The following is a 102,808-nucleotide window of genomic DNA, read 5'->3' as shown; positions in this document are numbered from 1 at the left end:
TAGCAAAAGAGGTAATAGTGCTCCAACGATGGAGAAAAAGTGTTTTAAAGACTAAAAAGCTCTTGGATTCAAACATGTTAAGGACTATTTTATTAGAGAGCTATTTGCTTGAGTTAATTAGGTCTAACCTTTGAATCCAAACACGGCCATGGCCACGCCCATCAAGACATACAAATACAACATGTTAGTGAAGGTCTTAAATATCACATGCATCTCCCGGCCTAACACCTATAAAAACTGTTGTTTGGCCTTGAGCCCGACTCGACTTTATGTATCATGAGAAAGTGTTGGAGGTTGCATGTACATTAATAATTGTGTCACAAGCTCGATCGAGTAGCACAATTACACGGGCGTTGATGGATATAAACTCCAGAGACAAAAGGAGTATGTCGACCAGGATACAGGAAGGTGCCAATTAACTCTAGAAAACTATCCGACAAACTTACAATGGATAAGTAAGATGTACTGGTGGTTTTCTCTTTTGTGGACCCGCCTTTGCCTAACTGTGGCCCGGAACTGGTAAAAAAAATCTTAAACTTTTTTCCCCAATACTAGGTTTGATAGTAAAGCGAAAAAACACCGCAATACAATGTACTACAACTAATGAAAAGGGGTATGATTATGATCAATCGTACCCGATTAGATCAAGGTGGGATAATGGGGCGCACTTCTTAACTAGCTCGGAAATGTACGCTCGTAATGAAGGTACTAACAATGCAGGGTCACCTAGTTAATCCAAATCTAAAGGCATAAGTACTCCATATGCTTTTATTTAAATATCGCATTAGGTTTGTCCTAATTCAAATTTAGCAAAGATCGATCAAACCTATAGGAAAAATAATAATATTTATAATATCAAATTTGTTTTGTTGAATCCATGAAGTATGGTTGTGTTATCGCCATAAATTAATTTATGGGCCGAAAGCAAGTTGGGCTTAAAGCAGAAGGATAAAAAGGCTTGTAAAATCGGCTTCTGCGTGGGCATTTGGGCCACGTGGCCCATATATCCTTAGATTTAGTTCAAGATTAGAGATAGAGTCCGATCGGGACAAAATAGAATTAGATTGTTTCCCAAGTCTCCGGACTATAAATATGTACCCTATGTTATTCATGAAAAAGAGAACGTCATCACGTCTCGCAATCAACAACTCTCGGCGCATCGCCACCCCTAATTCTAGGGTTTCATCCAAGTAAGGGCCATGCTGCCCTGATCGCTTCTTGCGATCAAGGCAGCGTTGTTCTTGCTTTTACCTTGGTATTACTCGTACTGAAGCGTTTTTTATGGCGAGTAATAATAGTTATCCTGATGTTCGTAGCATGGCTTTTAGTAGATCTATTGTGCTTTGTTGCTTATCATCTATGAATATCATGTTGTTTTCGTGCAGTCATGTTTCAATCTTATGCTAGTTCTTATTGTGTAGAATTAGTTGCACGGAGACAACACCCTGCTTTTTTTCTGTCTAGTAGGTCCAATCTGTTACGGTTTGCTCTTGTACATAAGAGTTGGCGTGATATCTGCTAGGTTAGGTCTTGCAAACGGATTTCAATCTTATGCTAGTTCTTGTTGTGTAGAATTAGTTGCACGGAGACAACACCCTGCTTTTTTTCTGTCTAGTAGGTCCAATCTGTTACGGTTTGCTCTTGTACATAAGAGTTGGCGTGATATCTGCTAGGTTAGGTCTTGCAAACGGATTGGATGATCCGGTGATGTATTAGATGCTTTGCCTTAGTCTTCACAGGGAATTAATCCGGGAATCGGCTCTTGCTAGTTCTTAGGCCTCTGTTTTTTGTTATGGTTTAGTTATTTATTACGCTTATTAGGCCCAATCACGTGTAGGATGTTCCGATCTAGCAGTGAAGCTTTGACCGTTGTGGATTAGATTAGCTAGATTTAATCGAAGCAGCTTTACAGTTATTTGCTTTATTCGCTAATATCCGGGTAGATGCAGATCCAATCTGACACCGGGACTCGATCGGCTCTTTAAAGCCGATGCAAGAGTCGTCCCGGGGAGCCGACCACGGCTTGGATTTACGTTTCCACGTGTTTGTGTACGCAGGCAAATCGTTGCAAGCACGTTCGCACCTTTCTGATCGGGTATAGGTCAGGTGGCACGCCCGACTTTCTCCGGAATCTCCGGGCGCGTGACGGAATTGCGGGCCGTCGATGAGGGAGCAGTGCCTGCCAGCGCCCCGGCGACCTCCCGGCTCTTCGTGTTGTCTGTCGCTGCTCGCCGGTGGGTTTCAACCGACAACAGGTTGTTGCTACTTTTTTAAAGACTTGATCCAAATTAGAACAAACCTAATACGAAATGCAAATAAAAACTAAAGGAGTAATTAGTTTGATTATTTATAGGTACAAGTGTTGTAGCCACTTAAGTATTGAGTGCTAGATAATCCAGTATTATTAGTTTATTGTTTTTGCATCCACAGCTGAAGACTTTTCTCTATCCACTAACCTAACTGAAAAAACACATTTTGTCTATAAACAGGGTATTTCCGACAACCACACACCCCACACCACGAGGGGCCTGGCTAGTTTACAATGGACCGCAAGGAGGGTTCTTACGGTCGATCTTTCCGACCATTGTTTTTTCCCTTTTTAGTAAATTTTTTTGTTGTTTTGTGACAAAAAAAATTTAGAAAAAAATTCAAGAAAATTTTTCAAGAGACAGAATTTTTTTGAAGAAAAATTTGAAGGGGCAAAAGAATTTTTAAGAAAATTTGGAGAGATAGAATAATTTTTTTAAAATTTAAAGTTTAGAAAACAAAAAAACTAGGATAAATTTTTTTTGCATCCAAAACAGAAAAAGATCGGGTAACAAAATTTTCAGAGATTTTTTTAAATAAAAATATTTTGGAGAGAAAACAAAAAATATTTTAATAAACAAATATGTAGAAGAGAAAGTTTTAAGAAATTGAAAAAATTTTGGGGGAAAAACTTTTGCATCCGAAAATAAAAAATTGGGGATCAAAAAATAAAAAGAAAAACAACGGTGCTACCTCGGGGCAACCCGGGGGACTCGCCGGCGCCAGAGGCGAACGCCCGGGAGACAACCCCGCGCGCAGCCGGCGAGAGCCCGGGGTGCAGGCTACCCCGCCGCATGCGGTGCTTCGCTCCGAGGAAGCCCGTTGCTGCGCCGCTCGCCCCTAATGGGGGAAGCCGGCAGACCTCCCGTCGCCGGGCCACCGCACCGCGCCTTCCCCGCAGCCGGGCTGCCACCGCCGGTCCGCCGAGCTACCCCTGGGGCTCATCCCCGGGGGAGCCCGCTGCCGCCGCCGCTCGCAGAGGTCGGCCCCGGGGAGCCTGCCGTCGCAGCTGCGCTGCTGCGCCGCCGCTGTGCGCCCAGATCTCCAGAGGAATGGTAGGGAAAAAAGAAAAGAGAAAGGGGAAGGGGAAATGAAAAAGGGAAATTGAAAGTGAAAAGGGGAGGTAGGCTACGGGATGTGGACGGGCGTGGGCGTGGGTCGATCGTAAGTTTGGAAACTTAGAGTTATTCGTAGATCCAACATTGGGCACTGCGAGAGCTGTAACACCTTCATTCATAGAGGTACAACCGTAAAAGTGGAGTTATACGTGTAGATCTGAAAATAAACCATTTTAAGCTGTTTTTCGGTAAACGACTTGCATACGTGATGCCCATCTCCACGTGTTTTGCCAGCCTTGCCTGTTGCGCCACCCCTCCGCCAGCGAACTCGTGTTGGCCGTTTACCTCCTCCGCGACATTCCGCGCACCTCCCGTTTTTCCGCGTCGCGGGGGGTGGAACCGTCATTCCGCGCACCTCCCGTTTTTAGGAGGCGATTCCCCGCTCCGGTGCCCACCACAAAGCTGACCTGCGGAGGCGCGAGGACGACGAAAGGGACCGAGCGGGAGCCGCGCGCTGCACCGACCAAACCCTAGGCGTTCGGCGGGCGCCACCGCGGCGGCGAAGACGGGGGCCTCTCGTCGCCTTGGTGTCCCCGGAGTCGTCGACGGCGCAGCTCGATCCCGGCTCGCCAGGCATGTCGAAGAGGTAATACTTCGGTTGCCCCCACCACGCGGCTGCATTTTTAGCGATTTCGAGCTGGATGCGACGCTGTTAAGCTTAGAAGCGGATCGCGTTCGTGCTGGTGTGAAAAGTTTGGTCTGGATTTAGCTTGGATTTCAGTATCTGTATAGCATCGCAGCGCGGTCATCCTGCGAATGGAGCTGGGTATTAGCGCGGAGGGTCGTCTTAGATTTGGGCGAGTTGCTGCTTGTCCTTGTCTATTTATGGTAATTTGATAATTTGTCTATTTGGCTTTAGTAAGGCTGCAATTTCGGGTTCAGGAAGTTTGTTATCACTGTGGCGACTAAATTAAACTCCCCCATTCTAATTCGTTTGGTTGTGGTCGTGGGAAAACTGGTCTAGTAGGGCGTCTTTAAGAAGAACTAGTCAGGTTGGCGCGCTACGCGCGCCTATACCAAATATGTGGACCTAAAATATTAATAGAAAGATATTATCTGTTACTATGTTCGAAGCAACATCGTATCGATGTATTGAGTTAGATCTAAAAATTACAGTAAAGCGGCATAGTAGTTTTGTGTCTGAGAGCGCGCCAATCTCAAGCATTGTAGTATAGAGGTACTTGTAATTTTTCCTTAGGAATTTTTTTTTGTGTCAGTAGGTATAGTTTAATTACTTTAGTAGGAAAAAAAGTAAGATTAGAAATGAATGAACAGTTTAATTATAATTTGTGGGTTTACGGAGGGAAATCAAAACCCAAGAAGTAGTACAACTACTACATGTAAATGTAGTATACAAAGTTTAGTTATTATTTTTGTATGTAGGAAGTAGTTAAATATATTTTGTATTGTCAAATAATGGAAGGAAAATATTTTTTTAAGATAAAGAGACTAACTTAATAGAATCATGGGCCCCATGTGAGTCCCGCCTGAATAGTACATGGGTCCCACGTGGGTCCCGCCTGAATAATACGTGGGTCCCACCTGAATAGTACGTGGGCCCCATGTGAATAGTAGAGGTAAACTCTGAATAAAAAGGCATTTTGGTACACCGGCATCTATAAAAATTAAAATAGGATGTTTGGAAATGTTTGATAGTGCATCTCCATAGTGCATGGTTTGGATGATGGTGAGACGAGAAAAGAACACTTCAAAGTTCAGTAGAAAATTAGGAAAAGAGAACGGAATTAGACATGCGATGTTGTCAGTTCGCTGATACATGAGAAACACACTGCTGGGGATGTTTATTTGAAGCCCTGTAAAACTGCACTATCCAATCTTGCACTGTTGTATGATTTAATGTTGTTAGCTGTCTCTTATGAGGATTATATCTATTGACATAGCATACCGAAAAGGAATAGCTATCACCATGGGGAAGTTCAGTATCAACCACAGAAATCTGTCGAACTGATTTATGGTGGTTAGGGCGGACCTAGCCTAAAAAATGAGGGGCGGCCTGGTAGTATACGGGCCTTCAAAACTTCACTAAACAGGGCCTCTGTCCATTGAAAAACAGGAAACTAAGTGGCGGCCTGGGCCCTTGCTGGGATCAACGTAGGTCCGCCCGAGGTGTTGTCCATGTAGAACATATAAAAAATTTGCATTATGAAGATCTCTTATATTATCTTTTTTCTTTTATTGATCAGGGTCCCTTGCAAATTCTTCTTGCATGGAGGTTGCTACAAAGGAGATTACTGTGACTTCTCCCATGACTGCAATGATCGACCAGATAATGTAACCTACTTACTTCTAACTTTGTAATAGTTTCCTTACACTACCCGATTTACATTTGCATGATCCAGTATTTTTTTATTGTAATGCTCTCACCTACAGGTTTGCACATTTTACCAGAAAGGTGCATGCTCCTTTGGTAGCCGTTGCAGAAATGAACATGTTGAAGTTCATCGGAACCGCCTCCAACCAGAAACCACTGCAGCTCTTATATCCTCCAATTCTTCTCAGCTAGTCAATTCTTCTGGAGGTCCTCATTGCAGTGAATGCCAAAAGGATCAATGTGACCAAACACAACAGATATGCAAATCTACGACAGCACTTTCTGCACAACAACCTGCATGGGCAGATGATTATCATCAACATGACGCTCCAGAGGATGCCAACAGCTGGCCGTCTTACCAAACTGTGGAAAACCAAACATCGCAACATCCTGCTCATATGCCACTTTGCTCTTCTGCTGCCGCTGGCACTTGCCCTTATGGGAAAGACTGTTCTCAGATGCATGGAGATCTATGCACATTCTGTGAAAAACAATGCTTGCATCCTCATCGTCCCGACGAAAGTGGTTTGCATGTTGAGCTATGCAAGAAAAACAACAGACTTCTCGAGGCCTTGAGAAAAGGTGAAGACATTGAATGTGGTGTGTGCTTGGACCGTGTGCTCTCAAAACCTACGGCAGCGGAAAGGAGGTTTGGGCTGCTGTCTGACTGTGACCATTCCTTCTGTATCTCATGCATTAGAAATTGGCGTAGCACCTCTCCTACATCTGGCATGGATGTCAACTCTACACTCAGGGCTTGTCCAATATGCCGCAAACTGTCATACTATGTAGTTCCTAGCACTACGTGGTACTCCTCAAAGGAAGAAAAACAGGAAATCATTGAAGGCTACAAGGCTAAGCTCAGGTAAGATACTTGATTTGAAAATCTGTTTTATCCTCATGCACATTGTGTTTGTGATATTTTTCAAACTGCTCAGATTAATAAAAGTAACACATCTGTACTATTTAGTTTGCGTTAAGTAATACATATGCTATATTGTAAGATGGATTTGCTGATTTGCTTGGAGTAAACTTTCTTTGTATTATTTTGCCAAATCAGAAGGTGATTCACTAGATGCGTATATGTTGTTGCAGGTCTATTGATTGTAAGCACTTTGACTTCGGAAAGGGCACTTGCCCCTTTGGGAGCAGCTGTTTTTACAAGGTACAGTTGTACTTCCTTTTCTTGGTTGTCTAAATGTCTCGTATTGTGCATCTCTGCTGTAATGTTAAAATTACAACTAAATTGATCTAGCTGCCTACTTCCTGTGTCTTTGTTCGATTACATGCTTCGGTTACTTCCTGCGACTTATAATCGCTGTGTTCGCTTGGCTTGTCAGCCAACCAGCCAGCAGTACTGTTCTCTCATACTAAATTAGCACCAGCTACCAGCTAGTCAGTAGTACTGTTCTCCCATAACAGATTAACACCAGCCGTCAGCCACAGCCAAGCGAACATAGTGAATATGAGACATTTTCCAGTTAACGATGCCAGTTTTATTGCCAACACATCTTTGTAATTTGAAACTGGAATCTTCTATAGCAATTTGCAGTTTTAAGCTGCTTGCTATCCGTACTCGAATTCGATTGTAGGTTTAAGCTGAATTGAGCTCCTTCAAAAGTGCATGCCCTCAGCAAACTGCTACCATTTCATAGTACAATAGGATATCTGTTTGTTTATTGGAAAACATCTGCCGGATTATTATGATATCTGAAGATTTTGATTTAGTGGAAAATGGTATTGAAGGAACAACATATGTTTCTGCTAATTGATACAGTCCAAGTCCAGTGACTGTCATATCTCTTCAGAACTTGGAAGAGAAAATTTACAGGGTGTAAATAATGAACTGCTAAATGGTGTGCTGGTTTTCCTCCACAAGGGCTCACTTCTGGAATATATTACCCATAATCCATAGAGTCCCATATGGGTTTCCTTTTGTAGTAACCGTATATTGTGTCTCCTCCCTTGGCGTTACACACTACTGTTCTCACACCTGTACCTGCACCTTTTTCAGCATGCCTACAGAGATGGCCGTTTGGAAGAGGCTTTACTGAATCACAATGATGCTGACGGTGCAAGGGCAGCGATTGCCAGACTTATGAGGTGGGTATTCTATATCCTACCAAGCGTCTTATACAATGCTACATTGCTTTTACGCTAGTCGGTAACAGACTCCTGCTTGTTCCCCAGGTTGTCATACCTACTGACTCGGCTGGATGTCTAGGGAAACCCCGATCGTTATTACCTCACATACACGCCTCGCGTAGTATCTTTCACCAAACAGGCTGAGTTGATTGGAGTGAGTTATTTGACCAGGCAGGCATTCCTGGATTTGGCTTTGTACTGAATATTTCAAACATCCAGAAAAGAGGGCGGTCATTTCTGAATTTTATGTTGTTCTGAATGTTTATGGCTTCCAGAAGGGAGCAGTCCAAATCGAGGCAATTGGAAGCTTTGCTAGCACTTGTCCAGTTGGTTGTTGATAGGTGGTTGTGACCAAACTAGATTATACTCGTGCGCTGCTCGCTGCATCATCTTCAGTATATCGTTTTTCCAACCCAGTATTAATTGTTTGCTTGGTTCTGGAAATCTGAATTCTGAAACGACCTTTCGGTGGGGCTCTATAACCGGAGACAAAGTGTCGGTGTGCTGACCCGGGGTCCGGATCTCAACTATTAAATATTGCGTCTTTCCTCGTCCCAAATGTTGATGCAAGAGGCAACACAATAACGCACGGGTTTATTCTGGTTCCGGCCGCAGGGCCGTACGTCCAGCAAGAGGGTGTGCGAGGGCACTGTATTATCTTGCACCTGGAGTGCTTGTAGTAGGGGGTACAAGTGAGGCGAGAGAGGGAGAGAGGCTCCCAAGTCTCGGCTAGAGGAGGAGTTGAGCGTGGGGAGTAGCGATGTTGGGGCTAGGAGCGAGTGTGTGCTCTGTGAGTGGTGTAATGTCTAGAGAGCTGACCGACCCCCTTAAGGGAAGCTCGCCTCCTCCTTTTATAGACACAAGGAGGGACGGGTACATGTACAGGGGATCGCAGAAGTCGTCGTTTCTCCCCGAGCTGTGGGGATACAACAGTCGAGTACTGTGGGAAGTACACTGTGGGGTATGGTGTCGGGCGTGGCGGTCGTCCTGGGCATCGTCTTTGACCTCGCGGAGATCGCGCCGGCGTCCTGCCAACCCCAGCAGGCGGCGTGGTCGTTGTTGTAGGGTGTACAGTCCTCCAGATGTGGCGTGATGGCGTTCCGTGGGCCCTGCAGGTCAGGGTCTTGCGTGCTCCAGCGGTAACGGGGCACGTGGCGATCCCGGACCCCCCTGGACAAAGTGTTGGCGTGCGCACTAAGGAGGTCCGAGGGTCGCGTGGAGGTCCCGGACCCCTCGAGGGGGGAGGTCCGGGCCTCCGGCGGCTAGTGTTGGGGTCCCTCTCCGAGGGGCTCGTGGCGACACCGGACCCCTTCGCGAGCAGGGGGCGGGTCCAGGGCCCTACGTGTGATGAGGTGGAGTCCGGACGGCCGGAGTTGGCAGAATAGTAACGGAATTGTGCTGAGCGCGCTTCGTCCCGCGTCGCAGGTCCCACTGTGTCGCCACAGCGTCCGGGATGGCGGAGCAGGGACCGGAGTTAGCGGATGGGACCCCGGTCACAGCCACTGTGGGGAATGGCGGCCTGACGCCGTCTGTCCTGAGCGCTGTGGAGTGGTTGACACTTAATGTCTCTGTACGACGGGCGGGTGAGCGGCGGAGCCGCTTGTCTCTTATGCCGAGGGGTGGCCTCGAGCGAGGCGGAGATGAGTTGCCCGCTCGAGGGTAGATTCGCTACCCTCGAGCGAGGCGGAGATGCGGGGCGCAGTCGAGGGTCTCGATGGGAGCCCTCGAGCGAGGCGGAGATCGCTCCGCGGGTTCGAAGGGGGATGCGAATGGGCCGCATGTTGGGCTTCTTTGAGTCCTTTCCTTTCTTCCAGATTGGAAGGAGGCCGTGAGCCTTCATGGGCCCAGTTGCCTAACGTGTGTTTGCGTTTTTAGGGTGACCTTAGTACCCCGGTTAGGGAGTCCCTAATCGTGTTACCCGACACAAAGAGATGGTATCACGTTCTGCAAAGCAGCTCTGGCGCTGGGAACTAAAGTTAACCCATGGGTGTGCTCCCTTCGCCACGGTAAATGTTTCGCCGCCACGTCTCTTTGGTTGCCAACGCGACGGTTACATTAGAGCGTTGCCCCATTTCCTCCCATATTTTGAGTGGGCGGTGCATATACACCTCATCTCTGAAACTTCATTGACAAAATGTTCAGAGTAAATCTTTTGGTTGTGTACTGCAGAACGATATCTTGCTGCCTATTCTTCAGAACTGTATGCAAATTGCAAATCATAGAACACGGAGGACAGAGTGTTGTCTGCAAATGTTAGGAAGATTTGGAACGCAAATGAACCATGGTAACAAAGAGAACACATGGAGCCAAGAAAGTCGATTGACGAACGAACGAACGAGATCCATCGTCTTTATTGATAGACTAGTGGAGTGCCCGTGCGTTGCTACGGACAACAAAAAGATTCATAGCACAAGACACGTACTTAATTAGAAAAATCATAAAATAAGGACCAAACATGAGCTAAAAAAATATACGAAATCCATAATTGTTTTGCAACTATGCGTCATGGCTTATCATATCAAGCTTTACTATGATAGGGCCAGCTGAGAACTATATATCAATATTACCATATCAAATAGATGCATAAATACTTCTATATCGGTTGGAGTATGCCACAAATGATTCGTAGTATTCCATTTCCAAGTAGGAGTATGCTTTGGCAGGCCCCAGCAGCAGTCAGCAGTGGCGTTCCTGAGCTGCGGCTGCCTTGGCTGAGTAGAGCAAGAAAGCAAGCCCACAGATAGTACAACTGTAATAGTTTATTTTGGCATGATTGCAACATGGAAAATATAGGACAAGCATACCTTCACTTCGGTTCACTGAACATCAACAACTTTGATAAAAATTTTCACCATTAAAAGGATCAATCTTTCATTTCCAGGTAAATTTTTCCACTAAATATTCAACCAATTGGACACTATATTCTATTTTATATTTTTATCTGTGATGCGGCTAAGATAATCTTTAACATTCGCAGGTAGCAGTTTCTGCATTTAAATCCGATACCAACACATCGATGATGAAGTTCTCTCGCATAGTGCGGGCATCCTACAAACAATTCTGATATATAAGTATACATCCCATACGTGATCAATGAAAATAATTAATAAAGATCATGAATTTTTTTTGCACGGAGTAGTATAATTACCTTACAAATCTCTGTGTTTTGCGTATTTTTCCATGTAGACATGTCCTGCAAAACCAGGTAGCCCGTAGAATACCTGCGGTAGACTTTCTATCAGTCATATTGTATACTTTGAGGATCCATCTTTGATCACGCGTTGTAGACAAAAAAAAAATGTCGTCAGATTAGCAGCTGACCTGAAAGTCAGCGACAGGAAAAAATATTTTCATGATCATACAGATCAGGTACTGAGATAAAAGTGCTCAAACATAATTCACACACACACACACTAAATATATCATTGATCAAAGATAAATGAATAGTTAAATGCCCGTGCGTTGCTACAGGAGTTAAAAGAAATTCATACTCCTAATACTACTATTTATATAGAGTACAATGTCCAAAGCTTGCATAAGTCATTGGATAAATATATAATCCAATATCGTCATAATACTGTGGAGAGCAGTTAGGTTTTCACCCTGACAAACTTACACGATCAATATTTTCAACATGATGTGCCCTAACTTGCACAATTTTATCACATTCTGGTAATACTTAATGAAATCTCGTGTATCCATAGACCATAACAACCATCGTATCATCCACAGTATATATCCTGTTGATAGTGCACATAGCCAATAATACATGGGGCACAACAAACCTAGCAACATGAACTGGTCCACAGCATCATTCCAAGGAAATGATCTCACTCTATGGTATCTCTGGATTGCCACACCACAACAATTATGCACATTGTAATTGCAAGAATTTCAGTACCTAGTACGATTTTCAGAATTTCACCAATTATCTATACACGTGGCCTTTTCTTTGGAGCCCTGCACTCGGATGACAACAATGGGCAATGCTCAGGTCCTAGATTCTGGCCTGTCCGCTCCACCTCTTCACCAAGCGCACACCTTTAAACTACATAAAAAGCAGAACAAGGTACACATGAACTGGATTAGTGGAACTGGAACCAAACAATTGTTACCATTAATTTATTCAGGAAAAATCAACTTCAAAACAGAGTAGATAGAATGACACCGCATACATGTTATTGGACACTCACCTGCACAAGCAAACAACGTGTTGGAGCAGCATCAAATGGAAACTCACAGTTCGTGTATGTTTATTTGTAAACCAAACAGGCAAATTTATTGCACTAATGAATTACATATCACTTAATACTCAAAGCAGATGCTACTGCAATAGTAGGCTCGATGCGACTGCAACAGTATATTTTCAGGCACAAGAGGCACAAAAATAAAGAGATTTTTTTGCTCACACTTGCAGGGGGCAAGAAATAAATGCCAGAGCATCTATAACAGATAAATTCATGTATCCATAGATCTGGTTAAGTGAAGCGGATCAAATGGTCATGACAAACTAAAGTATGTAACATTTCAAATTAAAATATGTACTTCACAGTATTGGTGCTGGTCAAGAAACAATTGATATATCCTTTCCGCCTATTTCGTTAAGAACCAACTTCAGGTACCTTAATGTTCTGACGAATTTCAGAATAACAAGTTGCAATCGACATTTTCAGAAGCACCACAGGAGTGGCATTTTCAGTGGCAAGTCTTTTTGAAGATCAGTCATGTTACATTGACCAACTGCAAACAGACTGACTGTGCACATGCGATCCTCACCTTCACAGTGCAATGACCCAAGTAGTAGGAAACCAGGAGTAAGAAGCGGCAACCTTGGTGCAGGAGTCCTAAGCGCGGGTGGGTGATCTGGTCCTTGACAAGGTCGAACACCTTGATCTTGAAACTGCCGATGCTCAGTTCCTTCGATGTTGGGTACCACAGTGCTGCTGTAGGATCTGCTGCGCTCAATCCAACAAAACCAGATCAGGATTATCATGGGAAAACATATTAAGCTCAACAAAAGGCATTGGATGATTTTGTACCATTGCACTTAATGATTGAGAATTGAACTTCATTCAAATATGTGCAATCCTGAAGTACTACTACACAAATATTCTCAAATAGTAAACTGATAGTCAAGAACGATTATACAAACACTCAATTATGTTGTTCGATGCAGAATTAGTTTTTTTCTCTCTCATAAAATTGCTATTTGAAGAGGATCAATTTTGAGGAATCGAAAACTCACCTAGTCACTTCATATGTTCCTTATGCACTCCCAAGCAACATACTGTTTCCTGAAAACCAATATTCAGCATCAGAAACATCTTGTACTGTTGTTTCTGACGAACAGGAGATGAATGCAGGCAATTTCAAAGGCCTCATCTTGTATCAGTGGCATATTGGAGTGGTAGGCTCAAATGACCTCACAAAAATTTATTTGTACTGCTGTTACGCTGTCACAATGCCGGGATCGCTGACTTCCAATCTGATGCCTTGTAGTGTTGCAGAGGATGGGTTCAGGTTCTTCCGCCCAGCCACACTGCTTGAAACATTCAATCTGATTGGCAACACACGGAGAAGCATCAGTGACTGCACCTTGAATCCGCAATTCAGTTGATTACTACACACAATGGCGATTCACAGGAAAACCATGGAAAATCAACATAACATCATGCCTGTGTTGTGTGCCCTATCATGACCAAAGTAGTAGAGCTAAACACCTTAATATATAAAGTATATGGAAGATATAGAGAAAGGAATGCACGTCAGATGTCTTAAAATGACAGATTCTATTTCACAGAACAGTTAAATTGAACATCTCCGCCGGAATCTTGGAATACGGATCCAAAACTTCAAACAAACATGCAATGTACTAAATAAAGTTTACGAAATATTGAAAAGCTCCACCTAGCAGAATTTCACTCCTTTCTAAATTATAAGAAGAGATACAGCTAGTTACAAGAAGGTAGCTAGTTAATATTTTCAAGAGGAGGTACTCAATACTTTCCATAATAGGCTTGGTTATATTGAAAATTGACAGCCATATGTTCCAGCAAAAGAACCAATAACATAATATGCTCCTACTGTCTGCAGTATAGGAAAAGAACCCCAATCCTGAATTTCCCATAATCACTCCTAAAGAAGATAGAAAACCTAGAAGCTTATGTGGATGAATGTAGCAGACACCTTCGTCCATGACATGTTAATATGAATTATCAAGCACTGCATTAAAGGCTAACCCCTGAACTATGAAGCACTTTATTCAGAAAGGCAAATTAATGATTAGGGATTGTGCAAATTGGGAGCTGTTTTTTTACTAATCTGTTATCGTCTGTGATTAATCTAAGCTGGTTGGGGTATAGTGTATATAGGGACGAAATTTCCTTGTATTGGAATTGCACAACCTTATGTCTAAGTCAGGGAGAAATGCAATAATATATAACAAGAAATGCTCTTTATGTTATAGGTTCTTTTGCTGGAACATATGGCTGTCAACAGTGAAACCCTGGGGTCAGAGACGACAGGCGCAGATCCCTAATCAGGCAACCAACCAATCGCGCGACGAAACGGGAGCAAAGGAGAACGCGTAGCAGCATACCTCGTCGTACTCCTTGACGGCCTGGCCCTCCCTCCTGCACCCCCCCCCCCGAAGGAGTCGATCCTGGAAGGAGGACGCGGGGAGAGGTGGCAGCGCGGCGGCAGCGTCCCGGCCGCGAGGAGGGCGAGTGGAGAGGAGGCGCGGTGGCTTGAAGGACGACGCGCGGAGGGGTGGGGATTGGGACGCCAGAAAGGAGGGGGAAAGGGATTGGAGAGGGAGGGAAACTTAGGGGTGTACTCACCTATGGCGGAGAGGGCCGGATTTGGCCGGGATCCGGTCGGCGGTGGCCGGCTTCGGAGCAGCTTCGTGGTGGCGATTCAGCTTCGGAGCTGCTCCGCGATTGGTGGTGAATCGGCCTCCTGTGGGTGAGCAGCGGCGGCGGCGTGTCGCGCCCCGGAGGTGGTGAATCGGACTCCGGTGGGCGAGCAGCGGCGGCGGAGGCGTGTTGCGCGTGCGCGAGAGAGAGCGGGCGGAGGTGGCGTGAGGGCGGCGTCGAGGTGGAACTGCCTGGGGGAGGTGGGGGGTAAGAGGCGTGGCCGCTTGAGCGCGGAACCGGGGAGGAACCGTCGGGCACTGGGCGGGGAGGGGCGAAAAATCGCGCGCGGAGCGGAGCGACGGGGGCGGACGAACGAAAGGGAGCGGATTGACGGGGGCGGACGAACGAATCAACGAGCGAATATTCGGATGAGGAACCAAAAAAAGTCACCCTTAGCCTCTTCTCTTTTTATAGTAGAGATAGAGAAGAACACACGCCTCAGCGGGAGATCGATATACATCCAACAATGCGGTATGGTACAAAAGAATAAGCAATAACACAGATCAGATCACAAACGGCGACTCGGGTACAATCACACAGCCCATCACTGCTACTGCTACTACTAGCTACTACTAAGACAAACAAACAGGGTCCCCCCAATCAGCCGGGAATGGAACCACCGCCACCGCGGCCGCTGCGCCTACTGCATGAGCCCGCCCGCGACGAGGACGGAGAACACGGCGGAGCACGCCACGGCGAGGGCCGACGCCGCGGCATCCGCTGCCGCGCCCGTGACGGGGGCCGGGGCGGGCGGCACGCCCGCGTCCGTCTCCTGCGCCGACGCCGCGGCGAACAGCATGGTCGCCACGGCCACGAGCAGCACCGCCGCGCGGGACGCCATCGCGAGCGCTAGCCGAGCGAGGCGGGAGCGGAAACCGGATAGGCGGGCTCGTTGCAGCTGAGCGACGCTGAGGCAGAGAGAGGTCGGAGGTCAGGCGGTTGTGAGGACGGGGATGGCATGGGCGCCGCGCCGGGCGGTGCATATAACGGGGTGGCGCCGGGTCGCGGGTCGCGGTCGCGCGCCCCGGGCGCTCCCGTGGCGACGCGTGGGGGCTCCCGGCGCGCCGCGGAGGTGCCGAGCAGTGTCCGAGCGTGGCGCGGAGGATGGCACGTCGACAGGGACCGAGCGATCGGAGATCAAATCAGCGCACGGTTCTGTATCATTTCCTTGCAGGTGCACCAGAACAGAGGAGTTCTTGACTGATCCGGCAGAGTTCCCTGGGAAATGGGGTGTGTTTAGATCCACGAAATTTTGGGAGGAAATGTCAGATCGGACACTGTAGTACACTGTAGAATTTTTTGTTTATTTGTGGTAAATATTGTCCTATAATGATCTAACTAGGCTCAAAAGATTCGTCTTACAACGTACATCAAAACTATGTAATTAATTTTTTTATTTACCTACATTTAGTACTCCATGTATGGGTTATTTGATATATTTAATATTTCGATGTGATGGAGATGTGACGGAAAGTTTGGAAAATTTGGAAATTTTGTGGGAACTGAACACAGCCATGGATGACATCTTCTGTGCCTCTGTCGGCTCTCAGCTCAGGTGGTGTGCCGTGTGTGTGTGCGTGCTCCTGCTCTCGACCTCTGGACCACGGTGCATGTTTCGGCTGTTGAGGTCGTCAGGGCGTGCGTGTCCGTCCGGTGTTCCAGAGTATGAACAGGAGCCGAGCCGCACCGAGCGAGACGAGAGCGTGCCAGTTCGATCAGGCCGGCGTTGCCGCGCGGTACGGAGGCGACGGGACGAAAGGGAGGGCTCAGCTGGAGGCAGGGAAGCCGTCCGTCTCACCGGTCGACATTCCATGCCATGCCAGTGGGGAGCCAGGGCGGCGAGACCGGCGGCATTCTTTCCCACTCCTCTACGGCTCCCTCGGTGCTGGCGGTTGCCGGAATAATTTCTAGCGATTGTTTAGTTGCATCCAAAATTCTAAAATTTTATAAAATTTCTCATCACATCGAATTTTGAACACATACATAAAATATTAAATGTAGCTAAACAAAATACCTAATTACATAGTTTGTCTGTAATGCGAGACGAATTTTTGAGCCTAGTTAACCCATGATCGAATAATAATGGAAAAAGTCCATTTTACAATTTTCAACTATTGTGGTCGTCCGCTTTTCAACCTCGATTTACAAAACCAGGAATCTTACAACCTCCAAGTATAAAAACCGTTTGCATGTCGTCCTTCGCTGGTTTGCGGGGCTGTTTTCGCCGACGTGGTGCCAAGACGCCCGCCCTCATGGCTTGCCGACCGGGATCGCTGGCCTTATTAAAAACCAGGGCGCTGACGGGGCAAGTAACCCGCTGTTGCTCCCCCGCCGCCGCTTTTCTCCTCCGCTGCTCGCATCTCCCCAAGCGCCGCCGCTTTTTCCCTCCACCGCTCGCAGCTCCCCAAGCGCCGCCGCTTTTTTCCTCCACCGCTCGCAGCTCCCCAAGCGCCGCCGCTTTTCCCCTCCGCCGCTCGCAGCTCCTCAAGCGCCGCCGTCGCCATTGATGGCGAGTTCGTTTAGCTCGAGCTCGTCGCAAGCCTCTTGGTGGTGAGCGTGGCGCAGGAAGTCCCTGATACCGTACAGGGTGAGTAAAATTTGCTCATTTGTCATTGGATTTTGGAGCTGTGGTTTGATTTGGGGACTAATTCCACGACAAGATAGTTGCTCCGGTCGGCGGCGGAGCCGGCGTTCTTGTTGGAATTATGGGCTTGGTCCATTTATTCTAATCAATACAATAAAAGAATTTAAAGCCCACTATTAAATACTAGGGAATCAATTGCTTAATTCCATACCGGGATTTGAGGAGGATCTCAACCGACTTAAATGGTGGACTTCGTATACACCACTTGTGAAGCCGGTAAGAGGAGGTCGGTGAACCACACGCGGGCGCGCTCGCTCGCCTCGCCGAGCCGGCCGAGGCCGTGCGGTGCGGTGCGCGGCCGGACGTGACGTGCAGGTGCATGTGCAGTGCGACGTGCTGAGATGAGACGAATGTTTTGCTGTTAAGAACATTAAAATAGAGAATAAACGTTGACAGTAATGACTGGAGAATCACACCAGTAACTGTCGCTCATCAAAGCTCTTTACGACGTCCAGGTTCGTTGAACCTGATGCACCTCCACGCCTATATAAACCACTCCTTCATCCTCTCATCTACACACTTCGGCACTTGATCCAGGTACTCCTGCTTAGAAGACCTCTCCCTTCTCCCTGTGTTGCTTTCTGCCATTCCCATCGCTAGTGCTACGCGCACAGCTCTAGCGAGAGCAGGCCTCCGGAACCTCTGCTCGTTGAAGGTCCTGCACATGACGCGGACAATCAGGTTTTTGGAGAGCATCTTGACACGACTGCTCGCTCCCTGATCGACTACTTCGTCTACTTCCCGACGTGAACGAACGACTACTTCGTCTACTTCTCAGCGTGAACGAACGACTACTTCGTCTGCTTCCTGGTGACCGTTCGTGGGACTGCACTGCGAACCTCTTCCTGTATCGACATCGTTCGTCTACTTCAGGCAAGGCCAGTCGAATAGCATGTCTATTCCAGCTGGTAACGGCGCAACCGGTGCCTCCGGCACTGGTCCCGCCTTTCGGTACACTCTAAACCTATTCTGGTTTAACTTTTTGTTCATGCTTATTAGTAAGAATAACATGAACACATGCACATATCTTATTCACACATTATCACTCATTTATGCCATGAAATTGCTAGTAATATTTGGAATTAAAATATACCGAAAATTGCCTAGTTATCTAGCAATCCAAAAATCTGATATTGTTAATAGGCTTTCAGTATCTAGCTTTACTGCATCAATCAAACCACCACCTTTTGATGGTTCAAATTACAAACATTGGCAAGAGCGGCTTATACTATGGTTAACAATATCGAGAGTGATCCATATAAAAGAGGGTAAGTCTGAACAGTTCACTCCAGAGGAAGGGAGTGCATTCGATGAGGCTGATACCGTCTTTCAAGGCTTGGTCATTAGTGTTCTCGGTGAAAACCTGATGGATTCCTATGTCCGGCTGCCAACTGGCAAAGCGTTGTGGGATGCTCTTGAGGCTCAATATGGAGTGTCTGATGCCGGCAGTGAGTTATATACGATGGAGTAGTTCCTTGAATATAGGATGGTCGAAGATCGTTCTGTGGTGGAACAGGCTCATGAAATACATACTCTGGCAAAAGATCTCAAAAATTGTAGCAAAGAGTCCCCATGTGTGTTACACGATAAGTTTGTGGCCGGAGGTATTATCTCTAAGCTGGCACCTTCTTGGAGGGACTTTGCTACTTCTCTAAAACACAAGAGACATGAGTTCACCATAGATGGACTCATTGGGACTCTTGATGTTGAGGAGAAGACGAGAGCAAAGGACATACGTGGGAAAGGAGTTGTTGGTGCTTCTAGCGCCAATCTTGTTTAGAAGAACAACTCCCACAAGAACAAGAAAAAGCCACCGCAGAGCCAACCAAAGACTAAGCAGACAACCACCTTCAAGAAGAAGAAGAAGAAGGGAGCTTACTATGTGTGCGCTAGTACGAAACACTTTGCTGCAAAGTGTCCGAACCGCAAAGGCAACGACTCCGCCAACATGGTCATTAGCGAGCCTGGAGGAACATCGTGGTACTGTAACTTATTACCTACAGTTCTTTCAGTTTTTTGTTCACCCGAATGGTGGGTTGACACTGGTGTTAATATTCATGTTTGTGCTGATGCTTCTTTGTTTTCTTCTTACCAGGACGGCGGGACTTCCTCCTTGCTGATGGGGAATGGATCGCATGCGCGTGTTCTTGGTGTTGGTACGGTAAATCTGAAGTTTACTTTGGGGAAGACCGTGCAGCGGAAGAACGTGCAGCATGTCCCCACCATTAATAAGAATCTAGTCAGCGGCTCTCTACTGTGTAGAGATGGTTTTAAATTAGTCTTTGAGTCCAATAAATGTATCTTGTCTAAGTTTGGTATTTTTGTTGGAAAAGATTATGAAAGCAGAGGCTTGTTCCGTCTTTCTTTGTCAGATGTTTGTAATAAAGTTGTATACAATGTTATTAACGTTGATGAAACAAATGTTTGGCATTCGAGGCTTTGTCACGTTAATTTTGGTTGTATGATGCGCTTAGCTAATTTGAGTTTAATTCCAAAGTTTAGTTTTGTCAAAAATTCTAAGTGTCATGTATGTGTTGAATCAAAACAAACTCGCAAGCCTCATAAGGCCGCGGAAGCAAGGAGCTTGGCACCCTTAGAATTAATTCATTTCGATTTGTGCAAAATGAATGGAGTGTTGACAAAAGGTGGTAAAAGATATGGTGGTAAAAGATATTTCATGACTTTGATTGATGACAGCACTAGATTTTGTTACATCTATTTGTTGAAGTCAAAAGATGATGCTTTACACTACTTTAAAATCTATAAAGCTGAAGTAGAAAACCAACTTGAGAGAAAGATCAAAAGAGTTAGATCAGATCGTGGTGGCGAGTACTTCTCAAATTTATTTACTTTATTCTGCGAGCAACATTGTATTATTCATGAGAGGACGCCTCCCTATTCACCTCAGTCAAATGGGGTTGCCGAAAGAAAGAACCGCACTCTAATGGATTTGGTTAACGCCATATTAGATACAGTGGGATTTTCCAAGGAATGGTGGGGTGAGGCTATATTGACTGCATGTCATGTCCTAAATCGTGTTCCTACAAAGAATAAAGAGATAACACCATTCGAGGAATGGGAGAAGAAAATGCCAACACTTTCATACTTACGTACATGGGGTTGTTTGGCAAAAATAAGTATGCCAATAACCAAGAAACGTAAGCTTGGACCTAAAACTGTGGATTGTATCTTTCTAGGTTATGTTATTCACAGCGTTGGGTATAGATTTTTAATAGTGAAATCTGGAGTACCTGACATGCATGTTGGTACTATAATAGAGTCCAGAGATGCTATATTTTTTAAAAACATTTTTCCCATGAGAGATGAAACAAGTTCATCTAGGCAAGAGTTCATCGAGGATGATAGCTCTGCTGAGCCGATAGAACACAATGAATATACACTTGTGGAAAATGCTGAGGAGGATAACAATGATGCTCCGAGAAAGGGCAAGAGACAAAGGACTGTAAAGTCTTTTGGTGATGATTTTATTGTATACCTCATAGATGATACACCCAGAACCATTGAAGAGCCATATTCATCTCTTGATGCTGACTATTGGAAGGAAGGAGTGAGGAGTGAGATGGATTCTATTATGTCTAATGGAACCTGGGAGGTCGTTGAACGTCCTTATGGATGCAAACCGGTTGGATGCAAGTGGGTGTTCAAGAAAAAGCTTAGGCCAGATGATACTATTGAAAAGTACAAGGCTAGGCTTGTGGCCAAGGGTTATACCCAAAAAGAAGGAGAAGATTTCTTTGACACTTATTCACCAGTTGCCCGATTGACCACAATTCGAGTGTTTTTTTCCCTTGGCAGCCTCTTATGGTCTTCTCGTTCATCAGATGGACGTTAAGACGGCTTTCCTCAATGGAGAGTTAGAAGAGGAGATCTATATGAATCAGCCGGATGGGTTTGTATCAAAGGGTCAAGAAGGAATGGTTTGTAAGTTGTTGAAATCTTTATATGGTCTCAAGTAAGCGCCTAAGCAGTGGGTTGAAAAGTTCGACAGAACTTTGACGTTTGCTGGCTTTGTTGTGAACGAAGCTGACAAATGTGTGTACTATCGCTATGGTGGGGCTGAAGGAGTGATTTTGTGCTTGTATGTGGATGACATACTGATCTTTGGCACTAGCCTTAATGTGATTAAGAAAATCAAAGAGTTTTTATCTCAAAGTATTAAGAAAATCAAAGAGTTTTTATCTCAAAGTTTTGAGATGAAGGATCTGTGAGAAGCTGATGTTATCCTTAATATAAAACTGGTAAAAGAGAGCAATGGTGGGGTGATTCTTACACAGTCTCATGTGGAGAAGGTGTTAAGTCGCTTTGGTTATAGCGACTATAAATCTGTCTCAACACCATATTATGCCAGTTTAATTCTTAGGAAGAACAAAAGTATAATGCGAGATCAGCTGAGATATTCTTAGATCATTGGTTCATTGATGTATTTAGCTAGTGCTACAAGACCTGACATCTCATTTGCTGTAAGCAAACTGAGCCGGTTTGTTTCAAACCCGGGAGATGATCATTGGAGGACTCTTGAAAGAGTAATGCGCTATCTAAAGGGGACAATGAACTATTGAATTCACTACACCGGGTACCCAAGGGTACTAGAAGGGTATAGTGATTCAAACTGGATTTCTGATGCTGATGAGATAAAGGCCACAAGTGGATATGTGTTTACACTTGGTGGTGGAGCTGTTTCCTGGAAGTTTTGCAAGCAGACCATCTTAACGAGGTCACCTATGGAAGCAGAACTCACAGCATTAGATACCGCCACTGTTGAAGCTGAGTGGCTTCGTGAGCTCATTATGGACTTGCCGATAGTTGAAAAACCGATACCGGCAATTCTAATGAATTCATCTAGACATGTGAAAAGGCGGTTGAAATCTGTCAGAAAATTGAGAAACTCCGGAGTTATAGCCCTGGATTATGTTCAGACGGCTAAAAATCTGGCAGATCAGTTTACAAAGGGTCTTTCACTAAATGTGATAGACAATGCATCTATGGAATTGGGCTTGAGACGCACGTGAGTCATTCTATAGTGGAAACCTGTCTTATGTGATCGGAGATCCCGTGAATTAGGATGGTGAAACAAACTAAAGTCTGACTGAGAGAAGAGAACCTTTGTAAAAAGGGCTCATTCCGTGTATAAGGTGCATTTCTCTTCTAGTCTGTATGGCAGGTTGGTCTATACCTTAATGTGTTCCAGGTGGTTTCTTTAAAATAAATGAGTTGTTTTCTTGAAACAAAGATGTTGTCCTACAGAATATCTGAAAGAAACACACCTATATGAGTCTGACTACTGGTCATGGTCTATGAGAACTGGGTATTCTCTAGAAACTCATGAAGGGCCTAGAGTATAACTTATAAGCTCCAAACCGCGGGGATGCTTTTGCAGCCTAGTACCAGTGTAGGGCTCTGGTCAAACTTGTTTGCACAAGACTGGCAATTCAAGGCATAGTCTATTGTACAGTTGTGAATAAGTGTAGCTTTTGTCCTAGATGGAAGTTCAACTTAACAGTCTCTGTCAAATACTAGTATATCAATGAGGGAATGAGGACATTTCTAGTGTGGCTTGAATTTATTGGTGAGGATTGTTGGAATTATGGGCCGAGGCCGTGCGGTGCGGTGCGGTGCGCGACCGGACGTGACGTGCAGGTGCAGTGCGACGTGCTGAGATGAGAAGAACGTTTTGCTGTTAAGAACATTAAAACAGAGAATAAACATTGACAGTAATGACTGGAGAATCACACCAGTAACTGCCGCTCATCAAAGCTCTTTGCGACATTCATGTTCGTTGAACCTAATGCACCTCCACGCCTATATAAACCACTCCTTCATCCTCTCATCTACACAATTCGGCACTTGATCCAGGTACTCCTGCTTAGGAGACCTCTCCCTTATCCCTATGCTGCTTTCTGCCATTCCCATCGCTAGTGCTGCGCGCACAGCTCTAGCGAGAGCAGGCCTCCGGAACCTCTGCTCGCTGAAGGTCCTGCACGGGACGCGGGCAATCAGGTTTTTGGAGAGCATCTTGACACGACTGCTCGCTCCCTGATCGACTACTTCGTCTACTTTCCGGCGTGAACGAACGACTACTTCGTCTACTTCTCGGCGTGAACGAACGACTACTTCGTCTGCTTCCTGGTGACCGTTCGTGGGACTGCACTGCGAACCTCTTCTTGCATCGACATCGTTCGGCTACTTCAGGCAAGGCCAGTCAAATAGCATGTCTATTCCAGCTGATAACGGCGCAACCGGTGCCTCCGGCTCTGGTCCCGCCTTGGGGTACACTCTAAACCTATTCTGTTTTAACTTTTTATTCATGGTTATTAGTAAGAATAACATGAACACATGCACATATCTTATTCACACATTATCACTCATTTATGCCACGAAATTACTAGTAATATTTGGAATTAAAATATCCCAAAAATTGCCTAGTTATCTAACAGTTCTGCCCGACCACCTTCCCCGACCGCCAGCCGTCTATGCACTGGAAGGAGGCCGTGTACGACAAGGCCAAGAACCTCCGCGTCCGCTTGTACAAGCCGGCCGCTGCAGCCGCCGGCGGCGATGCCTCCGGGAACAAGCTGCCGGTGCTCGTCCACTTCCACGGCGGCGGCGATGCCTCGGGTCGTGCACATGGGCCAATGTGCACGTGCTCTGCCTCCGCCTCGCCGCGGATGCCGGCGCCGTCGTGCTCTCCGCTGGGTACCGCCTCACCCCGAAGCACCGCCTCCCCGCGGTGGTCGACGACGGCGCCGGCTTCCTGCGCTGGCTCCGCGAGCAGTCCGCGAATCCCGCCGCCGCCGCCGCCTGGCTCGGTGGGCGGCACCATAGCGCACCACCTCGCCGCGCGCGCCGGCTTGGCCGCCGCCGCGGTCACCAAGCGTGGCGAGTTCGGCCCGGACGATGTCGACCCGGTCGCGGTCCAGGGCTACGTCCTCCTGATGCCGTTCTTCGGCGGCGTCCGCCGGACGCGGTCGGAGGCCGAGTGCCCCGCGGAGGAGGTGCTCCTGAACCTGGACCTGTTCTGGCGGCTGTAGTTGCTGGCCGGCGCCACCAGGGACCACCCGGCGGCGAACCCGTTCGGGCCGGGCAGCCTCGACCTTGCTGTGGCGGACCTCCGGCCGGTCCTCGTGGTGGCCGGCGGCCTCGACATGATGCGCGACCACGCCGCCGCCGACGCAAGGACGAGCAGGGTTACTTGCCCAGTCAGCGCCTTGGTTTTTAACACGGCGAATGATCCCAATCAGCAAGCCACGAGGGCGGGTGACTTGGCGCCACGTCGGTGAAAATAGCCCCGCAAACCTGCGAAGGACGACATGCAAACAGATTTGATAGTTGGAGGTTGTAAGATTCCTGGTTTTGTAAATCAAGGTTGAAAAAGTGAACGACTGAAATAGTTGAAGGTTGTAAAATGGATTTTTTTTCAATAATAATTATCAAATACAAACGAAAGTATAACAATATCAAAATTCTGAAAGTTTTTGCGACCAAACAAGATGCTAGTCCTAGCGCGCGGGGATGTCCCCGTCGCCGCAGCTGAAACGACGATGGTGTTTTCTTAACGACCGAACCCGATCGGTTCAGACTTCAGATTTCAGATTTCAGATTCAGAGTACGGAGATCACAGGGGCGTTTCATCGTTCTGCTGAAGGAGGTCAGGTTGTGGGCATGCAAGCATCTCGGCTCCCTTGCTGATCCTTTATTGCGTGAATAATCATTTAATTTTGGCCTTCCAAGCACTCTAACTTGTAAGCTCTCACGGAAGTGATAAGAAACTTTAATCGCTAATTACGGTGTCAAATAAAACCAATTTATAAAATTAACTCCAGAACCCCTGCGCTAGGAACCAAAAAGAATCTAATGAGGTCTTTGACCGTATGATTAGAGGATGGTTACTGTAGCGTCACTGTAACCAATCATCGATAAATTACTGTCATTAGATTCGTCACGAAAAGTTAGACCCACTCCTGAAAAGGTTTTGCAAATAGAATTCATTTAGCACTCCATGCACGCGAGATTTTTTTTGGATACGTGCATTCTAGGAATCTTAGCATCTCCGAGAGTTCCCTATCCCTCTTTCCCATCATTGATTTTTTTGGGAAAAAAACATTCTCCAATAGTTCTCTATCTTAATTCCCCATCTTCTAATAATTGGCAAATTCATCTACCTTGTGTGTAAATATACGCACACCTCCGCACCTGATCGCGACTCCCAGCGGGGTTTTTTCATGTGCTTCTTCTTCCCCGTGCGGAAGTGTCGCTCGCGCTGGCCTCCTCCTGGCGCCGATCGCAGACCTGAGACTGACTTCAACAGAGAGCGCAAAAGCATTTTTGCCTCTTTGCGGAGCACTGTGCATCACGAAACCGGCGTCCAACAGAGAAGGCAACGGCGCGATGCATTTTTTCCTTCGAGGAGAGAGGAGATGTAAAAATACATCCCCTCTCTCCTCGAATGCATTTGACGAGCGGCGGCGCGGCGCGAGGGCGGCGCGGGGCGAGGCCGGCCGGCGGAGGAGCCCCTTCCTCCGCCCCAGACGGCGGCGGGCATGGGCAGCCGGCGGAGGAGCCCCTTCCTCCGCCCCGGACAGCGACGGGCGTGCTCGGCCGGCGGAGGAGTAGGCGGCGGCGGACCAGAGGAGGAGGTTGGGGGGCGCGGAGGAGCGCCGGCGGAGGTCGAATCGACAACGCCGGCAACTGATCGGGGTCAAGCTCTTGATTTGGCGCTGCTGCTGGCGGAGCTCGAATCGGCGCTGCTGGCGGCCGTGGAGCGCGCCGCGTCGGGGCAGCTGCGTGCGGCAGAGGCCGAGCTGGGGCGCGCGCTCCGCCGCAACGCGGAGCTGGAAGACAAGGCCCGGCAGGCGGGGGCCGAGTGCCAGGCGTGGATGAGCGTCGCCCAGAGCCACGAGGCCGTCGCCGTCGGGCTCCGTGGCACTCCTCCTCCGATCCCCCGCGCGGCCGCGTTTGTGGGCGAGGACGCACAGTCGTGCTGCTTCGAGGCGCCGGCCGCGGACCCGGTGTCGTGTGCAGTGTCGTCGGGCAGGTCGTGCGGCCGCGGCGAGGTGAGCGTGTGCTGCTCCCGAGCGACGGGTGGCGCCATTTTGCATCCGGTCTGTTGGAGATTAGATTTTTTTTGCCTACGCGATGTAAATACTGTACACAATGCAAAAACGTGAATGCTTCCCTCATTTTCATTGTTTTGTTGGAGTCAGTCTACTGCACCACCGGCCACCGCTGTTGAGTTCCGGGATGTTTTTGTTTTTTGAAAAACCGAGTTCCGGGATGTTGCCTGCTGCACGGATTGCCAACCTGCGGGCCCGCAGCCACTATCCATCTGCTGCATGGAGTCGATAGGGGGTGAGGGAGAGAGACAGGGGCGTTGTTTGTTTGGCGCTAGAATTGTAGCGTTAGGAATAGTAACAACTTTGACCGCTAATTACGGTGTCAAATAAAATAGTTTACAAAATCAACTTCAGAACCCCTGCGCTAGTGACCATAAAGAATCTAACGAGGCCTTTGACCGCGTGTTTAGATGGTTACTGCAGCACCACTGTAGCAAATAATCAATTAATTATCGTCATTAGATTCGTCGCGAAAAATTATAACCATCCTAAAAAAATTTACAAGTAGACTTTATTTAGTGCTTCATGCATATGAAATTTTTTTTCCTAAAAACATGCACGCTAGAATCTTAGCGCAACCAAAGGCCAGGGGAAGGTTGGGAGGTCGGCCTCGGAAGGCTCGCAGCAAGCATGCCGGTGGATGCCTGCCAAACGATTGATTTTGCCTGTCAGAGGAGATTTGACACTGCTTCAGGGCTCGATGGCTGCGCCAGGCCGGTTATGGCCATGAGCCCATGACCAGCTGCTGCGCCTGGCTGGTCGGGTCTTGTTTGATTTGTGTTATGATTGAGAATAGTAATATTTTGATTATTAATTATGGTGTCAAATAAAATTAATTTCAGAACTTCGTGCTAGGAAGTCTGAAAAATCTAATGAAATTTTTGACCGCACGATTAGATGATGGTTACTGTAGAATTACTGTAGTTAAATATCGAATAATTACTGTCATTAGATTCGTCGTGAAAAATTACACTCATTCCTGAAAGATTTTGTAAATAGACTTTATTTAGTACACAATACATACGAGATTTTTTTATAAAACGTGCGCGCTAGGAGTGAAGGAGAACCAAACGAGGCCACATGGCTTTGCCTACCCTTGTGTTGCCGCCTGCTGCCGCGCCTGGCAGGTCGTGGGCTCGTGGCCATGGCCAGCGCTGCTGTTGCCGCTTGGCCGGTCGTGCTGTCCCTATTGCCACCTGCAAGGAGGGGCGGCGGCTGGAGGAGGCGGCGAACGGCAGCAAGGGCGGGGCGGCAGGCTGCAGCCGGCGGCAAGGCGCCCGACGATAGCAATAGTTTTCCGCGGAATCATCTATGTGGGACTATATAACTTTTTATTTTTAGAGTAAAAATTAGAAATTATTGAAGATTGACTCTTTTTTACCACCCCATACATATTTGAGGAGTTGCCAAATAACAAGTTTTAGGAAAAAAACTCTTGGAGATGATCAGGATGGCGGCGCTAACCAAACAAGACCAAAAATTGAGTGGTGCACCCACTAGGTAATAAACAAAATTTTCTTATAATATATGTAAATTTAGTGGTAAAAGTTGGTTTTACCTTGGTGTCTGTGCACCGAGCTACGATACCGTGGCTTCGCCCCTGCCCCTTGGCGCCTCTGGCGCTTTGTAAGCTTTCTTCTCCTTATTAATGAATGCTGGACAAAATTGTCCATGTCTTTTTTTTTAAAAAAAACACAGGGGCGTTCTGAATTCCGTTGCGTCCCTGTCCGAGCAAGTTTCATCATGTATCGTTGTGGATCAAGCAAGAAGCAATCTCCGAATCGTGTCGTCACTCGTCATCTGCATGGAGATGATCAGATGAGGTTAAGAGTTTAGGGGCTACTCCTAGCTAGAGTGCCAGGCAATAATTCATTAGTTCAGATTGTTGGAGTAGCGATACCGTATCACAGGCTGCAGAGGGACCTTGCTAGTTGCTTTTTTTAAAAAAAAAAAGCAGGAGCACTACATTGCATTTAAGAAGAAAGCAAGCGGAGTCTTACATAGTTGTGATTAAAAAAAAGGCTAAATTATGAACTGGAGACATTTGGAACTAAGTTAAGCTCAGCTCGGCCACAACCTTGCTAGTTGCTGATAAGTTCTTTTTTGCTCGTACAAACGATTAGACAATTCACCTGCTAGAAACAGGATTCCAGGTTAACGATTGACCCGCCGTATCGTCGTTAGGTGGGTACCTAATGCTCAGAGAGCCACGTAACATTATTCTGCTTGTTCATTCCGTTTCACGGAACCACTGGACAGATGCTTCTGGGATCTGACGAGCTGATGAGCTAGCCAACCGTTGTTGCATAGTGAGGCTGGCAAATTTGGCTGGACAAGCAGCGGATGTGGATTTTTCAGAGTCCAAACAGTTAACATGTTTACAAGTGCTAACACCAACCAATTATCTTTTTTTTTTGAACGAACTACACTCGACGAGTGTGTTTCTATTGATATAACAGAAAATACAAGACTACGATTCTGGGAGGTCATAAATAGGAAACAAAAAGAAAAGAAAACAACAAACTCGCCCGGTTGGATTGGGACGTCAACACGGGTTACCGTTCAACTATACTCCCTGGCCGGTTAGATTGGGACATCAACACGGCCAAATTCTATTCACAACAATGACAGAGGGAAAAAGGCACAACCGCAGCTTCCACCTACCATTGCACTCTTGCGGCTATCGAAACAACTGAAGTGTTCCAGCGTTGATAGAGGAGCACAAGGGGCAGACACCACCACACAAGGAGGCCACTACCGTGCAGGACCCAACGCCGCAGTGCTGCTGCACCCAAACCGACCGCCCGACGGCATGAAAAACACCAAGTCCGGAGCAACCCAATGCGCGGAGGCCTCGCCACTTCCGCCATTGGACGCCACTCTCGCGTGTGCGGGGACCTCCAACCCGCCACTCAGCACGCCTCTCTCGTGTGCGGAGACCTCAAACTCACCACACGGCACCACGCTCCGTACTCGTTTCAGGAATTGCCGTCGAGGCAGCAAGAAGAGGTGCCCCCCGGAACTGAACCAAGCCACCAGACCACCACCGTGGTTCGAAATCATCACGTTACTTTCCCCCTCGCACGAAGACGCCGCCCTCGAGCCAGAAGACCAAAGATGTCGCCCGCGCCGTCTTCCGACGTTGTACCGCACCGGAAGGGTTCAGCCGTGCTGAACACCCCGCCGCGATCTGCTGCAGGCCAAGTCGTCACTGATTGTCGTTGCCGCTAGCGCCGTCCTTCAAACGCTGTCCCGCACCGCACTAGAGACTGTCACGCAGCTCCAGGCGCCACGAAACGCTGCAAGCAGGCGAACAACAACCGAGTGATGACCCCTGGCCACCAACAGAGGAGCAAGCGGCTTGGCGTGAGGTAGGCAATCCCCTTCTCCGCACGCCCTCCGACAGATTTGTCACCACCGGCCGAAGTAAATCGCGAGCAGCAGGCCGGCCAAGTCGCCGAAAGGTGTCTCTAGAGACGATGCCTCCAAGGAGGTCACGACGCCTACAGGCGCCGCCGTCGCTCGTCCAGGAGCTGGACCGAGTTTTCATCCGGAGACCTCGTGCAGGAGGGTTGCAACTCCAAAATGACGCCCTCAACAGGGAGAGCGACGCCCGGAGGCACCGCCGCCATTTCACCAGAATGAATCTGGCGAGGGCTTTCGCCCGGAGTGCCGGCACCCCACTGCACGCGTTCGTCGCCTCAAGCCGGCGTCATCACTGCGGCCGCCCTAACCGAGGGACGCCACTGTCGCAGCTCCACAAAGCCTGCTGCCGAAGCTCCATCTCCCTCCGCCGTCCTCGCGACCCGGCAACGCGCTGGCGCCACACCGCACCTCCTCCCGGCACGCCGCACCACCGCACCTCCTCCCGGCCGGGCAGAGACCGACCAGCACGGGCGACGCGGCCTCGGCCCGCGCCGCATATCCTCCTCGCGCCGCTGCTCCACTGCTGCGAGCGCCGGCCACAGCCGCTGCCGCGCGCACACATGGCCCCGCGCTCCAGCCACAGCCCCCGTCGCCGCGCCGCACCTCCCTCGCGCCATCCGCGCGGCCTCCCGGCTCTTCCACCACGCTACCCCGCGCCGCAACTCCTCCACGCGGCCTCCGGGCTCGCCGTCGGGCAGCCGCACGCCAGCGCCAACAGCCAGCCGCACGCCCGCGCCGGGCACGCCAGCACTGCCAGCCAGCGCCGCTCACGCAAGCCCGCCCGCACCGCCAGCTAGCGTCGGAAGAGCCGTCGCCGCAGCGGCTGGTGGCGGATCCAACCCCGCGGCCGCCGGATCCGACCGCGGGATGCCCGGATCCGACCTCGCCGGCGCCGCTGCCGCCCACTCCACTACGGCCTCTTCCGATTCCCTCAACATCCGCGCCCGCCAGGAGAGGAAAGAGGTGAAGGCTGCCCCGCCGCCGCCATCCTCGCGAGCCACGCGGGTTTCCGGCGGCCGGCTCCGGCGGCGGCGCGGCGGTGGGGAGAGGAAAGAATGGGGCGGCGGCGGTGGCTAGGGGTCCGCCCGTGTCGCCCACGTGGGAGCGACGCGGGGGGCTGGCTGATGTGGTCGACCTATCATGCCTTATTTTAATCTCACACCAGCCAATTATCGGCAGCCTGGTAACGTACAAAACAAATTCGACGAGCTAGAACGAGTCGACAGAATTCCACGTGTGCCGGGGCCTTCCTGTACCCAAGCCGCGAAATCATTGGCGAGAACGTGGTGTGCCGGGCGCGGGCCCGTCGCCGGCGGGGGACACCGTTGCTTGGCGAGCCGGCGCGCCCGCGCTGGCCATGGCCCCATGCCTCAGCTCGATGATCCGAGCGGAGCGGCGCCATGGCCCATGGGGGAGGGTTTGAAACTTTGAATCGGCTGCTGCCTGCTGCCTGCTGCCTGCTGCCGCCTTTATGCGTTGGGTCTCTGCAGACCGCAACGAACCAAAGCTGCTAGCACAAGTCTCCTCCCTGTGACCCTGTCATCGCGCTCGCAAGTTGAAGCAGGTTGTCGATCGCTTTTCCGCCAGCTTAACACATGGAGCTGGGCATAATCTAAACGATTAGTAATGCGCTAAAGCGGAGAGCTCGAAATGGACCAACGGATTTTAAAACGCCCGGTTGGCAGCCTGTGTTTTCATTTTCAAAAGTCTGAACTGAACAGCTCCTCTTTCCCTTTCATCTAGCAGCTGGCAGGCTACTTGCTGCCTCCGTAGACTAATCGCTGATGATACGACACCTTGGGGGCCACGGTTACCATTGGTCTTCTTCCCTTCTTCTGTGGAAACTAGGCAGATGGCCGGTCTTCTGAACCTTCTGAACAACGGGACGTGTGTGGCGCAACAGCAGCACATAAATGGAACCACCCACCGCGCTGCTTCGCCGGCGAAGACGACCAAGGCGGCGGACACAACGTTTCTGCCTCGAGGTTGGACGTGACAAACATTTGTCAAAATTAGGCACGCACGCACCAGCGTCAACCAAAGCCCAATTTTTTTTCGAAGAAAAAACTAACACCCAGCTGCAACACGCAAATAAACGTGCGCGCCTGACCGGTACGTAGAAGAAAGGGACTCGTTCAAAACGAAGCGCAACGCGCCACGCCACGCGACCCGTTCGTTCGTCTCCTCTCTCTCTCTCTTCCCCGCGCGAGACGGCCGGCCGCCCGTCCACTCGCCCGCGCCCGCCTCGCATGCACATGCGGGCACGTAGCGGGCGCCACCACATGGCGGGTGGCGGCCCACCCGCCCGCTCTGGCGATCGTCTCGGCCAAAGCTTCTTCCTTCCCCCGCCGCGCTAGCCCCGCTATAAATCCCCCGCCCCCGCCCGCCCCATCGCTTCCCAGGCAAGCAAGCTCGAGGCGACAGAGGCAAGCCAAGAAAAGCAGCAGCAGCCAGCCAAGCTCGCCGCCGCGGCTCTTCTTGCTCGCCTCCGGCCGTTCCGTTCCCGTCCCGCCGAGCTTCCGCAGAAGGGATGGAGATGAAGAAGATCGCCTGCGCCGTCCTCGTCGCTGCCTCGGCCACCGTGGCGCTCGCCGCGGACGCCCCGGCCCCGGCCCCCACCAGCGGGTCCTCCGCCGTCGCGCCCGCCGTCGGCGCCGCGCTCGGGGCCGCCGTGGCCTCCTTCTTCGCCTACTACATTCAGTGAGCCGCTGGAACGGCCGGCCCGGCGGGAGGAGGACGAGGAGGAAGAGACCAGGGGGAGACATGGCGGCTCTGATTCCGAACACCGCGCGCGCATTCCGATGCGTGCGTGGGTTTCGATTTGACACGGCTTTCTCTTCTTCTTCTCCCCCCCTCTCCTTGATTTAACGAATTGATCGATGTCGCTGATGCACCAGTTTAATTTGGTGCCTTGTTATTTGTTCTTCAATCCCTTCGAGAGAGGGACCGACACCTGTACCATTGCTTGCCATTTGTTTGGATCAATTCAACAATTCGATTTAATCATCGCGTTGATGCGTGCTTAACTTGCATAGATGTTGCCCAGAAGGTTGTTTTTTCAGTTCATGGCATCTTGCTCTGCCTTTTGCGTGGTTGAGGATGTGCTGGCCGTGTAAACCGTATACGATGCTACAAGTGCTCTGCATCTGAACGCCGTATCCTTTTTAGTAAGCATTGAATGCATTACGGCGCAGGTGAAGTTCGTAGAGAAATAGCATTTTCATCGACAGGGTTACCTTCTAAGCAGTTTAGATGCGTAAAGTTTTTGGTGTAAAGAATCACATCCGATATTTTGGGATACATTTGAAATATTAAACATGAATAAATTATAAAATTCGTCTGTAAACAACGAGACAAATTTATTAAATCTAATTAATTTGTCATTAGAGCATTTGTTACTGTAGCAGTTTAGTGTCTAATCATGATCTAATTAGATTTATTAGATTCGTCACGTAATTACAAGCAAATTGTGCAATTAGTTTTTTATTTTGTCTATATTTAATTTTTCATGCAAGTGCCGCAACATTCGATATGATATTTTTGGATGTAAAGTTTTTTCATCTAAACCAAGCCCTAGTCGAAGTGACGGTGCATGAGGCGTCAGTATAACCAATAGTGTACTGAAACAACGAACTTGCAAGATGGTAGTACTGCTTTGGAGGCCCAGGGTTTAGTTCAAGTACTTCATCCGAAGAGAAAGAGAACTGCACTGCCATTTCTGAATTGAGTACATATACTAAAGCTCCAAGAATCGGAGCATTTCCGTGAGTTGTGGCCCCACGTGGGACCCATGCACTGTTTATGCGGGTCCCACATACTATTTAGGTGGGACCCGCACGCTATTCAGGCGGGACCCACGTGGGGCCCACGGTTCTATTAAGTGAGGCATTTCCGTGAGTCGTGGCCCCACGTGGGCCACGCACTGTTTATGCGGGTCCCACATACTATTCAGGTGGGACCCACGCGCTATTCAGGCGGGACCCACGTGGGGCCCACGTGCTATTCAGACGAAACCGACATGGGGCCCACGGTTCTATTAAGTGAGCCTTTTATCTTAAAAAATTATTTCCCTTCTATTATTTGACAATACAAAATATATTTGACTACTTCCTACATATAAAAATAATAACTAAACTTTGTATACTACATTCACACGTGGTAGTTCTACTACTTTTTGGCTTTGGGTTTCCCTTCGTAAACTCACAAAATATAATTGAACTGTTCATTCATTTCTAATCTTTTTTTCCTACTAAAGTAATCAAACTATACCTACTGACACACAAAAAAACGAATTCCTAAGAAAAAATTGTCTGTACCTCTATACTAAAATGTTTGAGATCGGCGCGCTCTCAGACTCTAAACTACTATGCCGTTTTACTATAATTTTTAGATTTAACTCAATGCATCGATACGATGTTGTTTCGAATATAGTAGCGAATAATATTTTTCCATTAATATTTTAGGTCAATGTTTTTTGTATAGGCGCGCTACGCGCGCCAACGTGACTAGTTGTTTGTAATCTGCCCACGGTTGCAAAAATAGATAAAACACATGCGCAACTAGTAAAATTTAGGCAGTGGCTTTGTAAAGTTTATTACCGGTGCACCCGTCCATTACCGGTTCAACCGGGATCAGTGGTCTGCACCCAAAAAAGTATGGATCGTTGTGCAGATCGAGTCTCTGCAGGGTCCCCAAATGACCCCAGCAGGCCCAGCTTCTTCAGGGAGGACAACAAACTGCTTTAACATTGCAGAATTACACGAAATCTTCTAGGAGTAACTATCACAAAACGCTGTAAAAAGAAGCACTCAATCTACAGAATGGAGAGAACAAAATTAGAGAGCAACTTAAGATCCAACAACTGCAAAAAGAATGGAAAAGTTAAATACGAGATACTCTGTCGCCACAGACAAGTAGTATCTCACTACAGCATCGACATTCCAGGCCATCTTACTTTGCAACTGCACACACCGGAAAGGTTCAAGCTCACCAAAAAAAAAAAAAAAAACTCCAGAAAGGCTGCAAACCTGCATCCCCAAGTGGCCACCAACACTTAATTTTGTGTGATGCTTCTGAATGTTGGTGTAAGGACAGCATGTGGTCGAGCATGGCCGCAAGTGATTTCTAAGCATTCACTTAAAGATAAAATTAGACACAGCAGCAATGTAGCATAGCACCTACCACAAACAAATTCAGAATTTGACTGAGCATGGCCGCAAGTGATTTCTAAGCATTCAGTTCAGTGAAAGTTGGACACAACAACAACATTGCGTAGCAACAACCAGATTCAGAAGCAAATACATGTTATTTCAGGCACCCAGGCTGGATTTTTTTCGACCAAAGGCATTCAGCCCAGCTTTATTGAAAGCTTAACAAGCTATTATACCTATGCTGAATTTACCAGCTGGAAAGGAACAAAACACAATTACCCAGCACACAAAGGAAAAGATCAATCCATTGATGCAAAAGACAATAATACTGGTCTGCATGTTGAACGGACATTAAGCTGAGAAGGGCAGACGCTCAACAAAGATGAGTCACTTTCATGGACCAGCCACCACACTTCCCAGCTTGCAGCTACTACGCCTTGGCCTTGCAAGATCAAGAATGTTATGGTCATTACATAAGGATTTCTCCATTCTGGTGCAGGAAGAACATAGCAATGTTTGCATACGCTTCATCATATGCTCAAGGAGGTTATCACAAATCAAAGGGTTGAAGAACTACATGAACTTCAAGAATGCATATTTCAATGAGGAAATGAGATATTGACGTCGAGTTGGCAGCGAGACATGTCATGAAGGCTAGCTGCCTGGTGGTGTGGTACGTAGTGGTAATAGTACGCGCCCTACTTCGAAACAAATAAAAAGGTGTGCGCTGCACTCACGAGGGTCTGCAAAAATGAGATATTTTCTATGGAGAATTCTAGAATTAGTAATTAATAAATTTAAAAAATATTAGAATGTTTAGAAATTCTCTAGAAGGGGACACCTTATCTAAATATCATGTCCTCCTTTGTCCTATAAATAGAGACCCATCCTTTGCCGTGGCATCCATCCATGAGCATGGTAGATGAGATACGGTAGTGCTGGGAGAGAGGGGTGAGTGTTACACTAGCCACTAAAAATTGATTTTTTTTATTTTAATCATTTTTAATCTAATATTTTAATAATAACTCATGCAAATCTAAATTCCCAAAAACTAGCCCTTTTGGTCGCGCCAAGCTCCGTGGCGCGACTCCCTGAAGAGTCGCGCCACATACTTTGGCGCGACCAAGCTGCCACGCTGGAACGCCCGCGGCCAGGCAGCTGACGTGGCAAGGCTAAGTCGCGCTACATGCATTGCCGCGACTCAACCCATTACTAGACGGCCCAACAAGTAACCCTACCCCACCTTTCTCTTTCTTCCTTCTCTTCCATCCTCTTCCAGGCAGCGGCCGCCGCCATTTTTTTGCATCGCAGAGCGGCGAGACCCCGCGCCAAGGCACCACTACCCGCGCGGCGCCTGGTGGCACCACCACCCGCGCCTCCATTGAGCCGCCGCCATCCGATCTTCGGTCGGTCGCCGCGGAGCGAGGAAGGAAGGGTGCGGCGCGGGCCACCGGTCCCGCCGCCTGCGGAGTCCGCGGAGGGCGCCGGTCCCTGGCCCACTGGCAGCCCGGCCTTGCCTCCCGCGGAGGCCGCCAGTCCCTGGCGCCGCCGCCAGCGGCGGCCGCCGGTCCTTGGCCCGCCGCCATCCGCCCCTCCCCCACCAGCGCCTGACCTCCTCCCTGACCCCCTCCTTTCAGTGAGCAGGTATATTTCTTCCTTTCCTCCTCTGATTTTTCGATTGAGGTATTCATGAAGAAATTTAGAAATCAATATTCGTACTGCATATGTATAGTAGTTGGTGGGTATGATTTATTTCAGCCATGATTGTTCCTTTCATAATACCATTTGTGAATAGTAAATAACAATTGGAATTGGGTGTTACTCACTAACAATAACCAGAATTCATTTATATTTGGAAGATGGTATTCAGTGAACTAGTTAATTGATTAGCATTTTCACTGATACTAGTGCAATAAGAAATTTGTCATGTGCGCTAATTGTATCTATGTTCTTGGTTTAGGAAAAAAACATGTGCAGGCTCGTTGTTGTGAATATTGTTAACGAAAATTGAAGTTGAAAGCTGGAAAATTATAAGATATGAACTATAAGCTCAGAACTTAGAAGATGTACTTGCAGTAGTTGACTATAGCTAATGATTAGGGCTTTATTTTTTGAAACGAAAGTGCAATGTAAATTCGTCTAGTGGTAATCTGGATCAGCATTACTGAATTAGGCTGACTAACACACTAAGGTACCAACAAAGCTACAAATGAAATATTTAATGACTGCATATGAAATATGACCTTATAGTGATTTATCACTTGGTTGTTCTTGATTTCTCGGTTTTTGAATATAGATGGCATAGCATCCGCGGTATCCCCTCCTACAAATGGTTTATGATGAGCGGCACCGTGGCAAGATACTAGAGGAGCGTACGGAGGTGAACTTGTGATTGAATTTTTGTGTGTGAAATTACTAATTCGACTTTAGTTGATTACAATGTTGACTGATATGTTTGTAGGTTTTGAGGCCTCTACATCCCCGCCTTCACAAGACTCACACTTGGGACGATAGGTATGCACCGTACCTTAAACGGGCTAGATTCCTCCTGTTGGCGTGGTTGGTCAAGGATAGGCTCCCCCACATTGTTGCCGGTTCGCTCATCATACCCCTTAGTTTTGCAAGCCTAGTTTCAAATGTCTTCTCCGCCTTTGATGCACATACTAACTTTAGCTGCTTTATGACCTTTTTACTCTTCTATCTTTGCCATATATTAGCGGCAAAGTGTCTCATACACTACCTATGCACGATTGGTTGGTACCCTTCCATGTGGTCCTCAACTGCATTAAGAATTCCTTGATGTCGGTCCGAAATAATGCACACCTTACGGTCCGGTCCAACAACATCTCTATAGACCAAATGCAAGAACCATGACCAGCTGTCGTTGTTTTCACCCTCAACCAACGAAAATGCCAGGGGGATCAAACTATCCTCGCCGTCCATGCCTGTTGCAATCAACAATGCCCCTCGGTACTTCCCGGTAAGAAACGTGACATCCACACTTACAACAGGTTTGCAATGCCTGAATGCCTGTACACATTGCGGGAAGCATCAATATGCACGTTTCATTACAGGCTTCATGGAACCCGTGTGCATCTCTTGCCTGCCAGTGGTATGAGAGCACCACTTTGTCCCCGGGTTGAAGTGTGCAATTGCACTTAATATTCTTGGAACCCTTGTAGGATCAAGAACACCGACTAGAGGGGGGTGAATAGGCGGTTTAAAATCTAAAAGCAATAACACTAGAGAAATTTAATTAGTAACAAAGGAAAGCCCTATGTCATGCTATTACTATCTCTAGATGGGTTTGCAACCTAGGGTGACAAGGCACAAATCAAGCTCTAGTAAAGTAAATTGCTCAAAGTAAGAACAAGTATTAAAGAGAGCAAGAGAAGTAACCAAGCTTGACACAAGAAATTATCCCGTGGTGTCGATGACTTGCCGGTCACCCCTAATCCACGTTGAGGTGGATTCCAAGAATCAACCGCTCCTCTATCAAGAACCTCTTGATTTTGAGCCGGCTTGAATCAAAGAACCGCTCCACACCTCGATTCCACTAGAGTTGCTCTTCACCACTCCGGTGAGGTGAGCACAAAACCTCTCACAACCGAAATCGGGGCTCCTCAACAATCTCCTTGGAGGAGCTCCACGAAATCCACTTCTCTAAGCCGTCTAGGGAGCGGCAACTCCCAAGAGTAACAAGTTGACGACGCTTGCTTGAAGTATCCCTAATGCCACAAAGCTCAAACTCTTGATGCAATGCACTAGGAAGCTCTCACACTCTCAAAAATGCAATCTCTAAGCAAGTGTGTGTGAGAGAGGGATGCCTTAGCTCTAATGTGTCAAGAATGCTATCCAAATGGCCAAGAGACTCACCCAATGCCCGGGCATTGGGTATATATAGACATCCCTCCAAAAACTAGCCGTTACACTCTTTTCTGCGAAGTCGCGGACCGTCCGCGGTTCAAAAACCGGACTGTCCGCCGTTATAAACCAGTGAGTCAGAGTGCATTTAATGTGTGTCAGAACTAGCCGTTAACCCCTGGCGGACCGTCCGCGCCCTAGTGGCGGACCGTCCGCAGTTAAGAGTTCCAACCCACCAGAGACTAACAACGTCTCTGGAACAACTTTGAGATTAGCCTGCGGACCGTCCGCGCCTCAGGAGCGGACTGTCCGCAGTTTAACTTTTCAGCCCAAACCAGAGAGACACCCTTTCTGGTACAAATATGAAATACAGTGGCGGACCGTCCGCCCACCTGGGCCGGACTGTCCGCCAGCCCACCAGAGCCTATGCAAGCTCTCTGGAACGGTCGCGGACTGTCCGCCCATCTGGGCCGGACTGTCCGCCAGCCCACCAGAGCCTCTGCAAGCTCTCTGGAACGGGCGCGGACTGTCCGCCCCTCAGGCGCGGACTGTCCGCCGTTACTCAGTCAGCTCTCGAACTTAGTCTATTTCAAATCTTTTCAAAACGCCGTTAGCCCTCATGTATGCAACTAGACATTTTGAGCAAAATGGCACTAAAGACCCGTCAAGCATGAGTACACAACCCCTCTTGATAGTACGGCTATCTATCCAACAAATCCGGTCACTTTTCATCCACTAAACGCCTTGTGACCGGTAAAACGCAAAAGCCCTAGTTTATACCTTTGCCTTGAGTCCGAGCTTTGCTTATCACCTCCAAAACTCCATACGTTCTCAACCAAATCTCTTTCACTTGTGGATCAACCTATACTCATTATCTCAAATGAATTCGTTAATCCACAAATCGTTGTCATTAATTACCAAAACTGGAATTAGGGGCCTAGATGCTTTCAATCTCCCCCTTTTTGGTAATTGATGACAACACTAAATTTTGGAGTGATAAAAGTTTTCAAGTCAACTTTATACACTAGGCATAAGGTGGACTTGGAATTGAACTTTGGAAGAACTTACTCATTTTCTTAAAAATTTCAGAATATGGTATGAATAAATTCACCAAGTTCGATGAGTAGAGAGAACTCCCCCTTGATATGTGCATATTAATTTTCATGAATACCAAGTACACATACATATATTTGAAACTTTTGACGGAGTTTTCCCTACAAGTGGAAATCGAGGCATACAAGATACAAGATATATATGATATGAACTTTAACATGGTTAGCACAACCTCACAACCACAAGATGAACATAAATAGATAAGAGTAGCATAAACTAACATAGTTCATCACACAATACAAACCAAATGTTCAAATCCAAACACAAGTCTTAAATAGAGTTCATGGAAGACACAAATAAACAAGAGTGGCAAGCGGAAGCCAAAAACGAATGATCTCCATTAGAAGTCCATGAGCTCCCCCTAGATCAAGCACTCCAAAGCTCCCCCTAGATCAAGCACTCCAAAGCTCCTTCTCCCCCTTCTGCATCAATTCCCAATAAGGTCAAACGGCTGGTGGAGGAGGTGGCGGTGGGTAGAACGGCTGGTGCGGGTAGAACTCTGGAGGCGGCACTAGAGCCGGAAACACTGAGTAGAAATGATCAGTAAACCCTGTGAAGGCTGTGCTGAAGGCATCAAAGCGCTGCTCTAGTTGGTCCTGTCTCTGCTCAATCTGCTCAAACTGCTCAGAGGAGGGCAAATCCTCAAAACGTGAGTCAAGAGCTGCTATGTCTGAGTGTAAGCTCTCATGAAACCCCTGCATCTGAGCCATCATGGGCTGGAACATCTACTGGTGCATGTTCTGGAAGTTGAGGTTCATCTGATTCTGCATCTGATTAGCTAACCCCGCAATCTGAGAGGACATGCTTTCCTGCATGGATGCAAAGTATGGGTCAAAGTAGCCAGCTGGAGGGGCCCACTGCTGCTGTGCTGGAGGATGCGGTGGTGGCATGGCATGCTGAGCTCCAGCTGCTCCCATATGAGCATCATCATCACTATCATCTTGCCCTTGTGCTTCGGCATCCATATCATCTCCAGGGAAGGGAGTCAAAGGCCTCAAGAGAAAAGCATTGTCATTCTTGAATGGCCTGAAAGGAGTGTGCTTACTTTCACATAACCCTCTGAAGCTAGTCTTCACCTTGATGATGGACATAATGTATGGAGCAAAGTACAAGTTCATCTCCATGTTAAGCCTCAAGTCTGCAAGCTGATCCATGATAAGAGCAATGACATTGATTCTATTTCCATTCATGATATGAGATATCACATTCCAATAGTGCCCTCTAACCTTGTCCTTGTTGCCACTCTTAGGCATGAATGTGACTCTGACAATTTTATTGATCACTGCAGGATGATGCCTCAAACCCTGCGTACCCCCAAAAGTTCTAGCAATTCCAAGATGTGCAGGCTCATAGAACATGGGGTAGTCATTCTCATCTAGTGGGTTTTCTAACACAACATTCATACTTTGCTCACTATTGATGAGATTATAATCCAATTGATTTGCCTCAGCAAATTGTGCAAATGTAGCACCATAGGTTCTTTTACCAGTTGTCCACCTAAATGTTTCCTCAACCATGTTTATCTCTAGAGTGGCATAGAACTGGCGTATCACTGTTTCATTCCAATCACACCTATGCTGCAGAAAATTAGCTATCCCCATTTGCTGAAATCTATCCACTAGATCAGACATGACTTGATGTTGTCTCATATAGCCTAGGTCAATGGTCTGATGTTTGAATACATTTTTCTTAACTAGATGACCAAAGTAAACATCTTTTTGTACCTCGGTTTTGAAGAAGAGAATGTTGGTGTCACGAGGCAAGCTGAACTGATCCACTGCTCTTGCATTTGCATAGCTTTCTGCAGTCCACTGTCGGCTAGGTAGATCTAGCCCCATCAAATCTGTAACATCATTGTCAACCCCCTCAGTATCTTCCTCTGAAGACTCATCACCAATATCTCCCACTGAAGATGCAGCAGCCATCTCACTAACATTTGGAGCATAGTCCACATCATCCGAGTCATCACTGTCCCTTTGTCTCTTGGAAGTCATTGCCTTCTTAATTTTTGAAGCAGTGGCCTTGATGATCTTCCGGGGTGGCCTGAGATCAAGTTTTAACCATAAGAACAATTACTAAAGTTATAGAATCAATCCTTAATGATATAACTCAATTCAGCACTGATCTGAAAAAACTGATACTAGCGGACCGTCCGCACTTCTGAACGCGGACCGTCCGCGGTTCATGAACTACCACAGCGGATCGTCCGCGTCCAGCAGGCGGACTGTCCGCGACCCATCTGTTCTGCGCAGGAACACAAAATCGCCCTCATCTTTGATTCATCCACATTTTGAGTTTTGATTCAAATCAACCAACCAAACTTTAACTCTAGCAACTCCTCATCACTAGGAATAAGATCCCCCAAGTATTTGCACGAATCCATGGTCAAAAAAATAGATCGGAGCATCTAACCCTAACTCTTTCCAATAAAGAAATCCAAGAACAAGAGTTAGGGATTCATTGAAATACCGAGAGGACATGATGCACAATCTTGAGAAGAGTCCGGGAATGCTCTCGGACCGTCCGGGAACCACTCCAAAAAGGCTTGACCTTGTTGTCTCCCCCACGTGCTTGAGAGAGAAAGAGAGAGAACTTTTTGGAGGATATGTGTGGTTTGGTGGGGAAGAGTGAGAGGGACACCTCTTATAAATCAAGTCTGGACGACCCCACCTTTCTGTCCATTCGCGGACTGTCCGCGATATCCCGGCGGACCGTCCGCCTTTGAATCTTTACACTGCAGCCCGACTGATACTGCCTCTGTTGAATTCTGCACAGCCTATGGCGGACCGTCCGCGGTCCTTTGGCGGACCGTCCGCAGTGTATTTCTGCGGTTGAGAACTTCTCTGCAGAGCCTCTGGTGAACAAGTCCCATGAACTGCGGACTGTCCGCCCCTTACCCGCGGACCGTCCGCGCTACCAAAAATCTGACAAGTCTGAATTCTGCCAATTTTCTAAATTCCAACTCCAATTTGGGTTCATTGCTCATATAAAAATCCAAAAATCTCAAATATTGCATGAAAACCTTCAAACGACTTATATGAGCAAGTTTCAACAAGAATTCAAAAAATAAATCGAGTAGAATCATGAAAACTCATAAATGGCTCAAAAATACCTCAAAAAATCATAAAAATGAAACAAGAAGTGCATGAAAGAACCATATGCCACATGTGCTAGTTTTCAAGCCACATTTGAGAAGTCAATGATATTTAACTCATTTCTTAACTTGCAAAACCGAGATTCATCCAAAGGCTTGGTAAAAATATCGGCTAATTGATCATCCGTGCCAATACCATCAATCTTGATATCACCCTTGTTCACATGATCTCTAAGAAAATGATGGCGGATATCAATATGCTTGGTTCTTGAATGTTGAACCGGATTAGAGGCAATCTTCACGGGACTTTCATTATCACATAACAAGAGAATTTCATCAAATTTCACACCATAATCTAGAAGAGTTTGCTTCATCCATAAAACTTGAGCACAACAACTTCCGGCCGAGATATATTCCGCTTCGGCGGTTGAAAGAGCCACGGAATTTTGCTTCTTTGATGACCATGATACAAGAGATCTTCCAAGAAATTGACAACCACCGGAAGTGCTTTTCCTATCAACCTTGCACCCCGCATAATCCGAATCCGAGAATCCAACCAAATCAAAATGAGCACCCTTGGGATACCATAAACCAATATTAGGAGAATATTTCAAGTATCTCAAGAACCTTTTAACGGGGGTCAAATGACATTCTCTAGGTGCGGCTTGAAATCGTGCACACATGCAAACACTAAACATGATGTCGGGCCTAGATGCGGTCAAATAAAGCAAACTACCAATCATAGAACGATAAAGCTTTTGGTCAACCGGGTTACCTCCCTCATCTAGGTCGAGATGCCCATTGGTGGCCATAGGAGTCTTGATTGGTTTTGCATCTTCCATACCAAATTTCTTCAAGATATCCTTTACATATTTTGATTGACACACAAAGGTGCCTTCCTTGAGTTGCTTGATTTGAAGTCCAAGAAAGAAACTCAATTCATCAATCATGGACATCTCAAATTCCCTAGACATCATTTCACCAAATTCCTCACAAAAACTTGGGTTAGTTGAACCAAAGATAATATCATCAACATAAATTTGACAAACAAACAAATCTTTACCAATATCTTTAGTGAACAAAGTAGTATCAACCTTACCAATTTTGAAGCCCTTAGAGATAAGAAAATCCCTCAATCTTTCATACCAAGCTCGTGGAGCTTGCTTAAGACCATAAAGAGCTTTAGAGAGCTTGTATACATGATTTGGCTTCTTGGGATCTTCAAAACCGGGAGGTTGCTCAACAAAAACAAGTTCACTAATCTTGCCATTCAAGAAAGCACTTTTCACATCCATTTGAAAAAGTTTAATGTTGTGAGAGCAAGCATAAGCTAATAAAATTCTAATAGCTTCTAATCTAGCAACGGGAGCAAAAGTTTCACCGAAATCCAAACCTTCGACTTGAGTGAAGCCTTGAGCTACTAATCTTGCCTTGTTTCTCACAACCATTCCATCTTCATTTTGCTTGTTTCTAAAAACCCATTTAGTGCCAATAACATTATAATTCTTGGGCCTCTCAACTAAATCCCAAACTTGATTCCGGGTGAAATTATTTAATTCTTCATGCATAGCATTCACCCAATCCGGATCTCTCAATGCTTCATCTACACGGTTAGGTTCAAGAAAAGATACAAAAGAATAATGTTCACAAAATGAAGCAATGCGAGATCGAGTTTGGACACCCTTACTAATATCACCCATGATTTGATCCACCGGATGATCCTTTGCAAGAACATAATGAATTCTTTGAGGAACAATGGGTTCTTGAGTTGATGAAGAAGGTGCACTAGATGAACCAACTTGATCTTGTACTTGAGAATCATCATTAATTGAATCTTGTACAATTTGTTGTGCTTGATCATTTGAGATAGAAGTTGAAGGATTAACTCTAAGAGAGATAGAAGGACCATCTTCATCTTCGTCTTCTTCTCTTGGTCTAACATCACCAATTGACATATTTTTCATTGCATTTCTCAAACCATCACTTCTCACATCATCAAGATTTTCTTGTTCATTATGAGAACCATTGGTTCCATCAAACTCAACATCATATGATTCTTCAACAATGCCATTAGTTTTGTTGTAGACCCGATAAGCCTTGCTATTAGATGAATATCTAAGAAGAAAACCCTCATCACATTTGCTTTGAAACTTTGATAACCGAGTTCCCTTCTTGAGAATATAGCACTTGCAACCAAACACTCTAAAACATGATATATTTGGCTTCCTTCCAATGAGCAACTCATATGGGGTCTTGTTATGAAATCTATGGCAATACAATCTATTTGAGGCATGACAAGCCGTGTTGATTGCTTCAGCCCAAAAGCTATCCGAAACATTGTACTCGGAGAGCATTGATCTTGCCATATCAATCAAGGTTCTATTTTTCCTTTCAACAAGACCATTTTGTTCCGGAGTATACTTGGTTGAGAATTCATGCTTGATTCCTTTCACATCACACCATTCCTCAACTCTTGTGTTTCTAAACTCACTTCCATTGTCACTCCTTACTTTCTTCATCTTGAGCTCAAATTCATTTTCGGCCCTTGTGAAGAATTTCTTGAATGTGTCATATGTATCGGCCTTGTCATGAAGAAAGAAAACCCATGTATATCTTGAGTAATCATCCACTACCACAAGACAATAGCAATTTCCACCAATACTTCTATATGTTGTAGGACCAAATAAATCCATATGCAATAATTTCAATGGTCTCTCGGTTGACATGACACTCTTAGTGGGATGAGTATTTGCAACTTGCTTTCCGGCTTGACATGCACTACAAAGCTTATCTTTATCAAACTTCACATTATTCAAGCCAACTACTAAATCATGCTTCAAAAGTCGGTTGAGTTGTTTCATGCCAACATGACCAAGCCTTCTATGCCATAACCAACCCAAGGATGATTGAGTGAATAAGCAAGTGGACAAATTTGCCTCTTTAGTTGCAAAATCCACAAGATATACATCCTCATGTCTAAATCCCGTAAAGATGTGATCTTTTCCATCCAAGCTAGTCACTACAACATCATCTTTAGTGAAACTACACTTATATCCAAAATCACAAAGTTGAGTGACCGCTAAGAGATTAAACTTGAGAGAATCAACTAACAATACATTTGAGAGAGAATGATTGCTTGAGATAGGAATTGTACCAACTCCTTTGACTTTGCCCCGGCTATTGTCACCAAAGATGATGTCACTATAACCACCAACATTCTCATCTAGAGAGGAAAACATCATTTGATCTCCGGTCATGTGTTGAGTGCATCCACTATCAAGCACTCAATGTCTTCCTCCGGACTTGTAATTCACCTACAAAGAGGAAGTAACTCTCTTAGGTACCCAAACTTTCTTGGGTCCTTGAACGTTAGTGACCACATTAGTGACCAAGACTTTTGGCACCCAAATGGCATTCTTTTTAGCACCATTTATAGGTATACCAACAAATTTTGCACTAACATTGCCATTTGAATTTTTCATAAGCATGTAACTTGAATCAAAGGATATGACTTTCTTGTTGGTGCAATTTTTCTCAACATGGCCAACCTTCTTGCATTTCTCACAATATGGCTTGCCACTACTCTTCACAAAAGTAGTTTTAGTTTGCACAAAAGCCTTCTTCCCTTTCTTAGGAATATATCCAAACCCTTGCTTGTTCAAGGTGAACTTTTGGCTTGCCCAACAATGATTAAACTTTGCTCTACTATCATAGCATTTTCTCAAATCATTAGTCAAGCAAGTAACCTCTTTCTTTAATAAATCATTTTCCATAATGAGAGATTCATTGCAAGAAGGGTTATCAATTTTAGTGCACAAAGAACTAGTAGAGCTAGAGCCACAAGATTTATCATCAATTAAATCACAACTAACACCAATGCTCAAAGTTGCTTTTCTTTCATGACTAAGCAAGGTATTGTGAGCTTCCTCAAGCTTCTCATGAGTTTCTTTGAGATTCTCATGAGAAGTCTTTAGCTCCTCATAGGAATTTTGAAGAGAAGTAAACTTCAACTTCAAGTCCTTCAACTTAGCCTTTTCCTTTGTCATGAATTCATCGGCATCATTAAGCATTTCAACAAGATCATCATATGAAAATTCATCAAGTTCACCATCTTGTTGTACCTTTGCACCACCCTTTGCCATAAGACAATGTGGTGTAGAGAAGAGTGATGGAGCCTCCTTGATGGCGATCGATCCCGGCAACTCCCTTGGATGGCTTGTCATCATCATCATCATCATCATCATCATCATCATCATCATCATCATCGGAGCTTGCATCGGAATCCCATTCAACAAAATAAGCTTGGCCATTCTTCTTCTTCTTGATGAACTTCTTCTTCTTCTTTTCATCATTTTTCTTGTCCTTTTTCTTGTTTGGACAATTGACAATGATATGACCTACTTCACCACAATTGAAGCAAGTCTTGTCCACAAAAGGATTTTTTCTTGATGATTGGCCTCTCTTGCCAAAGCTCTTCTTGCTCATCATTCTATTAAATCTCTTGACAAAGAGAGCCATCTCCTCATCCGATTCTTCTTCTTGGCATCCACTTTCTTCTTCATTTTTGCTATCTTGAGCTTTGAATGCCACACTTTTCTTTTTCATATCAATTTCTCCACCATGAGCTTCATCTTGAGATTTCTTGAACATGTCATGGGTGAGAATTTCTCCCAATATTTGTGTGGGAGTTGCGGTCTTCACATTTGACCTTACAAGTAAGGTCACAATTGTGTCATATCTTTCCGGAAGACATATAAGAAACTTGTGGTTGAAATCCCCATCCGGTACCTCAAATCCAAGTCCCTTGAGATCATTTACAATGTCATTTAGCCGGTTGAACATCTCGGCTATGCTCTCATCCTTCTTCATGGTAAATTCACTAAAATTTCCTTTAAGCAAGTATAGCTTGGCCTCTTTCACCGTTGATGTACCCTCATGAATTTCCATGAGCTTCTTCCATATGTCATTTGCATTTGTGAGGCTCTTGACTCTATTAAATTCATTTACATCAAGAGCACTAAAGAGCACATTAACCCCTTGATCATTTAGTGTCTCATTTTCCTCATCTAGGGGTGTCAAACTCTTTGGGTCCAAAATGACATATCCATCATTTACTATTCTCCATAGCTTTCTACTCATGGCTTTGAGATGAGCCGACATCCTAGTCTTCCAATAATCATAATTGTTCCCATCAAAGAACGGTGGCTTCCCAACATGAATCCCATGATCACTAGTCATTGTTCTACTCCAAGATGGTTAAATCCTTAATTAATGGAGTACTTAGCTCTGGTACCACTTGTAGGATCAAGAACACCGACTAGAGGGGGGGTGAATAGGCGGTTTAAAATCTAAAAGCAATAACACTAGAGAAATTTAATTAGTAACAAAGGAAAGCCCTATGTCATGCTATTACTATCTCTAGATGGGTTTGCAACCTAGGGTGACAAGTCACAAATCAAGCTCTAGTAAAGTAAATTGCTCAAAGTAAGAACAAGTATTAAAGAGAGCAAGAGAAGTAACCAAGCTTGACACAAGAAATTATCCCGTGGTGTCGATGACTTGCCGGTCACCCCTAATCCACGTTGAGGTGGATTCCAAGAATCAACCGCTCCTCTATCAAGAACCTCTTGATCTTGAGCCGGCTTGAATCAAAGAACCGCTCCACACCTCGATTCCACTAGAGTTGCTCTTCACCACTCCGGTGAGGTGAGCACAAAACCTCTCACAACCGAAATCGGGGCTCCTCAACAATCTCCTTGGAGGAGCTCCACGAAATCCACTTCTCCAAGCCGTCTAGGGAGCGGCAACTCCCAAGAGTAACAAGTTGACGACGCTTGCTTGAAGTATCCCTAATGCCACAAAGCTCAAACTCTTGATGCAATGCACTAGGAAGCTCTCACACTCTCAAAAATGCAATCTCTAAGCAAGTGTGTGTGAGAGAGGGATGCCTTAGCTCTAATGTGTCAAGAATGCTATCCAAATGGCCAAGAGACTCACCCAATGCCCGGGCATTGGGTATATATAGACATCCCTCCAAAAACTAGCCGTTACACTCTTTTCTGCGAAGTCGCGGACCGTCCGCGGTTCAAAAACCGGACTGTCCGCCGTTATAAACCAGTGAGTCAGAGTGCATTTAATGTGTGTCAGAACTAGCCGTTAACCCCTGGCGGACCGTCCGCGCCCTAGTGGCGGACCGTCCGCAGTTAAGAGTTCCAACCCACCAGAGACTAACAACGTCTCTGGAACAACTTTGAGATTAGCCTGCGGACCGTCCGCGCCTCAGGAGCGGACTGTTCGCAGTTTAACTTTTCAGCCCAAACCAGAGAGACACCCTTTCTGGTACAAATATGAAATACAGTGGCGGACCGTCCGCCCATCTGGGCCGGACTGTCCGCCAGCCCACCAGAGCCTATGCAAGCTCTCTGGAACGGTCGCGGACTGTCCGCCCATCTGGGCCGGACTGTCCGCCAGCCCACCAGAGCCTCTGCAAGCTCTCTGGAACGGGCGCGGACTGTCCGCCCCTCAGGCGCGGACTGTCCGCCGTTACTCAGTCAGCTCTCGAACTTAGTCTATTTCAAATCTTTTCAAAACGCCGTTAGCCCTCATGTATGCAACTAGACATTTTGAGCAAAATGGCACTAAAAACCCGTCAAGCATGAGTACACAACCCCTCTTGATAGTACGGCTATCTATCCAACAAATCCGGTCACTTTTCATCCACTAAACGCCTTGTGACCGGTAAAACGCAAAAGCCCTAGTTTATACCTTTGCCTTGAGTCCGAGCTTTGCTTATCACCTCCAAAACTCCATACGTTCTCAACCAAATCTCTTTCACTTGTGGATCAACCTATACTCATTATCTCAAATGAATTCGTTAATCCACAAATCGTTGTCATTAATTACCAAAACTGGAATTAGGGGCCTAGATGCTTTCAACCCTTCCATAAGCTTCCTTCCAATCGCCCCATAACATTGATATTGCATGCTACTTGGCCCTCCAAGCCTTTCCATATTTACCCGATAATTTGTAAAACCATGAATAGCTTCAATAATAGCTGCCATAGAAACATCTGGGTCAACATGAACCATTGCGGCAATGCGTCTCCCAATGTAACGTGCGGTACATTGGGAATGCTCTTGAGAAACCTCAGATGTCCCACATGTGTGAGGTTGTTTAATATTACTGATCCTCCATTTCACTCTATCATCAGCGACAGGACGAGCCCAAACCTTCCAAGGACACCCCTGCTGGCAACGAACCATGTACCTCAATTTAGCCGACGAATGCACCACGTCGTACGGTCTATGGTGCCGCACAGAGTAGTCCCTCAAGAAAAATTTAAGATCCTTAAGGCTATCAAATATCATTCCCTTCTCTATCAACTGCTCACCACTATCGGGCTCAATACATGCATGACGCAGACCCGAATCACAAAAACCCCCTTTTGGTATAGAATGAAAAATAGGGACCTCTGGAATATCAACATGCACAGTCTTCAACTGCCTCAACTCAACTGTAGTCAATTGGGGTATACGTCTTCCAAACATTGTTGATCTATGTTCTCTAATTGTCTCTTCTGCCATTTCATCTCCCATTGGTGTTCGTGCCACGAACGGAGTTGCTTCGGTTCTTCTTGGAACGAATGCAGATGCTTGGGACACCCTAACCGACGGCAGCCCATGTGTTTGTTGTCCAATATGTGTCCCATCTGTTTCTGGAAGCACCACATCATTGTCGTCTTCACCACCCTTATTTTCTTCCGAGCCCTGAGATATGTCATCATCATCGACCTCCTCATTGTCAAAGTCGTCTTCATCGAAATTATTGTTTACACGGCATGTGTCAAACCCAATTTCATCACCACTATCATCATCATCTGAGTCATGAGAAATATCATCACCATAACTTTTATCTTCCTTCTCGGGTGCATCGGAATCATGATCCGGTGAAATGGCTTCTTGAGTTACATGTTCAATGGGGTAATCATCACCATCTTCAGCAGGGGCATCCATACTACGATTGCACACATCAACCACTATCTCTGCACAACCCACTTGCGAACCTCTGACCAACTCTTTGTAAAACAACCAATCATTCTCACAACCAATTGACATCATCACATAGTGTGACCTTTCCTTTCCAGCATCAAACCTACCACAAACCTTTAACTCCATACGCTTATTTTCTACTTTGAATAATGAATTTACTCGACACATTATATCATCGAATGAAGGTGCCACATCAAATCTTGCAACTTCTTGCCTCATTCTTGCAAACTCTCCATTTTCTTTAACCGTCCCACCCGAAAATAAACGAACTAAACGATCCATCTACACATATACATATACACAAAATTAAGAAGATAATATAACTATATATGGCATTACTTCATTATAAATACAACACACTTCATTACTTCATACATGATTAAGATAATATAACTATATATAGCATAACATAAGAATTTTTACCAAAATGCACATAAAATAGATTTGCTACTATGACGATTATTCACACTTTATAGCTCTTTGTACTAAAAAAATCTAAACAACACTATCACCTCCAAATTGATACATGCAGCAATTATTACACGATACAAAAGTGTCACCATCATTCAATTGCACGATACACCACAACTAATCCTACCCGATTCGTACTCAATCCCCCATTTCAACTCAAACCCTACCTAAACTCTAGCCAACTCAAACCCTAACAAAACCAAGAAATAGAGGAAAACTAATCGGATAGAGTGGAGGAGCTAACTTCAGGGATCGATTTCCGTTCGTTTCCCCTTTGAATCGGGTGGAAGATCGAGTGGATCTAGAGGGGGACAGCGACGGGCGGCGCCATGGAGCTCAAGTCGGGTGGGGAGTGAAGGAAAAAAGAAAGGGAGGTGGAGGAAGAGGCCGTCCAGCGGGTGGGCCTATATTCAGCTGAGTCGTGCCACGGGGCATGGCGCGACTCAGCCTTGCCACATCAGCTGCCTGGCTACGGGCGCTCCAGCGTGGCAGCTTGGTCGCGCCAAAGCATGTGGCGCGACCAAAAGGGCTAGTTTTTGGAAATTTAGATATTCATGGGTTATTATTAAAATATTAGATTAAAAAGGATTAAAATAAAAAAAATTCTAAAAATTAGAGTGTTGCATGCTCTTATGTAGTATTGTGTTGCAATAAAGTCTTAGGCCCTGTTTGGGGTAGCTGCAGCTTCTCCAAAAGCTCTACTCCGAAAAGCTCCGCTTGCTTTTCTAGAAAGCTGTTTTTCAGAAAAGCTGACCATGTCTGTTTGGGGGAGCTTATCAAAATGAGCTTATCGGCACGAGAGGGAGTTCGGGCGCCATGGCCGTCAGGGGAGGGAGCTCCAGTCGGCCACGAGCTCCGGCCGCGCCGCCTAGGGGAGCTTGCCCCCGCCGACCACGAGCCCCGGCCGCGCTGCCCAGGGGAGCGCGCCCGCACCGGCCGCAAGCAGCGGTTGTCTCTGCCCAGGGGAGGGAGGACGCGTCGGCAGGCGAGTGAGGATGCAGCAGCGGTGGCTCGGGGCGAGGGAGGATGCGGTGGCCGCGGCTCGGGGCGAGGGAGGATGCGGCGCAGGTGAGGGAGGACGCGGCCCAAGGGGAGCTCACCCCCGCCGGCGCAGGTGGTGGCAGGCGACGGCGGCAGGCAAGGGAGGACGCGGCGGGCTAGGCGACGGCGGCAGCCGAGGCGCAGGGACGGTGGCAGGCGACGGCGGAGACAGATGGAGGAGAAGAGACGGGGAAAGAAGAAAATAACGGTTCGCCCGTAGAAGCTCGGGAAGCTGGCGCAGAGGAGCTTTTCGATTCCCAGTGTAAAATGACCTTTCTCAGCTTTTGCTTTTGGGAACAGCAGACCCCTTTTGGGGGAGCTTTTAGCTTTTGGAGCTTCTTGGAGAAGCAAAAGCTTCCCCAAACAGGGCCTTATTCTTGTAAGTGCCCGTCTCTCAGCATATCATTTCTAAGTACGTTGTGATACATCGAAGGTTGACTCTATCACCTGTGATCACAAAAGGGTCTGAACTTCATAGAAGTTTGGCTGTCACCTAGAAGCCAATTTCATCTGTTGGTAGGCTCTGTCACCCGGAAGTGAAAAGGCGGCTGTGATTCAGTTCTTCTCCCGCGAAGTCTCTTAGCCTGCGAATTAGGTGTCATCCACCTGTGAAACGAACTCAAATCGCTACTCATAGGCTACCTGAATGGGATGCACAAGCTTTCCAATGATATAAGAAATTAATTTATTACCCTGCAATTTATGCAACAATAGGAAGAGCTTATGTTGATGACTCGAAAGCACTTTGCACAATTGTTGCCGGGCTCTCCCTCCGGCTCTTGGTGACCCTCGCTTTGCAAAAGAAAGAAAGTAAAGTAAAAAACGAAAAGAATAGGAAGAAACTTCTGCTTGACAAACTTTGCAGAGGAAATCCCACAAGATCAACAACTGGAGCGAAGATCGAACCTATATGTCTAACTAGACGAATCACGACACCGTTCTATCCTAGATGATGTCCGGCAAGGTGACCCGAGCAGCACGAAGAGGCGAACAGGCGGCTGCAGAGCCGGTCCATCACAGTTTGCTGGCTGAGGCCCCGTTCGGCTTAGGCTTGCTCCAACGGCGCACCCTAAACCGCCCCCCACCCTACGTAGGGGGGCTTTGGGGGAGCGAGCGCTCCAACGGCTCCCCCCACAGCTCCCCCTATATGTGGGGGGAGTTGAAACTCCCCTCACATATAGAGTGAGTTCCAACTCCCTCTATATCTTTAATCACACTGTTCCTTCGCGATATTAACCCCGTTTGAGCCCCGTAACATAATGATAATGTGTATTATGACAGTACAAATACTGTATGATTTTTTTTAAATTCAAAAATGTTAAATAAATAGTTAGTTAATGAGTGATAGTATATAGAGGGAATATATATGGGGAGAATGGTTGGAGAGAAGGAGTTATAGGGGGAGGAATCTTTTGGAGGGAGATAGTAAAATATAGTAAATAGTACATTTGGGGGGAGTTGGATGGGGGAATGGTTGGAGATAGCCTAGCTGAAAAGTGCTGGCTGGCTGGGCTGGTTGCCAGCGGTACTTTTCTAGCTACAGGCTGGGAACACACTGTAGCAGCTGGAAACAGATATGGTCGAGGACGACGACCCGCTGACCTCCCTCTCCCTCTCGCTCCCTGGCACGGACCAGCGCTTCCACCACGACCGCGCCCACTGCCAGTTCCAGGAGCTCCCGGCGTCCCCGTCGCCGCCCTCACCATCCCCTCCTCCGCCTCTGCCACCCGCTCCATCCGCCGCCGCCGCCGCAGCGCCCTCGGCGTACCCGTTCAGCCCCGACTTCATGGCGGCGATGCAGGAGCTGACCCGCGCGGATGTGCAGCGGTACATGGTGGGCGCGGGCGCGGGCGTCGGCGCCGGCTACGGCGGCGCCGAGCTCTGCCTGCTGCAGCTGGTGGAGGGCGTCATGCGCGCTGCCGCCGAGCGCGTCGGTGCCGTCGAGCGGATCCAGTGGTAGGCCGGATGCAGGAGAGGCGCGGTCCGCCGCCACAGCGCTGGTGGTGCGCGCCGCCACCGCGTGGCCCCGCTCCGTGCCGCGCGAGCCTCTCCGCCGCCGCACCGGCGGGCCTCCTCCCTGCCGCAGCTCGCGGGCGTGTGCTTCTCGGGCGAGGCGGGGAAGGAGGGCGCAGGGGAGCAGGGGCCGCGAGGACGTCCTGCGCCACGGAGCTCCCCCAGCCCGCGAGCCGCCGGAGCCGCGCGCGTCGACCGCGAGGGAGGAGTGCCCGCCGGCCGCGCGCCGGAGCCAAGCCCGCTGGCTGCGAGGGAGGAGGGGAGCCGCGCCGTGTGGAGGCCACGCGAAGGGGAGCAGCCGTTGTCCCTTGCCTGCTCGCCACGGCTTATTCCAGTCGAACGGCTGGTGGTGCGCCGGCTGGGCTGGCTGATCAGCCCAGCCTAGCCAGCGATTTTCCGTCCATCCGAACGGGGCCTGAATTGGGTTTGGACTTGTGTGGTCACCTTGCTACGGCCGCAACTGCCACCTGTCACCATGTGCTGAATCTGAAAGAAGCTAACTTCTACCAGCAATACAAACAAACCAACCAAATTATTGTTATTGACAAGATGAATGTATTGCTTACCCTACACGCTGCGCAGCAATGACGACTCCTTAGGTTGTAGTTCTCGTAGTTTACCGCCAACCATCCAGATGTTCCTTCTGGAAGGAATAAATCTGCTCCCGCTCGCAACGTGTTGAATTTTTGGATGTTGTTCCAATCTTAGTCGATCCGTCCTCCTCGCAAACGCAAACCACACCCTGCAGCACCTTGAGCTATTTTCGACAATCAGATCGATTTGTGGGGAAACAATCATCAACAACGAGAGCAAAACCTAACATGAGCAATACGACACCCCAGATGTTCAGGGTGATGCCACGCCAAATGCCCTGGATTGCATTCCAGGCAGAATGCTGACTGGTAGGTGAAGCTGTACCGAACCTTGGCGCCGACTCCGATCCGATGCCTGTTTTGCGCCGACTCCGATCTGGTGCCAGGCGACTCCGACGCACCGAGATGCAAATTCAGACTTTCCTGGTTGCCTGTAGTTGAAGTGACGGTGCAATGAGTAATGACCGAAATTAACGAACTTGCAAGATGGTACTGCTGTGGAGGTCAAGGCAACCTCTGTATTGTTTGTACTTTGCTCGCGGTTGCAAAAGTAGTAGAAACATTCCGAATTACAGCGCAACTAATAATAAACTTTGTACAGGCGCTTGCACCGTCTATTAGCGCTTCACCCTGCACCCAAAAAGTATGGATCGTTGTGCAGATGGAGTCTTTGCAGGTTCCCCAATATCTCCTTCAGGGGGGACAACAAACTGCTGTAAGCCTGTAACATTGCAGAATTACACTAACGCTTTCAAGGAGTAACTATCACAAAACACTGTAAAAAGCAGCAAAGCAATCTACAGAATCGAGAGAACAAATTTGGAGAGGCAAGGAGCAAAGCAACTTAGATCCTAAAACTGCAAAAAAGAAAAGCCAATTTCTTTAATACCACAAAAATTGTTCTCTCTCTCTCTCTCTCTCTCTCTCTCTCTCTCTCTCTCCAGTGCCCATAAAATTTTTGGAAATTCTTTCATTGCTATAGAAATTATGATTCATCCTTCAATGACATTTTCACGACCATTCTGTTCTGTTAGTAGGGTGTTAACTGAGGTGGAAGAAGACCATTTTGCCCCTGACCCACTTGTCAGTGCCCAGCTCTACCTCTCGCCCGCGCTGCCTCTCTGCTCGCCCGGCCTGGGCCACCCCGGCGCCACCGCGCACGCGCCCGTGCTCGCTGCCTCTAGCGCCGCCGCTAGCACGGCCCCGCGCTGTTCTTTGTTTGCCTTGCCCTGCTCAGTTGCTTACCACTGGCCGTTATCCTCCGCCACAGCTCGCGCCGCCCGGTCCAGCCAAAACGTTGCGGCTAGTTGCCAGAAGAACAGTGTGATTTTGAAAACAAGTTCAGAGATCCAAGTTTAGTGGGAAAATCGTCATGATTGATTTTGACGAGTAATTAAATTTTAAAGGAAATGTCAATCCACCCACTGAGCGAGATCGTACGTGTTTGTCCGATGTGTTTCACCACAATGTCAAAATAGTATTTTTATTCTATCGTCTAAAAAATGCGTTTCACCAGATCATTTTCAGCATAGAGCCATAGACAAAGTAACAGGTGTGGGCTGATTGGTGCAAAATAGACAGAAGTCTAGGTTAAAATGAACGTGTGTACTGAGCTATGATAGGAAGGAGACCTGTTTGATCTTTTCTCACTACCTGTCAGAATCAAAAGCTTTTATGAGAATCCGGACTTGACGATCAAGGCGTATTAATGAAAAGGATAATGACTCCTAATCTGGTACCATTCAGCCGTTGATGGAGAATAATGAATCATATCCGAATATTTGGGTGATGCTAACATGAATGCTCAATTTTTCTACCAAGAGAAAGATATGTAGCGACGACACTTATTTAATCTTTTTTTTCTTGCGAAACATTTGTAATAATTTTATACCTTGTAAACATGTATTTTTGAAGAATTTTCCTTGCAAAATATTACGAGACTTGTGACCACGAAAATTTTACTACGAGACTTGTGACCACGAAAGCGCCAGGAATAAATGTGTCCACGAAATAAAGTGCACATTAAATATAAATTTGTCACGAACGCTACTGGAGGAGGCATGACGCTGCAGATTCTTCCACTCCAAAAGAGTAAGGGCATGTTTGGCAGGGCTCCGTCTCCTTCAAAAACAGCTCCCGTTCTGGCTTCACTGGTGGAGCGGCTTTTTCGGTGGAGCTGGAGCCGTTTTCGAAAACGTTTGACAAAACAATTCCGTCTAGTTATTAATATACACAGAAAATATAAAATGACCATACTACCCCAGTCTATCTATTTTTTTCTCAATTCATCTTCTCCTTATCCTTTCTTGCTGCCCAACAGGCCATGGCAGCTCCGCCCCCTCCTTCCGCAAGGCCACGGCGCCGCCGGCAGCACTGCCCCCCTCGTCTGGCTCCGCCGCGGCGGCGCCGGTAGCTCCGCCCCTCCTCCCGCTCGGCCGCGGCCGCGCCGACAGCTCCGCCTCCTTCCTTCGGCTCGGCCGCGGCGGCATCGACAGCTCCAACCCCTACTCCCGCTCGGCAGCGGTGGCGCTAGCTCTGTCCCCCTCCTCCCGCTCGGCCACGGCGGCGCCGGCAGCTCGGCCCCCTAGTCCCGCTCGGCCGTGGCGGTGCCAGCTCCGTCCACCTCCTCCCGTTCGGCCACGGCGGCGCCGACAGCTCGGCCCCCCTCCCGCTCGGCCATGGCAGCGCCGGCAGCTCCGCTTCCTTCATTCGGCTCGGCCGCGGCGGCATCGACAGCTCTGCCCCCTACTCCCGCTCGGCCGCGGTGGCGCCAGCTCCGTCCCCCTCCTCCCGTAGTCCCGCTCGGCCATGGCGGCGCCGGCAGCTCCGTCCTCCTCCTCTTGCTCGAGCCGCAATGCCACCGTTCTTCGCCCCCGTCGTGGCCCGCCGCACCTCGGCTACCGAGGAGCGCGCGAAGAGGCCGCGAGGAGACGCAACGCGCGTGGGAAGGGGGAGGGCAAAGGTGGGAGGCGAGATGGAGGAGCCGCCAGAGCCGCTTGGAGCTACCATTTCGTGGATCCTCCCCCTCCGTCCCGCTCTAGTCACCGGGATTTCCGGGGCTTCAGCGCCCGAGCTGGAGCTGGAATCGGGTTTCAGCACCGTTTGGCAGGGCTCCAGCTGGAGCCGGTTATGGAGCCGGAGCCGGAGCCCTGCCAAACAGGACCTAATGTATTTTTCTTCTGTTGCTAGTTCGTGGTCAGGGTGAATAAAATTTTTGTTTGTGTTGATCATTTGATGTATAATGAAATAGTATAAATCGGCAACTACAATAATTAGAAGTTTTTTCTCATAGAGTTGGTGATTGTGGATTGGAGGGTGAATATGTGATTAAAAAATTAAGCCAAGTGTTAGACGCAAAAACAATATGCACATACGCATCCATATGGACCATATCCATATGCTCCTTACACGTCCGGGATTAGCTGTGTATCTTCCGTAAATGGACATTATTTTAGAGGAGGAAGGGTTATGGCGTCACACACCATTAAAATTGTTTTCCAGGGCGGGCGGATGCTTTTTTTAAGATTGCACAATACAACTCAGTCACTCGCAACGCACGCCCCTATGAACATACGTACACAAATCTACCCCTATGAGTATCTTTGAAGACTGAGTTGACAAATTCTCAAGATTGACGAAGTCACCATAGGCGTCTCGCTGTCAAATAGAACGCCGTCTACCACTGAAAACACAATGCTGTTAAATTCTAGAAATTTCGCTTTCACGAAAAGTCGAATCCAGAACCTGAGATGCTATCAAGGCTCTTGTAACCACTAAGCCACATGCTCTTTCGCGGGCAGGGCGGATGCTATATTAACTCGCTACTGAAAAAAAACATTCCTATAAATCAGAACCAATATTTTTATAGCAGTGTAAGAAAGTGAAGCACTGGACTAGTATGAACTTAAGCCATGTGCTACACTGCGAGGATTTTCTATCACCTTTTCTTTTTCCTTTTGTTTTGGACCAATGATCTTTCTCCTTGATCTCCATCATAGGCCAATAGGCTTGGCACTTGATGGGCCCCGTGCATAATTTGTCTTTGGTCCATTGGACCCACGACGCAAACTGCCCGTCCCAAAGACTGAGTAAACCCTGACCTTATCTTATTTTCAAAAAATAAAAGAGAGAGTAAACCCTGACCAGACCAATTGACAAAGCGGTCAGCAACCAGTGGCGATGATCCACATTGGACGTCTTGAGCCGTCTGATCAGAAACTGGCGGCGCAGAATGGAACAAGAAAGCCAAAAGAAAATTGCTTGAAGGACGTTGCTTCCGTCTCAACTCAACTCTTGCCTGTTCGGTAGCAGTTTTTTTTACTTAAAAAAAGGCCAAAAATGATTGCGCCGACTAGAGCAAATTGTTCCTAAAATATGGTCAAGTTAACAAACATCACTTTATGTTCAAAAAAAAACATCATTATAAAATAGAAAGCTTTCATTGACCTCTTGATCTCGGTATTTTTTTCTTCCTCTGGTCGTCGCATACTAGCTAACGCACAAAAAAAAGTAACCTTTTGTATAGAGAGGAAACTGTCAAATGTTTGCTGGGACGTGTCACATACGTCCAGGCGCTCCAAAAAAACCGAGCATTCTTGGCCTGATGAAGTGATGAGCAGGAGTTCCTGTTTGCATGAGCTAAAATCCAAACTCTGTGAAATTGCCTTGAAACTTTCACATCCTACGGAACTTGTTCAGCAGCTGCAGCCATCTCCATCTCCTCGTGGAGCTAGTGGTGTTGCAAACGAAGCTACTGTAAGACTAGTAGACTACTCCTACTTGTAGAATTGAACCTGCTCGTTCTGCTGCAGTCGACATCTACACGTCAACGAACCAATGTCCTCCAATAGCACACATCGGACGATCCATTTCATTGTACACGACTTCTCAAACAAAAGGACACATGCATTCCCTTGACATGGTCTAAAATCATCTGGAATACAAAAAAAATGGATACTTTTTTATATCTGCTCCATGTTAAAAAGAAAGAAATTATTCTGTCTGGGTTATCAAAGGCAAGTATAAATTGCCATCGAGATCTTTCTCTTTGCCTACCAGAATTGCACCTTTAGAATCGTTCGAGTGATCCAGTAGCGGCGACGACCAACAAAGGTTGCTTCGCGTGTTCCCACGGCGGCTGCGTCCATGGAGAGGCAGAGCGCGTCGTCGCCGGACGCCGGGCAGGAGAGGGTCATGGCGGCCGCGAAGCACATCGTGAAGAGCCTGGCCGTGTCCAAGAACGCCGCCGACGACATGATGCACTTCTTGTCCACCTTCGACCCTCGCCTGCACCCCCCCTCTTCTCCGGAGACGGGCGACGAGGCGTCCGACAGCGGCCCCGACGACGCGCCCGGCCGTGGCGGCGACGGCGAGGAGGAGGAGGAGGAGGAGGAAGAGATCGCCGCCGCGGAGGAGGTCATCCGCCGTTGCAACTCCTCGTCTTCTTCCTCCGAGACGATCGGTATGATGGACTACCTGTACGCCGTGGACGACGCCATCGCCGCGGCGGGCCACTCGGCCCGCGCCGCCGCCGCCGTGCACGCCGCCATGCCGCGCCTGGAGGAGGAGGTGCGCTCCCTGCTTTCCTCCTCTCCGCGGCGCCTCTCGCTCTCCTCGGACGACGTCGACGAGGCCGCGACGCCCAGCGCGTCGCCGCGCCACGGCACGCTCTCCCCGGACGCCGCGGCCTCCGTCCGCGGCGTCGCGGACCGCATGCTCCGCGCCGGGTACGGCCCGGAGCTCGCGCAGGTCTACGTCTCCGCCCGCCGCGACGCGCTCGCGGAGTCCGCGGCGCTACCCGGCGTCGAGGCCGTCGCCATCGAGGAGGTGATCAGGATGGAGTGGGGCGTGCTTGACCAGAAGATGCGGCGGTGGAGCCACGCCGTCAGGGCCGTGGTCAGGACCTTGCTCGCCGGCGAGCGCCTGCTGTGCGACGAGGTCTTCGAGTCCGATGAGGAGCTGGGCCACGAGTGCTTCGCCGACGTCGCCCGGGGCTGCGTCCTGCAGCTGCTGGGATTCGCGGACGCCGTCGCCGTGTCGGCGTGCGCCACCGAGAAGCTCTACCGCACGGTCGGCATGTACGAGGCGCTCACCGACGTCCAGCCCGAGCTCGAAGCCCTCTTCTCCGGCGACGGCGCCCGCGGATTCTTCGCGGGCGAGGTGTCGAGCACCGTCGAGCAGCTGGGCTCCACCTTACGCCACACGATCGAGGAGTTCGGCCACGCCATCCACGGCGAGGCGTCGCGGAAGGCCGTCCACGGCGGCGAGATCCACCCCATGACCCGCTACGTCCTCAACTACTGCGGCCTCCTCGCCGAGAGCCACGGCACCCTGGACGTGGTCCTCGGCGACGCCGGCGTCAGCGACGCCGGCGTCAGCGACGCCGGCGTCAACGACGCCGACGATTCCTCCACCGACTGCGGCGCCGGCGCCGCCTCGACGCCGTCCGCGCGCTGCATCCGCGAGCTGCTCACGCTCCTCCTCTACAAGATGAACGACAAGTCCCGGCTTTACGACGACGCCGGGCTGCAGTACATCTTCCTGATGAACAACCTCTACTACGTGGTGCAGAAGGTGAGGGAGTCGCCGCCGCTGCGGGAGCTCCTCGGCGACGACTGGCTCCGCCGGCACCGCGGCCAGATCCGGCAGTACGAGACCGCGTACCTCCGAGCGTCATGGACGGCCGTGCTGTCCACCCACCTGAGGAGGGACGACGGCGCGGCGTCGAGGCCGCCGGCGGGGCACAGGGCGGCGGCGCCGCAGGGCGCGTCGGCCAAGGGCTTCAACGCGGCGTTCCAGGAGCTGTACCGGGCCCAGACGGCGTGGAAGGTGACGGACCCCCAGCTCCGGGAGGAGCTGCGCATCGCCGTGTCGGAGCGGCTGATCCCGGCGTACCGGGCGTTCCTCGGGCAGGGGAGCCGGCACCCGGCGAGGCACGTCAAGTGCAGCCTCGAGGACCTCGAGAACTACATGCTGGACTTCTTCGAAGGCGTGCCCAAGTTTGTCAGGTGGTGATCGATCGCCGGAGCAGAGGACCATGAGCACCGCGCATGCAGTTGATCCCGCTTCTCCTGATAGTTTGATCCCGTAGCTGTTGATTTCTCCTCCCTTTCTAAATTAAAACTCTCAATTAAATGTAATGGTCGTCATTTGAACACATCGGGCGCATTAGCTTAATGGTTTAATTTGACTGCCCTTTCTCAGCCCACGTCCCGATCGAAACAACACCGATAGTCTCACTCGAAGGTGAGCACAGCTGGTACAAGCACGACACATGTTTGAAAATTACAGCAATATACACAAGATTCTACTATAAATTTTTCAAACCAAGTTTGAATAAAGACATAATTTACAAACTTTGCCTACAACTACCACAAGTGTACCCAAGGGAGGTCCCTAACTAAGCATCTGGGTCCACAACCTCCTATCTCTCTGCGTCTCGGCGGATGAACTTAACGCAGCAGGGACAAAAGTCTACGTCTGAGTGCCCTGAAATAATATTTCAACAAAAACCCTGAGCAATTAATACTCAGCAAGACTTACCCGACCAGTTGGTATAACCTAGGCCATATCTAGACATGCAAAAACTTTGGCTGGTGGTTAATTTGCAGAAAACAGCGACGAAAGTAAATCATTCATTTCCATATTTTAGCTCCAGATTCTATATAAATTATTCATAATCTAATATTTGCATGGCCATCTAGAACAAACATGGTAGAACATTAATTACAATTCAAAATAGGACCAACATATATAATAGACTCCATGTTCCAACTCATATTGCTACGATGTGACTCGGTGATCAAGGTGCCCATGTCCGAGAGCGACTGACGGCAATTCGATTCGATTTAACCTTGCAAGGTGGACCTAACCAACACTGCACGCAAAAGTCCCATCAGACCACACGCACCAACCCTTCCCCTCCCCGCCTCGAACTACAGGACCACCCCACCATCATATGGTCAGCCGAGCTCAACATGAGACCACCAAAAGTAATACATGCATCCCCATTTCTCTGCGACTACTCGACTACCCCAGGAGGTGAGATGGAGTCCTGTACTTTCGAAATAAGGTAGTATTAGGCTTACCGATTTCGACTACCTCCTACTCCCGGCATGCGGTTAGTACAGTTCAAACATGATCAGCAGGGCCGACAACGGCTCGGTCCTTAACCGACACAGGCGGAACTACACCTCTTCCGCCCGGTCTCAGATTTTATTCATTCTTTCATTCCAAGACTTTCATCCCAAGATGAATAACTCATATATGGAAACATAAAATTATCCTATATCTCGCGAGTAACCAAAAATTACTCGGCTTCTACCGAACCCTATCTAGCATAGCAATTCTATCGTACTATACATACTAGTATAACTCAAGGAGACTTAGGGTTCATGCAACTAGGGTTTCAAACAACTCCTAAACGTAATGCACAAGTAATAAATACACAGATAGGTGTCATAATTTAAATTAATAGGATGTGCACCGGGGCTTGCCTTCGGGCTGCTGCTCAGAGCTAGGGTTAGACGGGCCTTGGGCCGGGTTCTCACGCCTCTCCTCCTGGCTTGCTCCGGCTGCTCCTGCGGTGCCGCAATCACCTCGAACACGACGTCCTCAACGGCGGATGCTACACGAATGCATATGAAATAATTGAGTGCAACTCAATGATGCAATTATTATACTTCAACTGGAATGCCATGCGGACTGTCCGCGCCCAAGTGGCAGATCGTCTGCAGTACAACTCTGCCGACCCACCAGAACCAACTACCTCTCTGGACAAATTTCAATCTATACGGCGGACCGTTCGCTCCAACATAGCGGACTGTCCGCAGTTTAACTCTGCAATACTACCAGAGGCAACGACGCCTCTGGACAAAATTTTAATCTCTACTGCGGACCGTCCGACCCTCCTTGGCAGACCGTCCGGCCCTACTTGGCGGACCGTCCGGCCCTACTTGGCGGACCGTCCGCAGTTCACTCTGCCAATTCCACCAGAGACGATAACGTCTCTGGACAAAATTCTAGACTATACGGCGGACTGTCCGCTCTCCAATAGCGGACCGTCCGCAGTTCAACCCTGCGAACCCCACCAGAGACAACATCGTCTTTGGACAAATTTTGATCTCTACGGCGGTCTGTCCGCTCTCCAGTAGCGGACCGTCCGCAGTTCAATTCTACGAAAACACCAGAGACAACATCGTCTCTGGACAACTTCTACTTGACCTGCGGACTGTCCGGCCCTCCTAGACGGACCGTCCGTGATTCCCTTTTGCAGACCACTCGACAGGCGGCAGGAAGCACGGCGGTGGCGGCGGTTCACCGGCGCCGGCGGCGCACAACGGAAGGGGGAAAGAGGCCAGGGGGCACAAGTGACTCACCACGAATCCATTCCCGCGGTCGGTTCAGGCGGAGGACGACCGGAGAAGCGGATCGACGGTGGAGCAAAGCTTCAAGCGGCTCCAATGGTGACCGGCGGTGGCGGGGGCGATTCCGGTCGGGAAAAGCTGGGCTGGGGTTAGGGAAGGTGGAGGAGGTGCCGGGGAAGGTTCTTGCGCGAGGAATCGAAGTATGTTGGCCGGAGGAGGGAGATCGACGGAAGGGGGTGACGGTGGCGCGAACGCTCGAGCGGAGCTCGCCTCTGGTCGTTGTGAGAAGAGAAGATATGATAGGTGGGTCCCACAACCAGAATAAATATCTGGGCGTTACTCTGGCGGACCGTCCGCCGATCCCTAGCGGACCGTCCGCGGTTTTTCCTGGGTGTTACACCTTGGGTTCCAAATTGATCTTCATTTCAGTCAAGCTACAGCTTTTTAGATGTACATATACATCAAAATTCATGGGTGTATATATCATGCTTTATTCGGGAGATTCATGTATTAAACATTTCAGGCCCATCGAGTCCTTTGTCAGATTTGCCAATCAAAGCGCGCCAATTTCACTGACCTTTGCCAATGATGCTGGGCGTCAGTCTGAGCACACACTTTGGTTTCAGACAAACACTGCGTTCGGCAGGCTGGAGCTGGAATGCTGTGAGAGAAAACACTGTTACCTGACTGGTGGCGGGAGGCTGGAGCTGGAGGGATGTGAGAGGGATTCACTGTAGCGCTGGAGTGCTGTATCACCAGCCGAACGCAGTGAAAAGGGTAATGGTTGAACAACAGATTCTCGGATTTCGGAGATGAAGACATAAGATGGCAAGGCAAGCAATCATGCAGAATCATATGGCAAGCTAGAACTTGATGAACCAAGCTAGAACCTGCGATTCTGTATCCAATACTTTTTTTTTGAAGGAAACAATACCTAAAATTTGCAACCGGACATGACATTGGTCCGGTTTGGTTGTTCTACTTCCTACCGCACACAAGCCGAGAAAAGAATCTCGCATGCATGAAGTACTAAAAGAAGTCTGTTTGCAAAAAATTTTTAGGGGTAAGTGTAACTTTTCACGACGAATCTAATAACGGTAATTAATCGATAATTGGCTACAGTGATGCTACGTTAGCTATCCTATAATTACGCGGTCAAAGACCTTATTAGATTCTTCAGAGTTCCTAACGCAGGAGTTGTGGAGTTGGTTTTATAAACTGCTTTCATTTAATACTTCTAATTAGCAGTCAAAGTTTCATAGCACAACTTGAACAAGTTGATAGTTCTACTTTTTTTTTTGAGATTAACAGTTCTACTCATTTTATCTGCTGTTTCAGGTCAGAAATCAAGGCCCACTAGTAATGCACGGCCCACTATTAAGTTACTAGGCTTAAGCCCGTGTTGATGAAGCAAGGCCTCCTCCTTTTCCTTGCCCACAGAAACCTCCAGGAAAAAAAAACCCATCAAATTCAAGTGGCGGCGCGGGCCCACATGTCATTCCACTGAAATGTTTTTTTTTTGAGCGGAAGGGCTGGAGCCCAGATATTTAGATTGCCTCAACTTTTACAGAAACCCCTGGAGAAGGTAAAAAATACAACGCACACCACATCACACAATCTCCAGGAGCACAAACTTACACAAAGGACCCAAAAGAAAATTAAATTTGAAGTGGCAGTCCTTGGATCCCCTGACACAGTTCTTGTTTGGAACGCCGCCTCCTGAAACGCAGGATTCGAGGAAGAAACGCCCAAACCAGGAGAAAAACTCAACCAAGTAGCCCAACGAGACCTCCAGTTTTTTAACGCCGCATCACATCTCTCCACTGGAGCACATCGGCAGCCATCGTTGCGACCATGGCCGAGCAGCAGACCGGCGACGCCGACGAAATCGACGACCCGGATAAGACTGGCAACGCCAACAAAGTCGGCGATCCAGAAAAGAAATCCGGCCACAACAAAGGAGAACCAGAAAGGAACTCCCATGACCCGGATAGAAGGCAACCCTAGCCAGAGTAACAGGGAAACGTACCAAATCTTGGCCGCAACAGGAACTGCGCCGGGGTTCGCCACCATCGGGAACCAAGCTGAAGCCGACACAGCCGCCGCGGAAGATTGATACGGAGCTGGAATCCCCATCGATGAACTCACCGACGAGGATAGATACAACCCTAACCTACGCACACCTAAATTAATAGGATAGGTAATATACATCGGCCATCGATTCCGTGTCTCCCCACCACCTCCCGGGCCGGACCGGCCGCCGGAGGCGAGGGGGAGGCGCCAGAATCGACGCCGAACACCGGATCGCCTGTCGCCCTTTTTACTGTAGAGAAGGGGAGAAAAGTCGAGAGCAGGCGAGCAGCGGGAGAGATCACGGATATTCCACTGAAATGTTAGGTCGGGAAAGTGGCCGCCGCGCCGGCCTCGCGCTCGCCGACAGGGAGCCCACTTCGAGGCCGCGGCGTTGGCTGTCTCGGTGTCATCATCTCACCTCGTCTCGTCCCGTGTCCCCGTCATTTTGCGGAGCAGCGAACCCGGACGACGAACAGGGAGCGAGCTCGGAGTCGGAGGGCGGAGGCCACGCGCGACGAGATGCCGGGCCTCACGGCGCCGTCCGACTACGCGGAGGAGCCGCCGCGCCACCCGGCCCTCAAGATCAACTCCAAGGTCGGTCAGCGCCGCTCCCCATCCCCCCGCGCCCGCGCGTTTCCTCCCCCCATGGAGATTCGAGTGATTGGGCGCCTTGTGGTGTCGCCAAGCGTACCGATTCGTTCTCCGGCCGGCCGGATGCCTGCGAGGGTTTCGACGGTGCCGGCGCATCGGCCGATCGGGGCGCCGCCGTTGATGCTGTGTGCTGGAGCGCTCCCCACTCCCCACTATGCGGCATGCGTGTGCACGTGCTGTTAGGCCAATCTCAGTGGGCATTTCATAGGGATTTCATGACATTAATTAGATAGACACCTCAGCAAAAAAGCTGACATGGCAAGCAAATTAATAGGAGAGAGGAGAGAATCGTTTCTTCACCACGAAACGGGTCCGGCGTCGTTTCCAAGTCAATGAAACGGAGGTGAAACGCGCACTGAGAGCTCCATCGTTTCATGGCGGGATCCCGTGCGGTGGGAGGCCGCTCGCTCCGGCTTCCCGCGCTCCGCTCGGACGATCGGACCTCTGCGCGCCAAATCCTTCCCGCACGCGCCAAAGCCACCTCTTCTTCCCTTCCTCCAAGATCTGCCGCCGCCTTTGCGGCTCTCAGACCGCCGCCGCCCTTCCCCTTCCCTCCAGATCCGCCGGCGCCCCTGCCTGCCGCCGCTCCTACCCTTCACCTCCAGATCCGCTACCGCCCCTGCCCTTCCTCCCACTGCCTGCGACGCCATGTCCCGGCGGGGGAAAGAAGTCCCCCAGCTCAGCAGTAGCGGCAGCCCGTCCAAACGAAGCAGCGGCGGTACGAGAACTCCGGCGACTGCAGCTCCGTTGAAGGGCTGCGGTGGCCAGGGGGAAGATCATCCCCAGCCCGGCGGTGGCTCTGAAAGATGTCGTGGCGGTGGTCCCATGAAGGGCTGCGGTGGCGGCACAGAGGAGGGGCGTGGTGGCGGCTTCGTGAAGGGCCTCGGCGCCGGCACGACGACGGGCGGGGGTGGCACTTCTCCGACGACACCGGTGTCTCTGGCAGCTCCAACGGCAGCTCCACACCCACCACCACCCATTCCATGTTGGCCTGGAACTGGAACCGGAGGTAGCAGCGGCCAGAGCAGTTTCCCACAATATGTGAATCCATGGTAAGCACCGATTTGTCCTATCCATAAGTAGCATGCTGCGCTAATCCAACAGTTCATGATTTATGATGCGTAGCTTGAACACTGCTTGGAATTTGTATGCATTACGAATTAAGGGAATTGCCTTGACAAAGTTTTTGGTAGACTAAATTACTAGTTTTTGAGAACATGAATACTGGCTGCAAGTAGTCAAACCAATGCCATATGTGTTGTAAAGTGGTAAGAACTCGGACTCAACCTGCAGAAAAGCAGTGCTCTTGTTAAGTGAACATGTAGAGGTGGTTACCTCAATTTTTTTTACAGTTAAAACTTGTTTCAGCTCTAGCAAATCAGATGTAGAAAGTGCAGTTTCAGACTTCCAGTAAAGCTTGCTGTTTCAGCTTATAGAATGTAATCCAAATATTTGTTTTGACACAACAATGTTTATTTACCATGTTCTACTAGACTCAATATGCATAGATGAAATATGCAGTAGTTTAGATTGACTTCATTGCCAGGCAATTTCAGCTACCATCTATGATCTCAGTGCTTAATTTCTGAACTCAGTGCTAAATCAGTGCAAGCATTCATTTTTTTCTTGCTTGGTACTTGTAGGGGTGGTTATTTGAATTTGTTGGATGAGTTCATCACAGAGGATGAACTCCTAGATGACGTAATCAGTGAAACAGTGTTGGTCTTGAAGGCAAGCGTAGAAGCTCTTGGTGAAGAGGCGTCTGATCATCGATTGCGTGCAAGAAGCTATATCAAAAGGCCACGGGAGGAGTATCATGATCATCTTGTGAGTGATTATTTCTCGGATAATCCTCTCTATCCGCCCAATATTTTTCGTCGAAGATTTCGTATGCGAATGCCATTATTCCTACACATTGTCGATGAATTGGGCAAGTGGTCGGGATACTTCACTACAAGGGTGGATGCACTTGGTCGGCAAGGACTGACAGCACTACAAAAGTGCACGGCGGCTATTCGCCAATTAGCTAATGGTAGTGCGGCGGATCATCTAGATGAGTCTCTAAAGATTGGCGAGACTACTTCCATGGAGGCGATGAAGTACTTTGTTGAGGGTGTTATAGCTGTATTTGGTGAACGATATTTGAGACGCCCCACTAAGGAAGATGCTGAGCGTCTACTCAAGATTGGAGAGAGACGAGGTTTTCCTGGTATGTTTGGCAGTATTGATTGTATGCATTGGCAATGGGAGAGATGTCCAACTGCATGGAAGGGCCAATTCACTCGGGGTGATCAGAAAGTCCCGACGATAATTCTTGAGGCCGTGGCATCACATGATCTTTGGATTTGGCATGCATTCTTCGGAGTTGCAGGTTCTAACAATGATATAAATGTCCTGCAGCAGTCCCATCTATTTATGGAATAACTAAAGGGACAAGCTCCAAGAGTACAATACATGGTTAATGGAAATCAATATAACACGGGTTACTATCTTGCGGATGGGATATACCCGGAATGGGCTGTTTTTGTGAAGTCAATATCCATGCCTATCTCCGACAAGGACAAGTTATATGCACAGGAACAAGAAGGAAAGAGAAAGGATATCGAACGCGCATTTGGAGTATTGCGTCGTCGATGGAGCGTCTTGAAAAAGCCAGCTCGCCTATACGATCGTGGTCAACTTGAGAAAGTGGTGCTAGCTTGTATCGTCCTTCACAATATGATTGTTGAAGATGAAAAAAAAGTAGAGGACATTGAAGAGAATCTTGATCTAAATGAAGCCCCTAGTACAGTGACCGTGCAAGAACCCGAATTCTCCCCCGAAGACTATGTTCCATTTGAAAGGGTGCTACAAAACGAAGAAGATATTCGAGATCGTTCGGCTCATATACAACTTAAGAAGGATTTGGTGGAGCACATTTGGAACAAGCACAGGCGCCGTCGAAATTAATCTGCAAATCCATGGTAAGCACTGATTTATCCTATTCACGAGTAGCATGCTGCCCTGATCCAAGTAGTATTTGAGAACATGAATACTGCCCTGATCCTATTCACAAAGTTTTTAGTAGCCTAAATTACTAGTATTTGAGAACATGAATACTAGCTCCAAGTAGTCAAACCAATGCCATAGGTGCTGTAAAGTGGTAAGAACTCGGACTCAACATGCAGAAAAGCAGTGCTCTTGTTAACTGAAGATGTAGGGGTCAAACCAATGCCAAGCATGTGAGTCATTTCTTCCACTAAGTTGCATCTAGGGAGCTCTTGGTATTCTGAACTTTGTTACTACCTTGTGCTTTTCTCAGGAGACATTTCTTCCACTAATAACAGGAGCATTTGTGCAAGGATATCATTTTAATTTTGCGGAATGCAAGGATATCAATTGGGAGGCATGTGCTTTTGGTCAATTATCTTGGAAGGTCGCAATGTAGTGGACACTTAATTATTATTTTCAGTTATTTTGGTGCGAAACTGCTCCATTCTTTATTATGTGAACGTGAACTGCTGGTTTCAGATTGAAGCTCCTTTCAGCATCATCTTTATTTATCATGTTCTATTGGACTAAATATATAGTTTAGAAACAATTGCAAAAAAAGCTATAGAGTTCTCATGGTACATTTGATCACAACACAATGTACATATTAAATACTGCATCATGTCTATGAAACTGTGTAGCGAAACTGTGCACTGAGAGTGGTAGTTTCATGGTAGTTTCATCCCACAGAAAAGCTGATGTGGCAGTCTAGGTTACAGTGCCATGAAACTTCCACTGAGACTGGCCTTAGTGTGTGGTTGCGATTGGTGAAGTGTGGCGAGCAGGGACTTTTGTAGCCTGTGTCAGTGTGCGAATAGATCCCCGTTCGGTTTGAGAAACAAGGCGAACGGATCATGTATTCTGCAGTCCACGGCACTTGGGTGTAGTTCTCTGTCCGCTGCCATCCTGATGCAGGGTGTCCATTGGCAAGGGCTGCTCCTGAATAGGCGTGTAGATTATCAAGGGCTATAAGTTTGTACGTTAGCAGGAAGCATTCCTCAGTAATTCAGTGAGATACACCGTAACCATCGTTTAGCTCGCCCGTTCACTGAAATGCCAATGGACTAATGTGGTAGCATTATGTTGCTGTGCAGGAGCCGTTTAATGCTGAGCCTCACCGGTCGGCACTAGTCACATCTTACATTACCCCGGTGGATTTCTTCTACAAGAGGAATCATGGACCCATTCCAAAAGTCGAGGACCTCTCAAGGTTTCTTAATAGGAACTGTGAATTTCCATTTGTTATAATCAGTTGCAGACCCTGATGTTACAGTATGAATGGATCAACAGATACAGTGTTTGCATTTCTGGTCTTGTCAACAAGCCTATTCAGCTATCCATGGCTGACATTTGGTAATTTCTTTTAGTATATTATCATGTGAATGTGACGCTATTTGTATTGTGCTTAAAAAACTGACATAAACTTCTCATTCTGGGCTCTTCCAAAGTACAATGTCACCGCAACTTTACAGGTTATCTATTGATACCTTACATGCCTTGCTCTCCTTAATCTTTCTGCGATGTCAAATATATTAGTGTCACGAATTTTTGACAATGAGATTCTGATATGATATTTACAGTGTGCGGGAAACAGGAGAACAGCAATGAGTAAGGTACGGAAAGTGAGAGGTGTTGGCTGGGACATATCTGCTCTTGGAAATGGTAAGAGTTGTGCTATTTTTAGAATATTCAGAACTTAGAACTTAAGGGATGTGTTCTGTTTCAAATATATAGAAATGCATTCTGTGCGCTCATCTCTGTGCATACTGGCATCCAAAGTAAAGTGCTTTACTACTGTGTTCTGATCTTTTATATTGTTCCAGCAACTTGGGGAGGAGCAAAACTATCTGATGTCCTTGAGTTAGTTGGAATACCTAAACTCAGTTCGGTTACATCTTTAGGAGGGAAGCATGTTGAGTTTGTTAGTGTTGACAAGTGTAAAGTGAGTAACTGAGTATATTGGTCTTTATTGACTGGCAGCAGCTTTTAGTGTCACCTCACTGATCTCATGTTGTTTGTTTTTCAGGAGGAAAAAGGTGGTCCTTATACTGCATCTATTCCATTAATGCAGGCAACAGATCCTGATGCTGATGTATTACTTGCATATGAAATGAATGGAGAGTTGTCAAATGTTGTCCTTTCTTTTCATAACTGAAATTTTATTCTGCATAGTCTTCGGTCTGATGTTGAAGTTTGTTTCGAAAAGTGGATTTTTCATAATGCTGTTGTCGCACTTCTACTTCTTGTTTGCTTTGTCATTTAATCTAGATATGTTCTGGACTTCACACTTGTTATAATTTACCATGTATAGGTCCTCAATCGTGACCATGGATACCCACTCCGTGTTGTTGTTCCTGGTGTTATTGGTGCACGATCTGTAAAATGGCTGGACAGTATCAAAATAACCGAGGAAGAATGTCAGGTCTTCTGAAAATACGAGTGCAATGCCTTTTCAGTTTTATTTTTCTATGTTTGAAACTGACAGCTATTCTCAACCAGGGCTTTTTTACGCAAAAAGATTACAAAATGTTTCCACCAACCGTAGACTGGGACAATATTAACTGGTCAACTAGAAGGCCACAGATGGATTTTCCTGTACAGGTATGCTACATTATCATTTCTTCTTTGCTAATCTGTTCTGCTTGGCTTCTGGATAACTTATCTTCACTTACTTTTGATCAAGTAGTCTGCTATCTGTACACTGGAAGATGTAGATGTTATTAAGGAAGGAAAGGTTAGTGTTATTTCATAATAATGTACTCTTGAGACTTCATCATGTGTGCATACCATGGGCTAGAATAAAATCATATTCACACGCGGCTATGATTGCTCGCTGCAGGCGAGGATTGCTGGATATGCACTTTCAGGTGGTGGCTGTGGTATTGAGAGAGTGGATATATCTGTTGATGGGGGTAAAACCTGGGTCGAGGCTCACAGATATCAGAAAGACGGCGTGCCATATGTATCTGATGGACCTCAGAGTGATAAGTGGGCTTGGGTTCTTTTCGAGGCTACATTAGACATACCAGCAAATGCTGAGATAGTAGCAAAGGCAGTAAGTGAAACCCATTGCAACCCACTGTTTCAGCAACTTTTGTTGCTCTGCATAAAACAGGTGGTGAAAACGCATCTTCTGGATTGCAGGTGGACGCGGCTGCAAATGTCCAACCCGAAAACGTGGAAGACATATGGAACCTGAGAGGAATCCTCAACACATCTTGGCATCGGATCAAGATACAGAATTCGTCATGCGCTGGAAGATCTAAGCTGTGAAATAAACATGTCTGGAATCTTGGAGCAATCATGGTGGTGATCCTTACGAAGTGTTAATAACAATAGTGTCATTTCAGCTTTCAGTGTTTCTTGCATCGGACTGTAACATACGTGATGGAGCTGTGTCGGGTAATTGCAGATGTTGGCTATCTGATTTCAAGAAAATGTCATTGTATTATGCATTGGAGGATACTCCCTCTGAACTGAAATATAAGTCCATTAAATCCATTATTAGGACGTCAGCACGGCACAACACTTCAATTAAGAATAGCTATGCGAGCGTACTATTTCAAATACAAAGGGATATGTTTGGAATAGGAGGCAGAATATCATTTCTGTAGGTAAAATGGCAACCGAGGGGAGAAAGAGGCACACTTTATCGCAGCTTGAACATTAAAACGATCCAAAGAGTGCTGCTGCATGAAACATTACATTAGTATATAGGAGTTAGGTACCTAGGAACACATTATAAGCTGTCCAGTGTCCACACGTGAAGACATACCTTCCCTTCCCAGCAATGTAAATGGAAGAATCAGTTTAAGTATGCCACGGCACCGATACCAGCAATGGACTTAAAAACATGTAGTAGTATCAATTTACAAGTCGTCAAGACTCAGGAACATCCTTTCGATTTACATTAGAACTTGGCAGAAACGGAATGCAGTTGCCACAAGTCCGCAACCATCTAGAGCGAACTAACACAACCAGGCATTGTTATGCCAAATTACTAACAAGCACTAGACTAAACTAATGATGTTGCCAAATCCCGTCACATTTTAGAAGTGCTTCCTGCTACCTCTTGATGACCATTGCTACTGCCCTGCAAAAGCAATGAGGGGAAACATTTGGATGTTAGAATCAGACTATTAATACTACAACTACTACAAACAAAGAATATTGCATAATCTGACAGGCAATCCAAGTATGCTTACAGCAACTGGCATTTGGTCCTTTGTTGAGAACAATTCCTTGAGCATTTTATCCAAAGAATCCTTAGCCAATGGAAACTTCTCCACTTCTTTCTCTCGTGCTTTTATAGCATCCTTAACAGATGTGGTGCCATTTTGAAGCTGCAGCGATAATATCAGTTCACTAGTTCAGTAAAACACTTGAGAGGATAATGATCATCAGGCCTCGAGTTCAGACAAAATTCTTAAGTGTAGAACATCCATGAAAAAATCATAACACAGCAATTGCTCCACCTACCGCTGCTGCATCAGAAGCAGCTGGCTGCTCTGATGTGTCTCCATTCTGGTTCATCTGACATTCTGCAGTGCCGGAATGCAGGTTAGATGCCTACAGTACAACCTGGCGTTAGAATGAGCAGAAAATGATACTGCAGTGACAACAATAGTTTAGCCTGATCAGATCTTTCATCCTAGAGCACTAGATATCAGTTCACTGATTCAGGTAAACACTTGAGAGGATAGTGATCATCCGGCTTCAAGTTAAGAAATATATCTTAAGTGTAGAACATCCATGAAAAAATCATCACACCACATTGCTCCATCTACCTCTGCATCAGAAGCAGCTGGCTGCTCTGATGTGTCTCCATTCTGGTTCAACTGACATTCTGCAGTGCCTGTATGTGGGGTAGATGCCTACAGAAGAAACCCCACGCGTTAGAATGAGCAGAACGTGATCGAGATAACGGTAAGCAGATGCCATCTAAACATCAGATCACCGTGTCAGCTCCTCACCTGATCCTTTGAAGCATCCTCCTGCCACTCTGGCTGGAACTTCTGCAGCAGCAACGTGAGCAGCTTCTGCAACTCGGGCGGCACCTCGTCGGGGAAGAGCTTGGGGATGTCGTCCTTGGAGACGTCCTCGCTGGCGCACCGCCTGATCAGTATCCTCAGGCACACGAGCAGCAGCAGCGGAGGTCGAAGAAGAACAGAGTGGAGTAAGTTGGGGACACTGAACATTCTGAACTCGCAACAACCGCGACGGCATCACAGCGACAGCGCGGAAAGGAGGCGCGGGAGAGGAGAAAAGGTAGGTGGGGGTGCTTACGGGGTCGATCTCGGCGTAGGAGGCGAGCTGGAGGGCGTCGCGGACCACGGCGCGGTCGGCGGCGTCGAGGCCGGTGCGGCGGGTGCGCCAGAGCGCCTGCAGGATGTACTCCAGCGACTCCTTGGACCCCGCGCGCGCCAGCAGGTGGAGGTGCTTGTGCCCCCACAGCGCCGCCGCCGCCGCTGGCGCGCGGCGCTCGCGCTCCATCACCGCACCGGCCGGGGTTCGGTTCCGCCGCCGCCGCGGGGCGGGACCCAGCGGTGGTGGAAGAGGAAGAGAGGTTTCGCGTCTTTTTTTTATTTTTATATTTTTCAAGCCTGCCGCCCGGCAGAGAGGCAAGGGATCTATATGTAAATAAAAATAATTTTTTTTCGCAGAGGTTCTTGGCGGGTGGCTGCCGCCCCCTGCCGGGCGGCAGGGCTGCCGCCCGTCAGGGGGGCGGCAGGCTCCCGCCCCAAATATAAAACTCCACCCCTTTTCTCGCGCCCTCATATTGTGCCCACGAGATTCAGAGAGGTGGCGTCTGTAACATATGATGGACATCGGTTTTAGATTGTGATGTAAATTGTGACGGGACACCTGTAACTTTAATTGCAATACTTATATGTTTGCTATGTTTGATTGTAATGATTATATTTATGATACAATACCACATAAGATACAATGAACGAAATATAAATAGAACGTTAAATAAAATACCACATAACATATTAAATTGAAGGTTTCATTCGTTACAACCAAATTCGAGACAAATATATAATATACTTAGTTTCGTACACACAAATACATTGCAAGCTGTTACGTGCACAATTAGATGCGGCGAATTCTTGTAGGTGGAGCCGATCCATCCGTCGGATTCCCGGAAGGTCCAGCCTCGGTAGCAGCAGTGGGTACTGAAAGCTGTGGCCACTTCTTGTAAGTGTGACCGTCCGCTCCACACAAGTTGCAACGTTTTTTCTTCTTTCCAGCCTCGGACTCGTCCATTCCATTCCGGATACGACGTGTCTGCCGTCGGCCTATGCCCCGCTTCGTAGCTGCATCAGGGATGAGCATTGGATGGGAATTTTTTTTGAGTGAATGGGCCTAGAATACCGATGCCGTATATCTCATGACACCAAGTCTGTGCAGCGGCTTCTTTTGTGAAATATTGAGAAACATATGACGCAGCATCTAACCCAGATACAGAACAAGCCGCGATGACATGGGAGCATGGTAAGTGATGAACTTTTGGCTTCTGACATCGGCAGAACACCCTCCCGTCAATGGATATCAAAAGTTCTTGAATTACCCTTTGTCTGCGGACACCCTGTCCGGTCCTGTCCCTGCATGATACCTCAAATCTTTGCTCCTTTGTGCCCATCGATATGACTGAGTGAAATCGAGCCTTTTCAAAAAAAATTCTCCATGTACTCATTGACCCTTCTGTAAAAATGCACTCCTGGATCATTAAGTAAGGAAGCGGCTGATGCGTTTCGCTCCCTAAAATACCTTATACATCCATACATGATGAACTCAACAATGCCAACAAGAGGAAATCCACGAACATGACGCATTACCATATTGTAACATTCAGCATGGTTGGTCGTCTCGATCCCATAACATCTCCCATCTGTGTCATACAGAAGTGACCACTTATCTTTAGTCGCACCATCAATCCACTGTGAAAATGGCTTAGCATGTCCAACTAATGAATCTGTAGAACGTCTCTTGCTGATGAAGAGGCCTGGCTTTTAAGCAATTCAGCGCTCATGTCATCAATTATACCCCACAAATCATCAAACTTCCTCTGCTGATTCTGAGTGCACAATCGCTTGAACAAATTCATCAAATCCTTATTCTTGAACCGCTCTTAAAAGTTAGTAGCCATATGCCTCACACACCACCTATTGACAACATCTGGCCATATAGGAGGTGAAAATTGACTACTTTCTTGGAGCTGCCTTATAGCTGCGACCTGCATGCCTATCACTGATAAGGCAAACATTAGGCCTTCCAGCAACAGCGTGAATCTTCAGACGTTCAAGAAACTAGTACCAGCTTTCTGTGTTTTCATTCTCAACAAAGGCAAAGGCGATGAAAACTTTCTGCTTGTTGCAATCAATTCCGATTGCCGTCAATATTGTTCTCTTATATTTCCCTGTCAGGAAAGTGCCGTCAATACACAGAACAGGAAGGCAGTAAATGAATGCCCTCACACATGCTCCAATGCAGAAGAAATCTCGCATCAGAATGCTTGGCCCCCATGACAAGCTCGGTACACTGTATGTATCAAAAACACTTCCAGGATTTCTGTGCACAATTTCTTCAAGCATACGATGTAGGTTGTCATATGATGCTTCATAAGTGCCAAAATCATCTCAAATACTTTTTGTTTAGCCCGCCAAGCCTTTGCATAGCTGATCAAAAAGGGCGTACCCAGTGTCATAGGCTTCCCGCACTGTGCGGGGTCTGGGGAAGGATTGTCTTTAAGCCCCAAGCCTAACCCACACAAATGTGCAGAGGCTGGGGCTCGAACCCGGGACCTTCCGGTTACAGACGGTAGGCTCTACCGCTGCACCAGGCCTGCCCTTTGCATAGCTGATCACATACTTGAAATTCTGTTCAATGTCCCTAATTATCAATGCAGGCTCGTAATCCATTTTTGTCAAGAATCACCCCATACATCTTCTTAGCCACGAAAGTTGATGTGATATTACGATGATGTCCCACAACACATGTCAATATACAAGTATGTGGTGTAATAATTGAACATTCTCAGTGTGTCTTGAACTTTCCCTTGTATGCATGCACTCGCCATGTACAGTCTCTATCTGCACACCCCACCTCGTATTCTTTGCTGCTAGACTTCAGTACTCTGAATTCCTTCCTCAGAGATACAGCCCAGAGCTTCACAGCATCCTTCACATCCCCAATGGTACGATACTTTGCCCCTTGTATGACCTCATTCACTCTGTATTCAAACTCCGGACATTTAATATCTTGTACCACTGGATTCCCAAAACCCTCTTCACGCCATTCACCTAGCACTGGGAAGCGCTCATCGTCCTCATCGTCCGATGAGTCCCCACATTGCTCTATTATTTGTGCATCCTGGTCTTCTTTCTCCATGTCCTCCACAATTCCAGGTATCCGCTCGCCTTCATCTGCTAAACCTTGTGGTTCTGGTTCTGGTTCTGGAGCTTGCATGTTCTCTTCTTCTTTATCCTCTTCCATCTCTTCATTGCAGTCAGATGTTGTGTGTGTTGACACTTCACCTAAATCACCGGTCTTTTGGTGAATCTGAATTACCATTGCGAGAGGCCACCCACTTTCAAGAGCTGCGTGCATGTAATATTGCCATTCTTCCGTACTACTTATATGCGTCAACTACCAGAAATCCCCATTAGTTTCCCAGGAAGTCAAGGTATGAACCGTAAGCAAATGGGTCTTTGGATTCACATTGAACATCATGTGAAGACATTTCCGTATGGACTCAAAACTCCTCTCTAGGGGTTTATCTAGACTGCACTGTCTTCTTTCCAATGCTGGTAGATTTACTCCATAGGAATCATGAGTAATTCTATAGAAGTCATCGTAATGAACTTGAAACGTCACTTTGCTCGACATATCTGGCCATCCAAAAACTTCATTTTAATTAATCTAATATCTAGAAATATGCTATGGCTTCAATTATAACCACTAATCCGAACCCTAAGTGCTTACAATAATAAAAAATACTAATTATAAAATTAAACATACAAAAATTCTGGAATGACAAAGTTGAGAAATATTGGTTACCTGCGGTTCGGATCCAAAATCCGGCAGGGCTTCGCCGGTGGAATTACCTCCCTCACCCCTCCTCTCCCCCTCTCCCCTCTCTGGATCTCGTGGGCACAAAATGAGGGCGCGAGGGAAGGGGTGTTAGTTCATATGCTACGACAAGGACAGCGAGCACGAGATCTGGTCCTGGTTGATATTTGTAACACCATGACCGGATACTCCGGCCGTAGGCCCGAAAACTCCGGGCAAAACGGATGAGGTGTCTTTAAACTCAAGTCTTAGCCTTTTCATTCTCACTCAGCTCTCTCTTCTTTCTTTCTTCTTCCTCCACGAGCTGGGCTCGTTCCCCCACTGCCCCCCCATCGATCTCCACCTTCGGCCGTCGGATCGTCGATTCCTTCCACGAGCATCTTCCTCTCCTCGTTCTCCACCTTTCCCCAAGCCCGTTTGATCCATTCCTCGGCCGGAATCGGCTCCCCATGGGCATCCTCCATTGTTGGCCGCTTGAAGCTCCGCCTCACGCGTCGAGTCCCATTGTTCGGCCTTCCTCCGCACGAATCGAGCAAGGGGTAAGCTTCACCGCATCCTTCTCGACCCTCCTCGGCCTTTCTTCCACACTTTTTTCCTTGCCGGCGCACTGGGAATGTCATGGGCGCCGTTGCACCCCGTGACATGCATGCTGTTTTTACCCTTTTGTTAGGTCTGCCCGGATACTCCGGGTATAAACCCGGATACTCCGGGTTTGGAACACTCTAGGAGAAACTCCGGGTATAAGCCCGGATACTCCGGGTTTGGAACACTTCGGGGGAAACTCCGGACTTGGGAGTCCGGATACTCCGAGCAGGTGTCCGGATACTCCAGATTTTTGGGTATTTTTAGGTGAATAAGAGCAATTGGGGTAGATCCTTAGTAGTTGTGCTCGGTCAATGGTTATTTGTAATTATAAAATCATACTTGCATTAACTCATATCATATGCATATGTGTAGTAGCCGCAGCGGAGGAGGTGGTGTACGAGGTGGTTGCGGAGCCACAGGAGCCGTAGGGGCAAGCCCCGCAGCAGGAAGAGCGGCGTGAGAACCAGGCCCAAGGCCCAGTTGACTCCGGTACTGAGCAGCAGTCGCACGGCAAGCCCCGGTGCACAACCTATTAATTTAAATTATGACTCCTATATATATGTATATATATATGTATATATATAATATATGTATATATATGTATATATATCTATTACTTGTGCATTACGTATAGGAATTGGTTGAAACCCTAGTTGCATGATCTCTAGATTTCCTTGAGTTTATACTAGTATGTTAGGACGATAGTAATGCTATGCTTAAGAGTTCTCGGTAGAAGTCGAGTGACTTCTTGTCACTCGCGAGATATAGGATGTTTAGAAGTTGAGTAATTTCCGGTTACTCGCGAGATATGAGATTTATTTATATTCCGACACATGAGTTGTTGAAATGGATATAGAATACATGGAAATTTGAGACTGGACTGGAATTGATGATGATGTATAGGTATGACAGCAGAACTGGGTTCCTGGGTGTCTTAGTCCCGCCTGAGTCGGTTAAGGACCATATCGTTGTTGGCCCTGCTGATCATGTTTGAACTGTATTAACCGCATGCCGGGAGTAAGAGGTAGTCGAAACCGGTAAGCCTAGTACCGCCTCGCTTCCAAAGTACATAACTTCATCACCACCCCTTAGGGCGAGTCGAGTAGTCGCGGAGAAACGGGATGCATATGTTTACTTTTGGTGGTCTCTTGTTGAGCTCGGCTGACTATATGTAGGTAGGGCGGTTCTGTAGTTCGAGGCAGGGAGGGGAAGGATTGGTGCGTGTGGTCTGACGGGGAATACGCGTGCCGTGTTGGTTAGGTCCACCTTGCAAGGTTAAATCGAATCGATTCGCCGTCAGTCGCTCTCAGATATGAGCACCTTGGTCACTGCGTCGCATCGTAGTGTTGTGATGGAATAATAGCTATACCTATGATGATGAACACAATAAATTATTATTTATTGCTCCACTATGTTTGCTCTAGATTTGGTTATGCAAATATTAGACTATGATTAATTTATATAGAACTTGGGATAAAATAAGGAAAGTAAGAAATTACTTTAGTCGCTTTTCTGCAAAAATAACCACCAGCCCAAAAGCCTTGCATGTCTAGGTATGTGGGCTAAGTTATATCCATTGGTCAGGTAAGTCTTACTGAGTATTAGTTGCTCAGGGTTTGTTGCCACCAATTTTTGTTTCAGGGCACCCAGATGTTGACTTCTACCCTTGCTGCGTTAAGTTTATCCGCCGTGATGCAGAGGGGTGGGAGGTGATTGAGCGAGACCCATAGACTAGCGAGTTGGTGGCTTGTATGCTTGTGGGCGAAGTGTGCAGCTCTTCTGTTTTGCTTAGACCAGTCAGTGGACCGGTCTGACGAGTAGGCTTGGGTAGATTAGTGCTACCGGTCTGACCGATTAAGTGAACCGGTCTGACCGGTTGAATAGAAACTGAACTAGTGTAGATGGTAGAGTTGTAGATTCTTTTTCATTTGAACTTGGCTTCTCCGTTGTAAAAGTTGTAAGTTGTGTATATATTCGAACCAGCTTTGTAAAACTAATGTATTTAAACTCGTGTTGTAAAAGTTATGTTTTATCCCTTTATGTCGTTTTGCCATGTATTTTCAAGTAATTGTCGTGCTTGTACTATCTGCGCCCGCCTTCGCGTGGGACTACCGGTGTTGTTTCGATCGGGCCGTGGGATGCAAAAGGACCGTCAAATTAAACCATTAAGTGAATGCGCCCGATGTGTTCAAATGATGGCCGTTACGCTTAATTTAGAGTTTTAATTTGATGGTTCCGTCACAATATTTGTTTGCTCCGTCTAGAGATTAGAGGACGTATCCAACTTCTCGTCCACGTTCATGGCGTATCGGCGTCTACCTCTGCCGATCGTGCCATCATGTCGACATGTTCATCCCATGGTTCGTCGTCTGCTGTAGGTTTCGGTCGACAAACCAATAACCATCCCTGTTTTAATGCACGACGAACCTTCACGATCAGTGGGGCTGTAAGGATCACCGGGGTGTCCGACCCTAGAGGGGGAGGGGGTGAATAAGGTCGCTAATCGCTTTCTATCCTAGAGCTCAATCTATTTGCATAAAATAAACCTAACACGTCATACATATGCTAGTTAAGAATAAGGTTTATCTATGCTACTCTCTACTTACCACTAAAAGACTTGCAACCTATAGCCAATCCTAATCAAACTAACTAGGAAAGTAAAGGCACGCAAGATAGAGTAAATGCGGAAACGTAATATGGTAAGTAAAGAGGTAAGAGATAGAATATGCAAACTCCCGTGAAGACACCAAGACACACGATTTAACGTGATTCGGTTAGGACACCAAGTCCCTCCCTACGTCCACGGCCACTTGTCCAACACGAACAAGTGTGATGCCAAGTCACTTCGCTTGATCACCGTTTTGCGTTTGCCACCAAGGCTCCCGGCAAGCAAAGGCTACGTGACCCCAAGTCACCAAGACAAGGCCACCGCCACCGTCTCTCTCGAAGCGTCACCAACGGCACCGTTTTCACTATCGGAGCTTCTCACCAAGAGTGGTCTCCTTCCCCGCACAAAGTGTCGTTGCCTCTCCACACCAAGTCGGAGGGTCACACGACGAGTACACAAGATGCTTGCCGCAGCAAGACTTTCTCTCAAGCTAGTTCTCTCAAGAACTAAGCCTAAACAAGCACTAAGCACTCTCACAAGTGTGCTTAAGCCTATATGATGTACAATGAAGCTCTAAGATGGTTAGAGATGATCTTTAACTCTTTTATGCTTCCATAGTCTCCAGCACTCTCAAATAACCCGGCCTTGGGGGTATATATAGCCCACACCTCTAAAACTAGCCGTTGGGAAAGGCTGACGAAATTTCTTAATGCCGGTTAAACCGACGCTCCAGTTTTGTCAACACCGGTTCAACCGGTGAATGCTATTTCCCAGCAACTAGCCGTTACTGCTCCAACGGCTACTTGATCAATTGCACCGACCCTTTTGAATTCTTCGTCGGTTTAACCGGTGCCTCTGGGTCTGTCTTCACTTCAAGTCATTGCACCGACGTGTTGTCTTCAGGCATCGTCGGTTCATCCGACGCAAAACCCTAGCCTCAGCTTCCGGGTTTATTGCACCGACGCCTTTACTCTGCTCCTCGTCGGTTCATCCGGTGTACTCTCCTGATTTTGCCTTCTTTGAGTCCATTGCACCGGTGAGTACAATTTGCCTATCGTCGGTTCAACCGGTGATAGTAAATTGTCTCTGTATTGTTCGTTTTGACTTGACAGTATCGGCGGAACCACCGTAGGGGCGGCCCTTCGGGCCTAGCTACGCCTATCTTCTCTTTGTCATCACTTGAACCTAAAAGCCTGAGAATGGTCATCTTAACAATCATATTAGTCCAAGTGTTGTGTTGTCTATATCAATCACCAAAATATTATATTGAAATATGGCATGAGAGGTCATTTTCGCTACAGGGGCCACAAAGACTGATGAGCAACTTGAGTTTTTGTTTCTTTGGAAAAAAAATCAAAGCAACCTCTTGTAGTAATTATTGCTTGTTAGCTACGGTAACATTTGCTTTGAACAATGTGGCTAATAAAAACGGACCACTTTTGTTTAGATTTTTTAAACTAAATTAGCGTAATGACAGTGTGTTGCTATGGGTAATATAAATTTTACACAGACCTACATAAGATCGCCAATTTTATGCTCTTTCACTCCGCGTGCAAGACGTGATTGTCCGGGTTCCAATTGAGATTCAGATTGATTTGTTCGGGTTTCGATTAGAATTCTGATTGATTTATCTAGGTTCCACCCGCAAAAAAAGATATTTAGGTTCCAATTGGGATTCCGATTGATGGACTGTGAAATCATTGCTTGCTTTAAAAAATAGTAGAGATAGAGATTTTTTAACACCTGTACCGAGTCGAGGACTCAAAACTGGACAATCAGGATACACTAAAAGAAACATCAATATATTTTGATTTTTTATTGAACTGGTCTGCTTTATACAAACATTGTAAAAAGAGATATATGTTGATGTACCGAAGCAAACTTGGCAAATCAATGAGCTAAAAACATGATCATTTGACTGTGTACATGCTGCTTCTCAAACTTGAGTCTCTGGCAGGGAGAAGACACTGAGTGGGTGACGGTGAAGTACGGCTGGACAAGCCCGTCAGTCGACGACTGGATCGCCGTTTTCTCTCCAGCCGATTTCATGTAAGCTTGATCGATCAAAATTGTTCTTCGTCCCATAGGCATTTCAAACTACGTAGAACGGAATTCAGTTGGCAGCTACTCGAGATCAATGGCTGACACCTCATGATCGTCATGGATTCATGGTGTGGCAGCTCGGGCACGTGCCCTAATCCAGCGAGAGACCCACCGCTCCTCTGCACGGCTCCTATCAAGGTTACGTTGCACTTTGCACTCATCAAACTCTAATCTTCGTGTTTTTTCAGTCGCTTAAGTAACCATTGGGAAGTAAATTAAATTTACAGCATCTGAATTTAATTTGTACAGTACTTTTCTCTTTTCCTTACTGAAACTTGTTGCTGCATGGTTGCAGTATCAGTATGCCAGTTACTCGGCGAACTATCTATTGGGGCAAGGGCAGCGTCCGATTCCAGCTCATCAACCAGCGCTACAACTTTTCCTTTGCCCTCTTTACCGGCGGTCTCGAGAACGTATGTGACCTCGAATCCCTACATCCTTGACCATCATGTCATTTCTAAAAAAAAAGATATTTTCAATTATTACTAGTTATTATAGTATTTGTCCACCAGTTTAAGGGTATGTTTGGAGGGGCTAAAATTGAGTGCTAAACTTTAGCACTATTAGTACTCATACCTTTGCTAAAGTTTTTGAGTCCTGGCTAAAGTCTAGATACCGTGGTATTAGCACTCTAGTTTGTATACAGTAGTGCTAAAGATTAGTACTTTCATCTATTAGCATTTGGATCCAAACAGTACCTGGTCGGTGCATGTAGTTCAATGCTAGCTTATACTACGCCATCTCATTTCACCGAGATCCCTGCAGCCGAAGCTGATCGCGGTGTCGGAGCCGATCTCGTTCAAGAACCCCAAGGCGCCCGTGTTCCCGCGCCTCGCGCAGGGCAAGACCCACGACGAGATGGCGGTGACATGGGCCAGCGGCTACGACATCAGCGAGGCGTACCCGTTCGTGGAGTGGGGCGCGGTCGGCAGCGGCGCCGCCGCCCAGCTCGCTGCGCGGTCGCCCGCCGGGACGCTCACCTTCAGCCGCGGCAGCATGTGCGGCGAGCCGGCGTGTACCGTCGGGTGGAGGGAGCCCGGCTTCATCCACACCGCGTTCATGAGGAATCTCTGGCCCAAGGAGTGAGTACACTGCTTGGCACGAGACATGTCCTCTGCAGTGCTTGTAGGATGAGCAGTTAGTTGTTGTCAGATATGATTTGCGGTTCAGACTTCTCGAGACAAGTTGTTGCCAACGTGTCACAATTTGTCCTCCGTCTGTTGGGCATTTGTGTGTGTTTTCAGGTACTACTACAAGATTGGGCACGAGCTGCAGGACGGGTCCGTCGTGTGGGGCAAGCCCTACACGTTCCGTGCTCCGCCGTCGCCGGGGCAGAACTCGCTGCAGCGCGTCATCGTCTTCGGCGACATGGGAAAGGTGACCAAATCTCGGACGATGATGGTTTCTTCAGCTCCGATCCGCTTGCATTGTAACATCAGAGCTGAACATCCGATCCTCTTGGCAGGCGGAGAGGGACGGATCGAACGAGTTCGCGAACTACCGGCCGGGGTCGCTGAACACGACGGACACGCTGGTCAAGGATCTGGACAACTACGACATCGTCTTCCACATCGGCGACCTGCCCTACGCCAACGGCTACGTCTCCCAGTGGGACCAGTTCACCGCACGGGTAGTGTTAGAAGCGACGGCGAACAAAACGATGAAAAATAGAAAGATCAAACCGTAGAAAGACACGAAGGTTTAATGTGGAAAACTCCTCCAATGCGAAGGGTAAAAACCACAGGCGCCAGCCAACAAGAACTTCACTATATCGGGTGTTTGTGTACAACGCCTAGCGGCGGCTTACAAGAGGAATAATAGGATTGATATTCTCCGGTGAAGCCTATGGGTTAGATATATAGGAGAGTCACGTGGTCTCCTCAACTTCTACTAGCAATGTGGGATTAAAAGTTTGCACCACATCGGCCTTAATGGGCCAAGCCCAAATTTCAACAATCTCCCATCAGAATTTGGATCACAATATAACATACTCCACCTTGAGACAAATTCCTTCTTGTAGCATATCAAAATCATCATCTGAACACAACAAAGAACAGAACTTTTGGCGCCAAATAGCCTCTTGAGCTAAACTGTCAAACCAACTAAGCTTGAGCAAAGCTCAAACTTAGCTACAGGAACTGGTTTAGTCATCATATCAGCTGGATTATCAAGAGTACTGATCTTGCATACCTTCAATTTACTTTTTGAAATAACATCGCGAACATAATGGTACTTGACATCAATATGCTTTGTCCTTTCATGAAACATCTGATCTTTAGTGAGGCAAATAGCACTTTGACTGTCACAGAATAGATCAATGCAAGAATCAACTCCACACAGTGCAAACAAACCTTTCAGCCAAACTGACTCCTTGCATGCTTCAGCAATAGCCATATATTCTGCTTATGTGGTAGACATAGCAACAACATGCTGCAAAGTAGCATTCCAACTCACAGTACAACTGCTAATAGTGAACACATAACCTGTGAGTGACCTGCGCATATTCAAATCAGCAGCATAATCTGAATCCACAAAACCAATGAGTCCCTGATCAGTTCTCCCAAACTTCAAAAAAGAATCTGTTGTTCCTCTGAGGTACCTGAAAATCCACTGAACTGCCTTCCAGTGTTCTTTACCAGGATTAGACATGTATCTGCTAACCAAACTCATAGCATATGAAAAATCTGGGTGAGAGCAAACCATGCATACATCAAAGAACCAACAGCACTAGAATATAGGACTTTTGACATGTATTCAACATCCTCCTCAGAACTAGGGCACTGAGCAGCTGACAATTTAAAGTGAGGTGCAATAGGAGTACTAACTGGCTTTGAATCATGCATATTGAAACGCTGAAGAACCTTGTTAATGTAATTATGCTGACTAAGAAATAATAAACCAGATTTTCTGTCTCTAGTAATCTCCATACCTAGAATTTTCTTAGCAACACCAAGATCCTTCATATCAAATTCACTACTCAACAATTTCTTTACTGTAGTGATTTCTTTTCTGCTCTTGGCAGCAATAAGCATGTCATCAACATATAACAGCAAGTATATAGGTGATTCCTCAACAATCTTAATGTAAACTGACGAGGAGACTGTTTCAAACCATACAAGGACTTCTTTAATTTGCAAACATAATTCTCTTTGCTTGGAACTATGAATCCTTCTGGCTAATCCATGTAAATTTCCTCCTCAAACTCTCCATGCAAAAATGCAGTCTTCACATCTAACTGCTCAAGCTCAAGATCATGCATAGCAACAATACTAAAGAAAGTCCGAATTGAGCTATGCTTCACAACTGGAGAGAACACATCATTATAGTCAACACCAGGAATCTGACTGAAACCCTTTGCAACTAACCTTGCCTTAAATCTTGGAGGCTCACTAGAAGACAAACCCTCATTTCTCTTGAAGACCCATTTACAGCGAACAGTCTTCTTTTTCTCAGGCAAGCTTACAATCTCTCATGTGCCATTCTTCTCAAGAGGCCGCATCTCCTCCTGCATAGCTGAGATCCACTTCTCCTTATCAACAGAATCAATGGCTTCAGAATATGTTGCTGGCTCACTAGCATCCTCCACCTGTTCAGCAAAACTCAAAGCATAATAAGTCAGATTACACTCCTCAATTAAACGGTTTGGAGGTCCACAACTCCTCTTTGATCTGCGAAGAGCAATAGGTAAATCTACATCCTCCTCATGCTGCAAATCAGACTGTGAAACTGGAGGTGAGTGCTGAACAGTATCAGGAACACTATATGAAACATCATTACCAACAACTTTATTTTCCTGGTCATCCATAAGCTCCACCTGCACACTAACTTGTGACTGCAATTTCTCAACTAAAGCATCATCTGTGGACAAACTGTCAGTAAACATCACAGATTCATTGAAAACAACACTTCTGCTCATGAAAGTCTTTCTAGTTTCAGGATTCCACAATTTATATCCTTTGACTCCCGACCCATAACCAAGAAACAGACATTTAATAGCTCTAGGCTCTAATTTTCCATTATCAACATGAGCATAAGCAGTGCATCCAAAAACTCTCAAGTGTGAATAATCTGCAGGTGTACCAGACCATACCTCAATAGGAGTCTTCTTGTTGAGTGGAATAGAAGGCGATCTGTTGATCAAATAACATGCTATATTAGCAGCCTCAGCCCAAAAACGCTTGTTCATATGGGGATTGGATAGCATGCAACGAGCCTTCGAGATGATAGTCCTGTTCATACGCTCGGCCCCACCATTTTGCTGAGGAGTGTATGGTATGGTGTGATGCCTAACAATGCCTTCTTTTCTGCAATAATCATCAAAAGCATCCGAACAGAACTCTCCACCATTATCAGTTCGAAGCACCTTAACCTTCTTCTCAGTTTGCCTTTCTATCATAACTTTCCATTCTATAAAAGCAGCAAAAGTATCATCTTTGCTTTTCAGAAAATAAGGCCAGACTCTTCTAGAGTAATCATCAATAATGGTAAGCATATAATGAGCACCACCATATGAAGGCTTACGTGAAGGACCCCACAAATCAGCATGAACATAATCAAGTGTACCTTTTGTGGTATGAACAGAGGTATTGAATTTGACCCTCTTATGCTTACCAAATACACAATGCTCGCAGAACTTCTTGCCACTCAGAATGCAGCCATCCAGCAGGTTTCTCTTCATCAATTCTGTCATACCGAGTTCACTCATGTGTCCAAGACGCATATGCCAAAGGTCAGTCTTACTAGGTTCAGCATTAACAACATTAGCAGCAGAAACAGAACCATGCAAAGTACAACATCTGAGAACATATAAATTTGAAGGATTGAGATCACCCAGCAAACATACAAGAGAACCTTTAGATACCTTCACAACTCCACCTGAACCGGCGTATTTGAGTCCTTCTTTATCAAGTGTGCTCAACGAGATCAGATTTCTTTTCATCCCTGGTATGTGCCTTACATTCTTCAGTATACGAATCATGCCATCATGGGTCTTGATCTGAACAGAGCCAATGCCAATAATCTCACACGGGTTATCATCTCCCATGCGCACAAAATCACCGTTCCGCAAAGACTCATAGAAACTGAACCAATCTCTATTAGTGCAGATATGAAAAGAACATGTAGAATCAAGAATCCACTCATCATGACCAGCAACACAACCAGCAAAGACAACCAAACAATCTGACTCAGAGTTTTCACCAGCAGAAGCAACACTAGCATTACCATCAGATTTATTTTTCTTCTTCTCCTTATTCTGCAATTTCCAGCAATCCTCAATCATATGAGATTTCTTCTTGCAATACTTACAAAATTTCTTCTTGGGACCTTTGGACTGGGAGCGGCCTCTACTGTCATTGCTCTTGCCACGATCGTTGTTATTAGTTGAGGATCTTTGCTCTGATCTGCCTCTGACATGCAAAGCGTCGCCCCTAGAGGACGAGCCATCTATCTGCACTATGCCTTTCATCTTCTCCTTAGACTGGAGTGCCTCACAAACTTCCGCAAGGGTTAGTTCATCACGGCTTAATAGTATGGTGTCACGAAAACTTGCATAAGAACTTGGCAAAGAGCATAATAAAAGAAGACCTAAGTCATCATCTTCATACTTAACCTCCATCGACCCTAGGTCAGCAACGATCTCCTTGAAGACAGATATGTGACCCATCACCGAATCACCCTCCTGCTTCTTAAGCGTGTATAGCTTCAACTTCATATGCAATTTACTGGTAAGATCCTTCGACATGCAGATCGATTCCAGTTTTAGCCACAATTCTGCAGCAATCTTTTCCTGTAGCACTTCTTGTAGAATATCATTAGATAGATGAAGCTGAATAAGAGAAAGAGCCTTACGGTCCTTGCGCTTCTCCTCATCAGTCCACTCATCCTTCTTTTTCTTCCCGAATTTTTCCAGCGCCTCATCAAGATCATTGGTTTGCGCCAGAATAGCTCTCATCTTGACTTGCCACAGCGAGAACCTTGCCTTGTAGTCCAACATCGGTAGATCATACTTCATCGACGCCATCACGGAACCCTAACTTGAAACCACGGCTCTGGTACCACTTGTTAGAAGCGACGGCGAACAAAACGATGAAAAATAGAAAGATCAAACCGTAGAAAGACACGAGGATTTAACATGGAAAACCCCTCCAATGCGAAGGGTAAAAACCATGGGCGCCAGCCAGCAAGAACTTCACTATATCGGGTGTTTGTGTACAACGCCTAGCGGCGGCTTACAAGAGGAATAATAGGATTGATATTCTCCGGTGAAGCCTATGGGTTAGATATATAGGAGAGTCACGCGGTCTCCTCAACTTCTACTAGCAATGTGGGATTAAAAGTTTGCACCACATGGGCCTTAATGGGCCAAGTCCAAATTTCAACAATCTCTCATCAGAATTTGGATCACAATATAACAGGTCGCGCCCATCACCGCCAAGAAGCCCTATATGATCGCAAGGTACAGTCAGATTGTCAGGTCTCAGTCTCACACATTTTTCTTTTCTGAAAATTAAAATTCTGCATCTCAAATCTGTGCGTGCGTGCGTGTCTCGTGCAGCGGCAACCATGAGAGGGACTGGCCCAACACCAGCGGCTTCTTCGACGTCAAGGACTCCGGCGGCGAGTGCGGCGTGCCGGCGGAGACCTACTACTACTACCCGGCGGAGAACCAGGCCAACTTCTGGTACAAGGTGGACTACGGGATGTTCCGGTTCTGCGTCGGCGACTCGGAGCACATGACTGGCGGGAGGGCACGCCGCAGCACGCGTTCATCGAGCGCTGCCTCTCGACGGTGGACCGGAAGCACCAGCCGTGGCTCGTCTTCACGGCGCACCGCGTGCTGGGCTACTCCTCCAATGACTGGTACGCCATGGAGGGCGCCTTCGAGGAGCCCGAGGGCCGCGAGAGCCTGCAGAGGCTCTGGCAGAAGTACCGCGTCGACATCGCCTTCTTCGGCCACGTCCACAACTACGAGAGGACCTGCCCCGTCTACCTGGTAACCAAGGGTCGGATTCTAAAAGAACTGGACTATAATTTTATGCTAAAAATATATAAATAATTCAAGTTGGACCATAAAGAGATCACTGGAGCCTATAAGTTACCACCCTACATGAAACGAATAATTCTTCCGATTTCTTGAAAGCCTAAAGTCTTACACTTCCACTGAAACGAGCAGAGCCGGTGCATGACCAGCGAGAAGAGCCGCTACTCGGGGACGATGAACGGGACCATCTTCGTGGTGGCCAGCGGCGGCGGGAGCCACCTGTCGGACTACACGACGGCGATCCCCAGGTGGAGCATCTTCCACGACCGGGACTTCAGGTTCGTGAAGCTCACGGCGTTCAACCACTCGTCGCTACTGTTTGAGTACAAGAGGAGCAGCGACGGCAAGGTCTACGACTCCTTCACCGTGGACAGGGACTACCGGGACGTGCTCAGCTGCGTGCACGACAGCTGCTTCCCCACGACGCTGGCCACCTGACAACCGTCGCCGTGCTGGGTGCTGCGACTGCGAGAAGTAGGGTGGCGCTGGCGATGTTTCTCTCGGTAACATGGAACTTTGGTTTCTGTATAGCTTCTGTCATCGTCATTGGCAAATGGCAATAAACTTGTCCAGCGACTGAAACGAACCGGGTTGTCGAACGTACAACCCGACTCCCTGTATCGTCGTGATAGTCCCTGAATCAGTAGCTATCACATACAGAACTCATTTCAATTACATATCACAGTCATACTTCGCGATAAAACACAACAAAGGTTTAATTATTACATAATCCAGCGGATTGTGGTACGAAATCATCTGGTACAAGCCCATTGGGCTAAAAGGGAACAACCAGAAAACGGAAGCGGTAGCTAGACTTCTGGGGCATCCTTCATCTTGACGTCTTCTTTCATCCACAGGCAAACTTGAGCGAAGCACGAGTCGTCCTTAGTCCTTCCTTCAAAGTCATCGTCGATCTTCGAGTCGGATCCTGCATCTACCAAACTATCCCCAAGGACGGGATAGGTTCACGTCACCATCCGTATGCAAGCTTTAAATGGATGCATTATGGTATAAGAAATAGTCAACGGATAAGGCTAAGGTTTCCTATGCATAGCATCAACAAAGTATAGCATCTGCTAAGTCACCTGACGCGGGCCATTCCGGCATCCCGGACTCCCGGTCAACTCACACCTCCGAGACTCACCCAAGTCCCTGATAACCAAGTCGGTGCGAGAACTCCCTCTCCTCGCACCTCAGCTGCTATCCAAGCAGGAAAGTAGGCTAGAGGGAGGTAGAAAAGTATCAAGTCACACTAACTAATGGAAGTAACAGAAGAGTAGGAATGTACATGACCGAGTACGCGGCTATACGTATAGTTTTCACCCTGTAGGGGTTGTACACCTGTACCCACTCGAATCGCTACCAGCCGGAGGCCAGCCGACTGACATCGAGACACCGGTCTACTGAGAACAAGAACTAGCAGCCATGGCACCATCCTAGTTTCCCGGGTTTGGGCGCGTTCTCTCGCAAGAGATCGCCCCGGGACTGTGAAGCCATCTAGAATAGGATTCCCATGAATCCCGCGAATCGGGGAACGTCAGGTCCACACCTGCTCCCCCTGCACCGATACTACATCCGCCTACAGGCTTGGCACCACGCTTACTAGCCTCGGACCGGATCCACCCGCATAGTGGATAAGTGGTGTGCACGCTCACAAAGTCCCACTAATCATAGTTACACCAACCGGTTCTTTATATGCCGGGGCGAGCATCTCCGTCCTCATGCGTATTCGCCACAGCGGTCCGCGAATGGCACCCATAACAGGTAAGGCCCACGAAACACCTCCAGAGTCTAATCGTGTCCAACGACACAAACATGCACTCGCAACAGGTGCTCGCAGGGTGTGCCCAACACACACCCCCAGCAAAGTCAACTTGCTTGCCCCCTGCTAAAAGCCCTAATCACCAACTCCTGATATGGTGGATCTCCACTCACGCCAAGACTATCATATCACGAGGAAATCCCACACATACACATGCAAGCATATCAACCATTCAAACATGGTTTATATTAGGAGTTCAAGGAATAAGGGCACACAATTGGCTATGCAGGTTCATCTCATAACAGTAATAAAGCGATAGCAGTTCTAGCAAGCAATGCCTATATAGGTAATCAAATCATAGATGGGCGTGAACCTGAGACTTCTCGTAGTCGTCCTAGGTCTTCGGAGTCATCTCATAGTCCGGTACGTCCTTCTGGGTCCTCTGGGCGTCCGGGGCGTCGATCAGCTCCTCCTCGCTAAGGGCCTATTCGTAATTACGAATTACAAAGGGGGCCAAAGTGCAAAAGTGCACAAAAGTATCCAAATAAGATCCAAATCACACCAAAACCTACTCTAACAGGTAGATCATGATTTTAGAAAAATTATAAAACTGGTTTCATAATTTTTGAAGCTCCGGTTAATTTATTATCAATTTTTGAAGCCTAAATCTATTTCTAAAATTATTAACTGATTTTCAGAAAAAGAAAAACACACAGTCAACGTCCAGGTCAGCGGGTCTACTAGTCTGTGGCCCCACCTGTCAGCCTCACCCTGAGGTTGACATGTGGGACCCGCGGGTTAAAAGGGTAAAAGAAAGGAAAAGGGGACTCGGTTACTGGGCTAAAAGACCATGGGTCGTCTCGGCTTGGCCCAAAAGGGACTCGGCTCGGCTTAAAGGACCGGCTCGGTCTGCCGCTCACGGGCCGGCTTGGCTACTCGGTTTGGCGAGGTGGCGGCGAGGCAAGGCCGGGCCTGGCTCGCGGCGGCGAGGCTAGGCTGTGGCACGGCGCGTGGCGGTGTGGCGAGCTCAGGGGTGAGACCAAGGCGTGGCCTTTCGGCCTCAACGGCGAGCAGAGGGGCTACAAGACGGCGAGCGGCGTGGCAGAGCAGACCGGGACGAGGTCGTGCGTGTGTGTTCGCGGTGGTCTGGGCAGCCAGAACCGCGAAGGTAGCAACGACGGGGCTCGGGCGCTCCGGCGGCGGACAGGAAGGCGGAGCGGGTGCGTGCGGCTGTGAGTGTGCCGAAGGGGGCTGTGTGGGTGTGCGCACAGCAGGTGCTCAACTGTATGCTGCGGCGGACCGACAACGACACGCGCGTGGTGCGGCGTTGGCCGCGGTGGTCGTGCATGGCGAGGCCAGGCAGGGCTGCGACACGCTCAGGCGAGACGAAAGGCGTGGCCTTTCGGCCTCGACGGTGAGTGACAAAGCAAAACGAGACCGCGCGGCGGCAAGGCGGAGCTGGGCCAGGCACGGGTGTGCGCGAGGCAGTGTGTGTGTGTGCGCGCCGAACGCGACACGACATCGCAGCAGTGTGTGCGGGCCAAAAGGGCGTGGCTCAAGCCTGGGCTGTGCGCGCGCGTGCGCCAGGCATAGCCACGGTGTGGCGATGGCGCAGAGGAGACTGTCGCTATGCCTGGCGCACGCGCAGGCATGCCCAAAAGGCGGCATGCAGGGTCAGACGCCCGGCCAGGTCGCGCGCGTGCGTATTCCCAGCACGGCCATGGCGAGACCGTGGCGCAGCGAGGCGGCGGCGACAGCGTTACAGAGGAGGCTACGGGCTACGGCGACGCTCGACGTCGGCTCCTGCAGAAACTTAGGACGGGGACCCTAGGGCACGCTAAGGGATGGCTCATCGGCGATAGAGGCTCGCCGGACAGCAAGGCTGTGACATCCCAGAGTTTTAAAAACTAAGTAAGAAATATTAAATATGATATCATGCATAATCAACCAAGAAAATGGAATCGAATACATTTATGTGTGCATGCATGTGTATGTGTATAGATGCATACGTCAGAAACCATAAATAATTTTTAAAATAATGTAAGTATACATATGAAAACGAATAGGCGTCTCTCTAAAATTATGTTAAATCAAAGTTTTGTTGAAGTCAAAGAGAGAAAATAAAAGTTTGAACATAAAATGACAGGTCCTTTGAACCGTAGTGTTCAAAGATTTAAATTATTTGTCAAATTTCAAACTAATCTGCTTTGAAAATAATTTCTAAAATATAGCTCAAATGAATTTTTGTCCAAAACCAAAGTTGTAGGTTTTCAAAAGACGAACAACTTTTGTGTTCAAAGTTTTTCGAGTTGCTACACAAAAATGGGAAAAAAAAGTTGATTTCCGAAGCGTATACGATATTTTCAAATGTTCTCAAGTTTCAAATTTTATCTTTCAAACGAAACTTCAAATGAATTTTTGCCTAAAACGAAAGTTGTAGATCTCGAAATTTTAAGCAAGTTTGGTATTCAAAAATTTTTCATTTGACCTTTAGATTAGGGAGAAAAATTGAGTTTATAAACTGGAGTTTTGAAACTTTGTTTTATTTACGTTTTTGCCCTCAGTCCATCTCCCTGCTCTGTTTTCCGTCGTGACGGCGTCGCCGTCTCGCCGTCGGCCACGCGCCGCTCCCTCGCCGCGCCCCAGCCCTCCCCGTCCTTGGGTTCTCCCGAAGCCTCTCGGCCCCTCCACGCGGCGCCACCTCCCTGCACGCACGCCGAGGACGGCCGCTCGACGCGCCACGGCGACGACACGCCGAGTCGTGCCGTGCGCCACTTCTCCATCTCCCCTGCGCTCTCGGCCCTCTTCTCTCCCTTGAGCTCGCGCAGCACGCGTTCCCGCCCTCCCTCTCCACCCTTCCTCTCTGGCTCAAGCAAACCGAGCCGAGTTCGCCCAGAACCACGACCATGGCCGCCGCCATTGCTGCCACGGAGCTTGGGCTCACCGCGGAGACCCCACCTCCGGCCATCCACGCGCCCGAGCTGACCCCGGGAACGGAACCCTCTTATTCCCGTGAAGCTTTCGAGCCCATCCATCACCGCCCCCTCGCGCCGGAACGCCGCCGTCGGTGAGCAGGGCCGCCGCCGCCCATAGGCCACCGTCGAGCTCCCGCCTCCGCTTTCCCTTGGCTCCAACCGACCGTGGGAACGGCTTCACCTCACCCCAACGAAGCTCACCGGCCCGCTTGCCTCCGTCCAGGCCTACCGGAGCGCCGCCGCCGCGGTCCAGACCCGCCGCTGCCTCTGCTCCTCCGCAGGCACGCCGACACAGGCCGCCCCAACCCCAATCCCGGGTACCCAGAGGTGCGGCTCAGTCCCCTCTACCTTTTCCCCAACCTAGCCCCCACCGCCGGTGCCTCTCCTCGCCGGAAAACGCCGCGCAAACTCTCCTCTGTTCTCCAATGTCCGCCAGGGACCTCTAGTTAGAAGAAACAGAAGTTCAGGGGCCTCTGCGCAAAAAGAGATCATTTTTCCTTTTTCTTTTCCAAAGCAGTGAACTTTGAAAATTCGTAGAAAATCGTACAAAAATCAGAAAAAATCAAGCTAAAATGTTTTGGAATCCTTAGATAAAAACCTACAACTTTTGTTACATAAACTTTTGCATTTGACCAGTAGTTTTATCTCTATATTAAATATTAGTTTTATCCACATTTGTATGTATCTCAAGTTCTACCCATGATATTTAGCTGATTTTTGGAAAGTGTGCTACAACATAGATGAATAGATTACTGTAAAAATTTGAGAACATTTTGACAACTCTAGCTATAGGTTTCATTAGATCTTGGTTTATGCCTATGTTAAATAGATTTAAATCCACAAGATTATATACTAGTTTTCTTGAGCTGAAATTTTTATGACAGTATTATCTTTGTTTCTAGATGCTATAGAAACATTTTGGGAATTTTTAGTAATGTATAACTAGTCCTTTTGATTTATTCATGAATAAAATTTGTAAATCAAAAACCCTAGTTTCCTTCATTATAAAAATCTCATATTTTTACTAGAGCTTGGTTTTCAGTACATGAACATGTCTGTAAAATTTTAGCCACTGAAACTTAGTAGTTTACTCTATAGATTTTTAGTTAGATAAATGCCTAGGAAAGGAATCTAAATGGCTATGCTTGCTGTATAGCTCATTAAATTATGAAAATTTTACCACAAGCTCACCTTAAGGAATCTAACCTACTGGTAAAATTTAATTACCAGAACTTGCATTATTTACCCTAGATAATTGTTTTTATACGCTAGTAGTAATAGATTCATGAGTTTTTATGATTTATTTGTTACATCAAATGACCTGAAAATTTTACTGGACACTAGTGACCTAGTAAAGCCTCTATCATAACAATATCAGTACCATTCTATGCTTTTAACTTTATTTATAGTTTTCCCTTGTTTTCCATGTGTTAATATGATGGAGAAACACTTTTTCTGCATTTTTCTGTAATTATATAAAAGGAAAGCAACACACCCAGCTCTTTTATGAGTTAGTATAGATAAAATTACTACTCTATAAATGACTGCCCAGGAAATATTAATTGACAAGTTTCCCATACCAACTCACTTTGTGTTGGACTACAACTTTATCGTGAAGGAAAAATAATGACATGTATATTGTTGATCAACTCGGGACTTTGCATTCATACATATGCATTATTGCATTTCATTTAGGTACGATAGATGAATCACATGAAGGATGCGGCGTTGGAGTCAAGCCAGAAGACGATGAATGGTGGACACATCCAGAAGATGGACGGATGGATCTCGATGTGCATGACTGAAGAAAGATGTTCGCCGAGCAGTTGTTCTCTAACTAACACTGACCTAGTGTTATTCCCAGGCAAGCCCCGGAGCATGTCCTTCTATTTTAAATTATGCAACTTATTATTGTTCCTATCTACTTGTGCATTTAAGTTACAGGATTTGACTGAAACCTTAGTTGCATGATCCTAGGTACCGATGCTTGAACACTAGTATGTATAGGTCGCTAGTTAGCTATGCTAATGGTTCGGTAGAAGTCGAGTGATTTCCGGTCACTCGCGAGAAATTATAGGAATTGGTTGTTTACTACTTGCTACCACTATAAGGTCTACGGGCGGGGTCGTGATACTCTAGATGCCCCGTCTGTTTAGTGAAAAGTGATAAGGCCGCAGTGTGTGGTAGTGGTGGTTAAGCATTTGAACGTACTAATCACATGCCGAGAATATGGTAATCGGTAAGCTTAAGTACTGGATTGAACCGCAGCCGGAATATACTCCCCACCGTCTTGAACTCGTTCACATCTGGCTAATGGCGAGTACAGAGTCGTCGTACTGCTGTACTTGAGGGCGGTGTGCCTGTTCCGTGAAGTGGGAATTGAAGGGAACTATTGCGTGGGTGACTCTGTTCCCATGCGTGTGTTTAGGTCCGCCTGGCCAGGTTAACAAATTCGATTCGAATCGTCCGCTTCTCACGGTTTGGGACTGCTTAACCCTTTTGCCACATAGAGTAAGAAGTGAAAGATGATGATGATAAATATGGTTGATTGGGTGATAAAAGATAATTGTTTTCACCATGTATGCTATTGGATAGATGCTCATCTAGAATGGTTAATTGAACTAGAACCTGCAAGCTAAAACCTGCAATTAAGGATCTACTCTTACTGCTTTTCGGCAAACCAAACTCCTCAAGCTAAAAGCCTTGCATGTCTAGATAAAGGGCTAAGTATACCCTTAGTCGGGTAAGCCTTGCTGAGTATTAGTATACTCAGCCTTGCTTGTGGCTTTGTTTTTCAGGTGGTACATTTGAGGTTGTGGCTGACGTCATGTACGGGCTTCATCGTGACGTCTAGTTTCGACGCTAGACTATCGTTCGTTTTTCGTCAAACTTGAACTCTGTTGTCTTTTATAAATTCAAACTTGGTTTGTAATATTAATTCAATTTCATACGCTGTGTTGTAAAATTTGTGGAATGTTGCATTCTCTGGACTGCTTTGTCGATCCTGTTCAAGTGGTTTAATCGGGATTTTACCCGACAGCACTGCCGGATTACTCCGTTTTAAGTGCGTGTTAACCCTGATTGTCGTTTTGATGATGGTTAGCGCACTTAAGCCGGATTAATTTAGGCGGGGCTGCCACAAAGGCAAAGGAAAAAGGGGCGGCCTTTCGACTGAACGCGCATGGATTACGCCAGGTATGGCCGCGGCGAGGCCATGGCGCGGCGGCGGCCAAAGGGGAAAGACAGGGGTGCGGCATATGGCTGGCTCACCAGCGGGCTCATGGAGGTCAAGCGTGACGCGGTGGCGAGGCGAAGCAGGGTAGACGCGAGGCTGTGCCGTGCCGGGCAGGTGCGTCGCGGTCGTCGTTCGGGGCGCCGGCCTGGTGGAGCTCCCCGTGGCGGCATGGCGTCGCGGTTCACCTCCTTGACTCCGTGGCTCTCCGCTTCTCCTTGGCTTCCTCCTTCCCCTCTTGGCGTGGCGTCGATCGACGAGCGGCAGTGGCGCTCCTGGCTCCTCTCCTCTCCTCTGCTTCCACTCCTCCTCCTCGGTCTTCTCGATTTGGTGGCGGCGGGATCAGGCGGCTCGGCGTCGGGGTTCACTGCGCGGAGCGCGGGGAAAAAGGAGCGCGGGCGGTCAAGGCGCGTGGCCGGGTGGTCTCCGTGCCTTGTCGCGGAGCGGAGGCGGTCGCGCGGGAGCAGGTGGAGCGCGCGGGGCGAGCGGCGGCGTCCGCGAAAAGCAGAGAGGCGTCGGGAGGATGGAGAAAAAGGTACAGGGGCGCGCTGACGTGTGGGCCCGGGGTGTCAGCGACACAAGGCGGAGGGAAGGCGGCGTGCGGCGTGTGCTGCGTGAGGCTGGGCCGTATCGGGCCGGCGGTGGCGTTCTTAGCGGGCCGGCGTTCTGGGCTGTGCGGGTTGAGCAGGCCGGCTGGTGAGGAAGGGGTGGTTGGGTAGGTTAGGTGATTTAGGCCCAAGGTTAGTTAGGGGTTTGAGTTAGCTTTTGCAAATAATTTGAATGGCTTAATTCAAATTATTTGCCACCCAACTTCAAACAAAATCCAATCAAACCAATTTGAAACAAGGTAGATCCAAATAAACTCCAACTCCAAATATAGCACACTAGCATTTATATCCTTATATTTGTTTTGCTTTTAATTTGAATTCGAGATGGAAGAAGAGATCAACCTTACATTATTTCTACCTAGTTACACATGCACACAATTTTTTTTTGAAATTTCACATTTTTGCACTATATAACATTCCGTAAAAATACGAGATGTTACAGATTGGTCAGTGATCTTTATTTTTTACTGTCAGAGATGTGGCCTAATGTTTTCATTAGGAAGTGAAAATTAAAAAAAAAAACATTCACACCTTGGCTCAACAGAGCAGGAGACTAGACTTTTTTTTTTTTGAAGAGCACTGATGATCTAAGTTTACCCCCATCGGATTAAGGATCTGTGGCCTTGATTTAAAGTTTGCATAGTTGCACAGGACCCATGGTTTGCACAGGATCCGTCGCCTTCTTTTTTTTGTTCTACATGTGATCGATGCAAGGTGCTTCCTAGGTGACACCTTTGGCATTGACAAATTACGTCCTCTACTGCGTTTGTTCTATAAATACGAGCCCATCCGCATCCATTGCTCTGCACAAGGTAGAAGAGAAGAGGGCTCAAGTAGAACTGTAGAAGTAGTAGTTGCAACAGAGGTTCACCTGCGGCCGCAGAGGGGAGGAGGAGGACGACGAGAAGCGAGCGAGCGAGAATGTACAACGCGCCTCCGCCGCAGGACATGTCCTACTAGGACCACTGCCAGAAGCGCCACGAGGAGAAGGGCTGCCTCTACGCCTGGTGAGCTAGACGACACCCTTCTCCTTTCGCTGCTGTTAGTTCAGTCGTGCAGTCAGTTTGGCTACCGGGTTTCAGAGCTAGGGAGCTGCAGGGGTTCTGATCGAGAGCCAGTAGTTCAGCACATGTTCATCAGAATTCTGAATCCAGCAAAGCGTCCGCGGCCTGAAGAAACGGTGACGCGAACGACTTGTTGAATCCGACAACAACAAGCTTGCCAGTCAATCGCGCGGCCGCGGCTTGCACGAAGTGCGATCGATAGCAGGCAGGTTAGGCACCGCGCCGCCGGAGACGCTCTGGCTGCGCCGCCGCCGTCTGCGGCCTGGACGGCGGGACCTCCTCCGTGGGCGGAGAGGAAGCACCGATCTTGGTTCCTCGACAGACAGCGACGCTGTGTTCTCCGTGGCGGTGTGGCTCTTCCTGCCGTGCCGCGCTCTCAAGATCCACCGCACGCCGCCAAGCCGCGCACGCTTGGCACGGCCGTCCAGCCGCCACGCCCTCAGCGAACCTAGTCCGCCACCCACCCAGCGGCCCAAGGCGTCCACAGTACACGCCCAGAGCTGCCGTCCGTCGAACTGCGCGCGCCGCCGCGGCGGCGTCCACGCCGTTGATACGATGACGGCATCATGTCCGTGGCAAGCTGGAACACGTCGCGAACAATTCTGGGCCCGGGAAACAGGGCGGCGGAGACCTGGACGCCGGGGCGGCGCGGCCGTGTCGCCAATGGCGCCTGCTGGGTCGGACCGCAGGGTGGACGGTATTTCGTCTACCGTCCCCTCCAGACCGTTGGATCGGAAGTGTGCGGTTGGGATCGCCGCAGATAGGGAGCGAGGCCCGCACGCACGCCGTCCGCGCGACGTGCTGCCTGCCGTCGTCCCCTTCGACGAAGCGCTGCCACTGCCAGGCCAGCGGCATCTGCGAGCATCACGCCGGCACCGGCACCTGCGCGGCGGCACCGGTGACTCCGTTCGCTTCCACGCCGTGGGCAGGCCGGTGGCGCCGGGCGCGGCCATCCCCTCGCGAGGGCGCCGCCGGACAGTAGCTTCCTCCCGTGCCTCGTCTTGAACGCGCGCCTCCACACGGCGCTCGAATGACGTCGAGAAAGCACGCCGTGGTGATGCGGCGGCGGTGCACCTCATCATAGTGACTAGCAACTTAGATCATAGCTTAGACTTGAGAAAGTGAAAAATACAACAGCCTGACTTGAGAAAGTGCAATTTACTTTTTTTTTGCGAACGTGCCTGTATTATTTCATTGAGGAAAGACAAAAGTGCAATTTACAGGATGTAC

The 102,808-nt window shown here is 47.8% G+C and overlaps 6 protein-coding genes, 2 long non-coding RNA genes and 3 pseudogenes across 14 annotated transcripts; 8 read left to right on the top strand and 3 right to left on the bottom strand.

Moving 5' to 3' along the window:
- The first annotated feature begins 3,804 nt into the window (after positions 1-3,804).
- On the top strand, positions 3,805-8,291 carry LOC120657052 (E3 ubiquitin-protein ligase makorin-like). Of its 2 annotated transcripts, none has more exons than XM_039935294.1 (6): positions 3,805-4,011; positions 5,630-5,717; positions 5,835-6,622; positions 6,853-6,922; positions 7,772-7,860; positions 7,948-8,220. In XM_039935294.1, exons 1-6 carry the CDS (start codon positions 4,001-4,003, stop codon positions 7,979-7,981), a joined length of 1,080 nt encoding a protein of 359 aa, XP_039791228.1. In that variant the 5' UTR covers positions 3,805-4,000; the 3' UTR covers positions 7,982-8,220. The 2 variants fall into 2 exon arrangements, with proteins under 2 accessions (XP_039791228.1, XP_039791227.1); XM_039935293.1 differs by having other exon boundaries at positions 3,806-4,011; positions 5,817-6,622; positions 7,948-8,291.
- A 2,352-nt stretch (positions 8,292-10,643) lies between these two features.
- On the bottom strand, positions 10,644-15,172 carry LOC120657051. 6 transcript variants are annotated; one of them, XR_005668076.1, is made up of 7 exons: positions 14,501-15,172; positions 13,325-13,459; positions 13,148-13,196; positions 12,679-12,854; positions 11,804-11,950; positions 11,051-11,123; positions 10,644-10,950 (listed from the first exon to the last, which is right to left on the bottom strand). It is a non-coding gene; the product is annotated as an uncharacterized LOC120657051 (long non-coding RNA). The 6 variants fall into 6 exon arrangements; XR_005668072.1 differs by having other exon boundaries at positions 13,148-13,459; positions 14,501-14,647; positions 14,742-15,171; XR_005668075.1 differs by having other exon boundaries at positions 13,148-13,522; positions 14,742-15,171.
- Positions 15,173-15,774: 602 nt separating this feature from the next.
- On the top strand, positions 15,775-24,847 carry LOC120653727 (annotated as a pseudogene).
- Positions 24,848-32,398: 7,551 nt separating this feature from the next.
- LOC120657050 (arabinogalactan protein 23-like) lies at positions 32,399-33,025 on the top strand. The gene has a single exon (XM_039935292.1). The coding sequence runs from the start codon at positions 32,548-32,550 to the stop codon at positions 32,719-32,721; it is 174 nt and encodes a 57-aa protein (XP_039791226.1). The 5' UTR covers positions 32,399-32,547; the 3' UTR covers positions 32,722-33,025.
- A 21,350-nt stretch (positions 33,026-54,375) lies between these two features.
- On the top strand, positions 54,376-54,759 carry LOC120653726 (cilia- and flagella-associated protein 70-like). Its single transcript, XM_039931405.1, has one exon. The coding sequence runs from the start codon at positions 54,376-54,378 to the stop codon at positions 54,757-54,759; it is 384 nt and encodes a 127-aa protein (XP_039787339.1).
- A 5,586-nt stretch (positions 54,760-60,345) lies between these two features.
- Positions 60,346-62,607, top strand: LOC120657048 (exocyst complex component EXO70B1-like). Its single transcript, XM_039935290.1, has one exon. The coding sequence runs from the start codon at positions 60,551-60,553 to the stop codon at positions 62,417-62,419; it is 1,869 nt and encodes a 622-aa protein (XP_039791224.1). The 5' UTR covers positions 60,346-60,550; the 3' UTR covers positions 62,420-62,607.
- A 4,638-nt stretch (positions 62,608-67,245) lies between these two features.
- On the top strand, positions 67,246-74,034 carry LOC120657043 (sulfite oxidase-like). The gene is made up of 12 exons (XM_039935288.1): positions 67,246-67,437; positions 71,619-71,734; positions 71,815-71,877; positions 71,960-71,996; positions 72,105-72,186; positions 72,348-72,466; positions 72,551-72,646; positions 72,836-72,946; positions 73,024-73,125; positions 73,211-73,258; positions 73,364-73,579; positions 73,669-74,034. Exons 1-12 carry the CDS (start codon positions 67,363-67,365, stop codon positions 73,795-73,797), a joined length of 1,194 nt encoding a protein of 397 aa, XP_039791222.1. The 5' UTR covers positions 67,246-67,362; the 3' UTR covers positions 73,798-74,034.
- Positions 74,035-74,305: 271 nt separating this feature from the next.
- Positions 74,306-76,105, bottom strand: LOC120657046. Its single transcript, XM_039935289.1, has 6 exons — positions 75,811-76,105; positions 75,498-75,668; positions 75,312-75,398; positions 75,004-75,093; positions 74,730-74,867; positions 74,306-74,617 (listed from the first exon to the last, which is right to left on the bottom strand). Exons 1-6 carry the CDS (start codon positions 76,015-76,017, stop codon positions 74,567-74,569), a joined length of 744 nt encoding a protein of 247 aa, XP_039791223.1. The 5' UTR covers positions 76,018-76,105; the 3' UTR covers positions 74,306-74,566.
- An 8,157-nt stretch (positions 76,106-84,262) lies between these two features.
- LOC120653725 lies at positions 84,263-86,199 on the top strand (annotated as a pseudogene).
- On the top strand, positions 85,972-92,508 carry LOC120657045 (annotated as a pseudogene).
- An 84-nt stretch (positions 92,509-92,592) lies between these two features.
- On the bottom strand, positions 92,593-94,361 carry LOC120657047. Its single transcript, XR_005668070.1, has 2 exons — positions 94,073-94,361; positions 92,593-92,879 (listed from the first exon to the last, which is right to left on the bottom strand). It is a non-coding gene; the product is annotated as an uncharacterized LOC120657047 (long non-coding RNA).
- Between the last annotated feature and the right edge of the window lie 8,447 nt (positions 94,362-102,808).

Source organism: Panicum virgatum, chromosome 1N (assembly GCF_016808335.1).
Source record: "Panicum virgatum strain AP13 chromosome 1N, P.virgatum_v5, whole genome shotgun sequence".
Lineage (NCBI taxonomy): Eukaryota > Viridiplantae > Streptophyta > Magnoliopsida > Poales > Poaceae > Panicum > Panicum virgatum.
This window is presented reverse-complemented; position numbering and strand designations above follow the sequence as displayed.

What these genes read in the sequence shown, in the direction of transcription:
- LOC120653726 (XM_039931405.1), top strand. Translation starts at nt 54,376, where the DNA reads ATGGTCGAGGACGACGACCCGCTGACCTCCCTCTCCCTCTCGCTCCCT.
- LOC120657046 (XM_039935289.1), bottom strand. Translation starts at nt 76,017, where the DNA reads ATGGAGCGCGAGCGCCGCGCGCCAGCGGCGGCGGCGGCGCTGTGGGGG. An exon ending in CAGCTGCTTCTGATGCAGAG is followed by an intron (nt 75,094 to 75,311) that starts GTAGATGGAGCA and finishes GTTGTACTGTAG; the next exon opens with GCATCTAACCTGCATTCCGG. An exon ending in AGGACCAAATGCCAGTTGCT is followed by an intron (nt 74,618 to 74,729) that starts GTAAGCATACTT and finishes TTGCTTTTGCAG; the next exon opens with GGCAGTAGCAATGGTCATCA.
- LOC120657050 (XM_039935292.1), top strand. Translation starts at nt 32,548, where the DNA reads ATGGAGATGAAGAAGATCGCCTGCGCCGTCCTCGTCGCTGCCTCGGCC.
- LOC120657048 (XM_039935290.1), top strand. Translation starts at nt 60,551, where the DNA reads ATGGAGAGGCAGAGCGCGTCGTCGCCGGACGCCGGGCAGGAGAGGGTC.
- LOC120657043 (XM_039935288.1), top strand. Translation starts at nt 67,363, where the DNA reads ATGCCGGGCCTCACGGCGCCGTCCGACTACGCGGAGGAGCCGCCGCGC. An exon ending in CATATCTGCTCTTGGAAATG is followed by an intron (nt 72,187 to 72,347) that starts GTAAGAGTTGTG and finishes ATATTGTTCCAG; the next exon opens with CAACTTGGGGAGGAGCAAAA. An exon ending in ATGTTATTAAGGAAGGAAAG is followed by an intron (nt 73,259 to 73,363) that starts GTTAGTGTTATT and finishes TGCTCGCTGCAG; the next exon opens with GCGAGGATTGCTGGATATGC.
- LOC120657052 (XM_039935293.1), top strand. An exon ending in GGCTACAAGGCTAAGCTCAG is followed by an intron (nt 6,623 to 6,852) that starts GTAAGATACTTG and finishes ATGTTGTTGCAG; the next exon opens with GTCTATTGATTGTAAGCACT. An exon ending in GCGATTGCCAGACTTATGAG is followed by an intron (nt 7,861 to 7,947) that starts GTGGGTATTCTA and finishes CTTGTTCCCCAG; the next exon opens with GTTGTCATACCTACTGACTC.